The sequence below is a fragment of the Camelus bactrianus genome, chromosome 3 (assembly GCF_048773025.1).
Source record: "Camelus bactrianus isolate YW-2024 breed Bactrian camel chromosome 3, ASM4877302v1, whole genome shotgun sequence".
NCBI classification, from domain to species: Eukaryota; Metazoa; Chordata; class Mammalia; order Artiodactyla; family Camelidae; genus Camelus; species Camelus bactrianus.
The window spans coordinates 6,010,950-6,154,505 of NC_133541.1; the positions used below are offsets into that span (position 1 = coordinate 6,010,950).

Sequence of the window (143,556 nt, forward strand, 5' to 3'; positions counted from 1 at the left end):
TCTGGGAGGCGTGTCTGTATCTGCATCCTGTTCCCCTGGTTATGTTGGGTTTGAGACAATTCTTAACCTACGCAGTGAAGAAGTGTCCACTTTTCTGTGTATCTGCTTCTAGTGGCTGAATGGTGGCCCCTAAAAGGCATGTCTGTGTCCTAGCTCCCAGAAGCTATTATGACAAAGAGTGACCATTACTTTATGCAACAAAAGACACAATTGAGTCAACACTCTTGAAAGGAAGAGCTCAACCTGGATTACCTGTGCGGCCTCTGTATCTACAATGAGAACGTCCTTGTAAGAGACAGGACACACAGCCACGTGTGGGCGGAGGCAGATTAGAGAGACGTGGCGTTTCCAGAAGCTGGAAGGAGCGAGGATCCTCCCCTAAGGCCCCTGGAGGGAGCGTGGCCCTGCCGACACTGGTTTCAGACTTCCGGCTCCCAGAGCCCCGGAAAATACTCTTCTGCTGTCTGAAGCCACCAGCCGTGCGGCGATCCGTCACAGCAGGAACAGGAAAGGGGCGCGCTCTCACACGCCGATGGAATGGGAGGAGAAAGAGCAGCGTCGAGTGACGCCTGAGCCCCACCGAACAGGCGGAGCCGCAGGACGGTGGCCGGGCTCCGGGAAGCCAACACCTCACCAGCTTTAAGAACCACGGAGAGAGGCACCCGCCTGCTGACCGCCACGGCACGACCCCAGAGAGGGAGCAGCAGCGCTGCCAGATTTCAGGCTGCGCCGAGGCCCGACTGCGGTCGGGGGCGTGAGTCTAGTGAGAATGTGGGCCCAGGGGTGTCATTGTCTCCTGCACTGTCCAGACACTCGGAGCCGACGGACAGGTCTAATCAGAACTGGGGTGTTTCCAGGTGAATTATAAAACAGAGGGGAGAGGGCAAGGGGATCGGGAGAGGTCATCAGGAGTGACTACAGGCAGAGCTGCAGGTCCTGGCTGGATAAGAAGGGAACAAGGAAGGAGGAGGGCTGGGTGGTGCAAACGTGGGAAATGAGTGACTAGAAGCCTCAGGAGGGTAGGAAAGCCCTGCCCTGGCTCCTGGCCCCGTCCTCCCTCCTCAGAGCTGCAGCATCGCCTCTCTTCACACTCTCTTCTCTGTTCACATCTCCCTCTTACCCTCTTCTTCTGGGAGTCTTCCACTTTTAAGGACCCTTGTGATGACACTGGACCCACCCAAACCATCTAGGGTAATCTCCCTATACCAAGGCCAGCTGATTAGCAGACTTCATTCCACTTGCTGCCATGATTCCCCGTCATGCTACTCCACGAGCCCCCCACCCTCCAGCGGGCTGGTCCTAACTGGTCCACAATGGTGGCTGGGCAGGGTTCTCACAGAGAGAGAGAGCAGAAGCACGTTCGGCCCCTTGAAGCCTACACTCAGGGCTGAGCTGGTCACAGCAAGTTATGAGGTCAGCGCATTGCAAGCAGCGGAGAAACAGACCGCACCTCTTGATGAAAAGACTTCAAAGTCACATTGCAAGCAGGCAGGACAATAATAGCAGCCATGTTTGCAAACATGCAGGATGTTTTTCTTTTCCCATGCTTCAGTAGGAGTCTCTAGATTAAAGCTTCCTCACTGTGGTTCCCAGGGAAGCACAGAGGCAGGCCCCTCAGATACACGCGTGTACGTGCCTGTGTGTGAGCTCACATGTATTTGTGTAAGGAAGAAATTAGGGGTTTTGGCAACCCTTTTTGAGGATGAAGAATTTATATTTCATTAGTTGAAGAGTCCATGCATTTCTTACATTCCTCTCCCACCACGAAGACACGGCCACATGTTGTGTTCTTCTCCCTCCGCGGATAGCCGCAGTCCTCTTCTCTTCAATTCGCTCACCTGATACTCCTGCTGGATCCAGCCAGGAAAACAGGGGCCACTCCAGGCAGTTCCACAGAGGCCACTTAATATGGAAAACTAGTTACAAGGAAAACCAAACCATGAGGCGATCCAAGGACTAGCAAGAGCAGGAGGAGCCGCCAGGGCTGCAGGGGAACCAGGGAGAGGTGGGTCTTAGCAGAGCCCAGAGGCCAGGCCTTCTGATGGGAGCTGGGTCCTCAGAGGGGGCTGCCCGGTGGGAGTTGGAACCACAGCCAACACCCAGAGACTGCCAGAGAAGCAGGAGAGAGTGTCCCTGCAGCTGCGGCCCTCCTGCCAATGCCACCCACGGGCCAGCCCTGCCAGGAGCCAAGCTGTGAGCAGGGACAAACCATCTCAGAGGCTGACAAGGAAGGGCTGTTTCCCACTCATGCAGGTGGCCATGTGCTGGCTGCAGTTCTGCTCCTCCTCCCACCAGTCCCAGGTCTGCAGTCAAGAGCAGATGCTCTGTTCTCATGGCAGAGAAGGGGAGAAGGAGTTGGGCAGTGGCCATCACGTGAGGCTCTGCTGGACCACAGAAGTGCCCCCATGCGCCCTCTGCTCACATCTCATTGACCAAAGCAAGTCACATGACCAGGCCCTGCAGCCCCTCTGTTCACACTTCATTGGCTGAAGCAAGTCACGTGGCCAAGCCTGACATCAGTAGGACAGCCCCATTGCCACAGTGAAGCTCTGGCCACAGGCAGGAGAGGTAGGCCCTCCTGCAGAAAAAACAGCTGTATTAGTTTCCTGTGGCTGCAGTAAGAAATCCCTACACACTTAGCTGCTTAAAGCACACAGATGTATTCTCTCCCAGTGCTGGAGGCCAGCATTCTGAAATCAGTGTCACTGGGCTGAAGTCAAGGTGTTACAGGGCTGGTTCCTTCTGGAGGCTCCAGGGGGGAATCCCTTTCTTCAGCTTTTCTGCTTCTGGGGGATGCTTCAAAGAAATGGAGAGATGTCCCATGTCCTTGGGTTGGAAGAATTAATATTGTTAAATTGGCCATACTACCCAAAGCAATCTACAAGTTTAATGCAACCCTTATCAAGATACCCATGGCATTTTTCACAGAACTAGAACAAATAATCCTAAAATTTATATGGAAACAAAAAAGACCCAGAATTGCCAACGCAATCCTGAGGAAAAAGAATCAAAGCTAGAGACATAACCCTTCCAGACTTCAGACCACACTGCAAAGTTACAGTAATCACAACACTGTGGTACTGGCACAAAAACAGACACACAGAACAATGGAACAGAGTAGAGAGCCCAGAAATAAACCCAGGTACCTATGATCAATTAATCTTCAACAAAGGAGGCAAGAATATACAATGGGGGAAAGACAGTCTCTTCAACAAGGGTTGGGAAAGCTGGACAGCCACACGTAAACCAGTGACGTTAGAACACTCCCTCACACCATTCACAAAAACAAACTCAAAACGGTTCAAAGACCTAAATGTAAGACATGACACCACAAAACTCCTAGAGGAGAACATAGGAGAAACACTCTTTGACAAAATTGTAGCAATATTTTCTTAGATCAATATCCAAGGGAAAATAAATAAAAGCAAAAATAAACATGGGACGTAATAAAATTTAAAAGCTTTTTGCACAGCAAAGGAAACCACTGACAAAACAAAAAGACAACCTATGGAATGAGAGAAAATATTTGCAAATGATGTAACAAACAAGGAGTTAACATCCAATATTGAGTTATATGAAACTTAATATCAAAACAAACAACCCAATCAAAAAAAAATGGGCAGAAGACCTACACAGACTTTTTTTTTCAAGAGTGAAGTTCAATTCACAAGTTCTCTGACCTGGGGCAAGACTTCCCGGACTCAGAGCTGGTTCTGCTGCCTGGGGCCTCGGGTGAGGATTCAGCCTTCCGGGACGCAGTTCTGAGTAAGTGAGGACGGCAGGACTCCCACTCAGGGCTGCTGTGACAAGTCAGTGGTCCAAACCACGTGGAGCCCCCCCAGCAATCGTCCTCACCGGATGCTAGTTTCCTTCTGTCCCTCCCCCTTTCTCCTCCCTGGGAAGAAAGCTCCTAAATGGACTGAAATCTCTTCTCAGCTGCATGGTGTCTCTCTGATCCACAGCCCACCCCCTGCAGACATCACAAGAGCATCACTCTGAGTCCACAGGGTCTCCTTCACCTCAGACCCTGTCCAGTCCCACACCAGGGGTCAACCGTGGCCAGCTGGCTGGAGGAAGGCTGACGGGCATCTCTAAAATAAAGGATGGAGGGACATGGGTGAGGACAGAAGAGTAATTATGGGGCTGTGGGAGATTATTTGGCCATTTCTTACACTTGGGTAGCTCAAATCTATACTGCCCCTTCGATCCCAAGAGAACCCCAGGAGCAAAGAATTACATTCCAACAGCAGGTGGCAGCCCCTCCGTGGTTATGAAACCAAGAAGTGGCTCTCCATCAGCTCCGAGAAGAGAAGGAATGGGATGTGACAGACCACAGCTCACACCCATGGCAAAACTAGGTATTATTTTGTGAAACTTTGGATCTATGGTCTGGGAGTGGGATGTAAACTTTATTTCTCACCACGGATGCCGGGAAACTCTGAAAGCACAGGAAGGGAGGTATTGACACTTACCTTCACAGGACCTTAGCAAGAGCCAGCCAAGCACACACATGGAGTCCAGGGGACACACTGAGCCATCCTTTACCTGATTTCTACACATCCTGCAGGCCACACCCAGCCCTAGGTGCTCTGCCAGCCTCACCAGCCCTGCTTCCACCAGGCTGTGTCGTGCTGGCGGGTGAGAAGCAGCAGGTGATTGTTTCCTTGTCTCGCTCAGGTCTGCACCTCCCCGGGTGCTTGCACGGCTCTGGGGACCCACAGACCTTGTCCCAGTTTGAGGAAATGTTCACAACTGTTCAGGAGAATTAAGAGAGAGTATAAGCACGCATCCGGGCTTGGCCTGCCACAGGATGCTAGAAGGATGCCTGGGAAAGTCTTAGCTTTAGTGGTCCGCCTCTGCAGAGGGCCTGGGGGCCGAGCGCTGCGGCACAGAGCTGGGTCAGAGCGTGGGGCTTCTGTGCACTAAGCGGGGAGGGCTGGTTGGGGCCCCTCTTTAGAAAGCAATTTGGCAATAATTACCAAAACTCAAATACACATCATTCCACTTCAAGAAAGTCATCTCACGGGGTACCCTCAGATGGTGGCTGATGACACGAACAACAGAGTGTGGCGTCGTTTGCCACAGCAGAGCGGGAAGGACTCCCCACAGGGAGGCGGCGTGACCACCGTGCAGCAGCCCTCAGGTGGGGCGCTGCCAGCCCGCCCGACTCAGCCCTGCGCCGGCTGAGAAAGCGGCATCTGCAGGGATGTTTTAAGCGAGAAAAGTGAAATGCTCTGCAGTGTGGATAATACGATGCTATTTGTACTTTTACGAGCATAACCCTGAATATAGGCTTAGAGAATTTCTGATTTGCCCAGAAAGATACATGGAGTTGGTGAGAAGGGGGTTGGGGTCTGGAAGGCACTGCTCTGTTTGCATTTTCCACCGCGGACAACAAGCACACGAAACTAAGTGCTTCCCCTGTAACGTTTGTACAAACAAAAGACTAGGGAAGCTCAACAAGAGATACAATAAAACCAGGACTAAATCGATACTGTTTAAGCCCCGTTATACATGGGGGAGGCGGCCCGGCTCCTGCTGAGTAAGTTTCTGTTCGCACTCTGTGGACAATGAATGCGTGGTTATTAGTAACAGTAATGAAAGCGTCCTCCATTCACTCCCACAGTTCGATTTGTCTCCCAAGGGCACGTGAGGCACATCTGAGGACCGGCAGGAGAGTCTGACAACAGCTGACAGAAAAGAGTGATCCTGCTTTTTGCTTTATGCCTTGATTTCATAATTCCAGCCTCACTCTGGGCCCCAGTCGCTGTGTTTGATGAGATCAGTGGACGACTGTGTTAACATCCCTTTGGGATGCTGACGCTCCAGCCTGCGCACGCTTGAGAATTAACACCACGCACAAACAGGCTGCTCTAAAAGACGAGCATTGTCCCCTAAGACACTGCCACAGAGAGAGCAGGCTCCCCGCAGGGTGGACTGGGGGTGGCACAGGGAGTGTGTGACCGAGGGGGCAGGGCAGGCAGGAGAGGACTGAACTCTTCTTCACCCTGAGCGCATCTCAAACCCAGTCCCTTTGTGGGAGGGCGACTGGAGGACACAGGACAGGGTGCAGGGCATTTTCAAGAGGAGGAGTGGGAGGGAGGGCTGGGAGGAGGAAGGGGGGAGGGGAGAAGAGATAGAAAGAGGAGGCGGGAGGGCTGCAGTTTCTGGAACTGTCTTTGCGTCCATTACATCCCGCAGGAAGGGAGGAAGAGATGACTGCAAATGGAGGGGAAGAGAAGTTGAGAATAAACGGGGGGTGATGCCCTACAGAGGTTGGTGCTGGTGCTGCAGCCAGCACAGGGGGACAAGGATGCGTGTCCTCCTGGCTCTCTGGTCCTCTGGCTCCCCTCACCCAGCCACCCACACATAGCGGGAAGCCCTTTAGGACCACTGTGCTTCCAGGGTCTTGCAGCTCTATACTCAGGAATCTTCCCACCTCAGAGGACCAGGGCCAACACTGTGTCTGCCTTTCTAGCCGTCCCCTGAATCTCGGCTGCAGCAGCATCTGGACCCCTGACTTGGAATTATACAGCAGGACAAAGGCAAAACCAACAGACGGAGGCTGTGGCATGGACCTGGGGCAAGGCATGGACCAGGGCACCCTGCAGTCTGGGACCCAAGGAGACATGGGTCATGGAATCCACCTCTGCTCTTACAACTTCGATAGTATTTCCCAGATGACCCCGTGGAAGTTCCCAAATCCTGATCCTTCTTGTCCCAAACTGCCTCTGCAGTGGATATAATGCTCCCTCGTTCCTTGCACCTTTGGGCTCTTAATGTAAAAAACCCCACATGCTCACCAAATGAACTAAACTTGGAAAACTCACAACACTGCATCTGGGACCCAAATTTACTTACATGAAAATTTACAGTTTAGCCTTAGGTTACCCCCACAGAGTAAGTTTCTGCAGGAAGGAACCACCATCAGCACCCAGTATGTGGGGACCCTGGTCGTCCTTTGTTCTCAAAGTGTCAGAGGGTGCCCTGTAGGTTATCTGACAACTCCCATTTCTAGTTCCCTCCCTTTGTGCCTGCCTCTGCTCTAAAGGCCATATAAGCTAAGATGCAGATCACCTGCCACCCTTGCTGTTCGGGGCGGCCATGAGACACCATTCCAGTCGGTGAGGTGTGGGCAGAAGTCCCTGAGGGATACAGCCCTTCTAGAATAAAACGACAATGCCTCCACAGGAGAAATCCTTTTGTTCATCATCTTTTGTCCTTCCTCTTCTGGATTTTCTCTGCCTGGAATGCAGGCATGATACCCGGAGGTGCAGCAGCCATCTTGTGATGTGAAGACAAAGCCAAGGTTAAGAATGGCAGAGGAGAGAGGCAGATCAGTGACACTCATGAGGAGTGACAGCTGCTCTGGGCAGACAACTTGGAATCGCTTGTCATAGGAGGAAAAATAACCCCTATCTTTTCAAAAGATATCATTCGAAAGATCCCTAATTTGTAGCCAACATACATGAAACAGTAGATAAAGGTCAATAATAATTAAAATAAAATAATACACAATGAATGTAATAAAATTGCAATACACATACATACACATAATTCCTTTTGATGCACATTTATGTAAAAATGTTACGTAAAAATGTTCCTAAATTTTCAAGTACTGTTGATGTTATCATTTTATCTCTCACCCCTAAAAGCCTTTGAAACTTCAAAGATAGTGAGGAAAAAACAAATGCTTCTGGATCATTGGGGGGAAATCCCAGCCCAGATGGGACTACCATTCCACAACAAAATTACAAAGTGGAAAGGCCCCCGAAAGAGATTTGAACAATCCTGCTTGCCTTGCACAACTGTCCCTTAATTGCTGGGCAGCAAAATGTCTTGCAGAATATAACTCAGTCACAGAAGCCCACGGAGCCGACTGCAGAAGCAGACAGCAAACTGATAAAGACCAGAGCGGAATGGGAGCCAGGATGCGAGAGAAAACAAGAGACGTGTGCGGAAAGCTGAGCGCCCGCTGAGCCCTACCGCCAGGAGGGGCGGGCCCACAATCTGCAGCTTTGCTGATTTCTGATGCTGAACCAGACGATGCTATAAATAAGGACAGGAATAAATATTCCACCAGCACATCCCTTGTTTTCTCAGCCCGTGCGTGCTCAGCTGCAGGGCGAGGCTGGCCCCCCTTCTGCCTCGTTATCCTAATGTCTCCACCATAAAAACAGCCAAAAAGTCTGCTCTCGTGACCCCTATTGGTCTGCGTCGCTTTGAGGCCAGTCTGTCTCCCTCCTGTCTTGGATTCCACCTCTTGGCAGGAAAAGTTTAAAAGAAAGTAACAAATGGCCTGAGCATGGAGATGTCTTAATAGCACCATCATCCTCCTCCTCATCACTGCGCTTCCTTCCCGACCCCCACCCACCTCCAACCAGCGCTAAGCGTCCTGTTGAGAAGGGGTCTGGGGGCCAAACAATCAAACAATTGCTCTGGGAGACAAGACGAGCAATCAAGCCTCAGCAAAATCAAGAGAGGAAATAACCAAAGCAAATGACCCTTTACTGACTGATCACTATTGATTGACTAAGTGCCTAAAATGCCCCAAACACTGTCGAGAGTAACCATGTGTCTTGGTCTCTTCCCAGCCACCTTAACCAAGCACCACGATGGGGCGGTTTAAACGACAGACCTCATTCCTCACAGTTCTGGAGGCTGGACACCCAAGGTCAGGTGCAGCATGGTTAGTGGAAGCCCTCCTGGCTGCTCCCCGTTGTCCTGACCCGACAGCCCACAGTGCCGAGGGCTCCCCCTCAATCTGCACGTGTGGACATAGGAGTAAAGCCGGAGGTCTATGCGACGTAAGCACTGCAGCTGAAGGCGACCCCGACCCTCGAATTTAAACTGGCCTCCTCCTGCATTTCTAACTTGTGGCAAAGTCAAATGGACGCGCACATGGCTTTTCTTGGTGTTCACAGTGCACTTACCAAAAAAAAAAAAAAAAAAAAAACGAAAAACACACACAAACAATTCTGTTAAAATGTTTGGTTTTTGAACGGGTGTTCCTACAGGTGATTAATCAGAGCTGGCAAAGGAGGAGCTGCCGGGAGAGCCCGCCCTCACCAGCTCAGGAGCCGCACACGACCTCCCGGCTCCCAGGGGCAGGCTCCGTGTAGAACAAGGAAGAGCGATTCTGGTCCCTTCATCTGTCACCTGTCACCCTTCCTCTCTCGGATCACAATATAAGCGTCCTCCAGCACAGCCATTGAGACCATGGCTGCCCTTCAAGGAACTCCCCTGCAGCTCTGGCCACATGCTTGTCATGCCCATGCGGTACTCCTGAGTGTCCCAGTGAGTCCCAGCCACCACCCTCAGCACGTGTGCAATAATGAGTACTTAGTGTGGGTGTGGGTGCGCGCGCGCGAGTGTGTGTGTATGCATGTGCGTGTGTGAAGGCATCTTCAAGGAGCCTACCTTCTCATCTTTGTAACAGTGTTTCTTCCTTATCACCAAGCCAAAAGGCCTGCGACCTCTTTTTCCTTGTTCATAAAATTTAATTTTTTCCTTTCAAAAAACAAAACAGGACCTTCTGGGACAAGGAAGAAGACAAATGCTGCGTCTCTCCGAGGACGTGTCTTCCCCAGTCCTGGATCTTAGCCTTTCAACTCCTGACCTGTCTCCACTGGGAGGAGGGACCCTGACACTTACAGCTGGGCTCGGGGTGGACCTGGGACAGTGGACTTGGCAGCCCCAGAGTCAGCAAGGCCAGGACCGTGATGGCCGGACCTGCCCAAAAGGGCAGTCGTGGGTGGAAAATGGTGGCTTCCAAAATGGCATGGCCTCTTGGACTCTGTAAATGTGACATTACTGAGAAAAAGAGTCCTTGCAGATGTAGTTAAGAATCATGATATTAACGAATGTATATAAAATAGATAAACACGTTTATACTGTATAGCACAGGGAGCCATATTTAGCATCCTGTAGTAACTTACGGTGAAAAACAGTATGAAAACGAGTGTATGTTCCCATATGACTGAAGTATTGTGCTGTGCCCCAGAAATTGCAACATTGTAAACTGATTATACTTCAATTACATATATATATATATATATATATGTATATATATATATATATATATATATAAAAGAATCATGAAATGGGAACATCCTGGATCATCCAGATGGCCCTAAATCCAATGATAAATGTCATTACAAAAGACACAGAGAAGACAGCCACGTGAAGATGGAGGCAGAAATTGGAGGGACGAGGCCACAAGCCCAGGACCACCTGGAGCCTCCAAAAGCTGGAAGAGGCAGGAAGGATCCTCCCGGAGCCCTCAGAGAGTGTCGTCTGTCAACACCTTGACTTCAGACTTCGGGAAATCAGGTGAAGCCCTGCTCCACCCTAGCTGGCTGAGTGACCTGAGCAGGCTGTGCAGCCTCTCTGTGCCTGAGCCTCCTCACCTGTACACTGCCCCACGGGCCGACCGTGGGGGCTGGGTCGGCGTGAGCAGAGCGCTTACCTCGTGTCCGGCACGTCAGTGACAACACGCACATGTCTGCAGTCAGTACACCGGTGGAACCCAAGTGTTAAAAATCATTACGTAGGAAGATTATCGACGGGCCTGGACTCTCATGGTAACTGCTTTTTGAAAAACAAAGCAGATTACTAACGTGTGTGTGGGAATATATTCCAATCCAGTTACTCATCTGTGTAGAAAAAAATTTCATAGAAAAAGGTCTAGATGGATAAAAATTGTAATATTAACAATCAAGGCAGCAATATGGGCGCCTTTCTTAGCTGTATGTCCCTAAGTGTTCTGTAATGAACACTTCTGACTGTACACCCAGGAAGATGCAGGACACCCTACTTCTGCACACAGGTGGGGCTTAATATTTGGGTTTCTTACATTTGCTCACTGCAGAGGCAGCGTAGATAATCGAGAACAGTGACTTAAAGCTCAGGCCCCGGGACCCGCCTCTTGATGCCACAGGGTGTAGTCGTGCCTTGAAAACCACCGAGCTTTCAGGCTGGTTGTTGATCAGTGTTCCGGGGAAGTGGGCAGGGGCAGGAGTTCAAAGTCAAAGGAGGAATTCGCAACTAGCCAGGTGTCCATGAGTAGGGGGTAAAGAAGCCCATTAAAATGGCTGATGTCACACCAGGGTGACTCCAATAACTGTTTTAACTGAAATGAGGCCCTTGACAGGAGGAGTCAAAGGGCCAAGGGAAGGGGCAGTGAGTTCAGGTGTGTGCATCTCGAGTTTGAATTGTGGTCTTGTACCTGCCAGTGGAGAAGTCTAGAGGCATCAACACCCCACCTGCATCGTGCGTTTGCAAGGAAGCTGCCTGCAGACCCTTCGAGGCTCCTCTGAAGTAACAGGATGTCAGGTCTGAGCTGAGATTGCTCTGCACCCTAAAGACAGTGGTTGGCAGCTGTGATGCATACTAACCCCTGGTCCAGTACAAAACGGAGACCAGCCCTGGCACTTGGGGGAACATACCGTGATGTCACAGCATCATAAGCTGCAACATCTATTCCTCTGGGGGACCCTCTGTGCAGGCGGTGTCAAATACGCGGAGGAGAGCTGCTTACGAGTTCCAACGCTGTGCACCCACACGCCCAAACTTGTTCTGAAGGGAGATGGTGAGCCTCCCAGAGGGACACCTGCCCTACTGGGCCTGGGCCAGCAGACCCATGACGCCATGGGGCTGGCAGCATCACTGGCACTGGACACGCATCTCCGCGAGTCGGTGGCAACCGCTCTTCTCAGGGTTCACGCGTCTCCGTCGAACGCCCAGGGCCTCCTGATTCTCAGGTCTGGGACGAGCAGAGCCGCTCCCCTCTGCCAGCCACGTCCTGCATGTTGCAGAACCCAGAGGGAATTCGGACATGCGCAGACCCACTAGACCCTCTGCAGGGGGACGTGAAAATACACCTTCCAAGGCTGGGGAGAAGGCCCTAATCTGGGACATGGCACAGTGTCTTCAGACAGAGGGCAAGTGACAGTCGCAGGCAGTCAGCCCACTGTTGCAACTGCAAGTCGACACCTTCTGCTGAGGCAGCGCACGCAGCGGGACAGACGCTCCGGACAGCTGGGCTGCATCTAACGTCCTGTTCTGCTGGAATCAGCTGTGTGCCCCATGCCACTTCCGGCTCCGTGATGACGACAGCTCCTATGGCTCAGGGGACTGTGCTGAGGATACACGGAGCGGACTCGTGGGACAGGGATGAGGAAGGGCTCTGAGCCAGGCCCCTGCGGCCCGCAGGCGGCCACTAGCAGGGCGGTCAGAGGCGGCAGAGCCGGCGCAGGAGGAGAGCCAGCGGACCAGGCAGCCCTCCTCTAGAGGAAACCGCGCCCTGGGCGGGAAATCCCTTTCTAGTGCAGCTCTGGAGAGAAAGGAGCTACTAACAAGGGAGCAACGTCCTACGGGAGCCGGTTCCCAGCTCCTAGCAAACAGGGCCCCCTCGGGGAGAGACGGCACACCCGGCGCCGGCCGCGGCGGCAGGGGCCAGCGGAGAACGCCGAGCGCCGCGCTCTGAGCCTCGCTGCGCCGCGTCCGCAGCCCCACCCGCCACGCAGGAGCCAGGTCGCGCTGAGGCAGCGGTCTGCCGTGACCCTCGAGAAGCGCTGCGCTGGGGCCTGCCACTCCAGGTGAGCCTGAAGATGCGGCAACAGCATGGCCGCGTTTAAGAGAAACGCAGGCCCCCATGGCCCGCCGGCCCTGCAGCGACGGTCAGGACGCGCGGCTCCCAGCGCCGCGGCCAGCGCGGCCCGGCGCGCATCCGGGACCTGCGTCCCCCAGCCGCGGCGTCCCCTGTGAGACGCTGCAGGGACACCAGAATTCTGCAGTGCGCTTTAGCTCTTCCTGCCTAAGTGCCTGAAGAAGAAATTTTCCGAATATTCCCCACACTTTGGGGAAGTAATAACTGTTTATGAGATACACGGTACTAAACTATAAAAATGTTACAGAAATGATTACATAGAGCAAGTTACAGAAACACTTAAAGCCTTTATTATATTCGTAGGTCTAACTGAAATCCATGTAAACGCTGTTACATTGAAAACATTCTTTACGCACAATATTTGAAAATATAAAATTCTAAACCAATTTAAAGTACTTCTCATTTTAAATCAATTTTTCCTTTTTTTTTTTTTAGCTTTGACACTATCAAAAAAAAAAAGGAACAGAAAGAGTACATAAAAACTATTAGGTAGAATTTTAAAAAACTTTCAATTTCCCTATCGTATTTAATGTTTCCAAGACATTTGGTGGTGGAGAAGCAAAAACATTGCACTCAAAAGATGTGCTGTCACCAGCCATCTGAGAGCTTGAGGACCAAACAGAGCATGTCAGGAGGAGGGGGCAGCTGGAGGCCCCGCCCCACACGCCCTCCAGGCCACGCCATCCCCAGAAGCCAATAAATGACAGGCACAGACAAGGTGGCTGGAGGCTGGGCCCAGGAAACAGCATCGATGCCGCTCAGTCCCAGGCTGCCTAGAGGTCACGGACATTCCTGCAGGACTAGGAGGGTCTTCTGACAGAGAGGATGAAGTTAGGAAGGGGGGTGGTCCTCCCCTCGGATGCTTCGGTACTTAGCCATGTCTTCAGGAAATACTTTAGAAAGTTCTTGAATCAACAGGCTTTTAAATTTCTAAGAGGAAAAAGATACACCATCAAAACTGTGTTTGTGACCCATCACCCAAGTTAAAGACCAGGCCCCACAGAGCCTCAAACTCAAAGGGACAGAAATCATGCTCCCTCGGCGCTGTCTGCTCATCTCCGTGGACACCTCACTTGCCAAACCGCAGCAGGCTGTATGTTCAAACACGACCCCTTCCCTCCTGCTTCAAACAACAAAAGCCCTCCATGAGCAGCCAGCCACACAGGAGGAACCGAGTTTGGCACCCAGCGCATGGAACAGGAGTCTCCATGTACTATTTAATTAAGCAATTATTAACTTGAACCACATCAAACTCACTGTGTGCAAACAGCTCCATCAAAGCTCTCAGAGCACCTGGCAACCCGTCTTCTCCAAATGCCATGGCTCCATGATCCTACTTATCAGCGTAATGTTTGTTTTAATCCAACCTCCAAAGCAGCTAAGTATCTGCCAGCATCTCAAAACCTCTTCTCATCAGCTGTACACAACAGAAGCACAACGGACACAAACAAAGATATCGCACCCACCTCAGTGGGGAACACCCCTCACGGGGGCTGCACACCAACGCTCCAGACACCGGTGACGACAGAACGCGGGGACGTTTAAACGCACAGCCCACCGGGCACACATCCTGCAACGTGGGACTTTCCCAGTCTCAGGTGAGAGGAAATGACACCAAGAGGCAACAGAAATGGAAGCAAATGGAAGGCAAGAGGCAGGGTCACTAGTGTGGCCGCCAATGGGCAACCTCAAGGGCAGGTGGTGAACAGGAGTGCAGCACAGAAACTGGGACGAGGTCACCCATGGGCCGTGACCCGGTCCACACAGGGGGACCTGCTGGGTGATACAGGAGACAGCTCACTCACACAACAGCCAAATGCTCAGTTCGCTCTTGACTAATGCTCTATTATGTCCCGAGGGTGATGCTCGGTTCAAGATCGACTCAGTCCCAAGCTGACAGGGCAGAAATGAGGCTGCGGGTGCCACAATGACAACTCCGCCCAGGCAGCACGGGACAGGCTTGTCTTAGCTGTCCTGACACGGCCGCACTGCTGGCTCCTCGAGCTCACCCTCTGTGGCCGTCCCTGTGCACACCAGACACTGACGAGGCACACCGTGCACCTGGGCGGCAGCAGGAACACGACACCCTGGACCTCAGGATGGGCAGACACAGAACAGACAGAGAGGAGGGCAGAAGGCTGGTCCAAAGACCTCTCCGAGGAGGTGAGACAGGGACCCCAAAGGACAGAGCGTGTGGGAGGGCTCTGGCAGAGGAGACAGCACAGGAGTGGACAGGCAGGAGTGGGGCCGGGGGTTCCAGAAATGCAAACCGGAGCAAGGAACAGGTGGGGCAGCAGGAGGGCTGGCTGCAGGAGGACAACAGAAAGGGACAGCACCACCCACCTAAAGGAAAACCCACACCCACCCAATCCGAACCACACGTGAGTCAATTTCAGTAATAAAAAAACTACACGTGTCACGTGCACAGAGTTTGCTAGATCCCATCCAAGCCAAGAAACACAGAGAGGAAAGTCTCTGTGGAGCCTGGGGGATATGGTGCGGAGGGGCTTGGAGTCAGAAGCTGGAGACGACCACCAGAGAGACAGAGAGCAAGGGTTTACAATCCTCTGAACCGATGACCCACAATTCCAGGAAAAGGCCCAAGTGAGGGACTCACAGCACCAGCATGCAAACTGGAGACGTTCCATTCTTAACAATGAACACAAGCACAGGGAGCCAGTGACAACCAGCATCGCAAAGATCAACCCGGACCTGCCGACAAGCAAGGCCACCACAGGGTGCGCTGACGTTTGACTTTATTCACTACTTATCACACAGTTCAGAAATCTCAACTGTGTAACGGTGTCAAATAGCTGATGCTTTACATCGTGTATCAGCCAAGTCTACTTTAAAAGCATATCCTGATGTTCTGATGTCATCGTCTGTTCACAAGAACTTTACCTTCATTGTGTCAATCTTGCCTTTAACTTGCTCATTTTTAGCCAGAGCCCGCTCCAGGCACTCTTTGGTGTAGAGTTCGGGGTTTCGACCTTGGTCTATGTATCTGGAAATGTGAAATATCTCAATTAACATTCTCTCGGCTGACACCTGCTCTCAGAGTTTTCTGTGAGCTGTACACAACTTCACACGGCCCTGTTCAGGGGGAACTGTGTCCAGGAAGCAGGTGACTCAGACTCCTTCATTTATACAAGTACAGGTGATTTGCTCTCACAGAACTTCTAGCTGCATGAGTAACTCATGAAATCAAGTAGTGATGACTTCTAAACCAAGCAAGCCTCACAGTCACACCACTTCAGCTTTAGCATCTGTATTTTTCAAAGGCCTCACGGCCACGACTTTAATCCTCACGACAACCCCAAGGTCAGGCAGCTCTTCACGACAGAGAACCAGGCGAGGGCCAGAGCTTCAGGCCTGCATGGCACGGGGAGCCCCCCAGGTGCAGCCTCCACTCCAGGTCCGCCCCGGCCTCTGCCGAGGAGCCTCGGGGCTGCTGGGCAGGGGAGGGGAGAGCCCTGCCCTGACGGCCCCAAGATTAGTTTACAAACTGGGGGGAGAGAGGGCCCACGTACTAGATATACCTAAGTAGATATATATACCTAGATACACCTCAGTAGCTTAAATTTAACAGAAAGAGGTCCTCTCCAATAATTTCTTAGCAGTATAAAACTGTTTCTTGAAATTTCCGACACTTGTCCCCAAAACATCCATTGTCCCAGTGATTTCATTTACGAATACCGCCCAGATGAATATCCACATTTTGCCAGCGGAAGGCCACCTGCCTACTTCTGCACCCTGAAGACCTTCACATCATTAAGCTAAACTGAATTATTTGTTACAAAAAAAAAAAAAACCCCACTAAAGTCCGATTTATGCATTTTTATGCTTCAGTTAACAAAAATTATCACTTCCAATTAAAGACACTGTTAAGTTACTGTTAATGGCATAAAAACTGGTCTTTAATCATGACAGCAAAATACTGATGAATCAAAAGTTCTAGAAATTTCACTTTATTGAAATGTGTTTGAAATGATGGAATGAGAGAAGCAAAATTATGGTAAATTCTAAACAAAATCCATCCATTTTTGGAAACAAAAAATCTGACAGGTCCAAGTGTCCTAAATAAACTGCTTCCACAGTGATACCATTTGGATTGGGCCCTTGAGACCGGAATCCCACCTCAGCCAACTCACCGACCCAGAAGTACTGGACAAAAGGGCCGAAGTTTTATTGTTATCTTTGCTACGAACACAGTCGGAGTGTCTGCAAGTGGACCGGGGAACCCTCCTCCATCAGGCACAGATGACTGACAGTTCACACCCGCTGTGTGTCGATTACTCACAGGCTGCCTCATCCCAACTCTCCAGGTGAGCCTAGGCTGTCCCTGCAGCCCGCGGGCTGAGGCCTCTTCCCCGCTCCCTTTAAGCTGTCTTTCCCATCCTTCCCCTTCGCGCCTCTTCAGACGATGGGAGTAGTTCCCTGGCGTCTGTCAAACATCCCACACACTCACGACCAGAACAGCTCTAATAAGGACACTTCAAGGAAGGGAAGTGAGTCTCCACCCTCCCACACTTCATGGGCCGGAGTTTAGAGCTGTAACACACACACAAGGCCTTCGCTCCCACCTGAGAACACCGACACCTTGGCCAGCAGGTGAGGACAGAGCCTGGACAGTGGAAATTGCAGCCTGTGTGTCCTGGCTTGGTGGATGGCTGCGCACTGTGTTGTGACTACAACTTTTATCTCTGACTTTTCAGGATGTAAAAAGGTACATTTTCCCCTATTGTTCAAGGAAATCTAGTGATTTACATTTGCAGTTTTACTGCAAAAAGCCCCAGAATACTCCTGCTGTTCCCAGCCAGCTCTGGGAGAGGGGAGAGAGGCCACCCGGCCCAGAGAATCAGCCTAGGCAGGACTCTGAGAGCCTATGATGTCCATCACAAATTTAGTAAATCTTTTTTTATGTCTAACTCTTTTTCAACAACACAGAGAGTTTTTTTTTTTTTTAACTGTTTAATCCCTACAGAACATAAGCTCCATGAGGGAAGATATTTTTGTCTATTTTCTTCCCTGGCATCTCTCCAGCACCCAGACTGTGTCCGCCATATAGCAGACCCTAAAATACTGGAGGTTGAGGAAGTCATTATAGCAAAACTAAACAAGAATTACAATATCAAGAACAGTACTTACTCAAAAACTTCTAAAGGCACAGTAATATCATGGAGTTGCTGTCTGCACTTATCTATATCCTGTAAGCCAGTAACAATAAAATTCCTGGGGGAAAAAGCAAAACCAGGAGATTAGGTTAATTCAGATGATGGCACTGTAAAACACCCATGCCTGGCCAACCAGGCCTCCACACGAGTGTTCCTCATACAAGCACGGGTTACACGCGGCTCACAGCTCTTTGTTCGAGAATTCCTAGGAAAGCTTTGGAGTTACAGAATATGTTCAAATATCTCTTGATTTTCTTTTTAAATAAGGAATTACCAATATGGTTCGGGGGGCGGGCGGCAGGGAGGACCAGGAACTAATAGGTGTAAGGGCAGGAACCTTTGAAAATATGATGAAAAATATGACCTTTCTCTCAAAAACAATCACCGAGGTGGATGTGAGTTTGCGGGCAGTTGCAGACAACACATGGGGCAGCAGAATCCAGCTCAAGAATCCAACCTCAAACTCTAGGGGGAAGAAAGCCATGGCTGCCTGGTTTAATTTCAGCGCCCTTCCCCTCGGGAGCCTTCCTAGATCACCTGGCAAGCCCCACAGCACTGGGTATGTAAGGCAGGGTTGTGAATATGTTTTTATGTCTGTGTCCTCCATAAAGCTGGGAGCTCTTCTCCAGAGCATTCTATTCCTGTTTGCCTTCTGTTCAACCCAGGGTCTAGCGGCACGGCCAGCACAATGCTGTTGCCAAAAAAAAATTAACAGATGTGTGGCGTTTCTCACCACCACCATCACGCACCACTATCGATTCCTCCACCTTCAGGCCTCGGCAGCAGGTGGTTTCTGAGCCTTGGCCTTCCCGGGGCCCATTTTTCCGCCCTCCGGGTGAAGGCCGCCTCCCCTCCGCGGACAGGGACTCAACTCCCCGGAAGGGCTCAGGAGAAACGCTGGGAGGGAGTCATACGAGGGCGGGGAAAGACTTAAGATTATGAAGCATGCCTCCCTCCGACAGCCGCAGAAACGGAAACTATTATCTGGCACTGATAGAGTCTCCAAAGGGGCCCTCGAGAAAAGGTCCCAGCAAGGCAAAGCGGGGAGGCGGGTCGGCAACAGGCGGCAGCGGAGAGCCCCCTCTGCCCACAGCCTAGAGCCGGAGGGTCCGGGAAGGACTGGGCCCCGAGCAGCGCGGGGAGAGCCAGCAGCCCTCGGCCGGAATCCGGCTCCCCAACCGGCCCCGGCTCCCCATCCCCCCTCCACAGCAGACGCTGCCCCGCCGGCCCCGGGAAGACGCGGGCGGACTCGGCCGCTACTCACAGCTTCTGGTTGAGCCCGGCCTGGCTGCTGGGCTGGAAGTCGCTGACGATGATGCCGAGCTGCCGGATGTTCTCCACAAACTTCTCCAGGTGCTCCTCCAGGTGGTCAAACTTCTCCGCCATGGCCGCCCCACCCGCACAGCCGCGGCCGTAGTCCTGCTCCACCGCTTCCGGCTTCCGCCTAGGCCTGCTATCACTTCCGTTTCCTCTGGGGGCGGGGCCTGGATGATGGGCGGGGCTACTCGGGGTGGGGCCGGGACTGGGGGTGCGGGGCGGGCCACCGGGGCGTGGAGTAGACCCAGAGGCGGTGTCTGGGGCGGGGCCTGGAGCGGGGGCGGGGATTTGGGGCGGGGCGGGGCGGGGTCTAGGTCAGCTCGGCCCCTCCCCAGCAACACCAAGCGCCCAGGTGAGAGGGACCCATGGTTGCTGGTGCTCTGGACTCCCATGCGTGCTTGTAAGACCACAAAGAACCAGCGGTGGGGACCTGTGAGACCCCGCTCTGCCTCCACTGGCCCTGGGCAAGTTCCCTAGCCTCTGAGCCTCTGTTCTTACTCATAAAATCGGGATAATGAGACCCGACAGCTGCATGAGACTAGTTAGAGGAGATAATGCCAATCAAGGCTTAAGTACAGCGAGCAGTGCTTGGAAACAGTAGCTTGACCCCACGATGAAAAATGACTGTATTTTTGAATATTTAAATTATAGGTTCTCATTGTAAATAATTGAAACAATAAAGGAAGAATATAATGAAGAAATAGGAAAAGACACCTGAAATCCTGCCCCCTTGACAGAACCCTTTTTTGAGACCTCGGACACAGTCCCTTCCTGCCTTTCTTTTTGCACAGGTACAACCGCCTGCAGGAAAAGCGCTTACCCAGCTTCTCACTCCGCAACAGCACCTGCTGTGCAGGGTCCAGCAGTCACCCTCCCACCCCCCACCCCACCCCCGCTCCTCTGGAGGCTGGCCTCTCCCTCAGCCAGGCCTTCTTGGAGCCACCCAGCCTTTACTCTGACCCTGGAAAGGCAGCCCAAGCTGGGCTTCAGACCCATGACTTTTCCAGTAGTGATTTGCCATCCCTTAAATGAATGAATTAGCAGCCAGGACAACACAAGTTGACTTTAAGCCTAGTGTCACAGCTGAGGCTTCTAGTGCTCACTGCTGCCGCCTCTCAACAGAGATCCTGGTCCCTTCCATGCTCCATAGAATGCAGCATCTTCAAAAATATGTACCTAATTGAAAATCCTAAATTTGCACGCAAGACCCAATAAAGATTGTCCTCTTGCCCCTCAATTGGAATCCTTGAAGTCAGCACTGGCCTCCCTTCTTTCTCCTGATATGTAATTACACCCACTTACTCTAACTCTTCCTTCTAATCTCCTACTCAGCTCTTCCCTCCCTAATTCCAGCCACCTTCCTAGGTCAGGCCCTCAGCCCCTCACTCCAACTCTAATAAAACAGTGTCCTATGGAGTTTCCCTATCTGTGAAGAGTAACCTCCCCTGCTTCACAGAGCTTTTAGTAAACTGCTGTTCATTGATCTTACTAAAATTCCCAGTTTGATCATTATTGTGCTTAAGAAATTTTCTGCCCATTCTTCTAGGACTAAGATGTTTGTTCCTACAACAGCCTGCCTGGATCCCTCAAGCCTTGGTGATTTCTTTTCCTACTGAATATCATAGTGTACATTGTCTGCAGTTTTCAGTTCCTGGAGTCTTAGGCAAAATGAGGGAGCCCCTTTTCTTGATGATCTCCAAAGCCTCTCCCAGGTGCCAGGAGAAATGGGAACCCAGAGAAGGTATGTGATTTGTCCAACTTACTGAATCAGGCACTCTAGTCCATGTGGTGGACTGAACTAATGTAAAAAGCCTCTGATCTGCTCTGAATACACAGAAATGCTGGATACAATGGCTCCCTCCCTGTTTAACGACAATTAACTTCAGGGGAATTTTAAACCAAGGTGGCAATAAGATACTTGACAAAAGAAAGAAAAGGAGGTCAGGATATGAAGTTAGCCCTTTTCAATTTCATAAGAAAAAAAAAGGTAGATATTGATGGAACTTAGGCTCTATTTAGTATTGATGTTTAAATTTTAAGGTTATTTCTTTAGTAGAATATAATTTCCAAACTAGTAAAGGGAAAAGGGAGTAAGGACAACACTATCAATTCAACAGCAGGCGAGAAAAAGAGGGACTCAGTGAAGCAAAGAGCAAGCGTGAAAAATAAAAAGCACAAAATAAGATAAAAGAATTTAAGAAAAATAAGTTGGTGATTACAGCAAATGTAAACAGACTTCATTACGTGTTTAAAAAGGAGATTCTCCCAGGTTGGAAGTGTTTTGTTCTGTTGTGTTTTGTTGTCGTGGCTGTTGGTTTAATCCAGCTACGTGGCTTTTCCAAAGTGCACCTAACAGACACATACAGAAAGCCTGAAATGTAGGAATAGAATGGAAAAGATATGCCAGGCAATCAAAAAAAGAAGTTGTTAAAGTGTACGAAATTAAAAATTAATAAAAATGTAAAAAGATTTTTTTAAGGGTAAAGGAAAGAATCCACCAAGATGCTATACCAATATTAACCTGTAAGCAACTAATAACATAGTCTTTGGATATCCAGCACAAAAACTGACAAATCATGAGGAAAAATTCAAACTTCACAATGCTAGCAGGGGATTTGGACCACCTCTATCAGAAAAGGGTAAATCAAGTAGACCAATAAGTATAAAGAATATGGAAAATTTGAATAATATGATTAATGTATGTGATTTGTGAGAAACAGTAAACCTAAAGAACAGATTGTTTCCAAGCACATATGGAATATTTATAAAAATGTGACCATTCACTAGACCACAAAAGAAGTTTCAGAAAATTTCAAATTGTGTCATGTAGACTAGATTTTCTGACCCCAGTGGTATAATTATAGTAGAAATCAATGAAGTTATTTGCTTTTTACACATACACACACCTGAAAACCAAAACACATTTTTTTTCAAATAATTCATGGGTGTTCATACATCTGAATTTGTATGGGCAAGACCCAGTTGATGTCTGTCATCCCAGTGTAATTATTAATACCACTTTCTGTCACTCACTATCAAAGGTGTCTCAGTTTGGTTGCTGTATTACATGGCCATCTTAGTTAAAGGGAAATTTGTCAATATTTGAAACTGAATGATAAGCACTTCTTATCAAACTTCTGCTTTGTTCTAAAGTGAACATTTGAGGAACAATAGCCTGCAAATAATAGGCTATAGTTTCAACTCAAAGAGTGCATGAAAAGGAGCAAGAGAGAAATCATAAGCACAAAAAATATAAAGAAAAGAGTGAAAAAGGTAAAAACAGATTCTGATGAAAATGGAAACCCTTTTAAGTAGTTTTCCTTCTGCTTTCATTAGAAGTGAGAGAGATGAAGAGTAAAGAAAAGCTGATTGTTGAAAAGCTGAGTCAAATAGACATGCTTCTGGCAAGTCCATCAGAGAGTCAGAGAGAGAGAATAAACAGTATTATAAATGAATGAGAGAACAAAATTCAGTTACAGTGAAATGTGTACTCATATTTTGAAAGCTTGAAGGATGTGGACAGTTCACTAGGAAATTCCCAAAAACTAACTTGAAAAATAACAAGAAATTAGAATAGATCCTAACCTTTCAATAAACTGATCAGCAGACAAAATTTCTTTCAAAGAAACAGAATACATCAAGCTCTTGCTGTTTTTAACACTAGTTTGCTCTTCTTCTAATGAAACATTAAAGAAAAAAAGAATTTCAATCTTACTCAGATGCTTTCAGAGACTAGAAAAAGAAGAAAAACATCCCAGCTCATTTTTTAAGGGTTATATAACTTTGATATGAAATGCAGATAAGGACAGTGTGAAAAAAAAAAAAGGAAGAAAATATAGGCCAGTTTGCCTTCTGAAAGTAGACACAAAAATCCCGAGGAAACTATTAGCAAATAGATTCAATAGTCCTGTATCTATCAGCTACCAATTGCTGCATAAACAAACCTCCTCTATACTTAGCAGCTTCAAAAAACTACCATCCTTTATTCTGCTCACAAATCTGCAGTGTGGGCTGTGCTTGGCATTCATGGCTTGCCCCTGCTCCGTGTCATATCAGGTTGGTGGCTTGGCTGGGGCAGGCTGACCTGCTTTCAAGACGGCTTACACTTGTGGCCACCATGTTGGCAGTGAATGTTGGCTGAGGGCTCAGGTAGACTATAGACTAGAAATCAGAGTCCCTCTCCACACGAGTCTGCAGGTTTGGGGGGCTAACTTGCCTCATGGTGGCTGGGTTCCGGGAGCACATAGCTCTAGAGAAGCAGATAGAAACTGCACAGTCCTTTATGACCTAGCCTCCAAAGTCCCATGGTATCATTTCCACCATGGATTCCCAGGGAGGGACCATAACCTCGATCCATCAATGAAAGAAGTAAGGAGCCACGCTGTTGGAGGAACAGGTGAAACTGAAATCTGTCAAAGCCATTTTGGGAAAATACAACCTGTCACACATCACACTGAAAAAAAATAACAATCTGGCGGGCTTTTCCTAAGACTGCAAGAATGGTGACTATCATAAAGTCTATTCTATAACTAAGTCCATTAAGGATTGAAGCAGAGAAATATCTCAGATTTTTAAAATAGACACTTGATAAAGTTCAACTGGATTCATGGGTTGATGTTTGTACAAAGCTGTCTCTGAGAAAACTGGTAGAAAGTACCCCCCAACCCTAATAAAGGATAGCTACTGTAAGCTTATAGAGGGCATCAGACTTAGTGATAAAACTTTGGAAACATTCTCGTTAAAGTCATGAACGTGGCCAGAACCTTCCCATCCCCCCAACTCTTCAGTGCGGCACTGGAGCTAGCGTAGAGAGGGTCGTGGAAGGAGCACTGGACTGTTACCCCTGTTCTCACTATTACCTGCCTTTTTTGACTTTGAACTTCTAAGTACCCCCTGACTTGTCATTAAAATCCCTGGGTATCTTATGCCTTAGTTTCCTAGTCATATTTTAGGAATTTTGAGGACAGTAACCCAAACGTGCACATCCCCCAGAGTCCCAGATATAAGCAGACCGGCCCGATAAACAGTTTACACTAATTGGAAGGATGGGGGAAAGGAAACAGGGAAGCCGTAGGAAGAAACCAAATGCCTATTTTTCCACCGTGGGGGTAGCTCCCCAGGAAGCCCCCCTTTTCTGTCAGGTAGATCTTGGCCACAGATTGTTTTCCAAACAAGAGAAATGGGTGCTTCTGCAGTTTTGACTCATGGCCCCATCAGCGCTGCCCCTCTCCTGGTTTTTGCAGCACTCAGTGAGCTGTTTCTGCTGCCTCGGGTACTTGTGTAAGTAGCCCATGATAGGGCCAGTTTCTAAGAGCAGCTGTGGTTGTAGAAAAGGCTCCATGGAGATGTTCTGCATTGCTGCTTGTACCCTGCCTAGTAAGGGTCACCCTGGGTCTGTGATCACATTACCCATTGTATCAGTTCTCAAGGAGGCTGCAACAAAATATTGCAAACTGAGGGGCTTCAACAGTAGAAATGTATTGTCTCACAGTCCTGGGGCCCAAGAGCCTGAGAACAAGGTGTCAGCAGGGTTGGCTCTTTCCAAGGCTGGTAAGGAGAATCTGGTCCATGCCTCTCCCTGGATTCTGGAGGCTTGCTGGCCATCCTTTGTGTTCTTTGGCTTGTAGATGCATCACCCTGCTCTCGGCCTTCATGTGCACGTGGTGCTCCCGCTGTCTGCATGTCTCTGTCCAAATTTCCCCTTTTTTTTATAAGGACATCAGTCATATCAGATTAGGGCCCACCCTAATGATCTCATTTTAACTTGATTACATCTGCAAAGACTCTTTTCCAAATAGTCACATTCTTAGGTACCGGGAGTTAGGATTCCAAAACATCTTAGTGGAGGGCCCACGATTCAACCCATAACACCTGCCTCTTCTGTTCAGGAACACCAGCCCTCCCTTGCCCTCTGTATTGTGACTGCGAGGTATTTAGTTCAGACCAGGTCATAGTGAGTACAACGAGGGTAGCATTCCCTACATTTTGGTGATTCATGATTAATCATCAGGTCCAATTTTTCTTCCCATAAGTGTTTTCTTCTTTCTTTCTCCTCCCATTTGCGTTGGATAAACTGAGAACAGAAATGGGCAATTTTCAAGTCTGACTTTTGAAACCATCCTGAGTACAGCCATTGAGACCCACTGAGTGCTCCGGAGTTTGAAAGCATCTCTAAATCACTCATCTCCCAGTTGCCCTAAGTCATTGTTCCATTGACTGTTGTTCTCTGATGAAATCAAAAGCTTTTCAAACCCATTGAGACCTACATGGAAATTCTCCCTTTTCCTCCTGAAACAGCTAAATCGTGGCTGCCTTCCCTTTACTCAGCAAGCTAAATAGTGTTGATTTGTTTGTAAGAAATGTTCAAAGATTTAAACACCTCAGGCTCCAAATGTAAATGGAATCAGGCTGGAAAATCTCAGCAAGTCAGAAGTCCCACCTGGTAGGATGCTGCACGCAGAAAACCTGCAGCGCTCTGCTGACGGTAGATGGAGTCGCTTTGGTTCCTCCCTGAGGTCAATGTGATCTGCCCCTGGGAAATTTCCAGACTTCTAATACTTTGGGACCTTGGAACCTGGAGGCTATTTTTCTTTCTTTTTTTTTTTATTTCTTTCACATCATTGCTGCTCAGTCAGCACTCGTGGCCCTTAGTGGCACCACTTGGAGTATTTTTTGCCATTAATTCTGAGAACCAGACTCAGCTTAAGTTAAAGAAATGCAGCTGTCCTACCAAGAGGGCCAAACAGCTGGCTTCTGCTTTTCACTTTGTGGATTTTCCGCACATTAGCAGTTCTAGCAGAGGGAAGATTTGCAACTCTGTTTTTTAATGATGATGATGGTCATGATCATACTGATGCCAATATCTAGCATGTTACTGAGCATTTTACATAGATTATCTCATTTATTCTTCATACCCCTGAGAGGAAGCTACTGTAATTTGCACCATACATGGTCAAATGTAAGCCAAACAAGCTTCCCTACATACAGAATTGGGAGGCAGAACAATTCCAGCTAGTAGGAGATGCTGATGTCATTTTTCCCCAAGTGCCACATTGACACACGAATGTTCAAATGAATCAGGTTCACCATTCATTCTATTAGGTTTACATGTTACATGACTTTTGCCATAAAAAATATACATTGCAGCTTGTTTTCACACTACTAAGTATTGAGAAACAGTAAGATTTCCCTCCTGTTTTCTTTTACATGAAATGTCTGTAGTTGTACCTGAAATTCCGTGTGCTGAACCTTACACATTACACCCGTACAGCCTGCAGATTGTCCTGTGGACCAATCAGGAAGTGGAAGCTTGCAGTTGACATTCACTATGAAGTCTTTACGAAAAATTTGTCACAAATTCAGGAGAGGACAGTGTAGTATTATAGAAATATTAAAAAAAAAAAGTGGGACATCTATGTCTTTAGCCAATTATACACACCCATACACACACAAATACAGAAATATAAACTTTTTTGACTTCATACCAATTTTCACCCTATTATCTGCTTCAGGACATTTCTGAAGTCCTGATAGCTCATAGCCCCATGGTGCTCAGCAGAAATCTAAGTTTATCTCAAACACTTCAAAGAGAAACTCATTGTGCTCCAGTATGCGCTTCTAATTCCGATGATCCAAAAAACAAAATCTTACTTTGCAGAAAATCACGGTGCACGTGGACCAGGAACACCTGCCTCCGGTTCTGATCAAGAAAGGCCATAAACTGGGACGGGGCGCTGTCCTGCAAAGAGCGCCTGCAATAAGCAAATACGAAGCAACTTTTGTCAGAAGATTAAATGAAAATACATTAAAACTCTTCAGTATGGAAGGTGGAAGCTAAGAGGGGCCGTGAAGGTCTATACTTCCTTGTACAGACGTAGTTATTAATGCCCAGTTCTGGTAACCAGTGCCAGCCTCCTTAACCTTCTGGAAAATGGCTTTAGTTTTGCTAGTCTAGGTCCTATGTGAAGCAGACCCCAAGAAGTGATTGAACATACAAGACATTTTTTAAAAGAAATATTGGTGAAAGAAAATGGGGAAGGAACCAGGAAAGGCTAGGAGAACCACCAGACCAAGACGAAGGTGTGACGCCAAGAAGAGGAGAGAAGGAAGGAAGCAGGGAGGGAAGGAGAAGGTGGGAGAGAAGGAATGAACCAGGGAACAAAGGAATGAAGGAAGGAACAGTGGAGAAGCATCTGAGAGTGCAGTGCAGCTCTAAGTGGAGCTTGGTAAGGCCACTCTGGAGTCCTCAAACCTGGATCCCTCGTCAGTGGAGTCCTGGGTCTCGCTGGGTGGATGTGCCTTTGTATTCCTGCCTCACTCAGTCATTGGCTAGAAGCAGTCCATGGGAACATAAACTGCAATAAATTTCAGAGTAAAGCACTGGGGCCCCTGGCCAATCATCAAACATTTAGAATGTCACGTCCACTCTGTCAGTTAGCTGCTGTTATTAAATCTGCGGGCTCTTTGTTTCGGTGTCTGAGCTTTGCACTAACTAACACATGCGGTTTTGAATCAGGCTCCACCATTTACCACTTGTGTGATAGTGAGCTTAGCCTCTTTGTGCCTCAGTTGTCTCTGTTTCTTATAGAATGAGGAAAATAACAGGCTCTTCCCCAGGGTTCTTAGGAGTATAAACGAGATGATACAAGCACAGTGCTTGACACACTGCCTGGCCCAAGGTAAGCACTCCTGTCTGCAACGATTAGTGTGGAACATAGCAGGTTATAGTACAGGTAGCCGTTTAGTTATCACGCTGTGAGCTCTCAAGGATAGAGGCTGTCATTTATTTTTTGTTCTTTGGTGATTAGCACAGTAAAGATGCTCAAAAGTTTATTGAATGAATGGATGAATGGACAGATAACTCCTCCAGTGTTAGTTTACCTGAAAACCCAATACTTCAGCTGTTGTAGTGCTGCTTCGGAGACTTCCTTTGGACATCAAATCCCAATGGCACTCAAATAACATGCCCAAACAAGGGTGCTCTGTCCCCTCCACCCAGATCCTCCCCAGGGACAACAGCCCTTCCGATGCTAGTAAAAGAGTTACTCTGTGTCCTCAGTGGAGCACAAAGACTGGCCAGGATGACTCACTCGTGGGTGCTGTTGGCAGAGGGCACCTTCAGGATCCCTCCTTAGCTCCTGTTTGTTAAGTGCGTGCCCCGGAGGGATCCCAGGGGTAGGTGGTGGCATGCGGCTGGAATCTAAAGGCCTTGGCAGACCAAGCAGGGTACCCGGATTCCCACAGGTAACTTTCCCTGAGCATGAGCCTGGCAGGAAAGCTTTGTTCATACTCTTGCTGGAAGGGAGGAGGATGTGGAATCTTGCCTGTGGTCAGGGTTGGAGGAAGGGAGATCTGGGCAGTGGTGATGGCCAGAGGCCCACCTGCACATCCATCAGGCAGTGAGCCCTGGGGCCAAGTGGTCAATTAGTCCGGGTTCTGCAGAGAAATGGAACCAATAGGATGTATGTAGAGAGATACGCAGGAAGAGGTTTGTTATAAGGACCCGGGTCACATGCTGATGGCGACTGAGCTGTCCCATGATCTGCTGTCTGCAAGGCAAAGGCCCTGCTGGAGCTGTAGTTCAGTCCCAGCCTGAAGGCCTGAAAACCAAAGGAGCCAAAAGCCTCAGTCCTGGTCTGAGTACAAAGGCCTGAGAATCAGGAGTGCTGATGTTCCAGGGCAGAACATGCACGTCTCAGCTCAAGCAGAGAGCAAATTCACCTTTCCTTCCCTTTTTATTCTAGTCAGTTCCCCAGCAGGTTGGATGGCACCCACCCCACAAGTGAGGGTGCTCTTCTTTGGTTGCTCTTCCAATTCAAATGCTAATCTCTTCTGGAAACATCCTCACAGACACACCCCAAAATAATATTTTTCCAGCTATCTGGGCATTTCTTAGCCCAGTCAAACTGACACATAAAATTAACCATCGTAGGGAGAGAGCCACAGATGTGGTGTCTTTTATTTACTTTTACCATATTCTCATTTTTTTACCCTAGAATAAGAGAGAAAAGTGTTAGGGGAAAATGTTTGCAAAAGTCCATGTCCCTTGGTAATTGATATTCCAGTGGGAAGATGTATAAGTGGCGCCATCCACTTGGCAGAAGGGCTAAGTGGCATCTTGATTTGTCAGTGCACATGGAATGTTCCCCAGGAACCCCAGAAATATGCTGGGGTCTGGGAGGAGACCAGAGAAGAAAGCCTGAGACCTGGCATCAGTAAGCTATCCAGATAGTGGAACAGGATATGGACGTTCAGATCACCCCACCTGTCTTCTCCAAGCGAGGCGTGGGACAGGCATGGTGCCTGTGTTGGCATTCACAGGCTTAGCAAACAGTTGGCACATACTAAATATTTGTTGCTCGAATTTATGCTGCTGATCATCTCTCTTGAGTATTGGAATCTGTGGACAAGAATGTCACCTGCCATATCAGTAAACAAAGGATGTTGCGACCATTAAGTCATCAGTCACTGCACCCACCTCCTGATGGTGAACCCTGAGAGGATTCCGGATGGAGAAAATAGGATACTGGCCCTAGATAGTTAAGGTGCACATCAAAGGAACGTTTGCAACAAGCCAGACTCTTGCATCTTCCCAAACATAGAAAAGTGCTAAATTCATTAACTCAAGATGTCCAATTTTTTCTTTAGTTAATAGTAATCTTTTGATGTTCCAACTACCTGGGGTTTTTTGGCAAAAAAAAACTCCTCTGTATCCTTGCTTCTCTCTTACCTCTTCATAACAGTCCCTCAGAGTTATCCTGAGAGGCTGTCTCCTGGGCTTAAGTCCTCAGTTTATTCACCAAATAAAACATAATTCTCAACTTTTAGGTTGTGCATTTTTTTCAGTTGACAAATCTAAATGTCTAGAGAGTCAAAAGGAATAATTGCAACTAAAATCTATCTGAACTTTCAAAGTCTTCAAGTTCATTACTTTCACCTCTGCTTCCGCAGAGGGATAACTCTTTAAAGAAAAAGGAGCCCTGTCTTTGGTGCTGGTGGGGACGCCCAGCTCCACTCTGCAAGGTTGAAGGGAAGAAATCCTTCCCACACAGGGAAAAGGGGTACACATGTCAGGAAGAGAGAAAAGCTGGCCAGGAAGGGGAGAGGAAGAGCTATTTTCAAGGCAATTTGAAGCTCCTTGGAAGAGGAAGAATTGAATGAAGGGCAGCAGTGGGAGGCCAGGAATCCACCTTGCCCTGCTTTACCCTCTCCACACTGAGTAAAAAGGTTCTATACAAGGGCTGCTACCCACCTAGGTGTTGTTTGGAAACATAACAGGGTGTTTGTGGTTGTCCCCACACCTGGGGACTGTTGCTCCTACTGCTGCAGACATAGCTGGCTTAAAACAACACAAACTCATTCTCCTGAGCTCCAGAGATTGGAACACTGGGATGAATCTCACAGGCTAGAATCAAGGTGTCAGCAGGGCTGCATTCCTTCTGCGGCTCTGGGGAAGAATTGGATCCCCTGCCTTTTTTAGCTGCTAGAGGCACCCATGTGCTTCAGCCTCTGCTTGTTCCTCATCCTCAAAGCCAGCAGTACATTGCCCTGCCCTCTGCTTCTGTTTTCACATCACCTTCCCTGCCTCTAGCCCTCCTGCCTCCCTCCTTCCTTTGCATTTTGATCCTATGATTACACTAGGGCCACCTGGATAATCTGAGATGCTCTTCCTATTGTGAGGTCCACTGAGTAGCAACCTTAATCCCACCTGCTGCCTAATTGCCCCCTGCCATGTAACCTAACATACTCACAAATTCCAGTGAGTAGGACATGTTTGGGGGCCATTATTCTGCTACCATGAGAACATTATGGGCACATAGTAGGTGGGGGTCTCAGGATGCTAATCACCATGAGACTGTCCCACACAATGAAGAGTTTTCCCCCAAATGTCAACAGTGCCTGCTGAGAACCCCAGCCAGAGCCTCAGTGATCCAAGATACTTTCTGTGTGGTGACGCAGAGGAAGGGGCAGCTGAGCTTGGCATCACAGGTCCCCAAAAGACATGCCCATAGTCCTAGTCCCTGGAACCTGTGAATATGACCTAATTTGGGAGAAAAAAAAAAGAGTCTTTGCAGATACAATTAAATTAAGGATTTGGAGATGAGGAGATCATTCTGGGTGGACCCTAAATTCAACAACAAGTGTCCTTATAAAAGCCAGAAGGGGAGAGAGACACACAGGGGAGAAGGCCATGTGAAGACGGAGGCAAAGGTCAGAGGGATGCTGCCACAAGCCAAGGAGTACCTGGAGCCTCCAGAAGCTGGAAGGGTCAAGGGGGGATCCTTTTCTAGAGCTTTCTGACATTTTGATTTTAGACTTACAGCCTCCAGAACTGAGAAAATAAATTCATGCTGTATTAAGCCACCAAATGCATGGTAATTTGTTACCAAGGCAGTAAGAAACTAACACACTCATATCGGAATCATAGAGGATGTTCCAGAGCCTGTCCTGAGCTCACTCCCTGCCAACCTTGAGACATGAGCACTCCTGTGCTTGTTACCAAACTTGAAACTCTAGGAAGTAAGGTCTCCAGAAAGTGATTTAAAATTCCACAAGACACAGGAATTCTAAACTGACTCAGCTTACCCAACTTGGAATGTATCTCTAGAATTTTTGAGTGTCTGGGCATCTCAAATTGTACCAACAACCATCAGATTTATGAACTTTGATGAGGTGGAGTTTTGCACTGACTTACCCATTAGCGAGAATAGCAAGGCTGTGACCCAGTGCAGAATTTTCTCTGCTTTAAATGCTTACTAAAAAATTTTTTTGTATTGTACAACTTTTACTCCTATCACTTAAACCCACTATCATCACCTGGAGTAATTCTTTGCCACACAGCAGGAGGTGACTTGTCCAAGCCCCACAGCTGTCCTCTACTGTCCGCTTCCCATGCCTGGGACTTGAAATGTGCCCAGGACACTAAATCTAGGTCGCAGTGTCCCCTCCCTACATATAGCATCACATCCCCCAACAGCTTTTAAATATGCAGAGGTAGTTACTCCAGTAGTTAAAAGAGTGGGGTGATGGTTCATTTTGATACCATATCTTCTCCAAATCTTAGATAGAGGCTTAATTACTTGTTAGCCATGTATAATTGCTAAGAAACTGCCATACAAATAGCGTTACGGGTTTATTTGTGTGTCTGCTGTGCTGAGTTATGTGTAGCTATCTACAGCCAAAACATCATCTCCCCAAGAGCTATGTTTCCTTCACCTTCAGTCTTTCATGTTAATCTCCAGTCTGTTGATCTGAGTATATTTCACAAGTATCATCATAGCAGAAATTATCCAGCTCTGGTTTTGATTAAAAGCATAAATAACTTTTTTGGGCATAATGACAATCGTAAACTAAAAAACGCCTAGCCACTAAATTATCAAAGGACTTTTGTACCTAACATATATACCACTATGACAAACAATCTATCCTAAGGTATCTGTTTTAATCCCAGCTTCTGTAATAATTGCTGGGTTTTAAATTCCATATTTTCCAAATAGCATATGAATTCTTCCTTGAGAGGGTGAATTAACACTTCTCAAAGCTTAGACTATTTATAGATCTTAAATTGCGGACAGGAATTTTGTTACACCAACAGGTACTAAGGAACCACTCTATGGCAGGCATCGTCACATATGTTACTGTAATTAATTTCAGAAATTGGTTTTTCCCTTTGTTAATATTTGGTTCAGCTCCTGGGTCTCACTTTCCGAGTCTCTTTTCTCTGCAGTGGGCTCTTTCTTTACGGGATCCTTCTGGGTAGACAAAGTGATTTCTCCACAGATTTTCCAGAACCTCTCCGGGAATCCTGAGGCTGTAAGACTCACAGATGATTAATTACACTGCAGATGCTCCAGCGAGAACCCGGTCAGCTTGCTCAGCCATGAGTCAGACCCAGCTCTGAAAAGTCCCCTTAGGTCGTGTCCTGGGGGACCCAAGGGCTCCCTGCGTGTGGGAGTGTGTGTGAGTGTGTGGGAGTGTGAGTGAGTGTGCCTGTGTGTGTGCAACTGTGTATGTTGATGGAGATGTTCAGAGTGGAGAGAGCCGTAAACACCTGGTGAGAAATAACACTTTAAGTTTTTTCTTCACTCAACAGCAAGAGTGATGAACCAACTGAGAGGCCCCTCGGATACCTGGAAATCACAGCAGGGGATTCATGGTCTCATGAGGGCAGCCTGCATCCTTGGGTGGGGGCAGGAAAGGCGGGGAAGCTCCCGGGGCAGGAGAGAGGAGAGACGTCAGGGCTTGGAATTCGGGTCCCAGAACTCGGACCAGAACAGAATCTCCAGTACCAAGCAGAGGATCCTGGAACTCTGCCTACCCAGCCCAAGGCAACCTGGAGAAAGATTTTCACCAGGTCCCTTTGTTATTTTTAATTTATTGTGTGCCTTCTCCAGTTTCCATCCAACAATACACTACATGGTTGAAAAACTCAAAAAGTTCAGGAGGACTTACAAAGAGCAGCCGCCGCCCCCCCCCGATGCTTCCCAACCCCCTCCCCGTTGCTTCCTCTCCCAGTGGCTACCGACATTGCTCTACGCAATGTGCTCATATGGGCATTACTTAATCTGCCCATTTAGGAATTGTATATTGACTTCACATTTTGACATAGGAGGGCTCAGCTTAATTACGCTCCACCGCTACTCCCAACAAGTCCATCCCCATTTCTAGTTTTCCTACGGGTCTTTTGTAACTTTGAGTACTGCCCTCTTATCTCTTAACCCCGTCAGGTGTAAGCCATGCATCCCCACCCTCAAATGTGTAAGCTGCCAGCCCACGACCCCCTGAGCTCTTCATCTGTAGGATTGGTTCTGGGTGTTACAAAGCAGCCAACAGTGGTATCTTCCTAAGACTATGAAAGTGTGTCTACGCACAGCCAGAGAGTGTGATTTTATTTCTCTCATTATACTGTTTATTGTCTTTCCAATGCCTTTTAAAGAATTGCCTTCTTCACATCCTCCCCTCCCCGCCAACCTCTCCAGTATCAGTTCTACTCAGTCAAGTCCTCCTTCCCCCAGAAAGGGCCTCTGGGAGCTCCCATCCTCACACTCCCAGCCAGGCTCTGTTTTCCAGACCACACGACCGTCACCTGGGAGCGCCGCTCCTGCTGTCTCCTGGACACCCCTCTTCCTCTTTCTTGCCTTGCTTGAGTACAAACTGAAGTGACTTTCGATGAAACAACACTGGTAGATACAATGTCTGAATCCTCACACATCTGCAGTGTTTTCATTCTGTCTTCATTCTTCAGACTTTTAATAGTTTGGCTGGGTAGGGAAATCTTGGTTCAAAGTCACTTCCCTTTAGAACTTGGAAGAACACTCCATCGTCTTTCAGCATCCACTGTGGATCATGAGAGGTCTTATTTCAAACCGATTCTAATTTCCAAAAAGAGCCTTTCTGTGTCCTTGGTTTTTTTTTGTTGTTGTTATTTTTGTCTTTTTTTTTATATGTTCATTTTATTTCATTTTGTTTATTAAAGTACAGTCAGTTACAATGTGTCAGTTTCTGGTGTACAGCATAATGTCCCAGTCACACATGTACATACATATATTCTTTTCATATTCTTTTTCATTAAAGGTTATTACAAGATATTGAATAAAGTTCAATATGTGCTGTACAGAAGAAATTTTTTTATCTTTTTATATATAGAAGTTAGTATTTGCAAATCTCAGACTCCCAAATTTATCCCTTCCTTCCCTCCCCCTGGTAACCATAAGGTTGTTGACTATGCCTATCAGTCTTTTTCTGTTTTGTAGATGAGTTCATTAGTATATTCTTTTTTTTTCTTTTTTTTTTTTTTTCAGGATTCCACATAAGAGTGATCTCATATGGTATTTTTCTTTCTTTTTCTGGCTTACTTTCACTTAGAATGATGATCTCCAGATTCATCCATGTTGCTACAGATGGCATTTTTTCTTCTTATGGCTGAGTAGTATTCCATGTATAAATACACCACAACTTTATCCAGTCATCCGTCAGTGGACATTCAGGTTGTTTCCACGTCTTGGCTGTTGTATGTAGTGATGAAATCCCTCGGGAATGTGTCTGGGCCTAGGTCTCATTCACAGCACTGAGAACTCAGGGGGCTGTTTCAATCTGAACATTTGTCCCTTAATTCTAGAAAGTTCTCAGTCTCTTTTTTGTATAATTCCTTCCACTCTGTTTTCTTTAACTTCCATTAATCACAGGTTGGACCTTATACATTTTTCCTCCAGGTCTCTTATTTTTTCTTCTATATATTCTGTTTCTTCTGCTGTTATTCTCTTGCCTGGAAGATTTTCTCTATTTCATCTTCTGACCCTTCACTGATTTTTTTTTTAATTCCAGCAATTATCTTTAATTCAACAGCTCTCTCTTACTCTGGGATTCCTCCCTTTTCTTGTAGAACCCTTTCTTGCTTAGCAGAAGCAGGGTATTCGCTCCATTTGCTTCGGTCTACTTCTTTTCCTTTTTCTTTCCTCTCCTATTTGCATGGCTTGTAACACTGACAGGGCTTTTCTCCTTGGCTGGTGCCTGCTTGCCCGTCCCCAGTGAAGTGCAAACCAGAGCTCAGCTGCCCATGGCTCTGTACACGTAGGTGGAGTGCCTGCACTTGGCTTAGCTGGGGATGGTGGGGATCAACTGTTATACTGGGGACCCTAAATTTAAGAAGGGAAAGGTGCTGCTTGGGAAGCAAGTTCCCACAGCCAGCTACCTGAGTCCCCCAAGACGTTTCCCTGAATGTCTTTAGAAAGTAATTCCACTTCGGGGAAGGGAGATGGATGGGTTTATGGAGATTGCTTGTGTTTACTGTTGTTATTATTGCTGTTTTTCTGGAAAATAAAATCCTGGGAAGGAGATGGTCTTCCTGCGAGACGGAGGAGTGTTTGATCTTTAGAAAAAAAGTACAGCACATCCAACCATATCAAAAATCCCTTAGCGTAAGGGACAAGGGAATCAAATCAGATTATTTCTGTGAAGCCAAAAAATCGGTGGAATCAAGTCCCAAGTGAAAACTGGTCTGGCCTTCTTGGTCAGGTTTCATAGAAGGCGAAGTTTCTGTGACATCCCTGATGAGAATGAACCACAGTGTGAAGATTTGGACCCAGCTGAGACAGAACTCTTCCCTCATGTCAAAATGGGGATGTGGTCTGTTCTCAGATGTAGGCTTCTGCCTCCCGTGGCTTTCCTATGCTTCTCTATAGCCACACGCCTCAAATTGTGTATGAAACCAGATAGCTTTTCTTGCTAGTTGATGAATCTTAAAGTCGGAAATGCCTTAGTCATCACTTAGTTTAAGATCTAATTTTAGAGACAAAGAAACCAAAGCCCAAGGAACTTTTTAAGATGAAATAACAAAGGGCACACAAGCAGCCGGTGGGGACAATAGAAGGAGGCACATGGGGTTGGAGTGAGAAGACCTGGGTTGGCTCCAGGTTTGCTAGTCTGCATTGGCCGACACATTGGCTGGGATATTTTTCTTGTTGGTTAACATGTGAACATGAGTCCTGGTAGCAGAAATTTGGGGTGTTCTAAACCCCAACAGACCCTGCAAAATATCAAAATTATCTGAGAAATGTAAGATTAGTATTCCAGATGGCCCTTCAAAGGACAGGGAAGACACACTGGTCACCTTTGCTTGAATTCATCCTAACCATTGTTGTCTGAATGTGTCGGTGAATTTTCAGAAACCAAATAGTCCTGCAATATTCTTCACGGAGCTCTCAGAGCCAGCCGAGAAGGGTCTGAAGTGGGTCAGGGATCTGAAAAATCATTATGTGTTAAGATTTCTAAGAGAACTTAGTGATGATCCGTTCTGAAGCCTTCATTTCACGGGTGGAGAACAGAATATATAAGTAACTTGACCACATAAACACAGCAAGTTAAACAGCAGAGGCTGGAAGAACCAGGGACTTTTCCACTCATCTGCCACATCACCAGCAGAATGCAATCCCATGGGCTGCAAGCCATGAGAACAGAGCTGTGTGGATAAATTCTGACACGTTCCCCAAGTCTGTTCATTTCAGAGACACATGGACCATTATAAAAGGCAGGGGAATGTCAACGGTCAAGATAACCTCTGGGTGGTTAACTTTATATGGGAGACATGTGGCTGGATCCTAATGAATGATTTTTAGTATTATTTAGCATTTATTTAGTATATTGTAGTATTTAGTACTCTACAGTATATTTCCATGGGCATTTGTTCCACTAATAACTTTAAATTCTTGTTAATTTCTAAATAAACGTTCCTCGGGATACAGAATCGCAATGGTAAGTATTTGTTTGCCAGACCAATTGGCACACACAGAAGGCCCTCCTTCCATCCATCCGGACCCTCCCCACTGTCCCAGTTTGACACAGGTGGTTCCAGGGCAGGACTGAGTTCGCTGAGAGTGATGGTAAGAGCTGCTGCTGCTGCTGCCAGTCCTCCGACTGTCCTGTCCGATTTATTTCTGCACAGCATCCTTAGGAAACAGCTGGATACGGTCGAACTCTGAGAGGGAAATTCCAAGAGATAAGAAAAGGAGCTTTGAGAATAACAGGGTTTGGGGTGGAGGTGGGGGTCCAGACCATCCAAGAGGCTATTTCTGAGGCCAGCAGAGGCCTGCTTCTCCCAGTACAAGTCGTGAACACGTCACCGCCGCTGCTGTCTGCGCTGCAACACTCACCGCACCCTCGCTGGCGGCCTCACTGGGTCACCTGTCCTCTGCACTTCAGCTTCTCATTTTCGAAATGAGTCTCTGGGGTGAAGACCCAGGGTGGCCCCACCACCATTTTTCTCTGTCACAGATAAAAATTTTTTTTTCTCCATGGAATTTAGTTTGAACACAAGACATTTAAAATGTCCTCTCTGCTCTAGCAGCTGAGTTTTTAACTGAAGCCTGTGGAATTTTTTTTTAAACTCATTTCAGGTCTCACAAAGGTTAAAATTTCAGCACGTCTTGGTGAGACATGCAGTAACAATGTTTTAGGAGCAGTAATGTTAACTTCAGCCTTTGTACAGCCCAGGGTCCTATTTTATCTTGAATCGTGATGTTGACATTGAATTATAAACACCAGAAGTATGAATACACGTGTCCGGTTATATAACACAGCTGGATAATCTTGTTTAAATAAGTAAGTGCAATTAAAAACCTCCGGCACGATCCACGGACACCCCTGTCAGTGCTTTGAAATTGACATGGTGACTTACTTTGGCGGCACAAGCACTGGAGAGCAGGGAATCTTGGTAATAAATCTGACTCCTCCTGGGCTGAATCCCGGTCAATAGATGGCCCACCTCAGTCGTCCTCAAGGTAGATAGTGTGATGGCTGAGTTACAGAAATACAAGGACATGACTCATTAACAACGCCTGCTCCCAGGGCTGGGCGTCCTCCCCTGAAGGTCACATAGCTCTGGTCACCTCACTTCGCAGCAAGGACACTACCAAAGAGGCAGTCTGGTCTCTGGCCTCCTGCCCCCTCACGATTCCAGGGGCCCCAGGAATGCCCATTCCAAGGCAAAAGCTCCCCTGGAAAAACACAGGTAAAACCAAAGCCAGCTGCTCTGTGGGCAGTGACCTGATTCAACGTGACGCCCAATGGGCAAGGTCAGGCAGAAGCCAGTGGTGAGAGCAGAGCTGTGGCCTCCGTTCTTACTCTGCCTCTTGTAACTCTCTCCACCTTAATTTATTCTGTGTTTAAAGGAGGAAATAGGAAAAAAATATGAAAACGAATATACGTGTATTTGTGTATGACTGGGACATTGTGCTGTACACCAGAGACTGACACTTTGTAATGACTGTACTTCAGTTTTTAAAAATGTGCACAAAATAAAAGGAGGAAATAGGATCCAAACAGAAAAGAATATTTATTTCCATATCAGCCCAGAAGACTCTTGGGAATGAGCCAGTGGTCATAGGGAGAAAGGTATGTGGTTTTGGGTGAAGGATGAATACGATTCCAAACACAGGTCTCCTGCGCTCCCACGCACGGCCTGCCAGCCAGGGAGCCCGGTGCGGCCCCGCACCCTCTGCCCACAGCATCGCAGGGCCGCCAGCCACTCTGCTCAAAGGCTTCCAGGACAAAGCGAGGATGTGCTGGGGACAGCAGCAGAGGAACGAGTCAGCTCCTTGATTGAGCGGGACAAGGTCATAATAAAGGGACCCTAGAGATGAAATAAGTAAGCCCTCAGACCCTCGAACTTCAGACACTGGGCAGGTCTTCCTGAGAAGTTCACTTCTCCTCCTGCATCCAGGGGTCCCTTCGAGGATCTCACACGGCCATGTCTAGAAGAGATCCTTCTCAATGTTCCAGTTCCAGAGCCACCTGACTTGAGAAAAACATCAGGCCCGACCAGCAGGACAGATCAACCCGGCGTGAACACAGCCACCATGGGGGTTTCTTTATGATCATGGTGGGACCATGGGACGCCCACGACATCACCATCAGCTGAAGGCACAAATCCTGCCTCCTCCCTTGGGTCATCACCACCTGGCCACAAGTCCTGGGCTGACCTTCCCACTTAATTGCCAACCTTGCTGCCTTTTTGCCTCCAAGAGAGAAAGGGCACGGCCAAGACCATGTGGATCCCGTGGGGGTAAAAAGGGCTTCCTCGCCTGTGCAGAGATTCAATAATAAGCCAATATCATGAGTAAAAGCTGCTGTATTGAAGGATTTTAAATCAGAGAAATAAAACCCTAAGCTCCCTGGGCAGAGGTCCATTAGTAACTTCCAGACCCCAGTCCATTTTTTTTTGTTGTTGTTGTTTTGAGAACACTGATGATACCCCCATGCAAAAACCTAATAGGGAAAAATGCACCTAAAAAGATTGGGTTCTCAGCGAGATTGTTCACAGCATGGATAACCGAAATGATTGATAAAGACACAAAGTCGAGCTGAACTGTCACACCCTCGCCCCCAGACACGGATAGTCTTTAAAGACAGAAGGCTCTGTTAGCAAGTGCTCTCAAGAGTAAATGATTTCTACAAGCAGGGGTTTGACACCTAAGAGGAGTTTAACAATAGTCGGTGACAGGTAAGTTTGAATGTGCAGAATTGGGAAAGATAACATTTCTCCACTGTTTCTTTAATTATAGCTTTGAAAGAGGAGGTTGTCAGTTCCACCCTCATTCAGGAAACTGTCTTGTGACATCTCCGTTAATTACGACTGTCTGTGTGTTGTCAGGGAGGCTCCCAGTTTCCCAGCCCTGCCATAGATCTCACGCTGGGGCAGAACCTTACGCCATGGGGTTGTCAGTGCAGTTCTCCAAAAGAGGGTGAGGTCGGTGGGCCATCCGCTTGGACTCCCACAGCCCTGCTCTTGCCTTTGACAAGAGCACGGCCACGGTGTGTCCATAGCACAAGCCCGCTGGGAACCAAGTACCGACATCTGTCGTGGCCATTTAGATCTTTGAACAAGAACTGATGCTTGAGCCACTGCTGTTTTTATCACCTGTTGTCTGCTAAGGGATAAGTTCGGGGAACATTTGGACCCAGCACTCATAAAAGCTTTGCTCAGGAAGGATGTCAAAAGATCCATGTAAATACTCCCTCCTCCAATAGGTGGAGCCTAACATTACGCCTGCCCCACCTAAGTGTGGGCTCGACTCCATAACTTGATTCCAAAAGACAGAGCATGGAAATGGGAGAGAATTACAGTAGCCAAAGCTGGCAGACTCCACTCCAAAAGGCCAAGGTTATTATCATGCCCAGGGATGCCACGTCCTCATCAGGTGCTCCGACGCCATGCAGTGCCGGGGACCTGCGCCTTTCTAGTAAACTTTCCCCCAAAATTCCCTGTACAAACATGAGGAAAACCTCCAAGAAGCCAAACTGAGGGACATTCTACAAAACACCTGAGCAGCATTCCTCAGAACTGTGCAGGTCACCACCAATAACAAGGAAAGACTGAGAATCCATCAGAGACTGGAGAAACCTGAGGAGACACAGCAGCTAAATGCAGTGTGCACCCCTGGCTGGGATCCTGGACCAAAAAAGGGCATGAGTGGGGAAACTAGAAAAGCCAGCATCTGAGGTCTGTTAATAGTCACACAGCAGCATTGGCCTTAGTCCTTGCAGTGGCACCATGGTCATGCAGGGCGCGGACATCCAGGGACACTAGGGAAAGCGTACATGGGAACCTGGCTGGGGCCAGGCATAGGTGGGCAAGGCACCTGGGTGCAAATTTAGGGAGGCACCCACGCTCTTACCCAGCCAAGCTTGGGTCTGCTTGTCCTGCGCAATAAAGACAATCTACTGACTCTGGGTTGTGATGAAGGAAAGTGCAGCATTTATTGCAGGGCACCAAGCAAGGAGTCCAGGCAGCTGGTGCTTCAAAGACCTGAACTCCTTGAAGGCTTTCAGGGAAAGGTTTTTGAAACAGTGAAGGGGAGGGCTGTGGGGTGTGTGATCAGCTCGTGGACATTCTTCTGATTGGCTGGTGGTGAGGTCATCGGGAGTCAACATCATCAACCTCCTGGTTCCAACCTATCTGGGGTCTCCGTGCTTGTGGGCAGCGCACAGTTAACATCTTCTAGTGGGAATTTCAGTGTCTGCAAAACAGCTCAAAGCATATGGCTCAGAATATTATCTATAGCCCTTGAGGAAAAACCAAAAGTCCTTGACTTTGTTTAATGGCTAAACTATTATTATTTTGTCTTGCTTGACTGTTTTCGTTTCTTTCTGCATTTTTTTTTTCAAGTCTCTGATTAAATGTACTCTTTGGAACTCAGGGAAGCCTAGGAGACTAAAGTTTTTCTGCAGACAAGAGGCAGGTGGGGCGGGGCTGGGGAGTCAGTTCCAGGAAGGCTTCATCCCGTCCTGCTTGGTTACAGCTCTCAGGGTCTTGCACATACCATGTGTGACCCCGTGTAGAAACACTCTGTGCTATCTTTGCAACTTTTCTATAAACCTAGAATTACTCCAAAATAAAAAGTTTATGAAAAAAAAAGGCCCTGTTTGGACTCCTTCAGTATCCCTGTTAGAACATGGGACACAAATGTTCTTGGCAAGGGAAAGGGGGAATCTGGCACAGTGACCAGCTGGAGTCCACTCCAAGCCAAGCCTGTGTGGGCAGGGCTCAGCCTACGACACCTGCCATGCAGGTACCAGCAGACAGTGACACTAGGCAGTCCCAGAAACCCATAATAGTCAAGCAGGAGCTCCCCACCTAGGTATCCATGTTTAACAATACCCCAAAACACCTTAACTCAGAGCTTTATAAACCCAGAGAATCTGTTGAGGATGTTGGTCTACATGCCATTGGAAGTGTATTAATGGGCGATGCTTAGAGCTCATAACCAACGGGCATGATGCACTGTGGATTCTGATGCGAGTCCTCAAAGAATTACCCAGAGCCCGAGATCAGGATGGACAGCATCCTGCTGGGTCCAGACTTGTGAGCTCTGTGTCACTCTGGTCGCACAGAGTCCGGACTGCTCAGTGGCACCCTGTGCCTGGGGAACATGGGCACTTTCAGCCTGCTTTGCTTAGGAACCAGGATGAGGAACACACGGCATTACAAGTCTCTCTCCCACCTTCTATGTCCTTGGTCCCTCTGAAAGGACGATATTTTCATCAGCTTTATCCTTGATAGTTGAAACCAGGCGTGAGGTGGGAAGGAGAGAGGGAGGGAAGGAGGAGATTTAAATTCTTTCAGGGAGGAGAATCACTTCCTACTTGAACTGAGAGCTAAAAAAAGTTCTCCCATTTGTGCAGTGCCACGTAACTTCCGGTGCCACCCACAAAACACCCACGCGGAACACTCACATGCCAGACCCTCCTCCTCCACTGCCCAGCACCAGGGGAGAGCTGCGGGGAGTGGACCGCCCCCGGAAGCGGCCGATGCTGATGTGGACGTGCATACAACAATGACCAAATAAGCATTTTTTAAATTGACAAGGTGAAAAAAATTTAGGATTGGGGAATCTTGCCAGAGGAAGAGATGAATGTCAGTGAGGAGAAAAAACACTGAATAAACCCAAAATATGTTTTAAGGAAACCCTGAAATGTCTTCTGCATAATATTATCTCCCTCCGCTAGAACTGCCAATTTTTCAGTTTTTTCACTATTTTTATTTTCTTGAGGAATGATCATTTTTATAAATAGCTTTCTGAATGTCAAAGCCACCGTTGAATAATTTCTCTCTCCTTCTTATCCTGAATTACTTAATCTTTGCTGAATTTTTTGGGCATGTCTAAAGGGTTGGGGGGAAGGAGTCACTGATGGCTGGAGGTGGTCATCTCTTCTGTGTCCTGTTGGCTTTGGCCATTCCACAGTCACAGCCCTTAACCAAGGTCAGGTAAGACTGATCGAAACCACCAAGGAGCCACTACCCAGGGGCCACGGGAGTGCTTCTTCTGTAGCCACAGTACGACTGTGACTCCGTTCCTCAAGCAGTGGAGACACTGCCCCTACATCTGTCCACTGAGATGATCTGGGATCCTTTGCTGGGGCTGCAGAAGCAGCCTGCAGCCAGGAGGAAGACCAAGAGATTTAGCTCGACCTACAAGGTGGTTCTGCAAGGGCGTGCCCACCGCATCAGCGTCACCTGGGACAGAGAGCGAGATGCACCGGCTGAATCAGGAACTTGGGTGGGGGAGGGGCAGTGACCGTGAGTAAACGCACCCTCGGGGGTCACTCGGTTGCACCCTGAAGGATGAGGACCCCTCGTCTACAACCCTGGTTCTCAAACCTGGCTGTACATTTGAAAAAACCAAAACGGGCATCTCTGTGGAGTCCACGGTCCACTGACATGAGTCATGGTGCGAACACTGGGGTTTTCTTCGGGTGGTTCTGATGGGCAGCAACGCTGGGGGACTGCTGGTCAGTGAGCCCAGGCCCTGCCCTGCCTCACACGCCCGTGGAAGCCTGCAGTGTCTTCCAGGCCCACGACACCCATTTTCCTCCGAAGGCTGTTCTAGAACAGGGTATAGTGTTCTGCTTGCACAGTAAACCGTCAGAGGAGGTCTCAGAGATTTTCACTGAATCGTTTTTACATGTTTCAAATGATCCTTCCTCAGGTAATTCTATTGTGCAACCATGGTTAAGAATCAAGGGTTGAGAATCCATGACCTCATCTCCTCGGGGTGGGATTTCTCCTCTCCCAGCCAGACTTTGCGTTATCTCAGAAAGGGGCTTGGGTGGGGTGATCCTCTGATTTATAAGCAATATATACTCAGTCTTTGCCCCTGGTTCAGCACAGAGATCCTAAAAACCTTGGAATTTCCTGCATCTTGTGTTATGTTAATGAGGTAACTTTTGGAAATTACCTAAGATGAAGGCTGGTTGCCAGGGGCCCCAACCTTGCGTTTTAAAGTGATGGAACTTCTAGTCACACCCCCAACCCCTGGGGAGCAGAGGGGGCCAGAGACTAAATGATTTCATCGATCATTCCTATGTAGTGAAGCCTCTATTAAAAACCCAAAACGGCTGGGTTGGAAGAGCTTCTGTGTCGGTAAACCTGTGAAGATGCAGGGAAAGGGGCGGGCTCAGAGGACAGGGATGCCCCAAGCCCCTCCCCTACACCCTGAACATGTCTTCCATCTGGCTCTGCCTGAGTTACAGTCTGTTCTAATAAACCGGTGATGTAAGGCAAATGTTTCTTTGAGTTCTGTGAGCCACTCTAGCAAATCAATCAAACCCAACAGAGGGGGCGGGGGTCACTGGAACCTCCAATCGATAGCCAGTAGGTCAGAAGCACAGGTGATCGGCATCTCAAGGGACAGGGGGTGGGGGTGTCGGTCTTGTAGGACTAAGCCCTTAACCCGTGGCATCTGACGCTGCCTCCAGGTAGACAGCTCTGCAGTTGAATCGAATTGCAGGACACCAAGCTGGTGATGCAGAACTCCTTGGTAGTGCAGGGCGCTCCGCACATTAGAAGGAGACAATTGTCAGGTGGGAACTCCCACCAGGACACACCGGGTAAAAGTACCGTTTACTCTTCATAGTATTTTGAGATGGTCTGGGTCTCAGTTTTTCACAAACCACTCCTCTTGAGGGACATTTTAGATGAGCTTTGGGTTCCTGCACCTGTCCTGGAACCCTGGGTCATAGAAAACCAAGGACCCCTGTGAGATCATCTCCTGGGACATCAGCCTTCTGGGCTACCCCTCCTGCAAAACCCTTTCATTCGTGGCATCCTTTCTTCTATAAGGAGAGGAGAAAGGTTCATCTCTTCCCCTTTAATGATCCCTGTTTGTGTTCATGGGTATCCTTAATTAGGGCAATTTTATTAAGATCCTTTAAATAAATAATCTCAAATTTCATTTGAACATAACCATTTCACTGTAATTGAAGCGCCCTGGTAGATGTGAATCGCCTAGAGGAAATCAAGGCCCCATTTAAATTTCTAAAACAAGTGTGCAAATTCCTACTTAAAAGCATCTCTGCTCAAGTGTCACTTCCTCCAGGAAGCCCTCTCTGAGCTCCCCCAAAGTACTCAAAGCTCCCGGTCAAAGGCCTCCTGACTTTGTAGACCTTTCTCCCTGTCACTCAGCATCCGAAGCCATGGATCCCCAGGCGACTGACTCCTCTGTCAGGTGGGCGGTTCTCTCTTGCTTCCCTGGGGCTTGGCCCAGTGACTGGCAGAGGTGTCAAGGAAACAGAGAGCTCCTCCTCCTACTCCAAGAGTGTGTATTCTTCCTCCCATCTCGGCAGCCTCCTGCTCCAAATGAGCAAGGTGCACTGCACACGAAATCAGGAGGGATGCGGGAAATTCATCACCTGTCAGAGAAGCACAAAACCAGGAGCCGGAGGGATGCGGGCACTTCGGGAGGGCCGGCAGCGCAGCCAGCAGAGCCACTCTGTTCGGGTTCAGTCCATTTTGGGTTGCGATCGCTCGAGATGATCAACCACAAAGCAGGGGACATGCCACAATGTGGGAGGTCAGAAAGCACCCCAAGACATTAATAAATGCTACCATGGGGTGGTGGGCACCCAAAAGAGCAGACCTTATTTAAAGCTCTTTCTCTGGATTCCCTGTGATTGATTGTATCCTGGAAACTTCTGGACAGAATGACAATCTCAGCACCTGTCCTGGACTGACTTGTATCCCCCAAAACTCATAGGTTGAAGACCCAGCTCCCTGATGTGACTGTATTCGGAGGCGGGGCCTTTAAGGAGGTGATTAGGGTTAAATGAGGTCATAAAGGTTGGGTCCTAATTCAGTGGGACTGGTGTCCTCACTAAAAGAAAAGAGACACCAGAGATCTCTCTCTGAGCACACACAGAAAAGGCCTTGTGAGGATGCGGTGAGGACATGACCACCTCAGGCTAAGGCACGCGGTCTCACCAACGCTCACGGTCAAACTTGACCTCGACCTCCGACTTCCAGCCTCCAGGACTGTGAGCAAATAAATTTCTGTGGTTTCAGCTGCCTTGTCTGTGTTTTTCTGCAGCCTGAGCAAATGAATATAGTGCTATTCCTATCTGCTTCATCAATAACTCTGTGTTTGATTTCAGCGTGTAAACCTGAGAAAAGAACAAGATGACTGGCTTCAGAAAGTGGAACTGTCCAGAGGTCCAGTGTGTGCTTGGTGTCCTCAGTGCTCCAGGGTGAGATGTGTGTATTAGCAGCTCAGAGCTCACTCACATTTGGCCTTAAGTCTTTAGTCTGTTCATCATCCTTTACCCTCTTTCTATAACCCAGAGTTTCACAGCTGGGGACAGTGTTGTCGCCCCACAGGGTCGCTAGGCAGTGTCTGGAGACGCTTTGGGTTGTCACAACCGAGGGAGGGTGCTGCTGGCATCCAGTGGCCAGGGGACTGGGGTGCTACAAAACGTCCTATAACTCACGGGGCAGCCCCTCAAAGAACGACCCCACCCCGAGGTCGATCGTGCTGAGGCTGAGAAACCTACCTGAATTCCCCACAGGTTCAGGTTCTAAGTTGTCACAATGTTTTCAGGCCCCAAATTCATTCAACCAAACCAATCATCATTAGCTGAAGTATGTAAATAATCACGAGACCAGAAGAAAGTCATGAGACAATGGGAAGGAGATAAGTAACCATTAACTTTCCAGTCAACAGTGATTGAAATTGAACAAGCCATCTTATCACGTTTTAGTGCAAATAAAATACTAGGCACTGAGTGAGACGAGTGTTCTGACCTCGCTGACTCTCACTTTGGCATGTTTTCTGACAAGTCTCACATTAACCACGGTGGCGAAAGCCATGTGACATTTGCCCTCTAAATCCGAGGTCAGCCGATGGAAAGGTGTGTAATCACACCTGCAGGAGACCGAGCTGACCCTCCTGCACGTGTTCCCAGCTTCACATTTTGCAATTTAGTAACGCCTCATATAATTGTACATTGTCACAGCAGGTGACGTCACAGCCGTGCTCAAAACGCCTGTCTGCGGGCGGTTTTCAGTGGCCCTGCGGTGCCCAGATGCTTTCCCAACCTTCAGTATGTTCTCGTCTTTCTATAGATCTGACTAATAAAAATAGAGAAAGAAACAGCAAGGCAGCTGCTAAAAGGGTCTCTTTACCTTGACCGGTGCCGGAGTGCCGAGGCGGTGGTGGAAGGGTACTTACCTTGCCCTGAGCACCCTGTGGCTGGCACTGCGGAAACAGTCCCCACCGTGGGTAACATATGTGGACTGATCCCTGCTTTTGTGATGCCCCAACCAACCTGTCTCTGAGTTTCCTGGGGCTGCTGTGGCAAAGCACCAAACACTGGGAGGCTTAAACAGCAGAAATATATTGCTCACCAGGCTGGAGGTCATACGTCCTGGATCAAGGTGTGGACAGGGCCGTGCTCCATCTGAAGGCAGCAGGGAAGCATCCGCTCTAGGCTCCTCCCCAGGACGTGCAAAGTGGTCACCTTCTCCCTCTGTGCATGCCTGTCTCCGGGTCCAGGTTTCCCCTTTTATGAAGACTCCAGTCATACTGGATCAGAGCTCACGCTAATGACCTCAGGCCATGGACTGATGTTTGCCCCGAAACTCCTGTGCTGAAGCTGAAATCCTCAAAGGGATGGTATCAGGAGAGGGGGGCCTTTGGAAGGTAGTTGGGTCATGTGGGTGGAGCCCTCCAGACTCTGAAGCATGTGCCTGAGGTCAACATTCCAGGTGACATCATCGTTTCTTTCTGCCCTGTTTTGTCACGGTCACCTGCCCTGCCCCCACCTCCCAGTCAAGCCACAAGGTGACTTAGAAAACAGGCTGTGTGCTTTGCCCCGCAAATCAAGACATTCATATCCTGCCAATTTAAATTCTGTCCCTGACGTAATACCACATTGACAAATGGGAAGTCGCTGCCTTGGAAACTGGAATGTGTTTCATGGGACAGAGGGCTCGTGATGGTTGGAAGATTAATATAACAACGGCCCCCTCCCGGGCCCCAACTGTGTTCACCATCATCTCACCTCTTTCTTCCTCTCTCATTCATTGTTTGCCACCTTCCTTACAAACGTGCTGTTCTGTGTTTCCTCACCTTCTGTTAGGGGCTGAATTGTGTCCCCAGAAAAGATGGGCTGGAGTCCTAACCCCAGCACCTGTGAACGTGGCCTTATTTGTGAAGAGGCTTCTTTTTTTTTAATTGGAATACAGTCAGTTACCATGTGGCAGGTTCTGGTGTACAGCAGCATAATGCCCAGTCATGCATACATACACATACATTCATTTTCATATTCTTTTTCATTAAAGGTTATTACAAGATATTGACTATTACTCCCTGTGCTCTACAGAAGAAATATTTTTATCTATTTTTATATATAGTGGTTATCATTTGTAAATGTCAAACTGCCAAATTTATCCCTTCCCACCCCCTTTCCCCTGGTAACTATAAGATTGTTTACAATGGTTGCAAGTCTGTTTTATAGATGCAATTACATAAAGAAGAAGCCATTAGGGTGAGTCCTAACCCAAAGCGTAGTGTCCTTATAAGAAAAGGACATGCCGTGTGAAGACAGAGCCACACAGGGAGGTCACCTGGGATGACAGAGGCAGTGATGTCCTTGCAACCCCAGGAATGTCACGCACAGACTGCCAGGAGCCACCAAAAGCTGAGAGGAGGCCAGGAAGCATTCTCCTAAAACCTCAGAGGGAGCACAGCCCTGTCAACACCTGGCTTTCAGCTGTCTGCCATCCAGAACTGCGAGAGAGTGAATTTCTGTTGTTTTGAGCCGCCCAGTTTGTGGCACTTTGTCACAGCAGCTTCAGGAAGTAATACTGCTCCCTTTGGCCAATCACCTTGCCTGAAGGAGGCACCCGGGGTCCAGCGGTGAGGCACAGACCATTGAAATAGAATTGATCAGAGAAAGTTTGCTAGCAGTAAGACACTGAATTCATTTCAGACCAAAATAAAAACAAAAAAACCCTCCTTTGAAAATGGATGATTTCCTCAGTTTTACGGGTGGGACACAGCAGTCCCACCACTGCCTGCCCAGCTGCTTTGTTCAGGAGCCGGGACGTGACTTGAGGCCGTGCACCTGGGACGGTGGCACAGACCAGCACAAGAGCTGCCCGGTCCTCGGTGGTGCGGCAGCGGGGGGCGCCCACCTGCAGGCAGGTACACCGGCCCGTCTACCACCAGCCGGCCGCCGCCCGCCTCTCCATCAGAGGTCTTTCCCAGTCACGCAGATCTGCCTGGCTCCACTTCTCCCATTAAAACAAAAGCACTCACAGGGAGAGGTTCTGAGGGCCACTAAAATGAATGTGGACTCACATGTCGAGGACCAAGGAGGGACTGAGAGAAGGTCACGCGGAAAGGAGGCAAAACCCTTCATAAGCATAGTCACCACAGCACTGCTCCTCCATCCTACCCGGGCCCGTCGTGGAACTCTTGCCCCTCCACAGTGTGCTAGGAAGGGTGGGGTTTATGGAGCCCGCACATCTCTATCAGCCTCCTTTAATTATGGTCACTCACTGCCCAACAGTTTTAATCTGGAGGACAAAACAGAGGAAGGAGGGAGTTCTGACTCATTCTGTCACTAAGCAGCTTCTAAACGGCCACTGGGGGGGCTGCCAACTCTGCAGCCCTTTTTCTCAGTGGAATTCCCATCTCAAGTCCATCGTCACTGGGCAGTGCAGGTGTCTCACCGCCCCATCCCAGCCGGGTACAGGAGTCCCGAGGGAGATCCCCTGCACCGTCCAGGGTGACTGTGTCTGACTCACCACCAAGGCTCAGCGTGGAGACCCTGAGTGACCAGTGAGTTGCCTTGGGGGTTCCAGAGCCAGTGTACGGCCCTGGAGGAGAGTACTGTCCATTCAGGGACACACTGGCCATTGAAGGCCCTGCCCACCACACCCCCTTCGAGAAGCTTTCTCCTCCAGGCTCGCTCCGCCTCTGCTAAAGCCCTCAGCACAACAGGTGATCATTTACCACCTGTCTTACCAGGCCAGCAAGTCCAACCCTGCTACATGTGACACCTGGGGAGCTGTCAAATTTCCCCTGTCTGAGCCTCATCCAGGAGACTTTGTGTAACTGGCCTGGGAGAGTGGGCATCAGTTTTTCCCAAGATAGCCCCCGTGCCCACCCAGGTGAGTCTGGTGTAGCCAGGCTGAGATGGCTGAGCCAGACTGTAGACCCCAAAAGTCAAGCTATTGCTACCTATTCTCTCCTTTTCATTATAAAAGCCTAGCCTTGTCTATCACATTTAATAAATGTTCCATGAGTGAATGAATGAATGAATGAATGAAACCTATGTGCCTTCCTCAGGTTAAGAAGAAGAGCTTTAAATGTGACCCACTGATTCTGAGATACAAAGATGGTTACTTTTCCGTTAAATTGTGATTCACTAAAACCTGTCATTTGACAGGGAAAGGGCAACTCTCTATGAAAAGTGAACGCTATGTTTATCACACCTGCGAAACTGACTAACAGCAGACCCGCTTGACCCAAATAAACCAGGAGTAATTTGACTCTGGAATTAAACATGGAGAGTGCAGACAGAAGCCACAAGTTGTGAAATGGAAGCAAATGGAAATTGGTGAGTAGAAGGGAGTTTCTACTAAACCATTTGTGTGTCTGTGGCTGTGAGTGGCGGGGGCAGCACCAGATGTGATTACACATTCTCATTCTTCATACAGCAAAAACCCTGGTTATATGGCATCTTACTTATCAAGCTTCAAACAAACAACATCTCATTAACTTCAACCCACTGGCCTCAAACATTTGCACAGTAGGAAAAAAAATCCTTCAGAAAATCAAGAGATTGAGAAATAATTTTGAAAATGCATAAGTAATGAAGGAAAGTAGGAATAAGTGATGTGATGTCAACCAGCAGAGGAGTCCCAGATTCTTCATGGAACGAGGTCGAGCAAAACCTCCCAATGACAGGGAGAAATTTGTTTCATAGGGGGGTAGACAGAGGCTCAGCACAATGAAACCCCTGACTGGAAGAACACAGGGAAATAAGTCTGCATAAGGAAAATGACAGCCTCCTTATTACTAAGTCATCTGTTTCATTTCACAAGAAAATATATATTTAATGATGTTCCTGTATTAAGCTACTTTTTTGTTAAAAATGTGCTGTGTTAATTCACATGCTGTGCTCCACTGGATTAAAATGTCCTTGAGAACTGGAATTATGTCTTTCTTCTATGTAACTTCCTTGTGCAAGTTCTATGCCCAGTGCCATTTATTGTGGAGCATATGCCTTATTCTATAGCATGACTTATTCTATATCATACCTTATTCTAAGTGTGTCATTTATAGTAACATGTGTGTATGTATATGACATATAATGGTATTGTTCAATATATAACATGCTTCACACTACATAATATAACTACACTTACAAATATTTCTGTTCTATTTAATTAGCACATACTAATCATAATAATTTAATACTTATATATAAACTCTTTAAACATATGTCATATTGGAGACCCTAAGATCTCTCTGAACTTGACTAAGACACATTTAGCCTTTTGCCTTTTTAGATAGGTTGTTTCTAGAAGTCTTTGACAGATGGATGGATAGATGGGTGGATGAATAAAAGGACAGATGGATGGATGTATGGATGGATGGTTAGATAGATGCATGCATGGATGGATAGAAGGATGGAAGGATGGAAGGATCTGTTGACACACAGACATAGATCTTGACTCAAATGACACTGACAATGCAGAAGCACTGTGAAGGTGACCATACTTGGTACAACTACAGTTTATAAAACCATTTGAACATTTCTCTGGAAGCAACCCTGATTCCGGTTGTGATGACTAAACATGTCTCCAGACATTACCAAATGTCCCCAGGGTTACTCTTGGCATCTAGTGGGTGGAGACCAGGACGTGACCAAACATCCCAGAATACACAGGCACCCCCCACAGCAATGAATTAACTGGCCCTAAATGCTAATAATACCAAAGTTGAAAACCTCTGGGTTGAATCAGTGAAGCTCTAGGCATCTGAAATGAAAATAAAGCTAAGAGGAGCATTATTGATTCTTTTAGCTCACAAAGAGAGGGTCCACAAATCTTTACTGAGTGGCCAGTGTGTGCTGGGAATTTTGGAAAACTGGTTATATCTGACTTCATCACAACCGTTGGGAGGGAGGTATTATCCTCATTTTATTATGGAGGAAATTTAAGTTTCACAGAAGTTAAACAGTTTGTCCCAAATTAAGTAACCCTTATCAAGGTGCCCCAAAATCAAGCCAACCTATTCACCAAAACGCCTCTGTTTATCAAATGAAAAAGCTTCACCAAAACATGAAAGATGCAAGTCTAAGACTTGATAAACACAGCCCCACAGATGCTATACAAATTCATGAAAAACATTATCAATGGCCTTCTTACGGAAAGTAGGCTGTCTGGGGACCATTTCTGAAACTGATATCAGAAAGGACAATCACATCTTTCCAGAAACTACCTTGGGACTAGACCTAGTGCTGCATCTCTTACTCAATAGTCCATCAACAATTGCTTGTCAAATTAATCTGAAATGCTTGGTATTCTGGTCATAGACCACTCGATGGAATGAGTCACAGATCTTCCCTTGATAATTTCTACATTTGGATATTCTTAGCTGGAAGGAAGGGAGGGAGGGATGGAGGGAGGGAGGGAGGAAGGAAGGAATGAAGAAAAGAAGGAAGGAAGGAAGGGGGGAAGGAAGGAAGGAGGGAAGGAAGGAAGGAAGGAAGGAGGGAAGGAAGATGAATTCAGCCTAGGAAGTGACCAGCCATGGTGTAGCTATGTTGAGGAACACATAAACAAGTCTGGGAAATATCCCTGAAGACAGGATAATGTTTTCAGGTATAATTTGAAGACTCTCTCTATTTATATATTTCTAATTTGATGCTATTTTGAAAACTGGTTATTTTAATATTAATTCCAAATCTGAATATTTTTAAATTTCACTCATGTACCAAATTCAGCAAGTCCCAGACCCATGATCAGGGAGTTTTCCCGTGTCTCCGTGACCTCAGGCTTGGTGACGCTTGCAGATCGTCACGAGATGGACTGCATTTTCTACTTTGCATGAGGACTAGTTCTATGTCACAGACACAGCGTTTGTGTATTACTTTTAAAAATAGCTCACTTTGGTTCCACGCCTGGGCTGGCTCGTTGTTTGCTTCTGCGTGTGCTTGGAGAAGTTCCCAGGCTGGAGGGGTGACGGGGATGTGTGGGAGACTTCCGAGCCCAGCCAAGACTGTTGGGACCCAAGGCTCAGGGACGCTGCAGTTAACCAGAGGCCAAGGGAACCCTTGATTTCTGCCTCTGAAGCCTTTGCATTAGGCATTGCCACCTGGGAGCCTGTCTCTGAAATGGGTGTTGGACTATGTATGTTTGGGGGGCTCATCCATCAGGAGATGGAGGGGCAAACAACTCCTGGCCAATAAAACTGACTCTCCCTCCATCACAGGTGCCAGTCTTTCCTCCTTATCCCAGGTACCAGCCTCTCCTCGCCCCACAGGCGCCAGCCTCTCCAACCCTCACAGGCGCCAGCCTCTCCAGCCCCCACAGGTGTCAACCTCAGTTCAGCAGGCTCCCCCCCTCCCCGTGCTACCCAACCCCCCTCCTTCCCTTACAGACCTGACCCTTCCACCCATTCCTAGCAGTGCAGGGAACAGTGGAGAAAAGCAGTCTTCTCTCACTGGGTACAGCTGCCCACTTTAGGGAAGGGAAGGAGGCAGGGGAGAAGAGGACAGAAGACCCCCGGCCCACCTTCCACCCCCTCCGCTGAGGACACAGCCTCCATCAGCTGGGCTCCCTGGCTTCGCAGGGAGCACCTGTGGGTTGAGGGTACAGATGCGAAGGTGAGGTCACAGCTCATAGGCAGTCAGTTCACACCCCGCTGGGAGGAACGAGCAAGCAGCAGCATCGGTTAGAGTGGCTGGGCCCTCCAACACCGAGGTGCAGGCGGTCCTACAGGACGCAGCTCCCAGCACCCCCACCTCCCCGCCCCAGCTCCCCTGGGTCCCACCCAGAGCCCCCCACCCCCCGCCCCCCGCACCACCTCCCGGGATGAGCCCTGCAGGGGCTGGGCAGGCCGGGAGCGGGCGTCCGCCCAGGGTTGTGGGGAAAGGCGCAGGATGGATGGCCGGGGGATAACTCCAAGCGGGAAGGTTTAAAAGGCCACTGGGCTGCGGTCGGGGCAGCTGACCACGGCACCTGACAAATAAAACGCGTGCTCCAGCAGACTTGAACGTGAGCCTGGCGACGCAGCGCTCCGCGACTGAGCCGGAGAAGAAGGCCGGAAGCAGCGGCTGCAGCCGCGCTCGGGGATGCGCGAGCTCCGCGCAGACCGGCTCGGCGCCCGCAGGCTTCCCCGGGGGCCCGGGCGGGTGTGTTCCCTCACTGGGGCGGCCCTGGCCGAGTACCATGTTCTCACTGCTCCGGAGCTCAAGTCCAAGGCCAGGGAGTCGGCGGGGCTGGAAATTTCCTCCGAGGCTTCTCCCTCTGGCTTGTAGGCGGCGGCCTTCACCTGTGTCTTCACATGGTGTTCCCTTTGGGCGTGGGGTCGGGGTCTTATCTCCTCTTCTTAAAAGGACGCCAGTTTAATTGAAGGCCACCTTAACAACCTCTTTTCCTTCCATTCCTTCTATAGAGGCCCGATCTCAGATACGGCGGCATTCTGAGACACCGGGGGCGAGAACGTTAACACGTGGAGCAGAGGGTGAGGGACACGGCTGGGCCTGGAACCGGGGAGGCTGTGATGTGTGTCTTAGGGGGAGGGGGAGGGCATGGCAGTGTCTTCACCCCCAACCCGTGCTCAAGTAGATGAAGTCAACTGACCCCAATAACTGGCACCCCAGGGTGCGGGAGGCGGGGGACACAGGTCACCGAGGAAGGTGACCGGAAGGGTCTCAGGGAGCAGCGAGCCTCTGGGGCGGGGGAGGGGGCATTTTCAAGCACAGGGAACAGGGGGTGTGGGAAAGGCCAAACCCAGGGCAAGCAGGAACTTTGCCAAAGAGAGGGGACAATCGGGCCTGAGAGGGGAAATGAGGGCTGGATGCCACCTCCCTGTCGTCAGCCCAGGACTGGCCCTGGGCTCGGATGTGGGGAGTTCACCACACATGCCTGATGTGGGTGGAACGACTGACGTCAGGCAGAAAGGATCCACATCTCAACGTGAGTGCTTCCGCTACCTCTCAAAAATTGGATTCGCAGAAATGTTCTGCCCTGCAACACGACACTCTACCACCTAAATTCCTCTATTCCAAAGCCAAATGTTGTTTCTGTAATGAGTTTGAAAATAAAAGAAAAATATTAGGAAACATTCTTCATGAATTCTGAGAAGGATATTATTCTGTTCGGAGGCATCCTAATTATAAAGCTACACAATAAACCTCAATCCCAGCAGTTACCCTTCTCTATCAGGCAGATGGTAATTGCTTTAAAAATATATATATATATGTGCACAACTCATGGCTTATCTATTTAAGTTATCTGTTTTGAGGAAGGAACATCTATCTTCTTAAGTTGCCTAATTTTTTATTCTGCAGAGGCTCACTCCGAATAAAATCTCCTTTCAAGAAAAATATTGCTGCCTGGATGAAAAAGCAGCACTAAAATGTAGAATATTTTCTCAGAAAAGATGAGATTGTAAAATGACAGATTCAGAGGGAGGTCTTACTCTCAGAGGGAGTTTTCCCTCCCCAGCTACTGAAGATGCAAAGAGCAGCGTGAAGTTTTTGGCGGTTCTGCTGCCCAGGCTCAGGTGCCCTGGGCAGGTCAGGGTGGGGGTGGCCTCTGGGCTCATCCAGACCCCAGGAGAAGGATGGAGGGTTCCAGACATTTTAGGAGTAACTCAGTGCCAATTACCCCCAAGGTCATAGAGGACCATCCCCTTTCTTTAAAAGATGGTTTCCTATCGAAGTCTCCAGACATACCCCAGGATAACGCCTTCCGACCTATAAAATGTTTCTTGGAAACAAATTATTTTATGGTGTGTGGGATGGGGAGATGGGTTACATTGTACCAGCAGAAGACAATGTAGGGCAGAATTTTAACACTGCAGACCAAAGCCTACTGGAAAGGAGTGAAGTCAATTGAGCATCTTCTAAAAAAGGAAATCATAGAACAGACCAGCCTGGACCAGGACAGGACAGGTAAGAAAATACCCCACTGCCTTGCACATAGGAAAGGTGAGCAGGCCTTGCAAACCTTCCATCCTCTCGGAGTTAATCCACTCTGGGTTTTCACACACCAGTCACCCACCCTCTGGGCAGAAGGGTACTGCCCTTGAGCTTTGTATGCTGAGACCAAAAACACTGGAACTGTGAGAAAGTGACCTCAAGAGCACGTGTCACAGTGCAGGAAGTTCCCAAAAGCTCTCTGGGACACAGCGGCCGTGGTCCTGTAGGAAAGAGCCTTACCTCTGCTCGTGTGCCCTACACCAGCAAACAGGCCAGCCTGCGTTGTCTGTTGACTCAGGAGCTGGTTTCAATCGAAGGACAAGTCTGAGGCAAAGAGGAAAAGGATGGTTACAATATCACTGTGCACCAAAACATAGCACCTTTTTAAACATGAAAGCGGGACATTTTAGATGTTTTCCGAAGGAGTCCCTTCAGTGAATTTGCTCTAGACTTTTCCCATCATTGCTCATGTGTATGTCACAGCCCACTTGCACATCCCATGTGTCCAAAACACATCAGTTTCTTGCAGAAAAGTTCATAATTTCAATTTACATTTTTAACAAGATAAAGGACAAAATGAAACCCGAATATGGGTCCCGAGGTATACAGGCAACTCAGAGTCAGCTGTGGAAATTCAATACAGCATTGTCAATCAGCTGTACTTCCAATTAAAAAATTAAGTAGAAAAAGCTGTATCATTCACTCCCAAGATGAATATTTGCCGTCTCAAACTAGCATCATCCCTTCCCCTCCCCCAATATCTTGCTTCCATTCGAGTGAACAAACATTCTTGCACTTTGGGATCCTATCAGGTTTTAAAATCATGATGGAACAGAAACAGACTTACACCTTAATTACGGCCTCTGTGTTCCATCAAAATCAGCATCGTGTTTGAGAATGGCCTTTCCCACCTTTCTTCCCCAGTTCACGGTCACTCTAAACTAAGCAAGGATTCATTCCTCTCCACCCCCAGCCCTTTCTGTGTATTTGATAGTATTCGGTGCCAGGGTTCTCTTGTTATCTGATTTGTCTGTCTGTCGAAGGGGCTCTTGTCATACACTTTAGGATAAAACTCTTTCTTAAACTCTATGTCAGGAATTCCGGGAAAACATCTGAGCTCAGAGACCCAGCATTGCACGGTCTTGGCTGCCAAGCAGCAGTCTTGACTCACTCCAGGGTGAGCAGTCAGTGGCGGCATCTCTTCCACAAATCAGCCAGCCATTCGTGTGGTCACATCCTCCCCAGAACTCAGGATTTCTCAGGGACAGGTTTACCAAGCTGAGATATAATCCCCTGCTTCAAAAGCAAAGGGGGGCCATATACACTGAGAGAACAACAAAATGATGACTCAGACGAGGCTCTCGCCCCTCCCTGTCTGCAGTGCCTGGACTTCGCCACCAGGATCACCACACCCATACGTTTCTGGTGGGGCAGCATCACTGGTGGGGATTGCTTTCATCAGGTCACAGGCTTTCCTATTTAAATACTCATTCTTCAATAATTCGTTTATGCACGTATTCAATCATTCAAGAAAAATATGTTCAGAGATGCCATCCACTGAAAGGCAGCAGAATGAATTTCATCGCACGTTGCTTTTGAAGACACTCATTACATGTCCTGAAAGCGCTTTTTCTGTGTTTAGCTTTGCTTCCTCAGATGTGAGCTCTGAGGTCAGGTTGCTTCCCCCCAGGTGTCTGGTGGTGTTTTATTCTCTGTACATACGTGACTGCCCAGGAGTCCCTGCTCACCCCCGGGGAGGGCAGATTCTGAACTTCCTGTCTTCCATGATTGCGGGTGAGGGGCCTGCTTCCAGAAGGAGTAAACTGGTACTGATCCAGGTAAGCGGCTTCCGACTCATCACAGCATCTCCAGCTGCACCCACGATTTCTCCCACGTTTGGGTGCATTTTCTAACGCTGCCCATTGTGGCACAGCCAGGATCACCTTGGTGACTGTCTGGAGTCCTCATCCTGTTCTTTATCCTCATTCAGTCTGAAACACTTCCAACCTTCGTGGCAGAACTTTCATGCTGTGGATTCACTGGACTCCACTGACCGTCTGCTTCAATCTGCTCTTGTCTTTCAGGGATGCCTCCAAACTTCATGACCACTGACGAGCCTCCTTCTTGTCTCCTGGCAGTCATGCCCGGAGAGTGTAAAAGGTACAACCTACATGGATGACAGTTTAGACGTTTCTTGGGCAGTTAAACAACAGCCTTCGACCCAGCCATTCCACTTCTTATCGTAACCTGTGAGACGTGAAAACAGATATTCAAAAAGACTGGCACCTGAGTGTGCACAGAAACTATATACACAATGTTCAAAAGTGGAAGCAACCCAAATATCCTTTGACAGGAAGATGGATAAACATATTGTGGTTCATTCATGCAGTGAATAGCACTGGTCAATAAAAACAAACGCTGACAGATACACAACGTGAGCAGATCTCACCATGAGATCATGGATTGATTATGTATTGATTGATAGAAGCCAGATATAAAAGAGTACATACTATATAATTCCATTAATATAAGGTTCAGAAACAAGCAAAACTGCTTTACGATGATAGAAATCAGAACCAAGGGTGCCTTAGGTGGAGAGATAGTGTGGACCTGACCCCAAAGCAACGTAGGGGGTCTTTCTGTAGTGATGAAAATAGCCTTTATCTTGCTTGGAGTGTAAGTCACACAACCGCATACATTTTCCCAAACCCACTGAGTTGTGCAATTAAGATCTGTGCACTTCACTGCATGTAAATTAATCCTCTATTTTTAAAATTTTCAAAGATGACACTATCTTTGAGTACCAAATTTGCAGAGTTTATTTTTAATTATATTTTTCAAAGCAGACATGAGAGCAATAAGACATTTATTGTCATTCTCTGCTGGTAAGATAAATAACAAAAAGAAAAAAAAAGTTCCAAAAATCCATTATATTCTAATGCTGTGAAAATGCATGCGATAAATATAACATATGTTCTTGGTTTCAGCTAATTACAGTATTTCACTCACCATCCCTGAGCTGTGCCAGCAAGCAGACCTGACTTTCCTTTCTCTGAATACTACATCGGGACCTATATTTAGACCTAATATTTAAGGTAGGAATGAATAGAGATGCCATCTTGACACACAATATCAGCTGTCACCTCACACTTCCACACAACCAGAAAGTAACTGTCTTTGCCCCAAGCAAAGATGAAAAGGACAGGAAAGACGAGCTGATTATCTCTGGAAATCTCTCTAGGACCAAGCAGTTTCTTCCTCAGAAAAGAACGCGTGACTCATTTCATCAGTCAAGCGTGCCTTCAACTGCCAGAGAAAATCTAAATTCCGGAATTACAAAAGCCGTCTAAGATTCTTTCTTCTCCTTCTCCGCTCAAAAGGCTAAGTAGAGCGCAAGAGGAAGCCCTCAGAGACTGTGACGGCGGTGGTTCACGCGGTCGTCCGGGCGGTGCACACATGGACCGCGGCTGGGCTGGACCGCCCAACTCCGGAGGCCGAGAGTGAGCAAAGGAGTGAGGATGCCCTGCTGGCTCCCGGCAGCTGCTGCTTCACTTCACAGCAGAGGTGAAGCGGCCGCGGGACGAGGCAGCGCTTGGGGACATCACCTCTGTGGCCATTCCCTCGCTGACCCACAGGTCCAGATCTAGCCCCCCCACCCCCACCAAGTCCCAGCTCTAGGAGGCGATTGGCCGGAACAGAAGGGTAGTACCCCGCTTTCCTTTGGCGTCCTCAGTACCCCTGTTTCTTCTTTGGTTTCCCAAACACTTCAGCACCTTTGTAACCAACTATCTGGATAATATAGCTTCTGTTGAGAGAAAGACACGTATCATATGATGTCACTTGCATGTGGAATCTGAAAAAAAAAAAAATTCTATTTACAAACCAAAGACAGACACACAGAAAGAGAAAACAAGCCATGGTTAACACAGGGGGAAAGATGGAGAGGGATAAATTAGAGGTTGGGGATTAGCAGAGACGCACTACTATATACAAAACATAGAAACAAGGACCTACTGTACAGCACAGGGAACTACATTCAATTTCTTGTAATAGCATCTAATGGAAAGGGATCTGAAAAGAAAGAGTGTATGTATGTATAATGTACAACTGAATTGTTTTGCTGTACACCTGAAACTCATTAACATTATAAATTGACTGTATTTCAATAAAAAATTATATATATATATATATATTTATATTTATATCCACTCTGAGATTCTGAAGGAAAAAAAATAAAATAAAAATAAATATCTTCTGTTGAAACACTTAGCAAATCTCTATGTTCCTGATCGGATTCTAACGAATTCAGGGCTTAGGAGCAGGAGTGGGTTCAAAGATTGATATGACTGACTAATGGCTTTGACCTTGAGCACAATGATGGAGTCAATGCCGGTGGAAAATGGAAAACTGAGAATTCGCATAAAGCAGCAGCATCACCGTTCTGCAATGATTGCCACTTGCCTGAGACGTGGGACACACTGAAAGGAAGGTTTGGGGAAAGCAAGTACCTGCTGCGTTGGACTGTCATGGTAGAAATTGTGACGCCAGTGGAGAGGGGGAAGAGGGGGTCTCTGACCCGCGGAGAGAGAGCTGGCAGAGGGAAACCAGCAAGCTCGGGGATGGGGGGCATCAGAGCAGGCAGAACACGCCTGACAGCCTGAAAGACTGCCAGAAGTCTTACAGCTGGAGGACAGGCAGCTCAGAACCCGGGCCACAGTTTGCCTCTTGAGGTTGCAGAATGATAAAGGGCATCGGATTCACAGCCTTGCCAACGCACTGACGTGAGAGTCAGAGCAGCAACTGGGAAGAAACAGCGTCCTGACAATGAAACAAGCCCACTGGGTGACTCCGAAAGCTTTGAGAGCCTGCAGCCCTAACACCCCTCACCCGCAGAAGCAGTTTCTTTGTGTCTGAGAGAGAACCCCAGCTCCTGGGCTGGAAGGCCCTGTACTAGCCTCACCCAAGGCTGCAGTGGAAGGTCTGTTCTCTTCAAAGCTCACCCACCACCCCTCCCAGCCACCCCAGAGCCCAGCTCACCCCAAGGCCACACCTGCATGTCTGACCCAGGAGAGGAGAGTTTATCCTCCAAAGGAATTACAATACAGTGTGAGTTTATAACAGCATAAACCCATGTTCTCATCCGAAGGGCAGAGAGCAGAACCGCTCAGGCGCAGACCTGAGAAAAACACCTGGTAAAGATGATATGCATGCATGATCGGAGCCCCTTCACTGTACAGGTTCCTCCCTGAAATGAGCTATTACGTACGTGTGGTAAAGACTTCTAACTCACCCCCAGAATCCATGCCCCCCTGTTTCTTTCTAGTGAAGTTTAAGCTGACACGCATTATCCAGAGAGAAACTGCATTCCCTGGGCTGCCTTGGAGCTGGGTGCGGAATGGGCTCTGACTAAAATCGGTGTGTGTAACTTCCAGGGCACTTCGTTACAGTCATTTCCAGAATCAGCAAAAGGCAACAGCCAAAGCCACCATGGAGGCCACATGGTCCCTGCCTTGTCACAGCCAAGAGAAATAAACTTCTTATTCGAGCCTCTAGATTACATTTTATTAAATCAGCACAACCAGTGCTCTACCTAATACAAGACGTATTATTTTAAAATATAAACACTCCTATGTATTATTGAAATTTTTATGTGAATTAGTCTGATCAGGGTGTTTTCCTTCCAGAATCCTTGAAGTTCAGTCAAAGGTGGCTTGGTATATGGGATGCCGCTAACCCAGCCCCTACAGCAGTCATCCTTCATTGAGGACCACATTCTTCTCAAAGCCCAACGTCAGTCCTTCTCAGCACAGCACCCCTGGTAGCTTCTACTAATGGACCAAGTTGGTGAGGAGATAAAACCCACTTGCTCCTCTGCGTTAAGTTTGGATGGAAAACAGCAGACTGGGGTGGTCACTGAAGTGAAGGCTTTGAGAACGAAGAGCAGGTGAGGGCCCCTTGAGTCAGAGAGTGATGGACAGTAGGTCAGGACAAGCACCACAGAGCAGGTGCTCTGTGCAGGCATGAATTCCGGCAGGGGGTCCACAGTGGAGAGACGTTCTGTAAGTCAGAGCTCTTGGTCACGAACAACTGAGCTTATCGACCAAAGAGGAATGTATTAATGTCACTTGAATAATCTCCAGGATGATCTGAAATTTGATTTGGAACCCACACAGCCTGAATGACATACCAAGTGATACCACTGATCCACCCCAAGCAAGTCCTGCTCCAGCTGGGAGACAAGGACCCCAGACAGAAGCATCAACCCTGAGCTTGGCAGCCCCATGCGAAATAGCTGCTCCTGCCTGAAAGCTGGGTCCCCAGTTCACTCACCAGGACGAACCCCTATTCAGCCTCCATCTTCTAACCTGAAGTTCTACGTGGGGGCATCAGATTGGCTGCGGCCCGGTCCTGTGCCCAGCACCAGGGAAGCCTGGAAAAGCAAGGTTCTGGCCTCGAGGAGGTGAGGGCCAGAAGGACCTGCACTGCCACTGTGTAACAAATCGCCCCCAAACAGGGCGGCCTGCATCAGCAGTGTTCTTTCTTGCCCCTCCCAATCAATGCTCTTTCTTGTCCCTGGGGGTGACAGTCATTCAGGGCCCAGTGGGGACAGCTGGTTTCTTCTCCTCAATATCTTAGGGCCTCAGCTGGACGCCTCCAAGGCTGGGAGCCGGAATCACCTGTGTTCACTCACATCTGGTCCGTGCTGCTGGCTGTCTACAAAGGCGTTAGCTGGGACACCCACCCGTGTGGCCTCTTTAGTGAAGACTGGGCTTCCTCAAAACATGGCAGCTGGGTTCCCCAGGCACGCACCCTGACAGAAAACAGAGGGGCCCGTCCTCTTATGACACAGGCTACAGAACATGGCAGTGAGGAAAGCGTTTTGATAGCACTGGGCAACGTGTCAGGACTGGGGCTCCGGGCCCCCTCTCGCACAACCTCCTGTGACTCTGGGCAAGATCCTCACCACCATGACTTCAGAGGTCTGTGCTGCAAAAGGAAAAGCTGAGCTTTCAGTTAAATAACAAAATATGTGTGCATCCACTGTGGGTCTTGAGCAAATGCAGAAGTGAGGGTGGAATGTTTCTTGATGCCCTCAAGCTCTTTCCATTAGTGACTGCCAAAGAGTTTTCTATTCTGAGGGGTGCTCGGAGGGTGAAAAGACATCCTCCCTAGCACCCCAGGTCCACGAGGGCAAGATTTCCTGCACCACCGTCTCCCCAGTGACTGCGTGCAGTAGGTGCGCACAGAGCAATGGTCACAGCACCATTTGAAGCTGTCTGTCTGCATTTGAATCCTGGCTTCTCTGACCATTCACTGCATTATTTTGGACTAGTTACTTAATTTCTCTCTAAAATAGGGATAAACATAGTAACTACTTTTAAGAGCTGTTATGAAGATTCAGTGACTACATATATTATATACATATGCATATGTATATTTATAGTGCTTGGGGTGACACGTGAGTCGTGAAGTACCATCTAAGTGCTAGCACTGATGATTGATGAATGAATGCCGTAATAGGTCATGTGACCCAGAGTCATCAGAAATCAACACTATGCTGCCTTGCAGTGAATTCTTCTAGCAGAAAATGTTTTTGAGATGTGCAGATACTAACTACAATATATAAAATAGATAAACAACAAGTTTCTTCTGTACAGCACAGGGAACTATATTCAGTATTTTGTAATAACCTATAACAAAAAGAGTATGAAGATGAATATTTGTATGGATATGTATGACTGGAACATGATGCTGTACACCAGAACTTGACACATTGTAAACTGACTATACTTCAATTTAAAAAAAAGGAAATGTTTTTGAATTTTGATAGTGATCTTAGCACCTTCATTCAAGAGAATAAACCATGTGTATAAACTGGGGGGCTGATATTTTGAGCTAGTCTGGTTGATGCCTTTATGAGATTGGGGCTCATAAAAAAATAGGGCCAACTGGGAAAATTAGGATGCAGTCCTTTGAGGCAAAGAATAAAAGAGGCAAACCTAGTTCTTCACCTCTATATAAAAACTGCAACTGGAGACAGCTGGCCCCCGGCACCATTGACTCAAATGCCCATGGGAGCACTGTTGGCAGGTACAATGCAATTCCCAGATGATGGACGATTGTGAATAGCAGCTTCTCTCCCTCTCTCCCTTTCTTCTCTGCACGGTAGATTGGCCTCAGGCCTCTGCAGAGATGCCCTAACCATTCCTTCTGCACCCCATCAGTACCTGCCAATGGAGGAGGAGCTAGAGACCCATAGCTGTCCTTAGAGATTATTTTATTGTACTAAATGCTCTGAACTCAGCTGTCTTAATATTGTAAACTTAATCTCCAATAAGATAATTGTTTAAAGTTTGCTAACATTTTTTCCTTATAACTACAATATACTCTTTTTCTAGGTATCCATTCATTCCTCTGATCATGTGGAACTTTCTAGAATCTCCTGGGATAGGAGAAGGAGAGGGCCCTTCTTCTCACTGCTGCCCCTACCGTCCTGTCACTGAAGCAAATGTTTGGATCCATGGACTGGAGGATTGGGGAGGGGGTAAATTGAGAATGCCTACCCGTACTGATGTAATAACTGTTATGGTTTCAATCTTCCTCCTTCCAGCCTTTTTTCCTATGCATAGTTTATGTAGTTGTAGCTGTATTGTGGATATAATTTTGGACTCTGCTTTCTTACTGAGAATTATTGTGTACATCATAAATATTTTCATTTTGCTATATAATGTTCATAACTATAGTTACTGCTGCATAATATTCTGTTATAAATTTAGGTTGCTGCCAATTTTTAATTACCATTTGCCTTTAGCCCTTTAGAGAGCTGATCTGAGATGCTGAAAGTCTAACAGGCAGATAACAAGTAAGATGGCCACTATTTCACATCTGGGTCAGTCTTGCTTTGGCCTCCTGTCCCAGAATCAGCATGAACTGTGATCCTTTCACTCTCAAGAAAAACCTGCATTCAGAAAATGAACTATATGGTCACCCTAGCAATACTTCCATTTGGAAATAAAGGCCTTACAGGTGGCTACCTGGGATTTCAGTTAAACCATTCCCAAACCAGACTGGATGCCATCCCTGCTCCAGATGGGAAATGTTTCTCTGAGGCCTTCCCCAAAACCAGCTGGTATGTGGGGATGAAAATCACACCTATGAAGCCTTTCTCCTTCCACCTCCAGGACCGGGACTGACACCCCACCCCAGAAACCCTGCTGTGCAGTGTGCAGTCTGGGGCAGCTGGTCAACCCCAGCACCGGGCCTGGGGGCACGTGGACCAGGGTGTAGGTCCCAGCATGTGGCTGAGCTGGGCCAGTGATGCGCTTCTCTGAAACACAATTTCTCCACCAATAAAGTGGGTCAGATAAAACCCGAGAGGGCTTCTGTGGCCGTGACATGATAAATCGTGCGATGCCTGCCTGTCCCTACCAGTGTCTCCTCTGGATCTACTCACATCCCCTCTTCCCACAGGTTAAATGAACTCGGGGTACTTTCCAGATAGGCACGGTCATTTTCCTGCTCAACCTCTCTTTAAAAGTCAGAGCTGGATAGAACGAGGTCACCGAAAAAGCCCATGAGACCAGAACAACTAGCCTTCAGTCGGCTGCAGCCACATTTGGTCACCAGCCACTGATCTTTACTAGCCGCTACTCTGCCCAGTCCCATTCATCTGAAAACAGCCTCTGCGGAAAGGCACCTTTGTATACAGTCGCCACTCCAGGGGACCGTGTCCCAAGATGCAGACGTGTCCTGCCCACTTGCCACAAGCCGATGAGGAGGCTGGCACCTGGCTCTCCTAGAGGAGACAACCCCAGAAAACCGACCTCCAGGCCCGGTAGATCTGTACTGATCTCCTCAATAGCCCAAAGAGTTATTTTTCACAGTGAAAATTTTTAATAATTTGGAAGAAGTTTAAATGGTAAAGACTTTTTTTTAATCGTCGTGGTGGCATCAGCATGAACATGCTTTGCCAATGAATTTAGAGGCTCCTCAGGATGAACGCCAAGCCAGGAACAGCGGCAAAGTTTGGAGTCAGCCCTCAGGCATTTCGGTGTGGGGGCGGTCCCCCTCTCCTGCGGCGACCACCACCGCCCCGCTCCCCGCTGCGCAGCTGGGCCGGACGCACCAAAACACGCGCGGCAGCGCTCTCCCCGCAAACACGGACCCTGCGGGGCTTCCCAGGCTATTCCAGCTGCCGGGGCCCTAAACATGATTTTTGCTTGAAATTTCATCAGATAAAAAGTTTCAATGGGGCTAAAGGCAGAGAAGGAGGGGAGGGTTGAAAGAGTCCAGGTTGAAGGGGGATCTGCTACCCTTCCGCGGCCGGTCCCGAGGTCGCCTGCGGGTAGCGGGGACTCCGGGCAGCAGAGGGCCGGCCTTTTGGAAACGACTGAAAAGCCAGTGCTGGGTGGTGGCTTCCTCCCCTTTTTGGAACGCAGGGACCCTCTGGCGTAGCGGGCAGAAAAGGAGCAGGGCCGGGACGCAGGGGGTGAATTCACGGAACGGTCATCCTTTAAAATCGTGACTCGAGGGGCTACTCTTTAGTGGGTTGCGGCGGGCACGCTTCCCGCACCCTCCTCCTGATTCTTTGATCGATCTTTAGGAAAGCGCTGGTCCCCCAAACCCCCGTCCAGGGTGGCTGTGTGGGACACCAGGCTCCATATGGTCCGAGGGAATCAGTGAACAGGTTGCTTTCTACCCTTTTCCGACACTCCTTCCCCTCCGGATTGTTCTAACCGGGTTAAGTGAGGCGGAGGCTCGGGGGCTGAGCCTGGATCTCGGGAAGAAGGACCTGGAGCCTCCGAGACTCTCATCAGCGCGCGCGCGCGCCCCTGCTCCCCTACTCCCCACCCTCGCCCCGCTTCTGCAAGCTGGTCGGCTCGGTGTGCCGCTACCCAGCAGCCCGGCGCCCATCCGGCCGGGCGCGCGCCGATGTCTCCCCCCAGCGGCCGAGCGCGAGTCGCCGCGGGAGCCGGCGGCGGGCGGGCGGCGGGGGCGGCACGGAGCAGCCAGGCCCGCGGCTCCGCCCCGCGCCCCCCACCCCCACCCCGCCGGCCGGCAGGGCCGCCCCCTCCGCGCAGCGCTCGGCTCAGACTGAGCAGCCGCCTCTGCAATGTCAGCAGCCGCAGCGGCGGCGGCGACGCGAGCGGCAGCGGCCGGGGCCCCGCGGTAGCCGCCAGCGCGGCACGGCCCGGCGGGCGCGCACGGCGCGAGCCCGCGGCCACCTCGCTGCCTCCCGGGAGCTGCGGGCTGCTCTGCGCGCCCGGGCGCGGCGCTCGGACTCGAAGCCAGCCAGGCTGCAGCCGTGCACAAAGGACCGCGGACACTGGGCTCCGGGGACTGTGCCCAGGGACCGGCCGGGGAACGGTCAGCCGCGCCGCGTCCCCTCCACGCCTCCCCTTCCCGGGTGGCCGGAGCCTGAGCCGAGCGGGCCCCGTCATATGACAGCGGCGACACCGCGGCCAGAGAGCGCGCGTGTTGCCCGCTCGGCTGCGCCACGGCCACCGGCGCCGGGGGTGGCTCGCGCCTCGCCACGCTGAGTGGTCGCCGGTCTCCGTCGCCCCGCGCCACCCGAGTCCCGGCTCTCGGGCTCCGGGGGCAGGAGCCCAAGGGAGCCTCGCGCCGGCGCCGAGCCTAAAATGGCCACGCTGCTCCGCAAAATCGGGCTCATCCGCCTGCACAACCGGGACACCGAGGACCCCAAGCACCACCACAACCACCGCGGCGGCGGCAGCGGCCAGCAGAGCGCGTCGCTGCGCGGCAAGGGCGGCGCCAAGAGCGGCGGCCACAAGCCTCAGCAGCAGCAGCACCCCGCGGCGAGCGCGGGCGACGCCAGCCCCGGGCCCGGCAAGGGCAAGGGCAAGCGCGCGGTGGAGCTGGCCCCGCGCGACAAGCCGCCGCAGCCGGCGGCGGGGGCGGCGGGGGCGGCGGGCGCCGGGGGCCCCCGGGAGCGGGCGCCGGGCGCCAGGGCGGGGCCGGGCCTGGCGGTAGCGGCGGCGGCAGCGGGCGGCAGCCTGGTGCCCGCGGCGCGCCAGCAGCACTGCACGCAGGTGCGCAGCCGGCGGCTCATGAAGGAGCTGCAGGACATCGCGCGCCTCAGCGACCGCTTCATCTCCGTGGAGCTGGTGGACGAGAGCCTCTTCGACTGGAACGTGAAGCTGCACCAGGTGGACAAGGACTCGGTGCTGTGGCAGGACATGAAGGAGACCAACACCGAGTTCATCCTGCTCAACCTCACCTTCCCCGACAACTTCCCCTTCTCGCCGCCCTTCATGCGGGTGCTCAGCCCGCGCCTGGAGAACGGCTACGTGCTGGACGGCGGCGCCATCTGCATGGAGCTACTCACGCCGCGCGGCTGGTCCAGCGCCTACACCGTGGAGGCGGTCATGCGCCAGTTCGCCGCCAGCCTGGTCAAGGGCCAGGTAAGCCGGGAGGGGCTGGGGGCGCGCGGGGGTGGGCGCCGCGCGCGACGTGCGGGCGGGTGGGCGGCGCAGGGCCGGCCCCTCGGCCCCCCAGCTCCCGGCCTGGCTGCGGGTGCGTGCCGGGCTTTTTCTGAACTCTCTTCCGAAGGGTAGACGTGCCCGGGCGCCTCGGCTTCTTTTCCCTGAGCGTTTTCGTCCTTCCTTATTTTTCCGTCTCATCTCTCTGGGTCCCTCACCCCTCTCTCTGCGGGTCTCCAGCTTACTCCCTCTCCTCGTCTCTCGCTCTCTCCCTCCCCGACACCCCCTCTCCTTTTCTCCTCTATTCCTTCTCCCCTGTCGTTCCTCCGCTCTACCCTCTACCTTCTGCCCTCATCTCCTGACCCACTGCCCCCATCTGCTCCTCCCGTTCCCCCTTCCCCCTCCACCATCTCCCCTCCTCCCCTACCTCTCTCCCTGTCCTCCTTCTCCGCCCCCCAGCCAGTCTCCCCCACTCTCCTCTCCCCGCCTCTCCATTTCCCCCTTCTCCCCCTTGTCGGCTTCTCCGCATCTCCTGTCCTCATAATCTCCGTGAGGGTGGAACTTTCTGTGTACCTCAGGATCTCAATGTCCAGCCTAGTTTATCACCCCCTTCCCCACCACACACGTTTCCTCCCCAGCTTCTTAGGGGTGCTCTGCAGGTGAGGGGCTCAGCAGAGGACCAGCCACCTGCTGGCGAGTCTGCTCCCCGGTCTGCTGGGTCCTGAATAGCATCAACTGCGAAGGTGAAAATACTGCTCTTGAGAAATTTCACTGGCAAGGCCGAGGTGTGGGTTGAGTGGTTCCTTAAGTGACAAGGCCAGACTCCATCAAGGAAATGCCTGGTACCTGCCTCTCTCCAGGACCATCACCTCCTGGTAGTTGTTCAAGGTTTTGGTCTCTCTCAGACCCGTTTCTTCTTTTGGTTTCCTCATGCCCCCAGGGGTTAATACTGTTATCAGGGCTAAAGATTTTTAACTAAACGCTGAAACCAGGAGCAAGCCTGATGCCTGAGTCTTCTGTCCATGGCACCAGATGGCAGCTTTGCTGCAAAGAAACCCCAGAGAACTTGAGGGCAGAGCATAAATGATCTTCTGAGCTATGTTCCCCTCTGGCTGCAGGCAGATGCCTGGTGCTTTTACCTTCCCACATTATACCCTCATGCTCATGTTCAAATTGTTTGATGTTTGACCAAATCGCTATTAAACATTATTTAATAAAATCATGTCTTTATATGGGTGTCTTTTAGATTTATGAAGAATCTCTGTTTAGTTTTGAAGACCCTGAATGACCTCGATTTGATCTTCCTACAGCCAGCATTTCAGAAGCCATCAGTCCCCCGCCACCTGCCTCTGCTCTTTCACTGCAGGGTCTTTCGCACTAACCAAATGATTTGTGTTCTGACAATGTCACTAGAGGTGGAGCCCCTGGGATTCCAAGCAAATAGCACTGGAACTCCAGTGGAGAAAGGCACTTAATTCTTGACGGGTCTGTTGTTCCCAAGTAACTATCCTGCTAGTCCATCTTTTCTGGGGTTTAGCTTCTGCTTTTTTCTTGAGTTTGAAATAGGATGGATGTGGCAGCTCTAGGGTGGCATCTGTAACTGAGCGAGGCTTAATGCTTTAACATCAGAAGTTCATTCTGAATCCTGTGGGTCAGTTCTGGCTCTGATCTAAGGTGACTGTGATTCCACACAAGCTACCAGGGTGGAACGGGGGTCTCAGTGTGTTATTAACAGGATTTATACAAATGATGTGGAAGAATATTTTGCACAGATGTCTTTGTTACTTGTTTCTGAAATCATTGCTAATTAGAACTCTCTGGAACAGTCTCTTCTTTCATTCTTCACAGTGATAACTTTGGAGGTCAGGGGAAGAGGAGTGTAATTTTGCCTCATAATCACAGAATCACAGCATTTAGACTTGGAAGAGATCCTAAAGGTCACCTGGACCACAGCCTGCATTTTGAAAGATGCAGGAAAATAAAGATTTCAAATGAGAAACAGGGTTTTATTTTAAGAAGCGATATGTCTCAGTAAGTTAAATAGTTTCCACGTTTACATTAATACTGTGAATGATAGTTCTGTTGGTGCCCATGCATGTCTATTAAAATGGGCAGATCCTCGTGTATACATGTATCTTTTTTTGTCATCAAAACTGAGAGTCTTGTGTACAGTTTCCAAGTCAGAGACTTCAATTGTTGAAAGTAATTATCAACAATTCTGTTTATTGATTTCAAAATCTCTGTTGACCTAGCATATTGTGTTATATTACCTATTCTAAATTCTAGTGTGTAAGGTATCCGAGAGGAAGGCGAGAACTCAGAGACTTACAAAATACCAACTCAGTTTCTTTGCATTTTCCATGCTGACTTCAAGATCCAAGAGACAGTTGCCTAGGATACACGTAAACAGCTCGAAATGCAAAGTAAGAGCAGGAGAAATGAGCAGTCACCGGTGTTGCAGGATTCTGTGCAGGAAAGGATTCTAACAGTGTTTGGGGGCCCTCAGCATTCTGGTGACTTTCCTGCTCTTATGAATTACCTACTGACAGACAGTTCACTGCATGTACCGTAGTTACCAAATTATTTCCACAGTTAAAAGCGATAGACTTCAGGAAAGCAATCAAAATACCTGATTAAGTATTTGGAGAGACCCGAGGCTGCTCCCAAACCGATCATTATTATAAAGGAAAGAACCTTCCCATGCTGGTTACGTTCCCCCATCTGATGGCACTTCTTTTTTAGGATTCATTTTTCTCGAGCCACAGAGTTAGAGAAGCCTTGTTTTCATTTTTCGTAACTGCTCAGCCTAACTTTCTGCACTGAGGCAAGCTGATTTTGTCTCTCTACCTTGAGAGAAACCATAAGATGCTTTTAAAGGCCTCACTGATAATGCTGAGACAAGACACATTTAACAAGTAGATGTTCTGTGTACAGTACGAAAGGTTTGGGTTTTCACGGAGTATGACAAATTCAGTCATTTCATGAGACCTTTACCTGACTGGCCCACATCATCAGAATCTCTTGTGCACTGCCTTACGCATTGTGGCTGTTTTAGGCTGACTTAGCGTAAATTTCTTGTATAAGACATTGTGTGTAGTGACAGAAACATACATACCTTGCCTATTTGTTTATTACCAAATCCTCTTTTGACTAAAAAGAGACATTTTCGGTAATTTTTGTTTCCTGCAGTTGAGTGAAAAATACCTACCTCAGAGGGTCCTGCCAAGGCGTCTGTACCCAGTTCACGCCTGGGGTCCCTGATGGCTGGATAGGGACCCTTTACGGACTGTTGTGTGAGCAGAAGGCTCCCCAAAAGTAGCTTGAGGGTGCACTAACTCAGGGTTCTGTTTTTGCATCAGTTCGCCTCCTGAGTGTCCCCTTTGTAATTAGTTGGACATGGCCAGGGGCAAGGAACCAGATGTCACTGGAAAGACAGTGCCTCACTCCTCCTCGGTCCCCTCAGTGCCAGCCAGGCGACCCAACCTGGCACGAGGACAACGTTGCAGTCATGGCAGCAGCTAACACTTCCTGATTGCTCCGCGCCAGGCTCTGGGCTAAGAGCACTTAGGGCACCTAACCCCACCCGGTTCTGTTTGGCAGTCAGTGCACAGGGGAGGAGACTGCAGCCCCGCGCACACAGGTGAGAACGCAACTTCACGTTCTGAGACCAGCGATGAGCACGAGGCTCTGACGACCAGTCCGCATTAGTGAAAGTCATCAGCGACGCCAAAGTCAAACCCAGGCCATCTGAGCCCCCGGCCGTCACGGTGGTCTATTCACTGTGACCTGTGTGCTAGTCGTCTGGGTCCACAGAGAACAGGTACATGGTCAGCAGCCAGCAGAAGAGTGTGAATGATAGAACTAAAACACCTGCTGTTCTTAGTGTTTGAATTAAAGCCTGGTAAGCCATTTGGGAACAGTTGTGTTTCCTGACAGTGCTGGTTTCTGGAGTTTTTGAATCTAGGAAACTGACAGGTGTCTGCACTTGTCAGCGTGTGTTGAAAAAGTCAGAGGCTCTATAGATCAGCTTTGTCTGATGAGAATGAGCATCTCTGAGGTTGAGTCCAGGGCTTTTAAAGGGCTTTGCACCAGGCGTGTCACTGAGAATCTTGCAAACACACACACAGAGCCACTTTCCGAACCTCTACCAAAGTGCTAGACTTGGAAATAGCTTTTACTTACAACTACATAACCTCCAGGTCTTCTCAGAAAAAATAATGAAGACAAACAACCCTGAGGGTTCCTCAAGTTTATTGGCGTGTAAACTCTTGTAATTCACACAGCGTCTTTGAAAGCCCTGTGTGTTTGCTCAGACTGCTGTTACAAAGTGCCCCCGACTGGTACTTTTACTTCTCACAGTTCTGGAGGCCAGAAGTCTGACATCAGGGTGCCAGCGGGGTTGTGTCCTGAGGGTGGGAGGGAGGATGTGCTCCAGGCCTCCCTCCTTGGCGTGCAGATGGCTGCCTGCTCCCTGTGTCCTCACATGGTCGTCCCTCAGTGCCTGTCTGCATCCTGATCTCCCCTTCTTGTGAGAACACCAGGCGTGGGGGTCAGGGCCACCCTAATGGCCTCAGTTTAACGTGGTTCCCTTTGTAAAGACCCTGTCTCTAGATAGTCACCTTCTGAGGTGCTGGCAGTAGGACTCCAGTATAGGAATTTTGTGGGATCACAGTGCAGCCCATAACAAGCCCAAACAGGAATTTCTTGGTCAGTTCAACCTCTCATTTCTCTAGAGGCTGTTGCTGGTCTGCTGAGTAACGTAAGTGATGCCGGTCTGGGTGAACACAGCACCATGCTAAGGGGGACACGAAAGGAGACGGTGGCCCGTTTAGAGGGCGGCTGGGAGATCCTAGCGGGGAAACTGACAGCAGGGGGCGGGAGCGCCATGTGATTCACCAAGTAGAGTGGATTTCGGGGGGGTTGTCGTGAGTCACCGTGTTGTTTTGTCCTGTGCCCGTGTGTAGGTGACGGAGGTGATTGCCCACCCACGATGACGCTGCAGCTTGAGGTCTCATTGTTCGGAAAAAAAAAGATAGCTCGCTCAGATATCAAGTAGGACGGGCAGAAGGACGCAGACAGGACTCTGCAGCCTAAAAATAGCCCCACGCCAACTTGGCGCGCACCCTCGCTCTCGCTCCCTGGGAGCAGGCTCGTCCTGCGGCTGATGGTACAGTTAATAATAGGAGTGACTGACTTTACCCTGAGCTGTTGACTTCCGAGAATCTAAGCTGCTGCGAAGAGGATGTAAATGCGCTTGTTTACTTTGCCGATTTGTACTAAGGGATGTGAGAGGCTTGTTTTCCTTGGTAAGGGTCCGCGCGGTTTCAGGGTGTTGGTTTGTTTGTCAGCGGGATGGGCCGACGTGGACAAAAAGCTGAAGTTTGTTTCAAAGCCTGACACCTACAACCCAGAGGTGCGCCTGCCTCCTCCCCAGGAGCAGGCACGTGTGAGTCCAGGTTTAGAAGGCACCCTCGGTGGCACCTCTTTGCGGACAGCTAAGGGACCAGCCAAAATGGCTTTCATGTTTGTTTGTTTTTTTTAAAGGAGCCACTAATAGTGGGTTCTTTGAGCCATGTTTCAAATCTCCTGAATCCTAGATTTTTTGTTGTGTTGATTACGTAGTGGGGAGATGGGAAGGAGGAAGGGGAAGGGGTACCTCCTTTCCATCCAGGCCTGTGGTTCTCAGCCTCCAGTTCATGAGATGCTCTAGGGACCCTTTAAACTATTCCAGTGCTGTGCCCTACCCTTGGAGATTCAGACGTCTCGAGGCCAAGATCAGGCCCTGGTAGGGGATTGTTGGAAAATCTCCTGTGTGATTCTAACTGACAACCAGGTTGAAAGGGCTGCCTTGGACCAGACTTGCTCATCCGTTCCATGTCAGCCATCCATGGTGCAGCCTCCCACCAGCAACCACAGCGGGGGGTTTCCGGTGGTGGTGGGTGTAATGAACCCCTTACCCTCCTCCTTCCCACCTTGATGGGACTCACTGTCCTGTGTCAGCCCTGACTGGCCCCCCGAAAGCCCTACTTTTGTAAAGGAGGCCATCATACAAGCACATTCTTCCTCCCTGGACCGAGAGGGAGCTTAAACCCTGAAAATGGAGGTGTGTTCATGAGGGTTCACCCCAACCCCAACTCCAGATTAGACACACCTATGAGGGCTCAGGGCGACCCGGCATGGTGGATAATTAGCTAGTTCCCACGGCACAGGTGCCGGGTGTCTGCTCAGTACCAGGCCCTCACGGGGTGCGCAGTGGGGAGTGAGATTCACGGAAGTGCTTGCCACGGAGAACTGGCTCTCTAGGGGGGAAGTTCGAAACCCACTCATGTTTATCTTTGATGTGCCAGGCAGCTTTGCAGTGATCACTTGCTGAACATTTGGGTAAATGCCCAGTCACTGGTATATGAGGACCAGACTCGTGGCAGCGGCCTGCGGGTGTTCTGGGGACCTGGGAGAGGTGGGATCCTGGGGTCAGCAGGGTCTTCAGAACTTCTGTGTGCCATTCCCAGAGGTAGCAATCATCGCAGGTACATGGCTGTAACGTTGAGGGTCCACCTGGTTTTCTGGACCTTGTTTCAGTGCTAATAGATGGCGAAATCAGGCGTTTCCCCAAATAGATAAAGAAGTCGTAGTCAGGCAGACATATTTCCAGTAATGTCTACTCTTTCCTACCCAAGGAGTCAGCAAACTAAGACAAGGTTTCGTTGTTTGTTAATTCCTCAGTGTCACCCACTTCCTTCCTTCCTTCCTTCCTTCCTTCCTTCCTTCCTTCCTTCCTTCCTTCCTCACCTGTTGGCTGAGGGTCTACCATGATGTGGGCGCTGAAGACAGGCAGCCTTTGGCATTCCTGTGGCGACCCTTCCCTATCTGTGTGCCACCCCTGGTCCTCCTGGTCCTCTCTGGTGAGAGCAGGAGGAAGCCTGCCGAGCAGGAGGACCAAGGACTTCCTCAGGGGAGAAAGCAAAATTGGAACCAACCAGGAAGCAAAAGATGGGCAAAGAGGGTGGGGCAGGATTGGGGAGACAGGAGCCAGGGACCTGAACTGCCTCTTACCCACCCAGCAGGTCTAGGCGTGGTCAGGGAGCAGGACCAACAACCGTTACTCCTCCCTCGTGTCTCCAAGCCTGGTTTTTTCTCTCCACCCAGAGCTCTGCCTCCTTAGATGCTTGTCACACTGTGCTTGGACTCCTGCAGTGCCCCATCCTGCCTCTCTGTCCCTTCCATCCTCCCTGCTGCCACCTTCCTGGTTCCTCTAAAATGCACACTCGGCTTTCTCACACCCTTGGTTATGACCGTTACAGAATACAGCCAAGCCCCCAAGTGCTGCCCACCCACAGTGTCACTCTTCCACCCCCCAGGGCCCCCGGAGAGGTCCCTCTCCCACCAGCCCCTCCCGCCCATGGCACACCAGCTCATGTACTTAGCTCACAGGTCCGCCCCCGTCTGGAAAGCTCCCCCCACGATTTATCATTTGAGCCCTCGCCATCCTCCAAAACCCTGCCAAGATGTCCTAACTCCTGCAGAAGCTCTCTCAGTCACTCCTCCAGTAACATCAGTGGCTTCCTCCTCTAAACGCCTCGGGGTTTTCTGGAAGATGTTCATTTCTAGGCTAATCCTGCTAGACTGCATTGACATATTTACAGCCCTATTTCCCCTTCCCCTTGCCCAATACCCAACACATCGTATGTGCCAAGTAAATGTGTCCGTTCCATAATTTGCTCAACTGAATGAATACCCTCCTCCCCTTCTCTTGCCCCCATTCAAAGTATGATAAGATTGTAAAAATGTATCAGATGCTTACAGAGGGCCCGCTGCTGTGCAGACTGCTTTAGTGGGTCATTTGATTGAATCCTTGCAATAGCTGATGAAGTGGGTGCTGTTATATCCCCATTTTACAGAGGAGGAAACTGAGGCTCACTGAGGTTAAATCTGTGCCTGTGGCGGATGGCTCTTAAAGAGTAGCACTGAGCTGTCACCAGGCAGTCTGTGTCAAGGGTTGTCATGTTGGCAGGTGGCAGCCACCCCAAACAAGTAGCATGTGCAGCTTGGTTGTCCCCCATGGGTCCCTGTGCTCCTTAGGGATACCTTTGCAAAGATATTGTGCTTGGTTTTGCTACAACACTCAGAATCAATTCACAAGGGGAGGGATAATGTATCCATCAAATCTAATGCGTGGCACTGAATTAGCCATAAAGTTGAACAGCTGTATTGGTCCAAATTCACCACAAGCTGGTTGTGTCTATTATGTGAAATGGAAGAATGTTTTACTTCTTTCAAACTGTAGGAGAAAGATAATTATTGCTGCTTCATTTCTTCTGTACACAAAAGGGAAAGGCATTTTAAAGATACTGAAAATAACTCAAGAAAGATGCTTTTTGAATGTAATTGTTACATTGGTGAAGCCACTCAGATTGAAGAAATTACCACTTTAAAAATAATTTCTGTAAAATCAATAATAATTCTCCATCACAATATTTGGCAAGCGCTCCCAAGATTTTTTTTGAATTAAGAATTCTTTGATGAGAGAGATAAGAAAATCTTGTCTTATAATGGATCAGATTACATTTAAAGTTACAATGTATGTAGCTCACTTGGGAAGAGAAGGAAAAAGCTCCCCAAAAATATTGTTAAGGGAGTACTTTCCACCTTTTGATCTGGAAAATCAGATGTTTCCAAAACTTAGAACATGGAATTGCAGAACTATTATGTAGTGGTTACAATAAGAAGCAGCTACTCCTGTTTTATAAAGCCGGACGCTTTGTCCACATAGTTACTAAAACAATTACTTTTGCCTTACCAACACATGTGAATTAGGGCGATTTTGAGTGTCAGGCTGGATGTACGTTCGGCTCCCCAGGAGACACCAGTCAGGAATTAGATGTAATTGTACAAAATAAGTGTTAATGGCTGGGAGAATTAACCTGTGTTGAAGGCTTCCACGATAAAAGGCATGTGCTGGCTACGCCACTCTGCTTCCCAGCCAGTAGAAATATTATAACTTGGAACTGAATTTGTTACAAGTGTAGGTTAATTGTAACAAGTTGACATAGGCCTTTAAAATGTCACTTTGAAAAAGTTATCAGAATACCAAAACAATCGTGATTTCTTGACTCTCACTTTGAGGACTATTTCTTAGGGGAGCTTCCTCCCCAGCTCATGTGTGTGGGAAAACATTCACCTGAGGTCGGAACCCCTCCTGCTTGGCCTGGGGGAAGGCAGAGCCCCACAAATCTGTGGGTTAAGGTCCTTCATCCAGTGAAAAATACCTGAAACTAACACGGGTGACGTCCCAGAGTGGCCACTGTGATTCCGCCCCCCCCCATTGTACATGTGCGTGTCTGTCCTTTGATCACTTTTATAATGTATATTATGAAATATCATCTTAGCTCATAAAAGACAGTTTCTCTAACTGTAGGGTCAACCAGGAAAATAACATAAAGCTTAAAGGAAATTATTTTAATTCATAAATAAAACTAATAAAGTGATTTTGAATTCTGTTGGATTGAATTATGGTGATTTTTTTTAGTAATTTTATTTAAAAGGGGATCCTGGCATCTGTCTTTTCATAGACAAGAGAGATGGATGCTTCGTAGTTATTCTTGCAGATAGAGAGGAAACAGAGACCCCAGGAGCCCTTTCCTGCCACTTCTGACCCTACAAGTCCACCTGGAGGACCACATGTCCCCTCAGCATGTGGGGATATCTATAGATCCCTCCTGAGAATAATGTTTTTAAATGCACAAAACAAAATTCACCAGCTTTCAAAGGAAAACAATCATACTTAAAAATAGTTACCACATTTTTTAAAAAGTCATGAACAACAATATGAAATTAAGCAGTACATCTTTATTAACACATTTAGTATCAAGATCCAGAGGCAAGTCCACCTACCGTCCTAGCTGGACACAGCAAGGAGCACTGATGACATTTCAAGTATCTACAACATCTGTAATATGACTTTTAACTAGATGGGATTTCTGTTGGTGACAAAATCAAGGCAATGCTAAATCTGCTCTGGTTTGTTACTTCTAATCATTATTAAATGAAGTGCAGAACTACAATTAGGACTACAAGCTGATGTTCCTTTGAGGATGCATGGCCCAAAGAACTCCAAGGTAGTGAGTGCATGGCTCTAAGTGTTGACAGCTATCTTGGGAAAGAACTTAAAGCTTATCATGCAGTTCATGGCAAGAACCTCTGAGAATGAGTTTCAGGATCCCAACGTATATCTCAGTCTTACCATGGTCTTGTCGGGGAGGTGGGGGTGGGGTTGGGATAAAGCCATGGGCCTCGAGCAGGGTCAGGGCTCCAGGATCACCCCTCCTCCCAAGCCTGCTTCCCTGCTGGGCAGGTAGCCACCTCCCTGAGCCACAGGTGCCTCACCTGAAGAAAAGGAGCATAATTCCACTTCAGAGGTGAATCGTGATGCTCAAAGGAAGTGATGCAGGCAGGTGCCTTGCATAGAGGAGGTGATCAAGAGATGTTCCTTCTTTTAAAAAAGGTAAAACTTTATTGAAACAAATACAGAAGAAAAAAGCATGACAAAAGTCCCAGAATTGGGTTTACATTTGACATTCATTATTACATGAAGGGATCTATTTTCATAACTATCAGTATTTGAGAACAATCTTGACGTCCAGTTGGCTCAAATTTTTTTGTACTTGACTGTAATCTTACAAATATTCACAAAAGCTACAGGATAGCCTCCTCTTCGCCTTCTCAAAACCGCCACCCCTCTTGGTGGACTCATCTCATCATCAAGTCATTCTGCATCATTGGGTGTTGATATCTGATAATAACCATGATTATGTCATCATCCAAACAGATTCAAGAGCTGTGTTTTCACCTTTCCAGCTTTGCTCTCTAAGAATCCTATTTGTTAGTGGTATCTTTAAATTAGCTTAATTTTTTTGCTGCTGCTAAGTTCGAAAATTACATAGAAGAATACTATTACTTAAAACACTTACCGGTATCATCTCTCAATGCACTTTGGTACCTTTACGTATTGTTCAGACCCTTTCTTTATTACAGAGTCCTATGTCCACTTGAAAACTTTTTGGCTACCATTTTGTTCCAAGATGAGAAACTGTTTCAAAATTAAACTTAAAATTTGTTCAATGCTGTGGATTCCAGCAGTTATCACAGGCCACACAAAATGAACACGAATGTTCTCACTCTGACTGAAAGAGAATTTCCCTGTAGGCAGCTATCCTTCGCCTTACTGATTCATACCTTCAGGAAGGGTCTTTTCTTTTTTCACCCCTCTTTTCTCTTTCTTTTTTTAATTGAAGTATAGTCAGTTTACAATGTTGTGTCAATTTCTGGTATCATGTTTTAGTCATACATGTACATACATATATTCCTTTTCATGTTCTTTTTCATTAAGCGTTACTATAAGATACTGAATATAGTTCCCTGTGCTCTACAGCTGGACATGGTCATCTATTTTATATATAGTAGTCAGTATCTGCAAATCTCAAACTCCCAATTTATCCCTTCCCACCCCTCTCTCCCTACATAACCATAAGTTATCTACTATGTCTGTGAATCTGTTTCTGTTTTGTAAATAAGTTCATTTGTGTCTTTTTAGATTCCACACGAGTGATATCATATGGTATTTGTCTTTCTCTTTCTGGCTTACTTCGCTTAGACTGATGATCTACAGGTCTATCCATGTTTCTACAAATGGCATTATTTTATTCTTTTTTTATGGCTGAGTAGTATATTCTGTTATATAAATTTACCACAACTTCTTTATCCAGTCATCTGTCGATGGACGTTTAGGTGGGTTCCATGTCTTGGCTGTTGTAAATAGTGCTGCTGTGAACACTGGGGTGCATTATCTTTTTGAATTAGAATTTCCCCTGAGTGTATGCCCAGGAGTGGGTTTGCTGGATCATACGGTAAGTCTATTTTTAGTTTTTTGAGGAATCTCCATCCTGTTTTCCACAGTGGCTGCACCAAACTACATTCCCACCAACAGTGTAGGAGGATTCCCTTTTCTCCACAGCCTCTCCAGCATTTATCATTTGTACACTTTTCCATTGTAGCTTTGATTTGCATTTCTCTGATAATTAGCAATATTGAGCATGTTTTCATGTGCCTGTTGGCCATTTGTATGTCTTCAATGGACAACTGCTTGTTTAGGTCTTCTGTTTAGGTCTTTTTTGGATTGGGTTGTTTGTTTGTTGTTGCTGTTGTTGTTGTTAAGTTGTATGAGCTGTTTATATATTCTGGAAATTAAGCCCTTGTCAGTCGCTTCATTTGCAAATATTTTCTCCCTTTCCGTAGTTTGCTTTTTTTTTTTCTCATGGAGGAAAGGTCTTTTCTTGAGTGAAATTCAGGAGACATCTAGTTGACACGTTCGACCTACATACATATACATGACATTGTGACAGTTGGAGGCTGATCAACAACAGAACACCAGTGCCTGCCCCCACCTTCTCTATTGCTCAGTCAGTTAAGGCTCTGAGCATTGGCCTGGAACCTAGGGTACAGCTTCCTGCATTTGGTAGGACAGTGACTAGATGTCTCCAGGGTTCTTTCCAACTCTCAAGTCTCAGATGAGTGGAACCAGCATTCTCACAAGGAGAGAGAATGGGACACAGTTTATCGATCCTCCAAGATTTTTTATGCTGTTTTGTTGTATACGCAATGATTTTCCAATAGTTTAGCCATATATGAATCTGAAATTCAAGCTCTGAGATCATTAGAGGCATGAGAGCATCCTCCTGCCCCTAGTGCTTCTGGCCTGCAGGGCCAAGCCTGTTGTCTCCTTGGTGGAAGTGGAGTCTGTAACAGTATCTGAGTCTCGGTGTGTGGGCCTGGGTGGTGTTACCATAACCACCACTTTAGGTTAGTAATGTTTTCAGCATCATAGTCAGCAAATAGAAACGGCTCCACCCAGCACGGCTCAGACTGGTATGTTTTGTTTTGTTTTTTCACATATATTTATGTCTCTTTTTCTCTCCTGTAAACTAATTATTTGTCTGTCATTGAATCTTTTGGCCACGATCATTCCAGTCACCCTATCCTAAGAAAAATATCAAAGGCCTTCAATCTGCAGCTTGGCCTCAACCACGTACCACTCAGAGTCTGATTCCCCATTCGGGTAAGGATGTGCCCAGCTGCTGTTGGTGGACACCTGACTTGATTGCTTTTGGGGCCAGGATGCTGCCCAAGAGCAGGTGACCGACGCTTAACCCCTTCCAGCCTGTTGAAGAAGGGATAAATGGTCTCACATCCTCTCTGTGGCCAGAAGACCCCCAGGGAACTCAGAACTGGGTCTTGGCCAGCACCCCCGCAGGAAAGATACCTGCAGCCCAGAACTCCAACCCAGATGTGGGAGGAGGTGTATGACTGATGCAGCCAACGGGCAGATGTACGAGGCACAGGTCTGCATGGAGAAAGGAGTGAGGGTTCTGCCAGCAGGCGCGGCCGGGGGCCTGTGACTGCCGCGGGCGAGACAGACCCCCATCCCAGAGCACTGCTTGCGTTCAGCGTTACTGCTTACAAAGCACGGCTACGTGCGTGGTTTCCTGGAGGTCCGAGAAAGGGAGGGAGTCCTGTGTGAGGAGCAGGACAGGCTGGCAGACCGGAGGGTGCCGCAGGTGACTGTTGGCTTCAGTTGCCAAGGGTAACGTGATTGAACCAGACCATTACTTTCAAGTAGCAGCTGGTGGCTTAGGGAGACTTTCCAAGGGGCATCCTCTCTATATTGTCTCATTTTGTTGCATCATTAAGTAGTTGTCAGATGTCAAGTGTGAGGGACCATGCATTGGAGGGAAGACAGTCCAGCATGAAGGGCCGGACAGAATGAACTTATTACAGGACTCGGGGAAATGAAAGACTGCCCTCACTCACGTGCACTCAGGGCAGAACGAGCGTCGTCCAAAATTCCTGCGGGACGGTCCCCATGGAGTCAGTGGAAACGTCCGTACGGGGCCATGACAGTGAGTTGCCCACAGAGACTGAGGGAAATGTTAAGATTTCTGCCACAAGGAAGTGCTCTGACATGCCTGCCTTCTAAACCTACAGTGACTTGTCATTTGTTTGGTCTTTAGAAGAACAATGCGGTGATATAACTCGTCTTAGGAGCCAAGCATAGTTTGAGTGAAAAAAGGAAGGGAGAATTTTTCATAAGCAGTCTTACTTTTCAGAAGCATGAATGTCTAAGTCCCCCATTCATTTGCTGCTTGGTATTCTCCTTTCCTTTTCATGTTATTCTCTCCGCATAAGAACAGTGAATGTTGATGCACTGCACCCAATCTTCATTTTCTTCATTTCCCGCCAGTCTCATTTCCCCACTAACTTTCTGCTACTCGTCCAAGTCAGTAAGTCACAATATTTACAGATCAGTAGCATTTGAGAAAATATTTCAGAATATTCTAGAAGGTTTCACTCTGCGGTTGGGTGAGTAATCCTTTAGAATGTTACTTCTTGCAAACTTTGAACAGGCACACTGTGCTAAATTTATAATGCAGTGCTTCCAGTGTATTTTTAAACTTAAACAGTAAGACTTTAATTATTGCACAAACCAAAGCAATGTGCAGCAGACAGCCTCACAAAAGAACACGGGTTTGGTAGTGACTTGAAGGGAAAAGAAAGAGTCATCAATGAAGAGAAAGGTAGTGTTTCCAATCTGCAGGGCTCGGAGTGGGGCACCCCTCCATGTCTGCACAAGGTTGCCCTGCGGTGCGGCCATTACCCACTTCCTCACTCCCTGGGCCTCAGGCTGTGGTCATGCCACAGGGACCAGGAGCCAGGCCTTGATCCAAAGATCTCCCAAAACCCAGTAGGCTTAGCATTTGTGCTATGATTTTTTTTTAATTGAAGTATAGTCCGTTTACAGTGTTGTGTCAATTGCTGGTGTACAGCATAGTGTTTCAGTCATACGTGAACATACATATATTCCTTTTCAGATTCTTTTTCACTACAGGTTACTACAAGATATTGAATATAGTTCCCTGTGCTCTACAGCAGGACCTTGTTGTTTATTTTATATAAAGTAATTAGTATCTGCAAATCTCAAACTCCCAATTTATCCCTTCCCAGCACCTTTCCCCCTGGCAACCATGAGTTTGTTTTCTATGTCTGTGTCTGTTTCTGTTTTGTAAATAAGTTCATTTGTGTCTTTTTTCTTTTTTTAGATTCCACATATCAGTGATATCATATGGTATTTTTCTTTTTCTTTCTGTCTTACTTCACTTAGAATGACGATCTCCAGGTCCATCCATGTTGCAGCAAATGGCATTATTTTATTCTTTTTTATGGCTGAGTAGTATTCCATTGTATAAATATACCATAGCTTCTTTACCCTGTCAGCTGTCAAAAAACAAACAACCCAATCCAAAAATGAGCAGGAGGCCTAAATAAGCAGTTCTCCAATGAAGACACACAGATGGCCAATAGGCACATGAAAAAATGCTCAATATTGCTAATGATCAGAGAAACGCAAATCAAAACTATCACCTCACACCAGTCCAAATGGCCATCATTCAAAAGTCCACAAATGATAAATGCTGGAGAGGCTGTGGAGAAAAGGGAGCCCTCCTGCACTGCTGGTGGGAATGCAGTTTGGTGCAGCTGTTGTGGAAAAGAGTATGGAAGTTCCTCAAAAAACTAAAAATAGACTTACCATATGATCCAGCAATCCCACTCCCGGGTGTATATCTGGAGGGCACTCTAATTCGAAAAAATACATGTGCCCCCGTGTTCGTAGCAGCACTAATTACAATAACCAGGACATGGAAACCACCTAAATGTGCTGATTTTAAACTGAATTTTTCTTCCACAATATTCTAAGGTTTTGTTGGGTTTTTTTATGTGTAGAATCCCAATTAAACAGAGTTGGGGACTCATGCCCACCTGAGAACCTTGATTTCAGTAACGCTTACTGAGCTGTGATAACAGTTGTCATTTCCTTGCCATTCAAAGCAAATTCTATGGTTTTAAATTCTGCAAGAGGAATAATGCAGCTATAAGAGATACGAAATCCTGCATCACACAAAATTCCAAAGTCAAGGTGGTGAGTTGTCTCATCAATAGAAAAGAAATGGGAACTAACCCCCAGGCAGTTCCAGCAGAACTGCTCAGTTCAGATACTCTGTGTATTTGTTTGTAAGGTTCTGAAGGAGTTTATCGGAGGTAGCTGATTTCAGTGTCACATACGTGCACATTCTTGGCCACCTCTGGCTGCCCTTCTCGGTTAGAGCTGGGCTCGACTGGGTCTGGAGGTCAGAGAGAGAACAGGGAGACGGCCGCCCGCCCCGCCAGCCCTCCCCGGGCTCTGCGCTGTGAGTCCCGGCACCCCCAGGTCTGGGGTCCGGACAGACCACCCTTGCCCGGGCTCGCTGCTGGGCTGCACAGGGCTGCACCCGGTGCACACACATCCCTCAGGTCATCCCCAGTGGGACTCTAATGCCTGAATGATGTTTGAAGAGTAGCGGTACGTTTGGACGTGGGTGCAGCTTTTTTCTGCTCGAGGTGCAGCCAGAGGCATTCAGAGCCTGAAGGGCCACCCATCCCTGGGGGCCTGAGAAGCCACGCCCTGATTAATAATGCCCCCTCATGTGCCACCCCTGAGGGGCAGTCACCAGAATCGGACACTTTTTGGATGTAACTGCCGTTGTAGTTTTCTTAGGCTCTTTCTTAGTGGACACTCACGTTGACATTTCAGAGAAAGTGAAGTAGCAGGCAATTACTACATTGTGTCTATCTAAGAGTGAGTATTTTAATTTTGTGGCAGAAAACCAGGAAACCAGCAAAATACAGTTCTCACCAAGTTGCTAACCCGGTGATGTCAACCTCGGCCTCCGCCGCCCCGGTGCCTGCGGGAGACCTGTGCTCGCCGCAGGCCGGGCGTCCGTGGGGCTCCGAGATGCTTCTAGGCGCACAGGCCCCTCCCCCAGGACCCAGGACCCAGGACCCAGGACCCAGGAGTTCAGTGTGGGGGCAGGGAGAGACCCCACCTCGGGCACAGGACACCCCGCTTACTTCCTGCTTGGCAGTCACTGCAGGGACCTGAGAAGCTGGTCTCCAGACACCAGCTCCTGGGGCCCAGCTTGCCAGACGCTTAGCCTCAGGGAGCACGGAACCTTGGCTCATCACCATTCCCCTCTTTTCAGACCTTTCTTTTTCCCCCTGTGCAGAGCGTGTAGCTAACACACCTTTATCTTTCCATCTCTTTATCGCCCACATCCCTCCCTCACCCCTCCCTCCCCGCCGCCTCCCTCTGTCCTGTCCGGTCCTCAGGCTGCCTCCCCTTTGCCCCCTCCCCTTCCCTTTGGTCCTGGACAGCAGGGAGGCCACTGATGGATGGTCACGGGGGAGACCCAGCGGTCGGTGTCTCAGCAGCGGGTCTGCCTGTCCTTCTGCGATCTGGAACCTGTCCACCCAGCGTCCTTGTGAGGACTCGGTGAGCGGCCGTGGGGTGTGTCCCCCTTCAGCACCCGAGGTCCGACCGCCTGCTGGAATCGCCCCAGCCCTCCAGGTCCCGTGCCCCCTGCAGCCTCTGCTCTGCCCTCCTGCCCAGGCTCTGACGGAGCACCCCCACCCCCGCACAGACCCCAGAGCGCTCTGCTCCCAGCTTGCTGCGGCCTGTGCTTCCTCCTGGGAGCTCTGCTTTGTCCACCGACCCCGCTGGGCTGGGTCCCCCACCCCCGCAGGGGAAGCACCTCTCCACAGGGGGCAACAGCCCGCAGGGAGAGTGCTGTGCTCCCCACAGCGGCTTCGTGGGGCTCCCGGGGGCGTGTGGGCCCGGGGGCCAGCAGCCTTGCCCCAGCAGGCAATCCACAACTACTGTAGAATGAAGCTGGGCTGATGACCTTCAGGTGCCGCAAGACCATGACCCATCAGAGAAAGGTTAAGGGTGCTGAGTGCACTGTAACGGCAGTGCCTGGAAAGTGGACATTTTTAGCAACAGAGAGACACTCAGGCAATAAGTGTCTTCTGGTTGACACTGAGTGCCGAAATAATTCCGCCCTCATCCTGTGTGCGTCCCATGCGATCTGAATTTCTTGTTCTTCTCAAACACTGAGTTTATCAATCCTGGTGTCTTAGTAAACGAGAGTTGGTTTTAAGAGGTTTTGTTTTTAATCACGTGCCCTTGGAAGGCCATCCTTCTACTTGTCAGAAAATACGCCAGCAGACACTGGATGGAGGCTGGAGTTTAGCGTCCAAGAGACAGTGAGTCGGGGGTCCTCGATGTTTGTTTTGTCAAGTAATGTTACTGTGAAGAGCGTTACTTGTAGACCGTTCACGTAAACATCTTTATGCCTGTTCCTCTGGAGTCTTGCCCTGATTAGATCCGGTTGCCGTGTAAATCCATCCTCTCCTCCCCCTTCCCTCCTTCCATCCAGCTGTGGCTTCGGGCTGGAGCCGGGCTGGCCCGCGTTACCCTCGGAGGGCTGCTGCAATCGCAGGGCGCCCCAGCCGGGCGGCTCATAAACAGCAGACATCTACTTCTCCCGGTTCTGGAGGCTGGAGTCCAAGATCAGGGTGTCCACCGGCTGGTTTCTTCTGAGGCCTCCCTCCTTGGCTCGTAAACGCCGTCCTCGTGTGGTGGTCCCTCTGTGTGTGTCTGTGTCCTGATCTCCTCTTCTTACAAGGACGCCAGTCAGGCCGGACCCATGACCTCATTTTACCGCAGTTACCTCTGTGCAGACCCCTCTGCAAACACGCTGTGAGTGCTGGGGGTCAGGGCTTCAACATACAAATATCAGGGGACGCAGTCGGGCCCCCAACGGAGTCTTTCTTTCAAAACACGTGTTAGTTTTGGCCATTTGTTTTCCTCTAGAGACGCTGATCTCAGATTCCCCACCTTCCTTCATTGTCCTGGGGGCTGGCCCCTCGGCCCGTGCTGCCTACAGGCCCCTTGAGTGACCCCTTGAGTGAGTGACCGGCGCGTCTCCATGTCGTCAGCCCGTTCCCTCCCGCAGCATCTCCACCTCCCTCCTCATGAATGTTAGGTTTTCCAAGTTCCTTTGTTTGTCTTAGCTTTTTCAGAATGTCTTTCTTCTCTGCCTTTTTCCAGTGATCATAGTTGCCTTTAATTTTTGATGCTTTCTCTTTTCCACCTGAAAGGCCTTTTCTAGCTCTGGTTGCTGTGGGCTTCTCCTCGCTTTCACCCAACCCAAAAACCATGGGACCCCATCGTCCCCCTTATTCCTGTGTGCATTATGATTTTGCCCACTTCTCCTTCTCAGTCTCTGTACATCTGCCCACACCTGCTCCCACATTGCTCCTCCAGTTTGCCCAAGGTTGGCCAGTTGACTGTCTCTGGCATCCACATCCGCACTGGACTAGTCATGCATCCTTTCATTTCTCTCTGCTTCCATATTTCCTCTCCTTCATCTCACCAGCGTTCTGTGCCTTCTCCCGATCACCCCAGCCCTGGGAGCTGGGAGCTGGGAGCTGGGAAGGGGGCATCCTGCTCTGTGCACTTGCCTGGGAGTCTGCAGAGAGAGAGGACTCCAGGTAAAGCCAAGGTTCAGGCAGGCAGTGTAGACATGCCCTGGGACCGAAAGGGAGAGGGGCTGATTGGTTGATGATTATTTCAAAGAACAGCTTGGGATTCAGTGATGCTGGAAGGCCACACCAATGGACCAACTGAGGTCGAAATTACAGTGAATCTGTTTTAATCCGACTCTCTTTTTTTACTGAGGTCTAGTTGACTTACGATGTTGTGTCAGTTTCTGGTGTACCGCAAAGTGATTCAGCTATACACATGTATATGTATTGTTTTTCATTATAGGTTGTTACAAGCTGTTGAATATAGTTCCCTGTGCTCTACAGCAGATCCTTGTTGTTTATCTGTTTCACATACAGCAGTTTCTTTCTGCTAATTGCGAATTCCTAACTTATCCCTCCCCACCCTTTCCCCTTTGGTCAGCATAAGATTGTTTTCTATGTCTGTGAGTCTGTTTCTGTTTTATAAATAAGTTACTTTGTGTCATTTTTTAGATTCCACATAGTGATATCATGTGATATTTGTCCTTCTCTGGCTGGCTTATTTCACTAAGTATGATAATCTCTGGGTCCAGCCATGTTGTGGTAAATGTCATTATTTCATTTGTTTTTATGGCTGAGTAATATTCCATTGTGCATGTGTGTGTGTGTGTTTGTGTGTCTGTGTCTGTGTGTGTGCATGCATACACACAACTTCTTCATCCAGTCCTCTGTCAATGGGCATTTAGGCTGTTTCCACATCTTGGCTGTTGTATACAGTGCTGCTGTGAACATTGGGGTATGTGTTTCTTGTCCAATTAGTTTTCATCTTTTCTGGATCTATGCCCAGGATTGGGGTTGTTGGATCATCTGGTAACTCTATTTTTAGTTTTTTAAAGAATCTCCATACTGTTTTACATTGTGGCTGCACCAAAGTACATCCCCCCCAGCAGTATAGGAGGGTTCCCTTGTCTCCACACCCTCTCCAGCATTTATTACTTGTAAACTTTTTGATGATGGCCATTCTGACAGGTGCGAGGTGACACCGCATTGTGGTTGTGACTTGCGCTTCTCTGATAACTAGTGATATGGAGAATCTTTCATGTGCCTCTCGGCCATCTGCATGTCTTCCCTGGAGAAATGTCTGGTTAGGTCTTTCGCCCGTTTTTTAATCCAATTGGTTTTTATGCTGATACACCCAAGTTGATGCATTTTTTTTAATCCAAAGCTATTTTTATCATTTTAGATGTCTTTACCAAACTTAGGTGTAAGATGCTTTCTGAAATCCCACATTTCCATTTTTATGGTAATTTTATTCATTCAATTTATAGGTGCGTGAGAAAATTATTCTTCATTGGTAATTTTATTGATCATGTTTGAAACAAGCACCTAAGAGTTTGGAGGTTATATCAGACAGCAAGGTTTTTCAGGGAAAACAATTTTATTCGAGCATTTGCACTTCGCGTGCACTCTTGTTTTATTCAAAAGTAGCAGAATTCAGGGGGGAGGGTATAGCTCAGTGGTAGAGTGCATGCTTAGCATGCATGAGGTCCTGGGTTCAATCCCCAGTACCTCTATTAAAAAAATTAATTAATTAAATAAAAACCCAATTACCTCCCCCCACCAAAAACAAAACAACGGAATTCATTCAAATATCCCTAAGTATCTCCACCAGTCTGAGAACAGGCTGGGACAGTCCTTCAAGAGGATTCCCAGCAGAAGCCAATGTAATTTATACACGCAGCCGGCCCCCTCTCCTTCCAGCATCCTTGGAGTCCCCTCGCTCAGCTCCAGTCCTCCTAAGCAGTCTTGCCCCAACCTGGTCTTCCGGGGACTGGCGACTGTGTAGCGCAAGGCGGACTTGTTCTATCACCAACACTGACGGAGGACAGCCGCGTGGTTTGAGCCCCTCCCGCATCTCTTCAGTCACAGTGGTGTCATGTCTGCATGTCCAGACAAAGTGCCGGGCGGATGGCACTCAGCATCCTCTCCAGGACTGATCTAGGGCCAACTGACCCCAGGTGCTACGTGAGTGACTTTTCTATAAACTTCACAAATATCAGTCTCACAAAATGTCTGAAGACTGGGCCCTTATACACATAATCCAAGGTGTTCTGTGGAATAACGATGCATGTGTAAAGTATCTATGTCATTTTCTTACTCAAACAGCAACCCTTCGAGTTTCACCTTTTAATTTCAGGATGATATCCCTTTCACAGTATTTAATTAAAACGATCTATGGGTTTTTTTTTTCTTCCACAAAATGCATTTAACCACAAAAAGCCAATTAAATGAAAAAAATGAAAAATAACAAATGGGTTTTCTCTGTTGCTGCCGACTTTGATCTGCCTCCATGATGGTAATGATTTATTAGGGAAGTAGGTGGCTCTAATTCGGTTCAATTTAACAGCAATTATTGAGTTGGAGTCAAATGCCCTTCTGCGATGAGTGTGAGAACGGGAGGCGTTTTAGGACAGAGACTCAGGCAAGAGCCGGCATTGATCTGTGGGGATCCCAGGCCAGCCATGAGTGAGGAGGAGGCCAGTGTGCAGGCAGGTGCAGGGGCTCTGTGCACCAGCGCGGAATCCAAAGGCTCGAAGGTACTTAGAAGACAGCACATGGTGGGGTGACTTTGTCTCCAAAATGAAAGATGGCCCCTCAGAACATGGTCCTTCCCAGAGGGCAGACCCGGGAGTGGACCAAGGCCCCTCGAGGCAGGGCTTGCAATCTGCTTTTATCATCATCACCAGCATTAACTCAGTCAGTTCTCACCATGAATGTCAGGGGGTCGGTACTTCCTGAAGGGGCCGGGAAGAGCATAGACTTTGTGATAATGCACAAAACTTCAACATTGCATGTTATTCTGTTTCTCATGTAAACCTCATAAGAGTTTTTTCTGATTGTAGAAAGGAGAACATGCTTATTGTACAAAATTTATGCTGTACCAGAATGTACAATGTAGAGAACAAACGGACTGAAGATTCCACCTGCCAGATAATAGCTTTTTACAGAGACACACACACACAGCTACACCAGAGTAACAACTGTCAGTCATAGGACTGTGTTCCCCATGATGTGGAGTTTGTGCATCTTTCGTCCCCAGGGGATGTGGATGTCTTAACGTTGGCTCAGCTGATTTAGGTCCCGATCACCCTGAAAGGCACCTGGCACCCGGGGGTGAAGACGTGGATTACTGAGCTGTCCGCTGGGCAGCTTTCCCTCTTGTTTCCCCTGACATCACACTTGCTCTCTTGTGCCTGTGTGACGGCGAAGGAAACTCCCAGGGGTGGGTCAGCATTGATGGCATAGTGTCATCGAATCGCCTGTCAGAAAGGTGGTGCCAGCTTCCACTCCCACCAGCAACCCGAGCTGATCGCCTCTTCACGCCTCTGTGACCGTTATTCCAATGAGTACTTCCTAACCTCGTTGGCAAAACAGATCCTATTTTTAAACTTACCTGTGTGCTGTTGTTTTGAGGTGGAGCGTTTGTATACGCTTGCGCAGGCTGGATAACAAAATGTCGCAGACTGCACGGTTTAAACAACAGAAATGTCTTTTCTCGAAGTTCCGGAGGCTGGACACCCAAGATCAAGGTGCGGGCGGGGCTGGTTTCTTCTGAAACCTCCCTCCTTGGCCTGTAGGTGGCCGTCCACTCTGCGTCCCCGCGTGGTCGTCCCTCTGTGCGTGTCTGCATCCTAACCTCTTCTTCTTATGAGGACACCAGACCCCCAGGATTAGGGCTCACTCTCATGACCTCGCTAACCTTAATTACCCCCATGAAGGTCCTCTTTCCAAATTGAGCCGCTTAGAGATGAGGGCCAAGATCAGCTGAGGAGTCTGAGGACCCGCCGGGCTGAGGGTCTGCTTCCCAGACCCTTCACGCGGTGCTGGCAGCCTTCAGTTCCTTCGTGGCTGTTGGCTGGAGCCTCCCCGGTCCCTGCACCTGGGCCTCTCTGGGGGCACCTTGCCGCCCACGCAGCAGGCGGCTGGCCCCAGAGGGAGCTGGGGAGGGAGTGAGAGTGCCCAGAACAGAGGCCTCGGTGCTGTGACTTAATTTCACAAGGAACATCCTAGCAATCCGGCCACAGCCTGTTCAAGCGAAGCAGGTGACAGGTCCCACCCACAGTCAAATCTGAGGGGCGTGAGCACCAGGAAGGGGATCTTTGGGGCCAGATTAGAGGCTGCCCATCACTGCATGGGCTGTTTTCACTGATTTTGTCAATAAGGCCTCTTTTCATTGCATTTTCTAAAAAGAGTTGTTATTGATACATAGGAAAACCATCAAAATTTTCATATACACATAATGTATTTATATGTATCCATTTATACCTCATTTTTATTGTGATTTTTTTCTTTTTGCCTCATATGCAAAGAGTATTAGGTTAGTCCTAACCCACCAGTCTTTCTCTCTCTCTCAACTTTGATTGAAAAAAAAATCTTTATTTTTGAAGTAGCTTCACTCATCCACCTGTTCACAGCAGGAGCTGTATGTGAAGACATCTCCTCACCGTGCCACCCCAAGATGTGCCCCTGTGTGTGTGTCCTTCCACTGGCTTGATAACTTCACCGTTCGCGTTTTAAGTTGAATCCAGTTGCTTTGTGCTGGCCATTAGGTAGGAGCCCAGCTTTTCCATGTCGCGAAGGGGACTCCTCCAACCCATCCACGGAACCACCCGGCCCTCTTCCACTGTCTCTTTCCTTTTACCACTTTTATCCTGTGTAAGTCCCCTGTACGTATGACTCTCTTCAGTCCCACTCATCTACCTGCCTGCAGGAACGTGGCCTCCCAATCTGTCTAACATCCAGTAGGGCAGGACCTCCTCTTTGCTCTTCTCAGCTCTTGGTGGCTCATTCAAGTTCCATGCCAACTTTTTGCGATTATTTGTCAAGAATTTTGCTCAGAGTAGAGCGCTCTCGTTTCCACAACAGAGCGTACCCTGAAATCTCAGCATCACACATTGAACGTGTGTTTCCTGCACACGGTTTGATGCAGTTTGGTGCCCCTTCTCCACCATGGGGCATCTCCATCTGGAGGATGTGCACCAGATTCACAGATTCTCAGCGACAGAGGCTGAGGCTGGAGGCGCACAGCAGCTCTTAACTGCCCCATCCACATCGGACATGCTCGCTTCTCACGGTCCGCTGGCCAGAACTAGCCACATGGCCACAGTCTGGTGGAGGGAGGTGGGCACACAGGGAGGTGCACAGCCCTCTGCAGGTCAGTCATACCTCAAAGCGGCCATTCTATCCTCTACAAATAATGAGGTCAACAGAATACCGCATCCCAGTGGCACAGAAAAACTCTTAATACCACGAGAGGCAGGCCAACAAAGCCAAACTCTTACTTTTGCCACTTCAAATATGAAGATTAAATAAGCTTGATTTTTGTGTATTTGAATCTTAACACAATCCAAATATAAATACCACGTAGCAAAGCCGGGAAGATTTGGATAATATATTTAAAGTATCACTGCAGAATATGCGTGGGGTTCACTGTCCCGTTCCCAGGGCAAGGGCGGGTCTGGTGACTGCCTCCTCGCGCCCCGGGACAGCCGACCCGCCCCTGGAGGACAAGCCGTCCCCCGAATCACTGACGGTAAACGTAACAACCCACTGCGCGAGATGTTTTCAGTAGCAGTGGGAGGTTCTACTTGGAAATGTGTCTTCTGGAAATGCCTACCTTGTTAAAGGTAGTCGTCGGGAAGCGGTGATCAGCCCCTGGCATGGTGGTTGGAGTTTGAAGTCTGCAGAGCTCACGTGAAGCTGGCCTGTGCCCGCGGGGTCTGGCTGGTCCTGTCCGCCACCGCAGTCTGCAACTTCAGGGGGATGACCTGGCTGGCCTGGAGCACTAGTTTTCAGGTTGTTCCTAACGACTAGCGCAGACAGGGGCTGATGTGGTCCGAACTGGGCATTCTGTGGTCAGATAAGGCTGGGGTATCCTGGCTTACTCAGAGTCAGCGTTACGGTTTCTTGCAAAAGCCCAGGCGCGCTTCTACAAGGTGAAGTCTGGCGCTACGAGCTCTAACCCTAACTCCAGAAGTAGGCGTAGGTTGTGGCAGGCCACTGCTTTGTGCTGCCTCCCCTGCTACAGAGAAGTTATTCGCGCCTTCATCTCCACTGGATCATTTGCAAAATTAGAGAGTGTGTCCATCTCCCGCGTGAGGACTAGAATGGTAAAATACGGTGTGGGGCATGTTTTGGGAAGTGGCAACACACGCAGTGCCTTTTCTTTGGAATTCTGGCTGGGACATAAAGGAGCCTTCAGATCAGTGCTGGTAGTTCTAGAGGGTTCCTCGGTCCCTCCTCGGGAAGCACACTGGAGCACGCACTGGCTGCTGGGTATGCAGCTGTGTGATGCCTTCGATGAGGCCTTGGGTACCCAAGACAATGAGTGGACATGCCATAGCCTCACGTTTTCACCCCGACAGATAATGAGAAGTGGTCTTGTTCACCTCAAGTCTGTGCCCTAAGTTCACAGGCAAAGACTGTGGAAATAAAATAATTGTAACTGACCTGAAATTGCCATAGAGATTAAAACTATACTTTATATCCATGGTTAAAATTGAGTACAGCTGAATCACTACACTGTGCATCAGAAACGAATGCAACATTGTGAATCAACTATACTTCAATCTGAAAAAAAAATTGAGTATCCAAAATCAAATTCTCTTAACTTACAGTAGGATAGCTACTCACAGCCAATATGGCTTTATTCCCACAGAATGTTATTGAACCAAACTTGGGTCCACTCACCTACACGCAGTAAAGCCAATCTACTGACACTGAGTTGGGGTGAAGGAAAGTACAGTGTTTATTGCAAGGTGTCCAACATGGGACCAAGCAAGGTGAACAGGCAGCTCATGCTCAAAGACCCAGACTCCCCAGTGGCTTTCAGGGAAGGGTTTTTAAAGAGTGTTATGGGTGAGGGTCCAGGGTGCCTGATCAGCCTATACACATTCTGATTGGTTGTTGGTGATGTAACCAGGTGTATATCAGGAGTCAACATCATCAGCCTCCTGGATCCAACTGGTCTGGGGTTTACGTGCATGTGGGCAGCATGCAGTTAACTTCCTCCTGGTAGGGGATTCGTATCTACAAAACAACTCAAGGATATGGCTCAGAATATTATCTCTAGCCCTTGAGGAGGAACTGAAGGTCCTTGTTTTATGGCTAAACTCTTATTGTTTTGTCTTGTGTGATGTTTTCCTTTATTTCTGCATTTTTTCCCTTCTCTGATTTAATTCATTCTTTGGAACTCGGGGAAGGTCCAGGAGGCTCAAGTTTTTCTACAAACAAGAGGTGGGGGACACAGGGGGAGTCTGTCCCCTGGAAGGCCTTGCGGTGTCCTGCTCAGTTTCAAAATCTTAAAACTAAGATTCATAAAAATATTTGATGTATACTGTTGTTTAATCAGAAATCTTATTTATAAAAATTACTTTAATTTGGATTACATTTTAGATATCTCAAAAGTATATTTGTATTCAATTTATATAGTTTCAATTAGGCTTAATATTAAGTTTATCGTTTAAATAAGGTTTGTGTATCTGCAAAACACACAATTTGTTTGCATCATGCATGCAAACGTATCTCTAAAACTTGTTTTTCCTCGAAGGCTGGGCCTTTACAGAGGCCCTCTGTGGCTAAATCAGTTTTCTTGGTTACATTAACTGTCATCGTGTACAATTATATTGACCAAATAGTTACCCAAGTTGATCTTAATAAAGGAAACCAGATTAATCGGACCGGCCATGCTGTAGTCTTGACATTGAGATTATGTTGCTAATAATGTATAAATTAGAGGTTCCTTTTGGTCCCACTCCTAAAATTCCCCAAATCTGTGGGGTTTGGTAGAATCTGGGAAGCTGCCTTACACGATGTGGAAGGAATGTTTAGGAATCCAATGTTGTTCCAGCTCAAATCCTAACCTGACCTCTTCTTAGCGGGGAGACTGTGTTCTTCCCTGCCAGCATCGGTTTCCACCCCTTTATCAGCAAGGTTATAATTGCTGTCTGCCGTGCCACGGGGTGCAACGCAAAGGGGAAAGGTCAGTTGGAAATGATGTGGAAACCACAGCAGGCTTGGCAGAGATTGCTGTTGAGTTGTGAAACGGGTTTCCTTCACATAGCTTTATACAGCAGAAGTAGCCCACAGGTCAGGCGTACGTAAAGCTGGCAGTTCTGCCCCCGTCAGAACGCCTGCCCTCTGTGCTTCGGCGTGCCCCTGCAGCAGGGATGGGCGGCGCTCCGGCCCCTGTGGGTCTGCGGTCGCTGTTGTCAGCACTCACACGGGTTTTGATAAAAGACAAGCCCCCCTACCCTCTACACGCAACAGCAGGTCCATATTCTCCCAGAAAGGACTGGAGAGAAGGAAGATTTCTTCCTTTGGCCCCAAAGCTCAGCGCCCTTGTACAAAAGAGGAAAATTAACTTGGGGAAACAATGAAAAGGATCAAATATAATCCTGGGGATGTGGTGGGAGGAGGGGGTGGGGCCAGGAAAGGACATAATAGTCTGATTAAAAAAAAATAAAATGACCTTTTTATTAAAAAGGGACTGGCACAATTGGGTATACTGCCTAAAACTCTATTTAGCATTTAAATAGGATTGTGAAATGCTCGATTAAAAATGGGACCAGCATTGTGCAAACGTGCGGAGAATCTGACCGTATCTGGGTGGGAGTCAGTGCAGTAAGCCACCCAGTGCTGAACTTCCGTCTCTGGCTGCTGCTTTCCCAGCACCGCGGGCCGCTTACGCGTCTGGACTCCCGAACCCAGCTGTGTGAGTTCAAACTCCAGCCCCACCAGCTACTGCTGCGCGACCTTGAGCGGTTTACCTCTGTGCCTCGGTGTCCTCATCGTGAGGGGAGGGAGAGCAGCCTCACCCCCGTGTGGACTGAGCGAGTTTATCCACATAAAGCCCTCAGAACCGGGACAGGCACAAGCTACCTGTATTGTATTACAAAGTGTGTATTGTTTGAAGATTCCTAGTGATGTTTGTAAGGATTGAATTCTTTTCTCTACTTCTTATAATTCTGACCTCATCAAAAAGAAAAGATTCTGTAGCAACCCCCTTAGACAAATAAAAGAGCTGAAATCAGTGTCCCCAAAGCCATGACCTAAAAGTAAGAGTAGCCATCCCAGGCGGCCATAGAAAACCACTTTTGAGGTTTATTAGGTCGGCCAACATCAGCCCCTCAGCTTCCTGAGCTTTTCAGACAGAGACTAGGCACTTGAATTTAGGACCCACTTCCTTCCTCAGTTACGATCTTGAGACTGTTTAATGTTAGCAGAACACCACGTTTTCCAGAAAGATCCCCACCTCCTTGCTTCTCAACACTGAGTAAGCTTTGCTCTGCATTTTCTTGCAAACAGAAAACACCGGTGTTAGGTTTTATCTACACTGGAGCCATCACCTGTATGACACCAGCAGATGTGGATGACAGAATGAAGCCCTGAAATGGTTTGAGTTCTTTGCTTTTATCCAGGTCTTTTTTTTTTTTTTTAACTGAAGTATTGTCAGTTATAATGTGTCAATTTCTGGTGTACGACATAATGTTTCAGTCATACATATATATACATATAATTGTTTCCATATACTTTTTCATTATAGATTACTACAAGATATTGAATATAGTTTCCTGTGCTATACAGAAGAAATTTTTTAAATCTATTTTATATATAGTAGTTAGTATTTGTACATTTTGAACTCCCAATTTATCCCTTCCCACCCCCTTTGCCCCTGGTAACCATAAGTTTGTTTACTATGTCTGTGAGTCTGCTTCTGTTTTGCAGATGAGTTCCATTAATGTCTTTCTTTTTCTTTTTTTAGATTCCACATATAAGTGATAGCATACAGTATTTTTCTTTTTCTTTCTGGCTTACTTCACTTAGAATGATGATCTCCATGTCCATCCATATTGCCGCAAATGGCATTATTTTATTCTTTTTTATGGCTGAGTAGTATTCCATTGTGTAATAGCACATGGCCACACGGACTCTTAGTGCTCCCTGGGCTTTTTTAATTTAATAAGAGAATAGTGTGAGGAAAGCAGTGTAGGAAGGGGGAGGGGCAGGTGTGGAGGACGGGTGTATGTGGAGTGGGGCACAAGGGGGAACCAGGGGGGCAGGGGAGTGAGACAGGGAGCAGGAGACTCCAGCCATGGGAGCTAAATGCTGACGTGCTCATGGGCAGAGACACACAGGCCTTCCAGGCCCCCCATTACAGGTGCCAGATTTCACGAGACTTTCTAGAAAGTACACATGAAGAAACACTCTTAGCTTTTTTCCTCACATTCTATTATTATTATTATTATTATTATTATTATTATTATTATTATTATTATTATTATTATTATTAAGATACAGCTGAGGTGCAACATCATGTTAGTTTCGGGTATACAATGTAATGATTCAATATTTGGATATATTGTTAAATGACCACAACAGTAAGTGTAGTTAATCTGTGTCACCATACACAGCTACAAATTGTTTTTTCTTACGATGAGGACTTTTCAGATCTACCCTCTTAGCGACCTTCAAATTTAGTGCAGTGTGATTACCCGTAGTCTCCACACTCTGCGTCACGTGCCCAGGACTTTGTGTTAGAATTGGAAGGTTGTACCTTTTGACCTCCTTCACCCATTTCGCCCATCCCCCACTGTGGCAACCACTGATCTGTTCTCTGCATCCATGAGCTCGCTTTTGGGTTTTATTGTTTTAGATTCCAGATCATACTGTATTTACCTTCCTCTGCTTGACTTATTTCACGTAGCAAAATGCCTTCAGGGTCCATCCACGTTGTCACAAATGGCAAGATTTCGTCCTTTTTTATAGCTGATTATTATTCCGGGGTGTGTGTGTGTGTGTGTGTGTGTACCATATTTTCTTTATCCATTCATCCATCAGTGAACATATAGGTTATTTTCATGTCTTGCCTACTGTAAATAGTGCTACAATGAATGTGGGGAAACATACTTGGTTTTTAAAGCCAGTGCACTAGGATTCCTGTGTTGGGATAATGTGTTCACACCCACTGAGATGGCTCTGAACACTCTAGGGTCCTGGGAAGCCACCCCAGGGAAGCAGCTGCTCAGGGATCCGGGAGTGTCTGCAGCCCAGGAGTAGGGGCGCGGGGAGGGGGCTGGTCACGCTCACTTCCAGCCCCGCCCGCAGTCACGCCCGGAGGTGGGGAGTCCTCGCCCCCCTGCGGAGCCAGTGCTGCCTCTGCCTCCACCACCCGCACCTCGTTAGCACCTCGTTACCAGCCTCGTCGCCGTCCTGTTCTCATGTTCTCGGGGCCAGCACACCCAGCACGGCTCCGGTTGACTCCCAGGTGCTTGGTTATGAAGTTTTTCCGCACATAGATGGCCAGTTATCCCACAGGGGGAAACGCCCCATTTGAAGACCACGTGGTGGGGGGTGGGGGTCAGGGAGCTGCTGCAGGGGTGGAGCCTGAGGAAGGGGAGGCAGGGCCACCTGTGTGACTCATTATGGGATGGAGCCGAAACTCGGGGGGCCCAGCTGAAGAGGCGCAGGCACACCGTGCAAGTGTGCAGAACACGCCCCACACCTAGACCAGTGTGTGTGGAGGCGCCGAGGAAGTAGAAATGCCCTGCAAGGGACGCGTTCCTGTGACGCTTTCCTGGTCCCTTTCCTTGCTTGGAGCAGTGGTACAGGTCTCTTCAGCAGGAAAACGTGTTTTGCACGTGCACAAGCAAACCGCACGTTTCTTCACTGGACACCAGCTGCCCCTTAATGACTTGCCACTTACGAGGCAGAGCGGTCCCCTCTTGGTGTAGAAGGAGGTGGAAAAGCTCTTCCCCAACTGCAGGGACTCAGAAATCCCTGCTCCACCCATCCTCAGGGGGTGGCCTCACCCTTGAGCCCTGAGGCCTGGGTTCCCAGCAGTGTTGAAGGCCCCTGGTCACACGGCGGGGGCTGGGCCAGGAGGGCACACCTGCCCACATGCCCACACCCCGATGAGCTCCCACAGCCTGCTGTCTCACTGCTACCTTCTGGGCTTTTCTGCCCTGAACTCTGCGCCTACCAAGCCTCACTGGGCCTCACAGACAGAGCCTGGCTCAGGCCATGACCTCCTCCCAGGCGACCTGACGCAGGAGGAGCCAAGTCTCAGGCCCAGTTCATGGGCTCCTGGTTTCCGCCTCGCCAGGGATTCTTGGTGCGCTGTTCCCAGCCCCAGGCCCTCCCGCTGGGCGCAGCCTGCTCAGACTTGCCGCAGGTGTGCTGGGCTGGGCTGAGGGGAGACCTTCGGGCCTCTGCCCCACCTCTCCTTCCCGGGACAGGTGTGACTGGAGTCCCCGCCGACTCCACCCCTCCCTTCCCAGCCGGAAGGGCTGGCCCAGCAGGCTTCATTGGCTCAGGGAGAGGCACCTGGTGGCACTGCAGACTCTGAGAAATGGCTGATCAGGAAGTTGGGCGGCACAGGGAACTGCATTCAAGTTCTCGTAATAACATAATGGAAAAGAATCTCAAAAGAAAATATTTCTAAGTATGTATTTGTATAGCTGAATCACTTTCTGTGCACCTGAAACTAACATTGTAAATCAACTACGCTTCAATTAGACGTTTAAAAAAAAGAACCTTAGGAACACTAGGATTCATCAAGTTTAAGTGTAAATCATGCTACAGAAAAAAATCAAAGTAGAAAAACAAAAGAAAGGAAGGAAGGAAGGAAGGAAGGAAGAAATTGGGCGGGCTTTGTTCAAAAGGGAAGGTGAAGAGAAACTCGTTGTTCAGAAAGGTGACGTGTGGGGGCCCTTGCCGCGCCCGTGCAGAGGCAGCAGCGCCTGGCCCCGAGGTGGAGGTGGCTGGCGTGCAGGAGGGCGGTGGCGGCTGAGGCGTCGATTCCAGAGTCCCCGCCCAGGGCGTGTGTGAACTGAGTACCTGGGGCCGCTGTCTGAGGCTTCATCCACGTCCCCTCACAGTGGCTTCCATCCTCACCCAGCGCTTCCAGAAGGAAAACCAAACAGACGGACCACAGACCCCGACCTCTCAGGCCGGTCCTGCTAGAATGTCAGGCAGGAAGGGGGCCTCTCCAGGGGGCAGCAATGACATCTCACGGCTTTAGGAACACCGCTTCTTTACTGAAAATCAGTAAAGTAGGAAAGAGTAAAGGAATCCGCACAGAGTCTTTTTTATCGCTGTTTTTGCAGACGCTTCTCAAAAGTAACATAAAATCATGACTTGGGCACAGGTTCTCTAGAACACATGCTACTCACTCGTCCTTTTCGCAGTGTGTTCCCAGAAGGGAAGACGCTGTGCCGCTGGAAGGTCGCGTGTGTAGGGCAGAGGGTTGGCCCGATTCTGACCTGAGAGGTCAAGGTGGGCAGGAAGACACAGGCTCCCTGGTCATTCGCTGGGTGCAGGGCCGACGCGGCTGCCCCAGGGAGAAGGCGCACACGTGGACGCGTGTTTGTCGAGGCAGCCAGGTCGGGGGGTTGGGGAGTGTGTCCGCGATGAGGATACAGCCCCGCAGGGATCGTCCAGCAGGGCAGAGGGTGGGCTCACGGACTTTTCCAGAACCCCACATGCAGGTGGCTGGAATCAGCTCAAAAGTAGAAAATCCATAAGCAGCGGCTGTGTTGTATTAAACAGGCACTTTTGCCTTGAAAATGGAACGCAGTGTCCTAGGCTCAGCCTGTCGCCAGCAGCTCCTTCTGCATCCTGCGTATAGTAAAAGGGAAAGCACAGATGGCCATCCTCTCAGGGCACAGGGACCGTGGCATCTCAGGGCACAGGACCGGGGTGAAGGAGGTCTCAGGGTCGGGCAGGGCCCCCAGGTCCGCACGACTGGGGCCGGAGGACCAGGCTCTCCTGGTGAAGGCAGATTCCATGTGCTGATCAGCCCAGGGTTTGCACAGACTCTGGGGTGAACGGGGGATGGAGGTCCAGAGCATTGTGTTGAAAGGAGGGTGCTGTGCAGAAGGATGGGGTTCAGCAACCCCCGACACCCATGTCCAGTGAGGGAAAGCCAGTGCAGGCAGCATTCCGTTCAGCAGAGGGTCAGTATCTTGTTTCCCTCTGTACACCTGAAGCCTCTTCATCTTCTGAGAGCCCGCCTGACCTTGGGGTTTGGAGCGTGGCCCCCAGTCCTGCGTCGGAATCCTGTATGATTTCAAGCCCACGATTGACTTCTCTGTGTCTGTTTCCTCGTCTGTAAGTCAGGGTTGACAATAGCAGAGCCCACCTGCTGGGGTTTCAGGGAGGGTTTTACAGAGTCTGCTCAAGCCCCGTCCTGAGAACAGTGCCTGGAGCTCATCAGGGACCTGCCACAGCCGCTGTGGTCGCCTTTAAGGACCACGCCTAGCTGTCGCTGACTGTGTCCCCGCACGGCTAGTGAACCCCACTGGGACCCAGCCACCTGAGCAGAAGTTCAAGTATTAGTGGGATCTCCAGAAAAAATAATTTTGAAACAATTATCTGATATAACTCAAAGTTTTAGCAAGAAGTTCCTTTTTCCCTGCTTGCTTCTTCCGAGAAAATACGATCCGTCTCAATGCAGATTCAATGATGGTTAGAAATGTCTTCAAAATGTAGACCAAAGAGATGCTGCAGTTTTGTGAGAATCAAAAAATATCCATGAACTGCGCCTTCGGTGCTGCCAGTGGCTTGAGGATTTTTTTATGGTAATAAAGTAGCCCCTCCTTACCTGCAGGGGATACATTCCAGGACCCCAGGGGATGCCTGAGTCCTTGGACAGTACCGAACTATGTTTGCTCCTGTACATGGAAACGCTGGACAGAGGGCTGATTCCCGTCCCAGGTGGATGGGGTGGGACAGCCAGGCACACTTCGTTTTATTGCTTCACAGACACTGATTTTGTACAAACTGAAGGTTTGTGGCCACCCTGCATCGAGCAACTCTATCAGTGCCATTTTTCCAACAGCATCATTTTTTAATTAATGCTGCTTGTTAATGTTTAAATTGTTTTTTAGACATAATGCTGTTGTGTACTTAATAGACTGCAGTGCAGTGTGACCATTACTTTTGTATGCACTGGGAAACCAAAAAGTCCATGTGACTCACTTCATTTTGATAATTCGCTTCAAGCCAGGGCCCTGAAACCAAACCTGCAATGTCCCCAAGGTCTGCCTGGGGCAGGAGATTTCATCTCACTACTCAGAACAGTGTGCAATTTAAAACTTATGAGTTGTTTATTTCTGGAATTTTCCATTTAATATTTTTGGGCCGTGGCTGACCGAGGGTAACTGAAATCACAGAAGGTAAAAGCCTGGCTAAGCGAACAGCTTTGTTAAATGCTGGGGCTTCCCTTTCATTTCTATTCAGCGTTATCCAGGTTTACACAAAACTGATGCCGGCTTTGTCGTCCGAGAGGCTCACAAATTTAAGAGAAAATATCTGAGGATGTTTATTCCCTAATAATTGGGAAACGATTTTAGAGCCTGGAACAGAGAGTCTATGGTTACATAAGGTTTCTCAATGGAAAATTGTAGAATGTTTCACCAAGGAAACACTCCTTCCCGAGGGGAGTGGCTTTGCGTCCTGGGCATTATTCTGGTACTTGGCCCTGATGAGTGTCAGTGTCATGGAAGGCTGGCCTGTGGTCCTGTGGGGGAGGGAGGGTGAATCTGGCCGATGGCACTAGTGCAGTAACCCCTTCATTCATTCTACCACCACCCCTGCCCCCGGCTGCCCACCAGACCCGGGCCACACCCTGGGCATCTCCCCAACCTGGTCTCATCTGGTGTCTCCAGCAGCCCGCACGAGGCCTGTTCCATGGCAGGCATTTAGTAAATCCGTGGGAAATACAGGTTGCTCATTTAGGATTTTTTCATAGCTAAGATGCACTTTTCCAAAGAACCAGATATTTTTTTAAAGGGCAGTGATTGCTAAAAAATAAGGTCAAGAAGAATTTTTAAAGTTCTGATTTTATTATGAACCAAGCGAGCATCGCTTCCGAGACGGCTGTTCCTTCCTGAGGGCTGGACCACGGGTGCTCTTCGGACGCTCACCGGCCCCCTGCGAGGACCGCCGCACACGCCTTCCCTGACGTCCCCCTGCCCAGCCCGGACCCTGAGCCCTCAGCTCCCCTGTTTCCTCTCGCCTCACCCACCAGCTCCCACGGGCTCGGTATCTTATCCGGAAACCTGTTTCCTCCAGGGTCAGAACCTAGCATGCCTGGGCCTCCTTCCCCACGAAGATGGCGCCCTCCCAGGCCCCGGGCATCACCCTGCTGCTCTCAGCCCCTGTCTCTCCACGCAAGTTGCCTCTGCCCTGGCCTGGGTCTTTGTCCGTCTTCTCTGGACCATGACAGTAGCCCACTTAGGCCACACTCACACTTGACGGACACCCGTCTCCCAAGTGACCCATCCCAAAGGAACACTGGACCCTATGCTCTGCCCCTAGAGGAGAGACTCAGATGCTGACCTATCTGGCAACCTTATCTCCTGTGGTGGGGAGAAGTGCACCCACTAAAGAGACACTGAAGTCCTACGTAATATTGTAAATCAGCTATACCTCAACTGAAAAAGAAAAAAGACACGCTGAAGTCCTTTCCCTCCCTCCCCGACCTCCCCCCGAGCCACCACGCTGTGCGCGTGTCCTTGCCTGGACACAAGGTCTCTGCAGATGTAAAGTTAAGATGAGGGCATCCCGGATTAGCGTGGGCTCTGATGCCGTGACCCGTGTCCCAGGAGGAAGAGGAGAAGAAATTTGACACCGAGACAGAGACGCACAGGGAGAAGACAGGTGACCACAAAGGCAGAGATCGGGGTGATGTGTCCACCATGTCGGAACACCTGTGGCTGCCCACAAACCACCAGAAGCTGGGGGAGGCGTGGGGCAGATGCTCCCCCAGAGCCTCCTGCATCAGCCCTGCGCACAGCTTGGTTTTGGGCCTCTGCCCTCTAGAACTGACAGAAAATACATTCCTGTCTTTGAAGCCACCCAGCATGGTACCCTGGTACAGCAGCCCCAGGAACTAACTCCCTCCCGTTCCTCCCTCCTCTCTCTCCATCCTCCCGGGAGCACCCAGACATGTATTTCCCATGCTCCTCCTGGTCTCCCTTCCTGTGTTCCAGCTGAATCATTCCATTTGTCCTTGAGTCCAGCTCCTGACCCACCTCCTCCAGGAAGTCTTCCCTGCCTGCCTGGCCATCCAGGGCAGGTGTGGTGCCCCATCAGCATGGTCTAGAGCAGGCATTCTCAACAGGGGCAACGCTGCCCCCCAGGGGACACTGGGCAATATGGAGGAACTTGTGGTTGTCACACCTGGCGCAGGGCTACTATTGCATGTGGCGGGTAGAGGCCAGGAATGCTGCTAAAATCCTACAATGCATGGGACAGTCCCACAACCCAGAAGATTCCATCCCCAGGTGCCATTAGTGCCCAGGCTGAGACGCTGATTGAGAGAACACGCATGCTGTAGAGAAGTTAGATGTTCCCCTGTTCGTCTGCCCGGGTCCTGGTGGGGAGCACGGTGCCACCCACGGTGGGGGCCCCGCCCTGCCTGCCTCATCGCCTCTCTGCTGCGTAACTGGACAACAGGGCGAACGCTGTCTGTAACACCAGACGGCTTGTCAGTTTCTGTGGAAAAAAATAGGTGTCTAGCCTCTTGTGTACAGTTTCTTCCATGCCAGTCGCTTTGACAGAGCCAGGCGTGTCTTTGAGATTGGGTAGATCGCAGAGGTGGTGCTCCTGGGTGTGTGTGCGGTGAAGGGCTGTGTTCTGATGGGGAGAGAGTCGCAGCTTCCTTCTGGGTGTCACCAGGGTTCCCCCAGATATCTTTCCAAGACAGCGTCACCTGCTGTCACTCTGCCCACCTAAGGTGGAGGCACCCAGCCCAGGATGCACCGTGAGGACTGAGGACATTTCCGTTAGAGAGAAGCTCAGTGCCTTTCTCCAGCAGGCACCATGTCCACATCCATAAGCATGCTTATTACACTTCGCAGAGTATCTTCCAGGCCCATCCATGTTGCTGCAAATGGCAAAATGTCATTCTTTTTATGGCTGAGTAATGTTCCATTGTGTATATATATGTACCACATCTTCATTCATCTGTTACGGACACTTAGTTTGCTTCCATGTCTTGGCAATTGTAAGTAATACTGCTGAACATTGGCGTGCATAGATCTTTTTGAATTACTGGGAGTTTTTTTGGATATACACCCAGAAGTGGAATTGCTGGGTCATATGGTAGTTCTATTTTTAGTTTTTAGTGCCTCAGTCTTTTTATCAAGAAGATTTGGGGAGTGAAATACAAACAGCTGGGGTGGGGGTGGTGTGTGAATGAGCATCTTACAGGATGTCAGAATAACGGAAGCAAACAGAACCATATTGGACATGAACTTCAGGTTAAAACCCAAGGAGAACATGAGACCTGAATGCCCCACAGAGGGACGGGATGCAGGAGGGGCTGAGCCTCTGCGTCCTGGGGTGCTGGCTGCCTGGAGGGGAGCCCGCCCGGGCCAGCCTGTTTTCCCTCAGCGCCTGCTAGCAAAGCCCTTCCCTGGCGGGTTCTGTGTCTCCCACGCACCCGAACCAGATGCATCTCTGTTTGGTCCCTTGCCCTCAGAGGGCCCTCCGGTCCTCACCTGGTGGTCCGGGGGAGAGAGCAGTGCTTGGTGGGAGTTAAGCCCACCTTCCTGACCAGCCCTGATGATCAAGTGAAGTGAAGCATTATCTGTAGGAGTTTAATGAGCTGCTGTGTGTGAAGGTGGTCACACCACTGACAGTGCGCTCGTGGACAGAAGCCACACGGGGGACCTGGCTATTCAGGGCGCTCCCCGTCAAAGCTCAACGCGCACTTGTAAGCTGCTCAGCTGTCTGGACAGCACGTCCCACCTCATTGTCCCCTTCTTGCCCTTTCAGCCCCCTCTGCCCCCCTCCCCAACCTTGGCTGGTGCTGGGTGGGGCCCCTGGCGGGCAGCAGGCCTCCCCCTGTAAACTGCCCATTCTCCAAATTGATGTATGAGGTCTGGGCTTTCCCTCAAGGTTACTCCTGGCTTCCAGTCACTGAAGGGACACTCACCTCTCCCCCTCTGGTGTGAACATCACCTCCACAGCCACACGTGTGCATATGCAGACACACGGATGTTCATGTACAGACACACATGCACCTGGGCACAGGGGCTGCACACACGTGCACAGGCAAGGACCCATGAATGCACACACACACACACACACGCACACACACACACGCACACACACGGTAAGAGCTGTGGAATCAAATCAGTGCCTTTCCACTCCCGAATTCTTCTCTTTGATGTGTCACTGGACCAGATCCAGTACAAGTTCTTCCCTCGCTAGTCAGTGGCTGCAGCGTCATTGTTTTGATTTGGGAACAAGTTTCTTTGAAGCAGCCTCTTCTGTTGTAGAGTCTTATCTGTCCTTTAGTGCTTGTAAGTTGATCTGCTTTGAATGGTAGACCTTAAAAGAGAAGTGAGAAATAATCTCCAAAGATGTATTGTACAACACAGGGACTGTAGGAAACATTTTATAATACCTGTAAGTGGAGTATGACCTTTAAAACTTGTGAATCACTATATTGTACACCTGTAACTTATATAATGCTGTACATCAACTATACTTCAATTTTAGAAATTCTCAAAAAAAAAAAAAAAGGAGAAATCATTGCTGTCTTTCCGAGCAAGTCTCCTTTCAAAGATGCCTCTGTGTGTGTGTGTGTGTGTGTGCATCTTCCTGAAGCCCAAGTCCAGCATGTGTCCCATCTGAGCTTCTCCTCCAGAGAGTGGTGTCATGGAGAGAGTCTAAACTGAGCCCAGCACATGCCTGAAGCCTGCGCTGGAGGAGCTAGGGTGTGTGAGTGCTTTTAGACTAACAGTTACACCTTCAGAGACTTTAAAAGCAAGTAGCAGCCCTATAATTCAGCCCAGGAAATGAGTGAAGGAGTCTCAAAACTATACGAGGAGTCTGGAAATTCTAACTATTTTTAAAGGAGCAGAAGCCTGTAATTCATGGGTGAGTGAAACACAAAAATGGCACAAAAGTATGTTTGCAAAGAAAAAATACAGTAAAGAGAAAAATCTAACCAAGTGAGAAATAGCAAATGAACATATTTATGTCAACCTATTAGAATGACATTATTGAAAAGGCTGAGAAATTAACCCTATAGATGCAAAATATTGGATTTGCCTGAAGACGTTTTGGTGACCAAATAACCAACAGACGAATGGATAAAGAAGGTGTGGTGTATATATACAATGGAATATTACTCAGCAATAAAAAAGAATGAAATAGTGCCATTTGCAGCAACATGGATGGACCTAGAAATTATCATACTGAGTGAAGTAAGTCAGAGGAAGACAAATATCATATGATATCACTTCCATGTGGAATCTAAAATATGATACAAATGAACTTATTTACAAAACAGAAATAGACTCACAGACATAGAAAACACAATTATGGTTACCAAAGGAGAAAGATGGGGAGGGATAAATTAGGAGTTTGGAATTAACAGATACACACTACTGTATATAAAATAGATAAACAACAAAGACTTACTGTAGAGCACAGGGAACCATATTCAATATCTGGTAATGGCTCATAATGGAAAAGAATATATATATAACGGAATCATTTTGTTATATACCTGAAACTAACACAACATTGTAAGTCAAGTATACTTCAATTACAAAAAAAGCAAGTAGAAAGAACAGCCCTGGACTGTCAGGGACCTAGGGTGGACAGAGCCATCCCCTTCTTCTTGGAGCAGTGGACACCCCAAGGGCATTTCAGCAAGAACAGCTCGGCCACCCAGTGATTCACTGGGTGAGACTTAAACAGCCAATCCGAGGAGGACAGACAATCTATGAAAAGATATTTGTTAGCCGCGAACTTGGGTGCAAGACAGGAGGCGAGAGGGGTTCTTTGTGGCCAGCTGCGTGCGGTGAGGATGCTGAGACCGCGGACTGGCATTCACGCTCTGTCTCCCGGCTGCTGAATTGACTGAGTGGTGGGGTTTTGTGTTCATAATTCTTCCCAGGAAGAAGACGCAACAAAGGCCAGTCTGTTCCTTTGGGGTTTTGTCTGTTGTTTTTTGTAACAATTGCGACTTTCACAAAGAATAAGCAAAGTATTTGTACATGCCAAAAGCGTCAGAATATTTCGAGATTATTGTGAGCCTCTATTTGTCTGGAGGCTTTTAGTTCGAATTCTCAGGTCATACCATAAATTTTCAGTATTATAGAAAAGAATGATAGAATTTGTATTTAATGCAAAAAAAATCAGCCTTGACATTTGCTCCCACTTATGTAGAAATTGATGGCGACATTCCTGCAAAGATACATTTGCTTATGTTTAATGAAATAACATTGGACTTTGATCTGGACCCACGTGATGATTATTATAAACATGTTAGGTTTTTGTGGTCTCTTTTAATCAGGTGTAATTGCACCACATAAGCAAAGCAGGAGAGACGTGGGGAAGTTTCTAGAAGTCAGTAAATGGTGGTTTCCTTTCTTCTTTTCTGATTTTCCTTCACTCTTTAGCAGCTAATTAGAAGAAGCAGTACGTCCCTTAATCAGCAATGGAACAGTTCAGCCAGACAGAGGTCCAGAGGGGCAGGGAAACGCAGCAGATCTGGGCTTCTGGCTCCTCAACTGAGCCTTGGTCTGAGTCTCCACCGTTGGAAAGACGGATATTGGAAAGGAGCTGTAAGCTCTGAATTTAAACATGTGAAGCAGCCTTCCATTGCTGTTTGGGAGGGACTGGTGCCATTCTCCCCATGAATCAGGATGTCTTAGTGGTGGGCTATGAGAGAGAGCTGGGGTTGGGGGATCTTTCCCACCAAGCCACACAGACCTGGGTGGCTGCCACCCTCACTGCCTGTCCAAAGGGATGGGTATGCAGCATGACCCGGTGAGGCCGCCAGTGGTGGGGCCTGGTTCCCTTCCGGGTCCCCTTACATAGACAGCACAGGTCCGCAGTGTGCTGTGACAGAAATAGTCCATGTGGGGAATGCCCAGGGCCTGTTGAGAGAGCATCATTAGCGTGCTCAGAAACATCAGGAGACCGTTGAGAGCAGTGTGAGTGCGCCTGTGAGTGGATGAAATTCAGGGTGTTTCCATCCCACCTACAAAACACGTGCATGAGATGCTCGGGAAGGCGGGCGAAGGGAAGTCAGGTGCGAGGAAATGTGCCCGGAAGGGCGGTTGCAGGAGATGGGCCATCAGGAGGCGTCGTGGAGAACGGCTGAGCCTGGAGTGAGAGACAGCACTCCCCTGACTGAGGGTCCAGCACCGCCCAACTTCCCCTGGTCCTCAGTCTGCCCACCCCCTCTGCTGCCAAGTAAACCCCATTGCCCAGGGCTCTCTGGAGAGTGACGGCCGGAGACACGGCCACCTCAGTGCTGCCCGCTGGCTCCTTCTCGCTGCTGGTCTAGGGTCCCTGTGCCCACCCTCAGATGAATCAGACCTTTTGTCACCGCAGACCCAAATGCTCCGACTTTCAGCCCAGAGCACACCCAGTCACTGCGAGGGGAGCAGACCTGTCCCCATGGCCCTCACTCAACAGCAGAGATTGTATGAGGAAGCACTGGCCCTCAGCTTGACCCCATCCCTGGGACTCAAGGACAGGCTTCTGTCTCCATGTAAAAGGCTCCACCATCTTTTCAGAAACTGGTTCCCTTGTGACATGAATTACAAGAAAGCCACTATCCAAATTGGAAAAGAAGAGGTAAAAGTGTCACTATATGCTGACAACATGTTACTATATACAGAAAACCCTAAAAGGTCCACACAAAAACTACCAGAACTAATCAAAGAATTCAGCAAGGTAGCAGGTTACAAGATTAACGTTCAAAAATCAGTTGCATTTCTTTACAATAATGATGAATCAACAGAAAAAGAAAGTAAAGAAACAGTCCCCTTTAAAATAGCACCCAAAGTAATAAAATACCTGGGAATAAATCTAACCAAGGAGGTGAAAAACTTATACACAGAGAACTATAAAACACTGATGAAAGAAATTAAAGAAGACTTTAAAAAAATGGAAAGATATCCCATGCTCTAGGGTTGGAAGAATCAATATTGTTAAAATGGTCACACTGCCCAAGGCAATCTACAGATTTAATGCAATCCCTATCAAATTACCCAGGACATAGTTCACAGAACTAGAACACATCATAACAAAATTTATATGGAACCATCAAAGACCTAGAATTGCCAAAGCATTACTGAAGAAAAAGAAAGAGGCTGGAGGAATAACTCTCCCAGACTTCAGAAAATACTACAGAGCTATAGTCATCAAGACAGCATGGTATTGGTACAAAAACAGACATATGGACCAATGGAACATAATAGAGAGCCCAGAAATGAACCCACAAACTTTTGGTCAACTCATCTTCGACAAAGGAGGCAAGAATATACAATGGAAGAAAGACATTTCTCTTCAGCAAATGGTGTTGGGAAAACTGGACAGCAGCATGTAAATCAATGAATCTAGAACACTCCCTTACACCATATACAAAAATAAACTCAAAATGGATCAAAGACTTAAACATAAGACAAGATACAATAAACCTCCTTGAAGAAAATATAGGCAAAACATTATCTGACATACATCTCAAAAATGTTCTCCTTGAACAGTCTACCCAAGCAATAGAAATAAAAGCAAGAATAAACAGATGGGACCTAATGAAACTTACAGGCTTCTGCACAGCAAAGGAAACCAAAAGTAAAACAAAAAGACAACCTACGGAATGGGAGAAAATTTTTGCAAATGAAACTGACAAAGGCTTGATTTTCAGAATATACAAGCAGCTCAGATGACTTAATAAGAAAAAAACAAACAACCCAATCCAAAGATGGGCAGAAGACCTAAACAAGCAATTCTCCAAGGAAGACATACAAATGATCAATAGGCACATGAAAAAATGCTCAATATCACTAATTATCAGAGAAATGCAAATCAAAACTACAATGAGGTATCACCTCACACCGGTCAGAATGGCCATCATTCAAAAGTCCACAAATGACAAATGCTAGAGAGGCTGTGGAGAAAAGGGAACCCTCCTACACTGCTGGTGGGAATGCAGTTTGGTGCAGCCAGTGTGGAAAACAGTATGGAGATTCCTCAAAAGACTAAAAATAGACTTACCATATGACCCAGGAATCCCGCTCCTGGGCATATATCCAGATGGAACCCTACTTCAAAATGACACCTGCACTCCAATGTTCATAGCAGCACTATTTACAATAGCCAAGACATGGAAACAGCCTAAATGTCCATCAACAGATGACTGGATAAAGAAGAGGTGGTACATTTATACAATGGAATACTATTCAGCCATAAAAACTGACAACATAATGCCATTTGCAGCAACATGGATGTCCCTGGAGAATGTCATTCTAAGTGAAGTAAGCCAGAAAGAGAAAGAAAAATACCATATGAGATCACTCATATGTGGAATCTAAAAAAAAAAATCATAAATACAAAACAGAAACAGACTCATAGACATAGAATACAAACTTGTGGTTGCGAAGGGGGTGGGGGGTGGGAAGGGCCAGATTGGGATTTCAAAATGTAGAATAGATAAACAAGATTATACTGTATAGTACAGGGAAATATATACAAGATCTATGTGGTAGCTCATAGAGAAAAAAATGTGACAATATACATATGTTCATGTATAACTGAAAATTTGTGCTCTACACTGGAATTTGACACAACATTGTAAAATGATTATAACTCAATAAAAAAATGTTTAAAAAAGAAAAAGAAAGTTGCCCCTGAGCTTGAAAGTAAAAAGTCAGAGTTTTAAGATGTATGTGTGAATATATATACACATCTATATATAAACACATACCCCTACTGCTGCAGGAGAGGAACTGGGAGCTATAATTAAAGGCATTCTGTGGTGGGAGGAAAGGGGAGTTAGAACAATATTTTGCCTCCAGGACAACACACTCTGTTCTGCATTGATGCTCTTTTGATAAAGCTGATCCTCCCAGCGCGGTGCGGGAGCGGGAGCGGGGCCGCCTTCCAGCATCAGGGACGGAGCGCCTTCCGGGGAGGAAGCCAGTGCCGGAGTCTGTGAAGACAGCAGCCCGTCTGTCCCTCCCTCCCTGAAAAGCTTGCCGACCACTGGACTCCGCCATCTGCTTTGTACCAAAGCTGTGATGTTCCGTGTCTCTCCTTACATCGGATTGATTCAGAAATCCCCGCCGCTTTGTGGGTCTGTAACAGAGAGGGCGGGAATCAGGATACTGCTGGGTTCTAACCTGGTCTTTCTATTCCTCTCATGCAGGGGCGGATCTGTAGAAAAGCCGGCAAATCAAAAAAGTCCTTCAGTCGCAAGGAAGCTGAAGCCACCTTTAAGAGTTTGGTGAAGACTCACGAAAAATACGGCTGGGTGACCCCGCCCGTCTCTGATGGCTGATGTCTGCGACATGCATTAGACGCTTAAGCCACCTCTCCACTCACACAGATACCCGACATCTCCTCCCCCACGCTGAGCATCCTTCATCCTTTTTTACTACAGCCAGAACTGAATCCTGAATGCCAAGGACACGTTTAAGTTATTTATGATCAGATGTGTTTACAGAGAGAAAGAGGGAGCAAACGCTGTTCGGGATTAAGTTTCGATTATAAATGAATGATCATCCCTAAGTCACTTTAGAACAAATGTCGAGAAGGTGACATCCCCCATCCGCCTGTCCCTCCCCCAGCCCATCACTTTGCTCTCAGCTTCTTTCCATGACAGCAGCTCCAAAGAGCAGGCAGGAAACTCAACGCCCCTTGCTCCACCCGTTTACACGTAAGTGGCACCGTTCACATGTAATAGGTACGGCCCGCGTCGCCGGCACATGTTCTCTGGGCTCCCTGTCTCTTTCTCTCCCTGGCAGGTCGACGTAACTTGAAGACACGTCTTTCTGTGGCCCTGTTCTAGTGATTTAAAACCACAACTGCCCACTTGGTTACAACGTGCTCCCAGCGCTGGTGCCAGCGCCCTGGGGTGAAGGTGGGGGTGCTCAGGCCGGGAGGGCGCACACATGGTGCAGATGCCGGGGCGGGCTCCCTGGGGCTCAGAGCATCCTCGGCGGTCGGATGCAGACAGTCTCTTCCGTTATCCTGAAATGCTCCTACGACCTTTGTGTCCCTGTCTTCTCTCTGCTGGTCAACCTACCACCAAAAGCAAAAGACAATGTCCCATTTGATGAAGTCACCTGACTCATTTTCTTATGTGTGCTCGTGACAGGGAATGCGAGAACTGCCAAAGGAGGCCCGGTGACCGTACGACGATTTGCATGACCCAGTAGTCACTGTTGTGTCCCCGAGGCTGGGATGCGTGAGTGCCCTCGCTATGATATAAACTTCTGTTATTTATCTCCCCACAATTTCATTTTCTCTTTTGTTCAGTTACTTAGAACTTTCTAAGAAACTCCATGAAATGAGGAAACACTGTTTATAATAATGTGCGGAAAGAGGTTAAATGTTCATTCCAAGTGGAATAATCTTATTGGACACATTTGAAATAAAATCATGCATACCTGACACACGGCCTCACGGATCCAGTCATTGTGGGCTATCCTGCCATCTAAAACAGTTCAGCTGTTTTTTTTTTAATTTAATATTTCAAATAACATGACAGCCTCCTGCCACAAGGTGCAGGAAAAGGGTCTTAGGAAGCCATGGTCTTTGCAAAACTCCAGTGGATTAAAATGTCCCCAGAAGCAACCAGGGAGACAAGTAGAAACTGACTGGAAGAACTAAGGGATGATTTGGCCAAACTCGAATGTTGCCGGTTATATTTTACCACTTTGAAGGAAGAGGAATTTTCTTTGCTGATCATATTAAATTCTTCAGGCAGTGTTGGGCACTTACAGACCTGTTCACTGGTCCAAGGTGATCAGAGATCTGAATGACCTCACCTCAAAGGACAGGGGTCAGCTCCTCCCAGCACGATTAGTCATTCACCAAATTGACCCTTTATTGCCACTTTTTTTTTTTTTTTTTTTGCAACTTTCTTATGTGCCCCAGATACACATGTGGTTCTGTCTGGCCGAAATGCTTGACCTCCTGCTCGAGTTCCCTCTAAGTAATAATAGTCATGAAATTCGATGACAATGAACTTAAAGCGTCCATTCACCTGATCCTCTGCTGCGGAATTCTCCATCCTGGAAACCTGATGGTTAATGGATGGCCTTGGGCCCTTGGGCTCTTTGTTGTGCTGGAATTACAGGGTGGGTGTTAAAGGTCTAGGACAGAAACACTGGCTAGGGAGAGCGCCTGAGTTTCTTTCTTTCTAGAGAGTTTCCTTTTCCAATTTCAGAGTAAAGATAACTTTCTTTTAGGAACATAGTTATATACATGGAGAGAGAGCTATAAACCCAAAGCTGGGTCACTTCAGTGCTGGTCATCAGCTGACTGAAGAACGTGGCCAGAGCTGTTTCGGGTGTAACCAGGAGGTGACTGATAACCTAAGGGTGGAATAGGTTACTGCCAACAGCAAGGGCGAGGCAGGCCTTTGGCTTAATTTCAACCTCTCTGTACACCCCAAATTTGACTTCTTTTGCATGGCATTCCCATTAGGTTTAATAGAAACTGAAACTTATGGAGGAAATGGTAGTGAAGGAAATATCATTTCTCACTTAAATTGGTATGACTTTCTCATTCTAAAAGCAGCAGGGAATCATTTAAAAGTCAACTAGTGTTTTGACTCTTAGTCAGAAGCAGGAACTCCCTTCCTGGTGGCTGGAGGCAGACGCCGCTGCGTTGGTCCAACAGCAGAGCCAGGCCATGGACGTTTCCTGATGGCCCCGCATGTGGGGCCTGCCTGCCTCTGGAGCCCGGGGTCACGTTCCCACGCAGGCCAAGAAAGACAGCCCTCTCCAGACCAACAGCAGGACAGTGATGGGGTGGTGTGCAGACGTGCACATCCCACCAGCTCCACACCCCGCTTATCGATGGGGACTTGGATCCAGCCAGTGGCCACAGAACAGAGGGAAGGAAAAATACAGACGCACGCATGCGTCCGTGACCAGCCAGTGGTTTTCCTGGACAGACTGCCTTTGCTCCTGGGTGTCCCCTCCACAGCCGGCCCAGGGCAGTGCATGCCACCAGCATGGGCTCACTGGCTCTAGGACGATCACGAATGACTTCTGCTTAAGGAGGCCTCTGTGAGCAATAGGTTCCACACGCACATAGATACACACACACACGCGCACACACACATGCCAACACACACACGTGCACACACACACACACATTCCCTAGAAGACTCTCAATCTCTAAAATGTGTAACTCAGAAAGAAACAGGGTTTAGGCCTAAATTTTTCCAGCTCCCAAGTTCCCTCTATTTATCAGAATTCAATCTTATTTTTGGAGAGAAAAAATCTGTGGCTTGGTGAAAAGGACCCAATATAGAAAGGCAGATCTATGGACGCCTGCAGTGTCCGTGTGACTCTGGGGAGGTGGCGGGGGGGTCCCTTCACCTGCATGAGCCTTAGTTTCCTTGGCTGTAAAATCCTACCAGGTTGGTGAGAGAATTGATTTAAACAAAGAAGGAAAGTGCTTGGGAACCAAAACTTTTCATATGAAATTTACACGTGATTTTATAGTATGCGGAAATATATTAAAAAACTGGCTTTCAGTAGCTCACACTTGGATGAAGGCTCAGATTCGGCAATTACAATGGTTCAGATGCAATTACCTTGTAATCATACACTGGCTTTCTGTCCCCAACCCCCTACCTTAAGGCAATCAAACGAACTTAGTGACCTTCTCTTACCCACTCAGATACAGGGAACGTAGACATTAAAGACCCGGCTTCTCCCTGGAAGAACTCCCGAGATGAGAATAATGCACGGCAACAAGGAACGAGCGGCGCACACCAAAGGCAGCCGAATGCTCCGTTGTGTTGCAGCCGCTCGGGCCGTGGTGCAGGCCCAGGGGCTCCCGGACCCGTGACTAGGGGAGACTCCACAGAGGGAGTCCAGTCTGAGTGACATCTGGGCAGGAGGGAAGGGCAGGTGTAGGGCACGGTCTCCATCGACACCGGCCCTGGAGGGGACAGCTGGGCGGCGACTTGCCACTACTCCCCTGCAAGGGCCCTGTCTGTCTGTGGATCCGATTTCAGGAGGCAGGACGCTGTCCCACCTCACAGCTTAACCATGGCCTGTGGGGCTGCCTCTTTCCCTAAAAATTGGATTTCTGTGTTTTATCTGAACTCTCTTAGCAGCAAGAATCGCAATGGAATTTGCTTTCTAAAGAAGCAAGGTGGCTTCCCAGCTGAAGTGCGGGTGGGCCCACTGACTCAGGGAGGCACTTAGCCTAACTGTGTGCACTTGCCAGGGAGGCAGCAAGCAGAGAGAGGTTCAGTGGCTTTTCCAAAGTCAGCTGAGAGGGGAAGCCACGGCCAGTCTTGGTAGTGCTTTCCGACCCTCCATGGACCGCCTGGCAATTCACGTGGCCACACCCGAGCACACACCTTTGAGCCCACAGTTGGCTCTGAAGAGCCACAGGTCTCCCAAGCTGACTGGGAATCACCCGGAGTGATCCTCTCTGTGCATCAGGCAAGTCGGTGCAAAAGGCAGCTCCCACGCCCTGTTCTGGGGAGCTGTGATGAGGGGCTTGGAGCTCAACCCATGTGCTCACAATCAATACTTTTTTTCCTTCCAAAGACATGAAAGTAATATACAGCCGCATTCCTTAGCTTTATAGTATGTTCTACCTTATCTGTTGAATTTTTGCAGCCTCCAGTTTACACAGTATTGAGTTTCACTCAATCCCAGGGCCCATCTGACCCACAGGATGTGACCAACGAACTGGAAAGGCCAAATAAACACAGTTGACATCAGGAAAGGCAATGAGCAATGTTAGCTCGGTTCCAGAAGAAACACAGGAGTGAAGTGAGCTGTCCCAAGAGTATTTGAATAGAGTGGAGATCCAAAGGGAAGCCAGATTTTATTGTGAGGTCACAGTAGGGCTAGACAAATAGCAGAGTGGCCCTGGGGGAAGTCTGGTTCCAAGGTCATCCTCTCGGGTCAGTAAGGCAGTATGTGGTGAGGAAATAAATAACTTTCCACTGCAGATTCACTCTGTCTGTCCTGCAGGGTTAAAACAAGGAGATGCTTCCCCATTTCTTCCCCTGGAGGTCAATTGATTGGCTGCCCTATTTAGTGTCTCTAGATCTTGGGTGACCACTGGTGATGACATGAATTGAGCTAAAATAGAGCTGCTGTAACCTGATGTGCTTGGTTTCACTTCCTGCTTGTCCCCTCTACCAACGTGATCTTTTTTGAGCGTCATCAGGGTTATGACCATGGTAAGATGCTAATCCACATGCCATAGGCTACTTAGTGCAAACTCTCAAGACTGTCACCACAATGAACGTTGAGGCTTTGGTGTATAGTCTTTCCAAAGTTGTCCTAGTCTGTGATCCTCAAACGGAGAGGCAGGAGTTGCATGGACCATAAAATCAATAGGAAAGAAACGTCGACGATTGGAAGAGGGTGCATGCTTGAGTCACAGAATCTAGAGGCACTGTCCTCGTGGGCAAATGATGATTCTGAAAAGAAAGGCGTGAAAGCCAATAACTGTCTTTCCACAGAATGTTTGTTGCATCCTTGCATGGTCTGTGTTCCGTAGCTGTCAGAATTTCCCTGGGTTTCCGTATGTGTTATCCTCTGTGGTCCATTGTGGGGGGCCCTCTGTCTCGTGGTGCCCTCCGACTTTCTGTGCTTTGATTTATCTGTGGTTTGCCAAATGAAAACTTTGACGCATGTCACGGGTATTCACTATAAAAATCAATGAACCGCAACTGAACCAAATCTAACTAAGCACCCATGTGACTTAGAAGATTTCTCTCTCAGCTGCCATGTACATTTTAAAGGTTTGTAAACATGTTTGCCGAAGATTCCCATTAAAGTTTCTCAACCTAATTGAAATTGTATGCTTAGCACAATGCTACGGCCTACACTAATACTGAATCACAGAGACACTTCTGGGAAAACTGCTGTCAAGCAGTAATTTTGGGAAGTGGCAGTTTTCACACACCGTTAGCTCCACGTATTTAAAAGGGCGGCCAGCTTTCCGCGCTAGGAGGTAAGTCGGCTGTCCGTTTTTTATTCTAAACGGTTCATCGGAGAAACTTCTTGGCCCTTGTGTCGATATTTGAGACTGTGTTCTGATCAAAACACATTTTTCTTTTCAGATCTGAAAATGGGACCATTTTAGTATTGAATAGGCGAAGGCTTTGGAGTCGAACACACTCCTCTGCCTCACGTCCCACGTGGATAAGGAACTTAGCCTCCCAGAATCTCGGTTTCCACTTTCCAAACTACAATTATGAAGTTACTATTTACAGAGGGGAGTGCCGTGACAAGACAAAGCAGTACGTGGGAAGCCCTCTGCCTGGCACGTAACTGACACTCAGGACAGCTTTCAGAAACCGCAGGATGGGTCTGGTGCGGTCAGGCTGACGGCGTGGGTCGGCTGTTAGGGTCGGCTTTAAGTTGTCCACTTCATCCCAGGTGAACTTGGGCAAAGGCATGGAAGGTTCTCCAGTAATTGGGCATTGGCTCTGCCTTTCACTTAGGCGACAGAGACGAACATGTGACCAATCACACACTCTCCCCCAGAACACATCCGCCCCCACGCCACCCAGCTGGGTGGGGGAGTTGGCTGCCGTGGCGTGGGTAATCTACGTCCAGCGACACACTTTCCTTAAGGCAAAAGTTAAGGACCCAGCAGGACTGTAACAACACCCCAACCCTAAGGAGTCAGGGTGTGGTCTCTACGTCAGTAGGACAGGGACCTACTGTCAAAGCTGCATAAAATGTCTGCTCTTGACCTCTGCTGTGTTTGTCACTTACGTGTTTGCCTTCAAGAGTTCTACTTCCAATCAAGAATAAACTTTGCCTGTTAGTGGAAACAAGTTATTTTTACTTGAACACAGGGGCAGGGCGGAGACACTGAGGTAGGTGGGTGCACAATCTGTTGGCAAAAATGAAGTCTAAATCAACTGTTTTAGGCTGATATGCCTTCTAGGGCAGGGACTGTGTGTCACCCTGCAGGGACTGGTCTGCACAGAGGCAACCGACCAGCAGTTTTCTGAGCCATGAAAAGTTTTCTGATAAATAATTTTGAAGATGAAATCCAATCACATAATTCTGCACAGCTTGAATAAAATCTCCCATAGGAAACTATTCCTTTTTTAAAAAAAATTCTTCTTCTTCTATATTTGCAAAGTTTTTAATTTCTCCAAGACCTTTTAGAACTCTGTCTTTATATCATCTCCACAGGCAATGCTGCCAGGTAGATTCACAGACGGTTCTATGCTGAGCTGAGAGATAGGAAATAAGCGTTAAAAGCTTAACTGGGTTTTCAAACCTGCTTTTACTTGCACATGGTCAATTACTTTTCTGCATCACTTAAACATTACATTAAGTTAATCCTAAAGCAACTTTTAAATCTCTAACCTCAAGGGGTATTTCTAGCAACAACTCTCCAAAGTTTACCTTTTTAAATAATACAGATCATTTTGCATTTGACAGTCTTTCTTATTTTTACCAAATTCTGTGTATCTGCACACACACCCCTGATGTATGTAGTCTTAGTCTCATTGTTTCACAGGTTTCTTCTCACTTTAGTTTCTCCTTTTTATGGTGTTACTTTTCCATGAAGCATTAATTTCTGGAATGGCATACAATTGCGCGCAAGGCTATCTCCTCTCTTTTGCAATCGGGAGCCTCCCAGGGTCTCTGGTCTCACCTGCTGGGGGGCTGTGTCCTATGCCACTTGTCCTCAGAACCCTGAACTTCATGGCGTCCAGGGTAACAACTTTCCCACACTGAAATGGTGGGAATTGAAACTGTTTTTAGTAAATGATAGCTTGGAGCTTCCTCGGATTTTCTCTAGAAAGCTAGCTTTGGAAATAAAAGTAAAGGCTCTCCTAATCATCATGCCAATTATTTATTTAATAAATGAACTGGAAAGGGCCTTAGAGGTCGCTGGGAATGACCCGGGCCTTTAATTTGGTTCAGTCAGCACCACGCTCAGTCCTCAGCTCGGGGCCTGTTTGAACACACTTCCTTCTGATCACATAAAGGGTTTTGAAACTCGCCTGTCCCAATGACTTCTAACAGTGAAAGGATTCTATGACAAAAGAAGTGTAACCCAGAGACCTCACTTTTTTGAAGGGTGTTTTAAGACACAGGAAGTTAAATTCATAGTCCAGGCTTCCCATCTAATACAAATAACACAATAAAGCTGGGACCAGAGACGGGGAGCCTGTCATTTCTGGTCACACGGTTGTAGACGTGCGACATATATCTACATACACAGGCATGTGCGGCGCAGCTAAGAGCCAGGCGCTGTCTTGGAACATCAAGAAAAAATATATATATTTGGCATATATGTCAAAATGTAAAAATATATGAATTTAAATATATATCTATACATGTGGTGATGAGTGGAGAAGTGGTCTCCCAAAAGGTATGCCCAAGTCTTAACCCCCAGAAGCTGTGAGTGCAACTTTATTTGAAGTCTTTGCAGGTGTAATTAAGTTGAGGATCTCAAGATGAGATCATTGTGGGTTTAGGCTGGACCCTAAAGCTAATGGTAGGTGTCCTTATAAAGCAAAAGTTGAGGGAGATTTGAGAAACAGAGACACAGGGGAGAGGGCGACACGAAGACGGAGGCAGAGACTGAAATGGTGAGTCTACCAGCCGGGCAACGGGCAATGTCAAGCACCACCAGCACCTCCAGGGGCTGGGAGGGGGGCAGCAACGGATTCTCCCTCAGCCCCCGGAAGGAACCAAACCCAGGTCTGGACTTCTGGCCCTCCTAGGTGGGCAGAGTATTCAACGCTATCCTGCAAAAAGCCATTCCTTTGAGCCTCTCTCTCTGAATCTCTGAAAATGTAACTGCCAAGACTTCCGTGACATTGGCACTTTCTTCCCTCGGAAGCAAAGGTCACAATGGTGTGGTGGCGCGGGGCTGCAGGTGTGGAAGGAAGGGCGCTGGAAAGAAACTGAAAGTTTGCAAAGAGCAGACCCACGAAGGAAGGCACCCCAGGTGGTACGTTGCATTTTATGGCAAGAATGAAGTGATGGGCCTGGTCTTTACCTAAAAATAGATTCTCCTGCTGGCCTTGAAGAGGGACGCTGCCAAGGTGGGAGGGGCCTCACGGCAGGAGACTGCGGGGTCTCTAGGAGCTGAACCTGCAGGAAACAAGACCCCCGCCCCATAGCTGCTCGGGACTGAATTCTGCCAACAGCGGCCCGAGCTCCAGAAGGAAACACAGCCCAGCTGACTCCCTGGCTGCAAACTGGGGAGATGCTGGGCAGAGGACCCGCTAAGCTGTGCCTGGACCCCCGACCCAGACAAAGTGCGAGACCACAGATGAACGTGATTGTAACTGCTAACTGTTGCACAGCAATGAAAAACAAACACAACAGGCGAACCGCACGTCTTCGTCTTCCCCTACCCAGAGACGCTGAACTCAGTGGTGAGGAGAAGGTTCTGCCAGAGGACAGCCGGCCTGGCCTTGCCCAGGTGTTACGTTGTGGCTCCTCTGGGCCCCGGGGCATGATCTCCGTTCCCTGCAGCTGCCATGGCAGTCACCATGAACTGGGTGGATTAAAACAACAGAAATGTATTCTCTCACATTTCTAGAAGCCAGCAGTCCAAGATCATGGTGCTGGCAGGACCACGCTCTCTCTGAAGGCTCTGAGGGAGGATCCTTCTTGCCTCGTCCAACGTCTGGTGGCTCTTGGCATCGCCTGGCTTGTGGCTGTATTTTGCCAATCCCTGCCCCGATCTGTGCCAAATCGCCCTCTGCCTGTTCTCACAGGGGCACTTGGCATTGGATTCAGGACACACTCAGATAATCCAGGACGATCTCACCTCAAGATTCCTAATTTAATTACACCTGAAAAGACCCTTTTTTCAAACAAGATACCAGGGCCCAGGACGTGGGCTTATCTTTCCAGAAGCTGCCAATCAACCTACCTCAGGCGTCAGTGCCAACGATCTTGAAATTTGCACGCACACCACATCCCAGCTCTGCCTGCCCTTGACCCTGGGGCAGAGCCCTCCCTCCTCTGTGGTCTGCAGATCACCCTCTCCAGAGGGTGCAGTCCCTGCCTGTCCCTCCCCTAGCCCTGCACCCGCCCCTCTTCTCAGCATCCTGGCCCTGGTGAGGGGATGGGCAGAGCTGGCAGGGACTTGCCCCATCCAGCAGGCCGGCTCACCCAAGGAGGCCCAGCAGCGGAAGGGACACGTGGGCCTGCTGCTTTTCCAGTGAGAATTTGTCCGAGGAGAAGGCAAGAGCCAAGACCGCCGATGTTCCGCAGAGGGCAGCTTGGGGTCAGCTCATTTCATTCGGGAACGCCTGCTGACTCCTTGAGGTGAGTGAACCACAGCTTCAAAAAAGTGCACCTTTTCCCTTGAACTGGAGTTTCCTCTCTCAAGTTTGCTCTAAGTAATGAACACCTGCGGGGAGCTGTGTACTGAGTCACCGGCCGGTGGCACCGGTCTTGCCGTTTGGTCCTGCAGATGCTTCCCCGTGGCCCTGACTCATCGCCCCCACCCTCCTGGCTGTGAACAGACAGATGACTTCAGGGACCAGAGAGCATCTGGAGAAAGAGAAGATTGATTTTGGTGTAAAAAGTTTTCCCAGGAAGGGAAACCCCCAGCCCTGTAAATGAACCACCAACAGCCATGAGGAAACGCCACCGCCCTCTGAGACCCAAACCCCCAGGTGCCTCCCATGGCCCACGGCAGGCCCTGCCAAAGACAGCGGGGGACGCCCCTCCCCTTCCGTCAAATTCTCCTGGTCACCTTGGCTGCTTGCTCCTCTCTCTCTACTGGCTGAGAGTTCAAACTTCTCCCGAACAGACCTGCATGGAATTTGACCCAACACTGAACTACGCACTGGTGATTCCCAGAGCCTCTGCCTGTTCGCACCTGCCGCCAGAATTCAGCCCCAGAGCAGCTCTGCTCTGTCCAGCTTGTGCAGAGCAGATGCCGCCAGGCCTGGTGATGGGTTGACTAGAAAGAACATTTTAATTAGAGGGAGGTGGGGAATAGGGACCAGACAGAGAGGCCTGGCGTCATCCCTTTTTCTGGGTTGGCAGCTTCTGAACCGCGTGTTCCAACGTGTGGGTGGTTCCTGGCGATGTTAATTACTTTTCTTCCCAAAGCTCATGCCGGCTGGGCCCCGATGAGACACGGAGTGGTCTGTGAAACAAACTGTGCTCGGATCAGATTCTCTACGGGGATGAGATGGATCTCCTGGTTCTGATGCCTTGTGCTGGAACGAGTGGTCCTGGGACCGTGCCTGCTCAGAGCCCTGTGGGAGGGGAATGAGATGGATCGCCTGGTTCTGATGCCTTGTGCTGGAACCAGTGGTCCTGGGACCGTGCCTGCTCAGAGCCCTGTGGGAGGGGAATGAGATGGATCTCCTGGTTCTGATGCCTTGTGCTGGAACCAGTGGTCCTGGGACCGTGCCTGCTCGGAGTCCTGGGGGAGGGCAGCATCTGCTGCAGGGGATTCAGGAACTGGCTGGTGAGACGGGGCCGCAGGAGGACACGTCCCTTCCGATCCCCAGTCTAGACCAGAAGACTGGCGTTTCTCAACCGCAAATAGAAACTAACCAGCCACATAAGCAGGATCTGCACAAAAATATCCATCTGGAGGCCGTCCTGTAATTTACTCTCTTTGTCATAGAGAGAACTATATATTTTTTTCCTTCAGAAGCGTCCTTTCCTTCCCCACAATTCTGAACGTTGGACAGAAGTGGGAGATGCATCAATGAAAGAGTCCTGTCCTGCCCGGGCGCCTGGCCGGGGTCCACATCGCAGCAGGCCCCACGGGGCCGTCAGAACAAAGGGCAGATCATAGGATTTGCACAGATCGGCCCCAACTGCCCACGTCAGCTTCCTGACATTCTATATGTGGGGTTTTTTTCCCATGGTGCTAGAGGGGGAAAGTCATATATTTCTTATAATTTTTTTACTTGAAAAAAAAAAAGATGAGAAAGCAGGACCGAAAAGGGAAACACGTGGTCAGAGAGAGTCCCTGTGAGCCAGGAGGGTGGGGGAGAAATTAAAATGTTCAAGGTGCTGTGGCTACGTGAGGCCAGTAGAGGGCACAAACCCCAGCTTACCTGGAGCCTGGTATGAGGCGGGCAAGGGAATAAAGGAAGGTTCCCGCCAGTTCCCTAGCACCCACCCCGTGCCTCTGCAGGGCAGCAGCAGCCCCCTGTGCACCCTCCTCGGGATGCAGGGCTGACCTGGGGGGTCTCAACAGATCTCCAAGCAAAGGCTCCTGTCGGCCTGGGGACCACAGGTCCCAGTGCCCTGCTGACCCAGGAGCACCATTCTTCAGGTGTCCGAGGAGCAGAATTCTCGGTGATGAGGATGAGTCGGACCAGATGGCTTCCAAACTGGGGCTGGGCTCACTCAGCGGGAGCGGGGTGCAGGGCAGCGGGACACGCCTGTACCACAGGCGAGTCAGGCACGACCTGCCCGCTGGGGAAGACCCAGCAGGACGTGGTGAGAGCACAGGTCTGACAGTGTGGCCAGCAGACTTATGGCCCCAAAGACATCCTCATGGTGTCCGACGCACGGAACCTGAGACCCTGTGACCTTCCACAGCCAAAACGTCTTTGCAGGTGTGACCCAGTTAAGGACAGTGAGGTGGGAGGTGATCCTGAATCTTGCGGGGGGCGGGGGATGTCATCACAAGGGTCTCTCTAAGAGGGAGGCAGCGGGATCAGAGTCAGTGAAGGAGATGTGATGACAGAGGGCAGAAGCCGGGGTGACTCGAGAAGGGGTCACAGGCCAAGGGATGCTGGCACCTCTAGAGCCTAGAGGTAAGGGCGAGTCCCTAGCCTCTGTTTCAGAAAAATGCAGCTGAAGAAAGTGCTTCTCCGACAGTGGCTGCAGACGACTCGGGGGAGGGTGTGACTCAGGACACTCAGAGCAATGTGCCTGGCAGGGTGAGCAGAGGCAGGCACCACCCCTGCTTCCCGGCACCTCAGCGCCCCTGGCAGTGGAGCATTCCGAGGCCCCCCGCCTGGAAGCCCGCGGGAGACAGGAAGCCAAGCCCCCTGCAGCATCCGGGGAGCAGAGGGTAGTGCCAGGAGCTGGAGACTGGTTCCTTCTTGCTCAGGAGGATGCGATGCCGCCACCGCCCCAAGCCCAGCCTCCTGCCTACCAGCCTCCGCACCCTGGGCCTCCCAGCGGGACCCTCACTACGCTGGAGCACCCAGGGAGTGAGGGTCTCCTAAGAGCCCACGTGCCGGCTCAGGGAACATCCCAGGATCGGGAGTCAGGGGAGAAGCTGCCTGGAATGTGAGTATTTTGTAAATCCTGCCTCCAGGTTCCACAGGGATCACTCCCAGGAACAGCAGCCTGCAATTCCAGAGCACAGTCCGGAACCAGACCTCCCGATTCCCCAAAGGCCAGCGGAGTGGGACAGCGACGTGCCAGGGCGACATGGCCTCTGGCCCTCCAGCCGCCGTGTGTCCAGAGGCAGACGTGGCACTGCTGGTTCCGGGCGCAGGTCCCAGGCCTCTCACCGTGTCTCGGGGGCAGGATGACAGAATAGGGAGCAGGCAGTAGCATCATCCCGAGAATTCAAACCACTGCACGGCCGTCCCCCGAGAGCGCTGCTGTCCCCCGATCTGCCCTCTGCGTCCCTGAAGGCGCACTGTTCCGTGCAGGGGTTCTCCACTCCAACCCCGGGATGAGGCCGGGACGCCCAGCGAGGTGGGCGGGCTGCGCCCCGAGAATAACCCCCACTCACGTCTCGACCGGCCGACGTCCTGGCCGGTGGCTGGGGTGAGCTGCGGCTGGGACGCTCATGGCGTCTGCAGATGGTCAGTCTGGAGGAAGAGCTAATCCCACACATAACAGGATGAAGGCCACAGACAAAGTGGGGAGACTGACGTGCTGCCAAAACAAGCCAGGTGAGTTTTAACCAGCACCGCGGGAGACGCTGGATCCTGGTTACGTGGCTGGAGGCGGAGAGGTCGTCGGTGTAACTCACGGCAGAGCATCTGGGACCCAACAGCGCCGACGCAGGCGTCCTCCGGCAGCGGACACATGGGTGCAGCCGCCGCGTCTGCCTTGCTGCTTCCACAGGACAGGAATTGATTTCAATTTCAGACTCTACACTTCTCTGGACAAAATCCGGGAGAACTGAAAAATCTGGAAAGCCTCCCATTCCAGCGTACCTTTAAAGCCTGGCTTTTATATATATATGTTTTTAAAATTTCATTGATGTTTAAATGCATAGTGAACAGATGAGGAAGCAGGGGAAATCCTCAGATGAGACAAGTAGGGCTAGACCTCAATCCAGAGCAGTTAGGTGACCCTGTTGCCAGAGGCTGACACAGGACATCGGTGATTCTGTCCCCAGAGCTGTCTGTTTGCCTGGGTCCTTGGGGACAGGACACAAGTCCTTAATGAGCTGCCTCCCACACCCCCGGGACACTCAGGGCTTGGCTCCAGCGCTCCATGGCTGTAGAGAGACATGTGCGGGGCGGCAAGGAGTGGGGGTAGCAGGGTCCCGCCAGGCAGGGTTGGGCAGAGCCAGTCAGCGGGCACTCGGTGGTCCCCTGGGCACATTTTATTCTGACTTGGGTCCCCAAACTGCCATGGAAGCAGGACATTGGGTCCCAGACAAGGCCGAGACTCCCGGGTCCTCAAAGAGTCAAGCCCTGGGGGTCCTGACTGCCCACACTGGTCACTGGGGTGCTGCCCAGTTTCCAGCCCATGGACCCTTAGGAAGTCCCACAACCCCACTGTCCCCCTGCGGAGACCACAGTAACGCTGGGCAGGGACAGGTCTCTTCAAGGCCCAGCAGCCCTCCCCTCTGCGGCCCAGCCGCCTCCCCAGGGGTCGCCACGCCCCTCCATGCCTGGGCCCTCTGCCCTCAAGGCTCCCTCCTCCTCTGAACACCCAGGAAAACTTCGCTCTCAGTTTCAGCTTCCACAGACTACAAGGAGGGACGTTTCCTGCACGTAGCTTCTGCCCTTGGCTCACGTCCCTCCCGCCTAAAGCAACAGGCGAGCGCCGTCCATCGTCACCACGCCTGACCCTTACGACAACGCCTGCCGAGGGTATGACGGTCACCGCATCGGTGATGGGGAAAGTGAGGTGTGGCTGTGCTAAGGGACTTGTCCAAGGCCTCCCAGCTGGCGATGTGAAATCACGACCCTACCCGCCTGCTGTGGTCTGGAGACAGCCCTCCGCTGTGACAGTTTTATGTGTCAGCTTGCCGAGGCCATGGTGCCCAGTTTGGTCAAACGCCAACCTCAGTGTTGCTGGTATGTTTGATGTGGTTAACATTCACATCAGTAGACTGTGACCAGAGCAGATCACCCTCCGTGATGTGGGTGGGCCTCACCCCATCAGCTGAAGGCCTTGAGAGCAAAGACTGGGATTTTTCCTCCTCAAGAAGAAGGAATTTGGCCTCAAGACTATGACACAGAAACCCTGTCTGAGTGTCCAGCCAGCTGCCCTGCGGAATTCAGACTCAAGACTGCAGCACCCGGCCTCTCCTGAGTTCGCATTCTCTGCCTCTCTGGAGAGCCCGCATCACACACTCGTCTGTAAGTGGGTGTCATGGGAGGCTTCCCCAAGCAACCCATAACCTTGATCAGAGACTTCTAGGACCACAGTCGGCAGTGAGGCTCGGGACCCCAGTTAGAGCCCTCACCCCACCCATCGCGTCCTCACTGTGTGATGGCACTCAGCCACTCAGGGCTCGGTTGTAAGTTCTACGTCAGAACAGCTGTGCAGAGGGGTGCAGGCCGGGCTGTGTGTGAGCAGAGTTGGTTCTGGTCCTGTTTATCTTTCTTTCAAAATAATTTTCCACCAAAATGTGCATCCACTGACAGGCTCTGATCTGCCCTCCCGCTTCTGTAACTGCCCCCGGGACGTGGCGGTAAGTGCTGACGGCGTCCCCGCGTGGCGCCCCTGTAATGGCAGGTTCGGAGAAAAGAACGTGTTGGAACAGTCCCACCCTGCTCTGTCTCGGCCGGGCATCTCCACTCAGGGAGGGACGTCACCGCCGGGGGCAGGGGCGCTCAGCTGGGGACGGCCAGCGGGACGACGTGGGCAAGGCCACCTCAACCAAGGGTCCCGTGGGCTGGGCTGCTCCAGGGGGAACTCAGCCTACCGGTTCTCTTGGACTCAAATAGTCAAAGGGCAAAGTGGTTATTTACCTGTGTGAACGGCTACCGTCGCTGAGTCAGTGGTGTGTAGTCACGTCCTATGACAGAAAATGAATAAAAGATGATTTTATGTTACTAAGAAAAGAACGTGTCTGGAGTCTTTGGGAGGTTTCCTTTCCCCCAGTGTCCCACTCCACAGCAGCCATCCGGTTCCTGGGATTTCAAAACGCCTTAGGTCCTGGGCACGTTAGGACAGGTGGGTTTGCTCACAGAGTCCAGAATATGTTGGGTTTTTTGGAGCCTTTGTTTCTAAGGCTTGAATCTCACATTCTTCTCTTAAATTCAGCGAGAAGGGTCAGTGCGGATGGGGGCTAAGGAAGGCAGGACCTGGGTGGAACGGTGGCAAGGGGTCAGTGAGGTGGCTGCCCCTCCCAGGGCTGGATCCTGGGTGGAGTCACCCTGGGTTGCTGGTGACACCATGGAAGGAAGGCAGGGCTGTTTGTCATGGAAGCTCCGACACCCTCCAGTTGGGTGTGCGTTAAGGACCTCCCAGCCAGGCGGGCACGACAGAGTAAATATTGGGGTAGCATTTGCCAAACTCTGCAACAGCCATGAGCACCAGGGAAGGCTCGGCATGTACACCCCAGGGCCAGGTACCGACGAGCAGCAGCAGGATGGAGACTCGCCCCAGATGGAAGAGGTGAACTTGGCTCCCACGGGTGGAGAAGGAAGAGCCATCCGGCAGGTCCCAGACACGCGGCACGGCATCCTGATGCCTCCGTGGAAAATGCCTCAGTAAGCAGACTCACAGACAGAAAACAAACTTGTGGTTGCTGGGGGGTGGGGGAAAGAAGGATAGGGGGATAAACTGGGAGCTCGGGATTCGCAGACACTAACTACTACGTATAAAATAGGTAAACAGCAGTGTCTGACTGTACAGCAAGGGGACTATATTCAATAGCCTACAGTGAAAATGAATATATATGTATAACTGACTCCCTATGCTGTACACCAGAAATTAACACAACATTGTAAACTGACTGTACTTCAATAAAAAAAAGAAAAGAAAAGAAAAGAAAAGAAAAGAAAAGGAAAGGAAAGAAGAAAAGAAAAGAAAAGAAAATGCATTAGTATTTTAAGTAAGAAGCACATTAGCCTTTTCTTGGAAGGTATATTGGACAAAGCCATCCGAGCAGATCTGTAAACCAGAGTCAGCCCCTCTTCCTGGGGTCCCAAGGTCACAAGCACCTCCTTAGCCTTAGGTGCTTCCCAGCTGGTGGCACCAGCCCAGGAGCCGCCACCAAGCAGAAAGCAGCAATTAAGCCAAAGAGAGGGAGCCAGAAACAGGGAGAGACGGGCGTGCCTGCCAGGTGAGCTCCCAGCGCCGGGGCTGGCAGCATGGCCAGAAGCAGAGGGTCCGGAGCGAGCTCTCCCAGGCAGGAGCCCCTTCACGACTGAAGACCTTGGCTCCCTCCTGGGTCCCTGGGTCCCTGGGTCCCTGGGTCCTGCCTCAGCCCTCGGACCACTTAATGCCTGGCAGAAGTCTGGTGTAAGCTGCATTGTCCAAGAATTCAAATGCAGGGTGTACAGAGAGGTTGAAATTGAGCCACCTGGGGCCAGTCCAAACTGAGATGCTCTGGATGTCAAAGATTCAGTGTGCAAAGAGGAATGTGAACTATCTCTTTGAGACAGGAGGGAAGGGGGCAGGGCACAGCCAGTAGCAGAAGGACACAGCCATTGAGAAAAACAGGATAGACACCCACTGGTTAGAACCAATTTGACCCAAGGTGGCAGAAGATTCGACTTGCAGTGCCCTTGAGCCTCATTATAGGCTCACTGTAACACATTAGCTGCTAAATGACACACCCACTGGTGCCATGACATTTCCCAGGCTGGCCACAAAAGGCCAAAAAGTGGGCAGGGCCCAATCCCTGGAAATCCCCGCCCCTTCCCCAAAATAGGTGCGATAATCTTCCCACTTGTTAGCAGATGCAATTACCCAGCCCATGAAAACTAACCACCCCGTACTCCAGGCCCCCTTTCCTTCTGAGACGAACCACACTCTGTCTGTGGAGTGTGTCTCTCGCTAAATAAACTTGTTTTCATTTCACTATGTCTTGCTTTTGAATTCCTTCCTGCATGAAGCCAAGGAACTTCGCTTGGCAGGACGCGTCCCTGGCACTCGCCCGAGACCTGGGGCGTGACCATCCTCTTGTACCCCATTTTTCTGCATCACCTTGAACATTTTTTTTATTGATTACATGTTGAAATCATATTTTAGATACATTTGATTAGATAAAAATATTATCAAATTCGTTTTACCAGTTTATTCTTACTATTTTAACCTGGCTAAAGAAAATTTAAAACTACACGTATGCAGCCTGCATCGTACTTCTGATGGGCAGCACTGCTCTCAGCCTGGTGGCGGCAGCCTCTAGTGTGACCTGCGGACGCCCACCCCCTGGGATCCAGGCTTGTATACTCCCCTCCCCTCAAGTGGCTGCTTCAAGCCGTCAGAGCAGGGCACCACGGAGGGAAAGTTGCTTTTGTGGTTGGAGTACAAAAGCCAGTGACTGTGTCCTGTGCCCCCACTGGGCAGGCTGCCATGTTGGAGGGGCTTACCTGGCAAGGCCCTGAAGACAATCCCCGGCCAACAGCCCTCAAAGAACTGGACCCTGCCAACCACCAGTGAGCAGGTGGGGGGGCCCGGCCTTCCCCATTTCAAGCTGCGGCGACTGAAGCCTCGGCATCACGTGGAGGGCAGAGAGGACCCAGCAAAGCCAGGCCCCAATTCTCGGCCCACAAGGACTGTCATGAAATAAGCATGTGTTGCTTGAAACTACTAAGTTTTGGGGAAACCTGTTACGCAGCCCTCCACCAGACCCTCCACGAGAACACAAGTTTCCCTGGTCTCTGGCCTTTGGACTTCACCTGTTTGGAGTTAAATTCTCCAGGCAAATGGTGCAGACACAGCCCTGAGCAGGAAGGAGCTGCTTCCCAGAGCAATGAGGTGGCCAAGGCACGGCACTGACGTTAGGTGGAGCATGAGACACTGTTGTGCTTGGCAGCAGCCCCTTGGCCGCCAGAACGCTATCTCCCCATGAGCCATGGCCCCTGAGCATCTCCAAGTCCAGGGGGTCAGAGTTAAAACAAGGTAATTAAACTAAGCTAAGTGCTCCAGCCGGTCTGTGATTTTACGGCACTCAGTACGGCTCCTGCCTGGGATGCTCTTGTCTGGGGGCTGAGAAAGGTGCATCACCGCTCTGCTCCTGGATCGTGGGTGCCCTGGCCCCACCTTGGAGCAGGATCAGCTCCAGCAAAGGGAGACCTGCAGAGTGCAGGTCCCACCTGGCCAGCATCTCGAGGGGACAATGAGGCATGGACAGGAGCAGAGATACCAGCAGTGCTCCATCCAGAAGGGCTGCAGGCTGGGGCTGGACCTGGGCTCACCAGAGAGCTCCCAGACAGCTGGAGCCAGCCAGCTCACCAGGTGTCCCACCTTGTGTCACTGGGTGGCCACCCTCGAGGGCCTGATCCGCTATACCTGCGGGGGTCCCCAGAGGATGAACACGAACACACACCCATAGCACCCCCCCACACACACACACACAGGGGCCAGGCTCCTCCCCATCCTTGAGGCTCTGCGGGCTTCTTAGTAGAATTTAATGGCACTCCAACCCAAAAGCATCCCCAGGGCCCCTTTGGCATTAGGAGTCTAGCCTCGGACGCTGCTGGTGGGCAGGTGAGAGGATGGAGCCACTCGGGAAAACAGTCGGCGGTTCCTCAGAGAGTGAAGCACAGTCACCACACAACCCCGCTATTCCGCTCCTGGGTGTAGACCCAGCAGACATGAAACCAGAGGTTCACACAGAAAGTTTTACAGCACCATTCTTAACAGCCAAAAGGCGGAAACAACCCAAACAACCACCAAATGATGAAGAAATTTAAAAAGCAGTACATCCATACAGTGGGCTATTATCCAGCAATAAAAAACACTGAAGCACTGATGATTCTTTAACATACAGAGAACTTGAAAACATCATTCCAGCCACAAAAGACCATGTGTTGGATGAGTCCACTCGTAGGAAACATCCAGCAGAAGCAGATCCGTAGAGCCCGAACATCAGATACCTTTGTGGCACCTGTAAAACACGGCGGATGCTTGGGGTGCCGGCACCCTTGCGTAATTTACAAACGTGTAAATTGGCTGCGGGTCCGGTGCAGTTTCTGACTTTCTCCTTCCTGTGTTGTTAAGCCCCATCTCCGTGGAGCTACCGGGGCTGCACCCAAGCCTGGTGCTCGTTAAGCACACGCTCTACCGCTGAGCCGGCCCTCCTCGCTCACTGATTGTTTTCTCCCCTCAGAAGTACCACATTGCTTTTATTACTACACCTTCACAGACTCTCCTGATATCCAGTGTAGGACAACCTCCCTCTTTCTCCTCTTTGTCAAAGACTTCAGAGATTCCAAACAAATTTTAGAGTAAGTGTATCAAGTCCCCGCAAAAGCGTTCAACTGCAAATGTGACTGGGCTTACACTAGGTGTAAGGCTTCGCTTGGGAGGAAACATCCTCTTTGTAATGTTGTCATCCCCTCCCGGAGCATGGATCGTCTCTGATTTATTCACATCAGCTTCTCGGTCCGTCACTAGAGTTGTAACCATTCGCCACAGAAGCTTCATATAGTCTTAGATTTTTCCTATGCACTTTATAGTTTTTGTTATTATTTGTAATATCTCACTTTGTATATTTTTGTATTTCCATGTTGATTATTTCTGATGCAAAGAAACACTGTTGGTTTTTTAAATTTAACTAGGTATCCATCAACAGTGAGAAACATTCTTATTGTAACTGTTTGCCAATTCTCTTGGTTTTTCTTGTAAGGTGATCGTATAATTTGTAATTACTAATCTGTATCTGTACTGTATCTGCACTAATACGTATCTGACTCCTTGGAGAAAACAGCATCCATGCCTGACCCACCTTTTCTCCCCCCGGCACCAGGCACAGGGCAAAGATGTTCGGCTAATATTTATTAAATGCATAAACGAGTGATAAGTCATCCAAAGCATAGGTTGAGGCCACTCAGAAGTGAAAGATTCAGTCAAGCTGGGTTTTGAAATTGAGCTGAGTGAAAAACCGTCTATGTCTAGTGCCTGATGGAATCTAATTCACGGCTCATGTCTCTGGGGACTTAATATCGAAGAGAAACCACCATTGGATCAGCAGGTGTAAAGACAGAATGACAAGTGAATAAAGGACAAAAGGTGAATAAACAGGTAACACAACGTCATGAGTCAGCTCCACGCTGAACTTCCAGGTCCCCGCCAGGTGAGGCCAGCAGTGCCTGGTCCCTCCAGCTCCGCCTCCTGCCTCCCTTTCAAGGTCGTCCTGGTCGTCCTTGTGGGTTCCACCCCGTGCATCCCACCCTCACGCCAAAGCTCCGTCCAGGCACGTCTGAGTCTCATGCTTCCGCTCACCCACCTGCTTGGCTTTGTCCCGCAGCTCTCCTCCCCAGCACACTGCCTGAGCTCCCACGCGGCCCAGCCCACCGCTGGTTCTGGGTGACCTGGGACACTTGGTCCCTTCGGGGCACTGCCTGCAGGTCTTTGTCAGGCAGGACTAGAGGGTCAAGACCGAGGCTGGAACAGGGAAGGCGAGCAGGGCTGCGCCCTTTGTCTTCTCCTGGGCCCCCCAGCAGAGAGCAGACAATTAGTCAGTTCCCCCTAGAGCTGCTCTTGGCTCTGACGATCAGGAGGAAACAGTTTCTCCCCTGAGAATCCAGAGCGGACTGGTCTGCCTCTGGGCAGGTGCCGGCTCTCAAGCCCTGGGAGCTGGAAGCCGGAGCTCCTCATCTTACTCCCCAGGGTCTCCGAACCCCGGGCTGCGGCCGGTGTCGCAGCCTCCGCGCAGCCTCCACAGAGACCTCTGCTGTCCGCTAATACCGGGCTCCTGCTCGTTGCTCCGAGCTGTCGGCCCACGGGGTGGAAAGCTCCCCTGCAGGACCGAGCGCTGAAGTCAGCTACAGCAGGACCCACTGTCCTCACCCTGCCCCCAGTCACCCAGGGCCTCCGTGTCTCTGCTGTTCACACTGAGATGCTCTAGGACCCCCCCGATGCGGGGTCTCCTTCTTCTCCGGGAGGCTTCCCGCTTGGAGATACTGCCCGGCAGTGGGTGGGCATTTGGGGAATATCTGGAGGCAAAGACCAGCCCAGTGCTCTTCCTCCTTCCGGAAGAGACACCAGGGCATGGCCGGCTCCACTCGGCCCTCTGTCCGATCCTCAGTCCTCAAGTTGTCCAGCACCTCTGGACTCAGTCCTTGAGAGCAAATGACAAATGGGCCCCGACCCACAGCAGGGCCTCTGCCGGCATCCTGGGGGTGGGGGGCAGGGCACAGTTCTACAGCACGAGCACCCTGCTTTCTCTCATCGAGCCCCCCAAGAAGAACATGCGAGCCAGAGGCAGCACCCACGCCCAGCGCCCCAACCTTCTTATTTGGGACTGGCTTAATGAGGATGTACAATCAGTGGGGGCGCCAGAGTGCAATTTTTTGCCTCTGTTTTTTAATAGGAAAAAAAAAAAATGCCAGCGGGTCTAACTTCGAGGCAGAGCAGAGTCTCGTTAGAAATGTGCAGATATGAGCTGCCCTCCCCCCCAGGTGCTGCGTGTCATGTATCTTCCTCTGGAAAGGAGTGCACAGGTCTTTGCAGAACTTGGCTTACAAGCAACAGAAAATAGCCCCAAACTCTCCCTCCATGCAGAAAAGAAAACTGGGCTCCCCCCTCATCCCAGACGCCCCCAGCATCGCCCCCAGGAAGGAGCAGAGGCTGTGCTCAGCTTCAAGGTGTCCACTTAGCTTCTTCCCCGACCTTAAGCACTGCCTCTCACACCCTCTGACACCTGTGCGACAGATGTGCGGCTCCTTGGAGTTCCTGATGGATAGTTTGGGGTCAGCTTGACTTGGCCATGGGGTGTCCAGATTTTTGGTCAGGTTATTCTGTGCGGGTTACTAGTGTGTCTAACTTTGCATGTTCCATGGAGCCTCAGGCAGCCATCTGGGGCTCTTAGCAGCTATGTGGGCACTGGAGGACCGAGTTGTGCAGCTAACTTCCAGGCACTAAGGTTTGCCACAAAATGCAGGTGCAGAGCGGCTTCCCAGTGCCTGGCCCAAGGGGGTCCCTGAGCAACATCTGAATAGATGGCAGCTTTGCTGAGAGGGTGAAGGTGAGATGTGCTTCTTAAGTGAGCCACCAGGAGGGCAGCCAGTCTCAGCCCGGCCCTTGCAGGCAGGCAAAGGGGCTGGCAGGCTCACCCCTGCCCCCGGGCGATTGCCCCATCTTCTTGTGTCCTGCATGGGGTCGCTGGTGCCGGTGGTGTAGACAGAAACCCGAGGAATGTCACTGAGCTGCAGAGGCTGCTCCGGAGCCCCAGACAGCTGTTGTTTTTGGTTTCCAACGTTTATTGAGACAGGATTCTCACTTCACACCGCCCACCCATTTGCAGTCCACAACTTGATGGGTTTTGATGCCTTCATGGTCATGAGCAACTACTGCTGCAGTCAATTCTGAAAAATTCTCATCATCTAGAAAGGAAACCCCGTTCTCTTTGCTCCCCACCCCTCACACCCCTACCCAGCGCCAAGCTCCTCTCCACCTCCATGGACTTCCCTGCTCTGGATGTTGCAAGTAGAAGGAATCATTCCATATGTGACCTTTTGTGTCTGGCTGCCTTCGCTGAGCACGTTTCAAGGTCCGTCCCCGTTCTGTCAGGATCCCTGCCCTTCACATAGCCGGGTCATACTCTGTCGTGGGGATGGGCCGCATTTTACTTCTCCATTTGTCGCTCAATGGCCAGTGGACACTGGGGTCGCTCCCACCTTTGGGTTGTTACCACCAGTGGTGCTGTGAGCCATGTGCTGCACTGTTTGCTTTGGCTTGTTGCTTTCTAGAGGAACGTGAAATACAGAAGTCCTTCCCAGTGCTCCCCACACCGCCCCCCAGGCCGGGGGTGGATTCAGGGCACCACGAAGGCCCCCACACTGGGGGAAGGGGCGTATTTAAGGACGACGTCCTGTAGGGGGCAGTGTGGTCTGTCTTCCTTGTTCCCAGGATCCACCCCCAGCCCCCACTGGGGATCAGAAGAGGGGCCGGGCCCTCCCCAGGTGTCTTGGGGTTAGCCAGTTGAGGACCCCCGGCCTGGCCCTGGAAGAGAGGTCCAGGATTCTGACAGGAAAAGCACGTCGTACCTTTCGGGCATCTGTAAGAGAATCAGCACTCCTGGGCCCCCGCGGTTTGAGCAGAGGCGCCGCCCCCTCCTGGGAAGGCTATCTGGCTGGAAAGCCTCTGATCCGTTCACAGCCCTGAGCTCCCAAAGTCGGGGCAGGAGGCCTGGGGCCTCGGGGAGGGCAGATGGCTGGGTCCTGCTGGGAGGCCAGAGCCCCTGCAGATCTTTCTGCAGATCCATCGCGAGCCCCTCTCCACTCTTCTGTGGAAATGCACCTCCTCCCTTCAGCCTTGAAGAGGGCTGCTGCTCAGAGTGAGACCGGCCCCCTGACGCTCCTGCTGTTTGAGGGGTCGGCTGTCCCCACGGTGACCCTGCCTGGCCCACTCAAGTTACCCTCCCTCCCTCCTCTCTCTCCTCCCTCCCACCCACCTTCCTCCCTCCCTCCTTCTTTCCCTCCTTCCTTCTCTCCCTCCCTCCCTCCCAACATCCTTCCTGAAAGATGAGAGTCACTCAGCTGAGGAACTGGACAGTTTGGGTCTCAGGAAGATAAATGCCCCTCTCCCTGCAGACTTTTGGTAGCTCCTCTGGAATAACTCTTCTTTCTACTAAAACGTCGGCAGGAGAGGAGCAGAGCTGCTCTGGTGCCCAGGCTGCTGGCAGAGTGGGTGCCGGGGCACGCCCAGGGCCGGCCCTGTGGCTCTGTGGGATTGCCTACTTTCTGGCAGGGACATGTTTCCTCGGGAGGTGGTGACAGGGCTCAGGGCTGCGGAGGGGATGGTGGCCCAGCTCTGGCTGCCACCTCCACCCTCACCTTCCCACCTCTGGTCCAGCACAGGGCTCTGCGCATAAGAGACAGCTGATAAATATTTGTTAAATAAGCGAGTTTATTGATGCTTCTCCTTTGCCAAACAAGATGGGCTATTTGGGGAACCCGTTTATTTTTCCAGATGGAAAATTTAGAACAGTGTCTCAGTGGGGCCTCAGAGGGGCCCTGCAGCTCATCCAGCCCGTGTTCTTGACCCTAGCTGCACAAGGGAGCCTTTGAAATGCCGGTGCCCAGGCCTTTCCCAGGCCCTTCCCAGGCCCATGGAGGAAGGCCCTCCGGGTGGGCTATGTTTTCCCAGGCTCCCAGGCGACTCTAACGTGTGGTGCGAACACCAGCCATAGCACAGGTGGAGACAGCGAGGCTCAGGCAGGGCAAGCACGTGCGGCTGGGTGGCTGGGACTGGCTCTTTGAGATGGACTCCTGGTCCAGTGCTCCTCCTGGCACAGTCTGCACACCCTGCCCTTGCAGGGACAAAGGGACTTTATCAATGCCACCCCCCAGGGCGGTGGCCATGACCTGCATTCCCAGTCAGCCCCCACGGCCTGTGCCCTCAGGAGGTGCCTGTGCCGGGGAGGCGAGCCCCAGTGCGGTGAAACCTTAGTGCCCAAAGCCACGCGGTCTCTGCAAAGAGCCACCACGCACAGTGGGGCCACCAACAATCTGAAACCCCGTGGACCTCAGCAGGACAGAGCGTCAGGTGGACACAGCCCACAGCAGCTCTGGATGCAACAGGTAGGGCATTTCTAGAAGCTGCTTCTCTCATGTCTTACCTGCCACCCAGGGACAGGGAACCGGTGGGTTCAGGAGCACTGCTCTCCCAGAACAGCAAGGCAAGACTGTCAGAAAAAGAGGTGTCTGCCAGCCTCAGCTTCCCTCTAACCCACCTGCAGAATGTCTGCTTCTAACCAACAATGAAAGGAGACTCACCCCCACCCACCCAGGAACCTCCCCAGAGCCCCAGACTCCAGGCTGATGGCTCATCGAACCAAGGGGCAGGCACCCCTTTTGGTTCACTGTGAGACCAGCATCCTCCACATTGTGCCCCGCCCCCCAAATTCCTACACTGAAGCCCTAGCCTCCAATGTGATTGTATTTGGGACACTGTGGGAGACCTCAGGAATGGGTTGACACCGGAGTAGGGGATGGTTCTTTTGGGCAAAGCCTGTCCCCCGACTTCCCTGCAGGCCAAAGTGAAGCTGCCTCCCCATGGGGCCTCCTGAGAGGGAGGAGGCCCGCCCCTGTGGAGGTCACAGAGCGACCTCAGCTGAGTGCGGCATGGGGCAGCCCGGGGGTCTCGGGAGTGGGCAGAGTCCCGGCCCCCAGGACCCACCCCTCCCTTCTCTACTAAGTCTCCCAATGATGCAGAATGACCGTTTCCCCCCTGTGCCCCTTCCTTGGGGAGCCAGCCTCTGGGCCCTGGGGGCTCCTGGAAATGCCAGCTCTGGCCAAACCCAAAATGAGCCTCAGAGTCCAGAAGCTTCCTGTTCACATCGGGAGTCTGACCTCTCCCCAGTCTGAGCTAGTGTCCAGCGGAGGTGGATGGAGGGCACCCACGCCCTGGGAGAGGAAGCACCCACCGGGACGGAGGGTTTGGGGTGAGTCAGCACCGAGGGCAGCTCTGCTCTGTGATCTCAGCCTGTCTGCCACCTCCTTCCTTCTCTTTGAAGCAGGCCCTGGGTCTTGGCAAGCAGGCTGTCTAGACACCAGGGCTCTGGCCAAGATGAATTATTTTTCTAACAGAGCTTGCGGCATTCTTGGCAGAGAGGAAAGAGAAAGGCCTTCCTGCAGCCCCGCCAGGCCAGGGAACTCTCTGAAGAGCTACTGACACTAAAACTCACTTGCAAGGATTTCCCTCCAGCAAAGCCCCGTCTCCCTGGGAACCAGACCTGGGCTCCCAGTCTGATGGCAACAACATGAAGAGGTGACACCCAACCAGTCACCAACCTGCCTCAGGGGCCCGGCTGCCCTCCCTCTGGGACTGGTACCGTGAGGGATGGACGGGGATGTTGGCAGAGGAGCCCCTGGGTGGAAGCCCCTGCCAGGTGAGACCTCAGGCCCGGGCGTCCGGTGGCACTTGGTGGAGGAACCCAGGGAGCCTCGCTGCTTCCCTCCCACCTTAGCTGAAAGGAACACCAGAAACACGGATTCTATTCGATGGAGGTAGTTTTGCCTCAGATGAATTGGGTTTCCACTGGTCAGGAAGGCAAAAGCGAGCACGGGACGAACAAACAGCAGCGCTGCCCCAAACACGGGAAGGCCCTTCAGAGGGAAATGGGCGCCCAGCGCCCTCGCTGCAGCGGAGGGGCAGGGCGGCTGGCGCGGCCGGGGCTGCAGGAGAGGCTGTCAGGTTGCAGACAGAGACCAGGAGAGAAACAGCAGTAGGTAGCTAGAGGCCAGGGAAGCCGTTTGCCTTCTCAGGACAGTGGGAGTGAGGCGTCCTGCTCCGCTGGGGGAGGGAGCTGGGGGAGGGAGCTGGGGGAGCTTGTCGGGTGGGGGTGGGAGGTAAGGAGCCAATGACTAACACCCCAAGGACGGGGTTGAGGGGGGCTGTGGAGGGCAGGGGGAGGGGGCTGTGGAGGGCAGGAGGTGGGGGCTGAGGGGGAGCGGTGCCAGGAGGAGATGCCGCCCACAGGGAGGGCCTGGGTCTTGCCTACCCGCTGCCACTTCCTGCCCGCAGCCAGCCCAGATCCAGGGCCCCCTCCCTCTCCACCCTCTACAACCCTATTTTGTGGGCCTTGTTCTGGTCTCCAAAGGGTCAGCTTCAGGCCAGAATTCTACGTGTGATCCCTCAGGCCAGACCCCAGATGTGTGGGCCTCACAGGGGGGCAGGGTGCCAGCCCCCCGACCAGGCTCCCTGCACCGAGGACATACTGTGATTTTTGGGAGAGAACTGCCGTCAAAGATGGAAGCTCCCCAAGCCAGACTTGCTCCTGCATAAGTGTGAATTCCCTGCCTAGGCACCAACGCAGAGCCCTCTTATCCCCTCAGGCATTTTCCACCCCTGGCCCTGCCACCTCTCCCTCCCAGCCCCCTAAGTCCATACAGAGGCAAGAACCCTGGGTCTGGGGCTCTGGGGCAGTGGGACGATGTTCCCAGGCTGCGCTGATCCACCGGCCCCAGCCTGGCGCATCTGTCCGGGGAGCCAGCGCCTCCCTGCATCTCACTGCTTCACAGGTCCATACTGAGGCTCCTTAATGCAGCCAGCCACCTGGGCACCTGATTGCTCACCTGGGTTCCAATTTCAATCTGGGGGCTCCCGCCTTCTAACATGGACTGAAGATGCCAGAAACTAACTGGGGAGGAGCCAGCCTCAGAAGGGAGCACTGGGGCCTCCGCTGACTGCACTCAGGCTGATCCCCAGTCAAGGTCAAGTCTCCCAGGATCCTCCCTCCCCGTGAAAGGCTGGCCCCCTGCCGCCCGCTCAGGAGGCACCACGGGCTTCACTGCTGCGCTCTTCTCCCTGCAAGGATGCGGGGAACTGGACGCCAGTCCTCTCAGACACTAGCCGCTGGGGACCACCAGGGCCTGGTGGACACATTTGCCTAATACTGACGGAGGGAGGGAGGGAGTAATGAACGCGTGGAGCCCTTGACTCTGGGAAGAGATCAAGGCAGACCCATTTGCTGCGTTGCCCCTGCCCCCCCTCCTCAAGCCCCAGGCCAACATTCAGGTCACTCAGCTGACAGAGCCGGGTTCCCCTTTCACCGCAGACTCGGGAGCCCTCGGGCATCTCAGCCCCAGGCGCAGTGCCTCCTTCGAGATGGCATCCATTCTCTGTGCCTCTGAGTTCACATCCTGTCGATGGAGCTAGTGTGACCCTAGTGCCAGTTTCCAAGCCCAGGCCTTCAGGAGGAAGCTTCTGCATTCTGTATCTTGAGGGCGCTGGGTTCTCCCAGCCGTCACACTGGGAGGAAGCCCAGACCACACGGAGAGGCCACGCGGACGCATTCTGGCCGACAGCCTGCAATGCCCACCTGCCGTGAGGGAGGGTGGCTGCCCGGTCACCCGCTAAGTGCCTTCAAGTGAAAGAACAGTCAGCTCCTTAGAGGAGGGGCAGGAGGGGCAGTAACATGGATAAAAAAGTATAAAATTATTGCGTTTGCTTTAAGCCATTACGTTTCAGGCTGATTGGAGGCCCAGCAATAAACACTGAAGGGAATGGGCAGCTAATAAGGGTTGCTGAAACCAGAACAATAGCTTCTCCCCTGCCCTAATTACAAGCGGCCTCTGAGCCGCTTACTTGAACACGAGGCAGTGGCAGCTCTTCTCGGCCAAGCCACGGCACTCTTTGTTCTTCACTTGGAATCTCTTTTGAGAGACACCAGTAGGCATCACCTGCATTGGCCTGAGCAGAGAGAAGCGAGATCATTTAAGGGTCCTTAAATTTTAAAATGTCTATTTGCAACATATGCCCTAAAGGCGACTCCTAATAAAAGCCTCAGAGAGGCAACTCTGTTCATTTATGTGCTATTTTCTGCCAGCCTCTTTCTTTGAGTGACTTAAACTGTTTGCTCAAGGACTCACTATCTGAGCCTGAACCGGTTGCTTTAATAATTGATAATCAGACAACTTCAATATAGACCATAAGTTAGATGGAAACACAAGGTAAACGCAGGAACAGAAATGAGCAGGGTTGTTAGCTAGCGTCACTGCGGGAAAGGCCCGGCGGGTCAGCGTTCGCGTGACACGAACAGTCCGTCACCACAAACCCCTTAAAGAGGGTCAGCATGTGTAGGCCAAGGGCAGGGGACAGGCAGGGGCACTGTCACACCTGGGAAGGAGGTGCTTTGCATGTCAGCAGGGACTGCTTCAGACAGTGCGTGTTTACTGAGCACAGGCTGTGGC

General features: G+C 49.6%; 2 protein-coding genes across 2 annotated transcripts; one reads left to right on the forward strand and one right to left on the reverse strand.

Annotated features, from left to right (window-relative positions):
• Positions 1-12,937: 12,937 nt before the first annotated feature.
• On the reverse strand, positions 12,938-19,296 carry MED10 (mediator complex subunit 10). The gene is made up of 4 exons (XM_074356002.1): positions 19,109-19,296; positions 17,819-17,902; positions 15,572-15,674; positions 12,938-13,600 (listed from the first exon to the last, which is right to left on the reverse strand). The coding sequence occupies exons 1-4, from the start codon at positions 19,228-19,230 to the stop codon at positions 13,502-13,504; spliced, it is 408 nt and encodes a 135-aa protein (XP_074212103.1). The 5' UTR covers positions 19,231-19,296; the 3' UTR covers positions 12,938-13,501.
• A 48,447-nt stretch (positions 19,297-67,743) lies between these two features.
• Positions 67,744-115,028, forward strand: UBE2QL1 (ubiquitin conjugating enzyme E2 QL1). Its single transcript, XM_074356007.1, has 2 exons — positions 67,744-69,071; positions 113,782-115,028. The coding sequence occupies exons 1-2, from the start codon at positions 68,289-68,291 to the stop codon at positions 113,911-113,913; spliced, it is 915 nt and encodes a 304-aa protein (XP_074212108.1). The 5' UTR covers positions 67,744-68,288; the 3' UTR covers positions 113,914-115,028.
• The last annotated feature ends 28,528 nt before the right edge of the window (positions 115,029-143,556 follow it).

Excerpts from the sequence above, each read along its gene's own strand:
- MED10 (XM_074356002.1), bottom strand. The coding sequence starts at position 19,230 with ATGGCGGAGAAGTTTGACCACCTGGAGGAGCACCTGGAGAAGTTTGTG. Across the intron at positions 17,903-19,108 it reads GCCGGGCTCAACCAGAAGCT|GAATTTTATTGTTACTGGCT; the intron begins GTGAGTAGCGGC and ends TTTTTCCCCCAG. Across the intron at positions 13,601-15,571 it reads GCAAGATTGACACAATGAAG|AAATTTAAAAGCCTGTTGAT; the intron begins GTAAAGTTCTTG and ends TTTTCCTCTTAG.
- UBE2QL1 (XM_074356007.1), top strand. The coding sequence starts at position 68,289 with ATGGCCACGCTGCTCCGCAAAATCGGGCTCATCCGCCTGCACAACCGG. Across the intron at positions 69,072-113,781 it reads CCAGCCTGGTCAAGGGCCAG|GGGCGGATCTGTAGAAAAGC; the intron begins GTAAGCCGGGAG and ends CCTCTCATGCAG.